The 144,179-nt window shown below is 37.3% G+C and overlaps 1 pseudogene; it reads right to left on the bottom strand.

Moving 5' to 3' along the window:
* Window positions 1-34,558: 34,558 nt before the first annotated feature.
* LOC131032781 (probable aldo-keto reductase 3) lies at window positions 34,559-87,735 on the bottom strand (annotated as a pseudogene).
* Between the last annotated feature and the right edge of the window lie 56,444 nt (window positions 87,736-144,179).

Genomic DNA, 144,179 nt, shown 5'->3' with positions numbered 1-144,179 from the left:
TTTTGAAGGCATTCTTTTGTGTTGATGGATGAATGCTAAGCCTTTTCATGCTTTCTGGTAAAAAGTGTCAATATTTCATTTGTGTAATAAATTCATTGCAAATCATATGGGGAGCTACCCTCTAATGTAGAGGTTGAATTTTTAGTTGATTCATCCAACTATTGGTAATTTGTTTTCTTTCATAAATAGGGCTTACAAAAGTTATATTTTTGTTCAGAGAGAACAAATAAATTTCAAGAAAGGGACAAATCTATTAACCAACAAAAATCATGTATGATCAAAGGAAAAAGAACTATATCATTGGATGGTAAGAACAATACTAACAATGTTTATTATGTTGAAGGTTTAAGGCATAATATTTTGAGTGTAGGAAAATTGGTGGATAAGGGATTTCAATTACAGTTCAAGGATGGAAAATGCAAAATAATTAACAGATCTAGTTTGGAGATTGCAACCGAGACATAGACAAAAGGTAATATATTTCATTTGAATTCTGGTGAGAAGACATGTTTGATTGCAAAAATTGATGATAGTTGGTTATGGCATAAAAGGCTGCGTCATGTGATTTTGATTGCATTATGAGGATCAGTTCAACTAAGGCAGTTAGAGATATACCTAAGATTGTGAAGGCCTATAATCTAGTATGTAAAGAATGTCAAATGGGTAAATAGGTTATAACCTCTTTCAGGAGTATACAAGATGAATCTAATAATGTTCTTGATCTTATTCATACTAATTTGTGTGGCCTTGCTAGAGTTAAATTTTTTCAAGGTGATAGATATTTTATGCTAATCATTGATGATTATTCTAGAATGATGTGGGTTACTTTTCTAAGGGAGAAATTTGAGGCATTTGAAAAGTTTAGAATCTTTAAGGCTAAAGTGGAAACTGAGATAGTATTGAAGATTAAATTTTTGAGGTCAAATCATGGCGGAGAATTCATATCTGGTGAGTTTAATAACTTTTGTGAGAAGCATGGTATAAGGAGACAATTTTCTACTTCTCAAACACCTTAGCAGAATGGAGTTGTGGGAAGGAAGAACAAAACTATCTTGGATGCTACTAGAACAATGATGATGGAAGCTAGTCTACCTCATATCTACTGGAATCAAGCAGTGGGCACAACAGTTTAAACATTCAACAAAGTACATATCGAAGGAGAAATTGGTAAGACACCTTATGAATTATGGTTTTTCAATACACCTGCAGTTCAATATTTTAGAATATTTGGTAGTAAATGTTATATTAGGAAAGATGATATCATTGGTAAATTTGATCCTAGATGTGATGAAGGAATATTTCTTGGTTATTCTAATGAAAGAAAGGCATATAGATGTTATAAAAAGAGATTGCAAAGAATTGTGGAGAGTGCTAATGTCAAGGTGGATGAGCTGAATAGAGGTCAAACTAGAGTTTATGAGAAGGAACCAATAGTGGAAATGATTATATTTGAACCAGTAGCACCTTTAGCAGAGCAATGTTTTGAACCAGTTACTCTAACAGTATCAGAAAATTCTACAATAACTGAAGAATCGGGAAGAGGAACACAAAGTCAAAAGACTCCTAGGTATGTGAGATTAACTCATTCAGAAGATCAAATCATTGGGGATAACAACAATGGAGTAATAACAAGAAGAAGACTGGCTACTAATGAGGTATGTTTAATTTCTTAAGTTGAACCGATATTAGTAATTGAGGCATGTAAAGATGAATATTGGTTGAAAGCTATGGAAGAAGAATTAGATCATATTGAGAAAAATAACACATGGACTTTGGTTCCCCAGCCTAAAAATAAGAATGTTATTGAAACTAAATGAGTTTTTAGGAATAAATTGAATGAGGATGGTCAATTTGCAAGGAATAAGGCTAGATTGGTTTGTAAAAGATATTCTCTGAAGGAAGGAATTGATTATGGTGAGACTTTTGCACCTGTTGCTAGGATTGAAGGTGTAAGATTATTTCTTGCCTATGATTCCCATAAAAAACTACAAGGTTTATCAGATGGATGTTAAGTGTGAATTTTTGAATGGGGATCTTGATGAGGAAGGTTATATTGAGAAACCTGATGGGTTTTTACTATGAGATGATACAAACATAGTTTGCAGGTTAAGGAAAGCTTTATATGGATTGAAACAGGCACCTAGAGCTTGGTATGCAAGGTTGGATAAATATCTTTTGAAGCTTGGTTTTACTAAGGGTAATGCTGATAGTAATTTATATTATAAGGTCATTGATGATGATATACTGATTATTGAAGTATTTGTTGATGACATTATTTTTGGAGGTGAAGATAAGTTATGCATGGAATTTTCTAAGAATATGGAGAAAGAATTTGAAATGTCTATGATTGGGGAAATGAAATCTTTCTTAGCTTTGTAGATTACTTAGACTGGAAAAGGTATTTTCATTTGTTAAACTAAGTATGCTAGGGAATTGTTGAAGAAATTCGATATGGGAGATTCTAAACCAGTAAGTACTCCTATGGGTACAAGTGAGAAATTGACTAGAAAAGATGTTTCTGCACTGGTAAATCCTACAAGATACAAATCTATGATTGGAGGTCTACTTTATTTGACTCAGACTAGGCCTGACATAATGAATGTTGTTTGTATTTCATCTAGATTTCAGAGTGATCCTAGAGAAAATCATGAGAGTGCGGTGAAAAGGATTTTAGATACTTGCAATGTACATCAGAATATGGTTTGTGGTACCCTAAGGATGATGACTTTACTTTATGTGCAAATACAGATGTTGATTGGGCTGGAGATGTTGATGACCGGAAAAGTACTTCCGGTGGAGATTTATTTCTTGGAAAGAAGTTGGTTTCATGGATCAACAAGAAACAGTCATATACTTCTTTATCTATTGTTCAAGATGAGCATGTTTATGTTGCTACTAGTTGTACACAGGTTTTATGGATGAAGCAAATGTTGAAGGATATAAAAGTCCATTGCACTAGACCGGTAGTTATTCACTGTGATAACTTTGTTGCTATTGACATATCAAAGAATCTGATATTTCACTCTAAGACAAAGAGCATATCTATCAAGTATAAATTTTTGAAGGAAAAGGTGAAGAAAATGAAGTCATATCAGTTTATGTGAACACTAAAGAGTAGATTGTAGATATTTTCACTAAATCTTTGCCTAAAGAACCATTTGAGTACCTCAAAGACAGGTTAGGGGTTTTTGCCCCTTCGACATAAAATTAATTGATGCTTTTTGACATCAGTCCGGTATGCATTATCAGAGATATTTATCATTTCAGTAGTGATGTGGGGATGCTACTACTCAAGTGGAGTAGTTATCTTTATGATTCAGTGGTTTATGTTTTTGATTTGATATTTTTGTCAGATTTTTGGCATTGATGCTAAAGGGGGAGATATATTGATGTGAAAAAGAAAAACTTAAGGAGTTGTATATATTAGGGAGATATATTGATGTGAAAAAGAAAAACTTCATTGCTATATCTTTGAGTGGGAGATTGTTGGTTGTGTTCCATTAGGGGAGACTTGTTTGGCATTTCTTGGTACTTCGATGTTTTTCACATATAGTGTTGCCATCAATGCCAAAGGGGGAGATTGTTGGCCATTTGGAGAAATTGATTTTGTGTTGCATTGATGTTTTGTCATTGATCTCAACACTAGATGTTTGGATGCTTTACCGACACCCTTCTGGTCCTAGTAGGTTCAGTAGTTTCGGGTTCGTTTCGATCCGACATGATCCGGTAGGCTCTGGTATGGTTTGGTTATGGAATTGGCTTATTCATGATACTCATGTTCATATTCAGTCAGTTTATTTTGGTCTAGTGATCTCATGCTATAATGTTTTCTTGGAAGCTTGTCTTGCAGTTCCAGCGAAGGTTTCATCGGCAGAGCTTTTGATGAAGATATTTGATGATATGCATAAGTGGTGTTGGTATAGCTTCTGGTGGAGATTCAATATGTTATTGGTGATCATATTCGAGACTTGGCAGATGGAGATCATTTATTTAGTGTATGGACCTATATTGGGTCTCGGTTGATCTAGGTTATGGATTGGCTTAATGTAATGTATGGATTGGACCTCTTGATGTGTTTCCAAGATGTCTTATGAGTTGGATATTATTTGTTTGTTCTTGTAAAGCGGAAAATTGAACCCTAGGTGTTCCCCCACTCCAAGGAGAGAGAAAGGAGGTCACTAGGGTTGACGGTTTTCACTTAGGAAAGACTTTACATTCAAAGGAGGGGTAGAAACTCACAAGATCCAATCCCACACAATGCAAGTTTGAATTCTATATGAGTTTCAAGGGTTAAGACAGCAAGGATACCCTCCTTTGTAAAGAATGTAGATAGAAGGATTGAACTAGGAGTGTATGTGAAAGTAAGAAAGATTAGCTTGTAGATGGAAATAGGGACACGGGATGAAGCTGCGGACCTGAAATTAGCAGCAAAATGTCGAGACGATGCTGTCCTACAAATTTGAGCAAAATTTGACGGAACGATGGCGCCCGGAGTGCACACAGTCCTCCGAAAAATCCGTGAAACGAAGGGGGACCTATTCATCTCTGCACAAGGATTCCAGATCTTCAATTACAGCCGCGTACCTGCAACCTACACACAAAAAAGAGAGGACAATTGGGGGGTTAGGGATTAGGGGTTTGCCTTCAGGTCAAACCTCAGTTTTGGAATTAACCAAGAAATGAGAATGCTGTAAATGTAAATGTTTGTAATGTAATCAAGTATTGATACCTTGTTGTAAGAATGTTTGTATTCTTACATGCGAAGGTGTAATGATGTTGTATGTTGTATGTTGTAGGTGATCTCCTCTTCAATGGTTGAATCCTTGTCTTGAATGCAACACCTCGCCTTGAATGGAGACCTAGAATGCTCAATTGCTTGAAGGAATGCTTGAATACTTGAATGTTTGAATGTTTGCCTATCTCTTTCGCCTCTTGCACACCTATGTTTTTTCCCCCCTTTTCTGGGAGGGGAAATGTAGTTTATATACTTGTCAATTAGGGTTAGGAGACTAATTTTTCTGACCTTAGGCCGACCTAGGAGCATTATTTTCCAAATTACAAACTTGAAGACCCCATGCCCAACAAGAGATCGGGCACAAAATAGGGCCAGGGACCAGGGCGCTGGGTGCCATGGTCTTGAGGGACCAGGGAGCTAGGCGCCATGGTCCTGAAGGACTAGGGCACTAGGCACCGTGGTCCCACCTCCCAGGACAATAGGGTGCAAGGAGGATCAGGCCAAGGTGCAAAAAGATGCAGTTTTTGATGTCGTAAATAGGTTTCGGGGTCTCCATTCAGGTTCAACGTTGCGCTGCCATTGTGAAGACCCAAATGCAGTTGAAATTGCAAGTGTCGCAATTTTACGACACTACATTTAGCCCCCACTTTAGCGGGAGTATAAGCATACACCCATACTTCCGGTAAAGTACAAGGAAACAACATTGAAAGACTTTTCACCATGTCAAGGAAGCAAGATACAACAAGCCCCCAGTGGACTAAGGATCTTACGACTTCGATTGATAAAGTAAAAGGGAAGATCAGGAGGGAGAACCATGACTATCAGTAGTAAGGTTCCCTCACTATGAGTCATGCAAAAAATACCAAAATTTTTTAAGGCAAAGCTAAGTTTGCCAAGAAATTTTTAGGAATCTTGAAGAGATATGGATGGAGTGTATGCCCCCTACGTTAAAGCGATCGCACACGCCTCATCGGGGGTGATTTCTTTAAGGTAGTGATACACATAAGAAATGAGAAGGGAAAGGAGCATGTTATCACAAGGATTTAGCCCCCAAGTGTGAGATAAGCCCAAGGATAATAGACACAAAACACAAAGCACGAGAAGACTTCACTTTCCTTGGGGTCAGTATGCTGTATGATAATTCATGTATATCATATGTATGTATGCATAATTGTTCTTCATTCCCCAATCAAGGAAAGTCACCTAGAAGAAGGGAACACTTGTGTCTTTTGAGTCAACATGAGAGAGACCAAAAGAGATCTCAATGCTTTGCATCATCCTCAAGTAGACAACACTAAGGACAACAAATAGAAGAATAGAAATAACACATAGAAGAAGTAACAAAAGAGAGGAGGAGAGAGTCTGCTATGCTAATGAACTAGTCTAGCACGTCATCCACCCCCCGATCTTGCTGATCAATATTTCGGGAAGGCAGGAAACACGCTAGAGGAGGAACATCCAACACAGCAGATGGAGCTATCACAAGATCCAAACAAGGGCTATGTTCATGTTCCATGCCACGTTGTTCTTGTCCAGGAGCTAGGATAAGTGCTTTAGAAAATTCGTTAGATAAATGGTTATCAACATCAACATATTCATATTCACTATCAGAATGAAGAGGAGTAACATTTTCATCATGAATAACATTTTCATCTATATCATCAAGATTTATAAAAATAGGATCTTTAACTCGCACAGGATCAAAACCATCATGCATCTTATGTTTAGGAGATTTTGGCTCAATTTTCGGCTGAGGAGAAAATGGAATAATACTAGCTGAAGGTGTTTTTGGGGATTGCAAAGTTTGAGAGGCAGTTGCACAAGCTCTAAGACGACACTTTCGTCAGCGTTCACATGCAGAATGATTTAATCTAGTCTTAGTAGGAAGTTGAGAAGATTGAGGAGGAAGAATGTTCTCATCCTTATCACTTGGGTGTTTGGGTTGTAGTATCTTAGGTTGGACGATAGGAGAAGAGGAAGGTCTCTTCTCTTTATAAGAGGAAGGAGGAGGAACTGCTCCATATAAAGGAGAAATATATGGTTTAGGAAGGAGACCAAGTCCATCATGACAAGGAGGTATAGGTCTACTTTTAGAAAGTTTATTAGACATAGACATAGTCACATCCATAGGGATGGGTTGGGAATCTTCTTGAGGAAAGACATTAGTTTTATCTTTCAAAGGAAGAACTTCCTTCTCAAGAATGATAGGAGTATCAAGTTTGGGTGTTCTAGGTTCACTTAGAGATAGGATCATATCTTTTTTCCACTTTTGATAAGATTTGAAAAGATGATCACTTCGTGGTGGAAGAGATTGGAATTGTTTAGGCCAAAAATAATCAATAAGAATGCTAGAAGTTCTTTCAGCTGGTTTAAAGAGACTATGATTGACAGTAACAACTTCACCATTATGGGGAAATTTCAAACACTTGTGAATAGGAGAAGCAATAGCTTTCATGGAAGATAACCAAGGATAGCCTAACTTCACACGAAATTGTTCGGATGATGGAATAATAGCAAAGTTCTCATCAAGGGATTTGTTATGGACCTCAATAGGTAATGTAATAGAACCAATTGCAGGAGAAGAAAATGCATCAAATAGTTTCACAACCACATTTTTTTGTCATAGATCACTTGATTCAATTGCAAAGTAAAAAGAAATTCTTCAGTAATGACATTAACCATGCAAGAAGGATCAATAAGCACTCCACGACAAGGTGTATTCTTGACTTTTGCAACTATATATAAAGGACCATCAGGTGCCTTGATAGTTTCACTGGAATCAAATGTGATCGAAGGCTCTTTAGGGATTTTCTGCTTCTCTACAAAGTTAATCACATTTGAAGTCATAGACACAAGACCATCAGGTGAGAAAGAGGAATCATTAGTCTCAATCACATTAGAGGTATGAGAAGGTAATGGATCAGTAAAAATCTTAAGATTTTGGTTAGGAAGAGCTACAGATGTGTTGCCTTTATCATTCACACCTGAAACAGAGATAGTATTATTATCAATCAAATCTTGTATTTTACCCTTTAAAGCAAAACATTTTTCAGTATCATGCCCAGAATTGACGATGAAATTGACAAAAAGATTTGTTATCAAAATAGGGTGACTACACCTTTGCAGGATCTATTTGCTTTATAGGAGGGAGAGTAAGCACATTTTGTTCCAATAACTTATTCATAATACTATGCAATGATTCATTAAAAGGAGTAAACTCTCTTTCTTTCTTGAAAAACTTAGAAATAGGAGGCACACCTGATGCCGCATTCACATTGTTGTTGGTGATGTTTTCATTGAACTTAATGAACTCTCTGTTCGGTTTAAACTTCCCAAATGGTTGTTGACTACTATCACCCTTATCACTCGGAGCCATAGGATTTGCTTGTTCCATTTGGCTCATAGTCAGTTGATAATTATGAAGAGTTGCACACAACTGTTGGAAAGAAGTAAACTCAGAAAACAAAAGTTTTTCTCTAATATCTTTTTGTAAATTAGAAATAAAGATTTTTTGAATATCATTGTCAGGTACTGGAAAAGAAATTTGAGCACACAAATGCTTATATCTACCAATGAAATCAGTCACTTTCTCTTTAACACCTTGTTTACAATGCATTAAATCAATCAAAGTAACTTTAGGACCTATATTGTTTTGAAATTGTTGAATAAAAGCATTTGCAAGTTGTTGGAAAGAAGTAATAGAATAGGAAGGCAACAAGCAATACCATTGAAGAGCCTTATCTCTTAATGTTCTAGTAAATAGTTTTGCAAGCAACCTTTGGTCATGAGCAAAATTGGTACATATTGTTTGAAAGGTCTTAACATGTGTTAGAGGATCACCCTTACCATTATAAAGCTCCAACTACGGGATTTCAACATGCTTAGGGGGGATAGCTCGAACAATGTCAAGAGAAAGTGGGCTCACAACATCAAATGTGGGCATACTAAACTTAGATTGATTCATAGAGGCAATTTATTGCTGTAAAGAAGAGACAATTTGTGCAAGATTGTTAATGGTCGCTTCAGTCGAAGAGTTCGTATTAGACATGTTAGATTGTGATGGAGGTATTATGTTATTGAAAGAAGGTATTGATTGAGAGTAAGGTGGCGGGACACTATGATAGTTAGTCATAGGGGATGATTGGAAAGAAGGAACACTACAAGGAGGAATGGAATGGTTAAATGAATTGCCCCCTTGCGTCATGTTCATTTGTGGAGATGTAATAGGAACACTCATTGAAGGAATGAATGAAGAAGTCAGATTGAGTGAAGGAAGAGGGTTGATTGAAGAAGAACGATTGCCCCCATGACTGGTGATCATAGGTGGAATGTTTTGTATTGAAGTAGTCATTATGTTTGATGTAAAAGTAGGTATACTAGCAATAGAAGTTGTTAACAGAATAGAATGATTGACATGACTAGGAGGTTGTGTATAACCTAAAGTTCCGGCACAACTCTTCATAGGCATCACATTCGAATCCACGATGTGTGCAATACTACGCAAAATATCAATTCCATTCTTATCACTTTGAACCATACGTTTTAGACCCTCAATTAATGAAAGAGCTTGACTATCGGGGTATTCTTGAGACATCCATTGCTGAAAATCATCAAATTGGTTATCCAATTTCGAAAGTTGTTCTATAGAAACCTCATGGAGAGCTTCTTCATCATTAAGAGGATTAGAGGAATTACCCATGTCTTCGTTAAAAAGGCCATTCAAATTAGGTTCCATCTCCTCGGTAATTAAACCTTGGAAAGACTTAATTCTAAGGCTTCGTCTAATGGGAATAGTGTAAGTAGGGCTTATTGTTGTAAAACTCATGCACTAGAGAGAGAGAGAGGATTTTGAATTTTGAAAAATAAAGTTGGCAAAATTGAACAATGAGATAATGATTATCCAATTTGAACTTTGTGAAAGAAGAGGGAAACACAACTTCCAAGAAAGGTGGGCACTATTGAAAATTAGGGCCAAGGGGGTAGCACTTAATTTTAATTGTTATCTTGAAAATTGAAATCTTGAATTTTGAATTTATTTTCGAATTTAGAGGTAGCAAATTTCACTAAAATCAGCCAATCTCCTAGATTTAAGCTGTTAAATGCAATCATGACAATCTCCCGAAATTTCGGAAAAAATGTCAAGGACCGTGGCGAACAGAGTGCACACGGTCCTCGCAACTTTTTTCGAAATTTTTAGGGATGAAAGTTATCATGATTTTAAAGCTAATCTGAAAGAATTGAGTGATTTTACGATCTGTAGATAGGCCAAATTAAAGTTGCAATCTCAAAATTGAACCCTACCAAGATTGTTGAAAAATGCAAAATTTGAATTTTGAAAAAGAGAGGGAAACTGAAATTTTGAATTTTATGATTTTAGAGGGAATACTAAAGGCAATGTAAGCTTTGAAATTTAATAGTTGACTCAATTTCACGCAAAATTCAATTTTGGAAGCGGAAATCAAAGTTGTTGCAATTAAACACTTAATTTCAAAAGTCATAAATTGCAAAAATTTGAATAAAGCACTAAAACTTCGAATGAATGCCAACACACTTTTCAGATTTAGGACAGTAAGAAATACAATTTTAACACAAAATTTCAACTTCAACCATTTTTTGAATGATTAAAAGCCTTAATCCAAGCAATCACTAGACCAACTTTGACTTTAATTTTGAAAGTGTTAGAATTGATGAAATCAGTCAAGATTCTGGATTCTAGCAGAAAAATACAGTAAGATCTAGCTCCCAAAATTTCGGAAAAAATGTCGGGGACAATGGCGCTCGGGGTGCACACGGTCCTCGCAACTTTTTTCAAAATTTTCAGGGATGAGAGATATTATGATCTTGTTGCGGAATCCAAAGTTACAGCCAATTTGGAGGTGTTCTGATCAGTGAAATCATCGGTCAAAGGTTGAATCAAGAGGGTTTTAACAATTAGGGTTTTGACACTTAACCACTTAATTTTCAGAATTAAAGCACAAATATGAATTGACAATTTGCAATAGAAGGGTAGATCTAAAACAATCATTAACAATTAAACATTTCACAAGCTCAATTACTAAAAAGAAAATTTAGGGTTTTTATGCAATTAACCTCTAAAATTTGCAAAAGATCAAACATGGAAATGTAATTAAGGAAAAATATATATATATATATTTTTTTTTTTAGGTCTAACCATGAATAATCAGAATTAGGATGTTCACGTCGGGTTCACCAAAATGTAAAGCGGAAAATCGAACCCTAGGTGTTCCCCCACTCCAAGGAGAGAGAAAGGAGGTCACTAGGGTTGACGGTTTTCACTTAGGAAAGACTTTACATTCAAAGGAGGGGTAGAAACTCACAAGATCCAATCCCACACAATGCAAGTTTGAATTCTAGATGAGTTTCAAGGGTTGAGATAGCAAGGATACCCTCCTTTGTAAAGAATGTAGATAGAAGGATTGAACTAGGAGTGTATGTGAAAGTAAGAAAGATTAGCTTGTAGATAGAAATAGGGACACGGGATGAAGCTGCGGACCTGGAATTAGCAGTAAAATGTCGAGACGATGCTGTCCTGCAAATTTGAGTGAAAGTTGATGGGACGATGGCACCCGGAGTGCACACGGTCCTTCGAAAAATCCGTAAAACGAAGGGGGACCTGTTCGTCTCTACACAAGGATTCCAGATCTTCAATTACAGCCGCGTACCTGCAACCTACACATAGAAAAGAGAGGACGATTGGGGGGTTAGGGATTAGGGGTTTGCCTTCAGGTCAAACCCCAATTTTGGAATTAACCAAGAAATGAGAATGCTGTAAATGTAAATGTTTGTAATGTAATCAAGTACTGATACCTTGTTGTAAGAATGTTTGTATTCTTACATGCGAAGGTGTAATGATGTTGTATGTTGTATGTTGTAGGTGATCTCCTCTTCAATGGTTGAATCCTTGTCTTGAATGCAACACCTAGCCTTGAATGAAGACCTAGAATGCTCAATTGATTGAAGGAATGCTTGAATGCTTGAATGTTTGAATGTTTGCCTATCGCTTCCGCCTCTTGCACACATATGTTTTTTTCCCCCTTTTCTGGGAGGGGAAATTTAGTTTATATACTTGTCAATTAGGGTTAGGAGACTAATTTTTCTAACCTTAGGCCGACCTAGGAGCATTATTTTCCAAATTGCAAACTTGAAGTCCCAATGCCCAACAAGAGACCGGGCCCAAAATAGGGCCAGGGACCAGGGCGCTGGGCGCCATGGTCCTGAGGGACCAGGGCACTAGGTGCCATGGTCCTGAAGGACCAGGGCGCTAGGCGTCATGGTCCCACCTCCCGGGACAGCAGGGTGCAAGGAGGATTCGGGCAAGCTGCAAAAAGATGCAGTTTTTGATGTCGTAAACAGGTTTCGAGGTCTCCATTCAGGTTCAACGTTGTGCTGCCATCGTGAAGACCCAAATGCAGTTGAAATTGCAAGTGTCACAATTTTACGACGCTACAGTTCTAAGGCTGACATGTTTTGTAATTATGTAATTGGTTTATTATCTGGTGGCTGACCTGTTTGTTTATGGTCAAGGGTTTGTATATATATGATGTAAGATCTCATTATAGATCATCATAGGTATAAGGTCAAGGAATTGGATATGGGTATGTAATGTGCAAATAATGTAATATCATTCAGGCAGAGGATTTGGTCGATCATTGGTGATCGAATTGGGTTTATGTAAGAGGATTTAGTCCTCTAGTATTGAGCTTAACCAGAACTATACTTAGGCATAGGAGATGCTATCTTTCCAATTCATTCCTTCTTTCGGATTCTAGTCTGGATTTCTATGTATTCAGTGAGACTCTTTTTGTGATGAGCAATGCTGTCTAGGTTGTTGGCCTTCCTGCAAGTGCAAACCCCTCAATTGTAATTCACATACTTACTGTAGAAGTATTATCTAATTGTGGGTAGGCTTCCCACCATGGCTTTTCCCTTTACCGGGTTTTCCACGTATATATATTGGTGTCATGTGGATGGTATTTATTATGTGTTTATTGTTTATACTTAATTGGTTTAACTACTATTCCAATATTTGGATTAAGCATTCCAGTATTAATTTTTTGGGTTTCTGTATTAAATTTTTAATTGGTAAATGTTCTCATAATTTGTGACAACTGATCCACCCCCCTCCTCAGTTGTCTTTCGGTTATTTGAACCATCTAACAATTTCTATCCTTTATTTGGTTTATAGGTTTTCTCTTGCTAGTATTCTTTCCCTCTATTCCTTGTAACACAACATTTCCATTTTTGTTTAAGAATTTTGACCATTGTATTCCTTTAGACTTCTCATTACTATAACGTCATAAATTGTACGCACTTGCTAAAGCAATACAATTTAACACCTAGTTTAGCACCCGCCTTGGCACAGTTGCATTTTGCATTGCATTTCCCCTTTAGCACTTAATTAATCAAATTAATTAGGTCTAAAGGTTCTATTTCATCATTTTCCACATCATAAAGTCGGGCCCTTTCATTAAAGCGTGCCCCTTTCATTTTATTCTTCCAATACACTACTTAATCAAAAACCCTAATTAGGCCCTATTCTGAGCTTAGGGGCTTGATTTCGGGGATCAAAACATCTCGAAATCACCTGTAACTTCGGGATTCTCTCTAAAATCATCATATCTGACGGCCCTGAAAATTTGGTGAAAAGTTGTCGAGATCGTGGCGCCCGGAGTGCACACGGTCCCGGACATTTTTCCCGAAATTTTAAGAGCGCGATCCAATCATAAAATAAAGCTTAACCCCAAGAAATTGGCGGGATATTCAATCTCTAGGTCGGCCAAAAGACGAAATTATGACCTAGGGTTTCATACATAAGAGCTCTATTTCTTCATTTGAAGGGATGGGAATTTTTGTTTTCAGGAACCTCATATGCAGCGAAAGAGCAGATCTTTGAAGACTTCAACAACATTGAACATCCTCTATCAAGCATTCATCAATTTCATTCATTCATTTAGGGCTTGGAAGACATTGAAGAACAATAGGAGATTACCGACTGAAGATTGGCTTGTACTCCTCCCTTGAGGGTTGGGTATGATTTCATGTTGTTTTCATGTCTTTGCATAAGCTTCAATATATCCTTTATTCATGCTTTAGATCACTTTTCATCTTGATTTAGAGTATTTACATTATCATTTACAAGTAATTAGGGTTTACTTTCTAGGTTGCTCTAGTTTGCTTACTTGCATTTTTAGATCTTGCACACACATTACTTTTACAATACAACTTGGCTATTCGTGGAGGTGGAAATCACCGAAGCGGGGGTTTGACTAAGGCAAAACCCTATATAGCTGCCCAAACACCTTTTTCAGATATAAGTGCAGGTTTCGAGACTCGGACGACGCCGCAAGTTGCAGATCCGGAAAGAGCAGGTCGAGACAACACCCCATAGCAAATTGCAGAGCAGAACACCAGGACAGGGGCGTGGGGCACCCTGGTCCTGCTAGGACAGGGGCGCTAGGCGCCCTAGTCCCTGGGACAGAGGCGCTGGGCGCCCTGGTCCTCCCGACAGACAGCATTTCTGGCAGCTTCCGACAGTGTTCCAGAGTGCAAAACAGCAGTTTCCGGTGCAATTTTCAGGACAGTGGCGCCCGCGCCCCCGTCCCGAACATTTTCAGTCCGATTTTGACTCCGGGTACGCATCTGCATTCTTATTTCATCCTTGTATTTACAGCTTTCCATTGTTTAAGTTCAATTCTTCAATCTTGTTATTAGTTCATACTTGCATTCTAGGGTTAGGAATTGAACTTGCATAATCTTACCTTCCAATTACAATAAAGGAATAGAAATCCTAATAGGTAGCCCGTGGCTCTCTCTTTCACAAAAAGAAGTAGCCAATTGTGTGATACCTCTAGGCTCTTTCGTATTCCGTAATGTGTGACAAAAGGTAGGATTAGGGCATGATAACCTAGTCTCGCTTTTTCCCCCACACATTTTGGTGAACCCGACATGAATCTATCATTGCTTCTTCTTGCATTGCATTTATTAGATCTAGATCTAGATTTAGTGTGTTTTCATTTCGTTTTTATTAAAAAAAAAATAAGAGTGTGTTTCTTTGCATTGTGTGTTTAAATTTCATGCAATTTTTATTTCAAAATGTCCGATTTTTATTTGCAAAATGTTCATGCTTTTGATGATTATTATGAGTATAGCCAAGATGAATTAGATGAAGCTTTAGATGAGTTTTTGAACCCTAAAGATGCCAAACCTTCATTTTACCAAAAACTCATAAACCTTGTTACTATGCCATTTCGTTGTGATGAGAAAGATAAGTTGAATGAGCCCTCTCAAGGGTACATTCCTATCAACTCTTCCACTGAATCTAGTAACATGGTTGTTTTCAATAATCCCCTCTATGAGGAGATGTCCCCTTTTGAATCAAAAAATAAACCTTTTAACCAATATGATCATGCTTTGTTGGATGACGCTCTTGATGACTTTGTGGCTTTATCGAAATCTCTAAACAAAAACAAAACCTCTAAATTGGTTAACATGATAAACTTGAATGAGCATAAAAAGCCTCTCTTTGAAGTCCAAGGTGCTTATCCTTCTCCCACCTTTCAGGGTCCTAAATCACCTCTCCTTACTGTCCAAGGAGGGTATGATCATGATTCCTTTCATACTCCGAATAAACCAATCATCACTGTGCAAGGAAGAAAACCTATAAGTCCTTATAGTTATGCCAAGCAAATAACTAGAGAGAGTTATCATGTGGTTGCCCATACTTATCATACCAGAAATAATAGGCAGCCTAGTCCTCCTCTTGTTATTCCAGTTTCTCTTCCGAATCCTCAACCAATTCTTCCGCAAGCTCCGCGTATTTCACAAGTTCTTGGCAAGGAATATGATCTCATAGAACAACTTAAAGTTACCCCTACTAAGATATCCCTTTGGGATTTGATTCAAACTTCTTCTGCTCATCATGGAATGTTACAAGATGCCTTAAAAGATTTGAATGTTCCTCCACCAAATACATCTAGTAATATAGCATCTCTGGTTAACTCTGTGATGAATCCTAAAGCTCAAATTGTGTTTACCCAAGATGAGTTGCCTACTAGTGAAATCCAACATCAATATGATCCCCTGATGATTGTGGTTATCATGAAAGACACTGCTATAAGGCGAACACTAGTAGATAATGGCTCTGGTCTTAATGTGTGTAGCATTAATCTTTTGCATAAGATGAATGTGGATACATCTCTAATTGAGACGAACTCTCATCCTATTCGAGGCTTTGATAATGTGGCTAAAACTTCATTAGGTACTATCACCTTACCCATCACAGTGGGGCCTGTTACTTTGCCTACTCCTATCCATGTTATGTCGGGAAACTTAACATACAACTTGTTATTAGGGAGACCTTGGATTCACAGTATGCAAGCTGTCCCCTCTACATTGCACAGACAAGTTAAGTTTATCTACAACAATAAGACATATACCTTGATAGGTGATACCAATTTTCAAGCTTGTTTACAAACATCTACTTCCAAAGGGGGTTCTTCTAAGCCTTCCTCGTCTAGTGATGACTCTTTAAACAAGATACCTATCGATGAATCCTCACTCTCTGATGATCAAAATTATTTGGATGAGTCTGGAGCTCCTGAAGAAGACTCTTCTCGACTTGAAACTACACATAAGAAGGATTTTGATCCTGAGAAGGTTCTCGCAGACGACGATTGGGGATCCCTTGATTTTAATCCTACCTTTGTAGGTGAATATAAGGTTCCTTCTAGAGAGCTTAAAGCTGAAAAGAAGAAAGAAGCTAAAAATCAATCAACACTACCCGAACCTATGAGTAATAACTTTGTGGCCGCTTCTCAAACTTCTTCTCCCCGCACCTCTAATTCTGAAGAGTTTTTGTCTTATGAAAAACCGCCTTCTCTGTCTAAAATGGTTGATCGTTATGGTCGTGGTTTTTGCATTTTTGCTAAGCATGGGTATCATGGAAATGGTTGTGGCACTCACGAACAAGGAATAAAGGTTCCTCTAGAGAATAATCTTCACAATCATGCCTTTGGACTTGGCTATAATCCCTGTAAGCGCACTAAAGCTTCTAGAAGACCCTGTATTAGTGTTAATGCTATTTCTACCTCTCTATCAATGCAACACCCCGAGTACATTGATGAGGATCCTTCGTGTGCTTGTGCTTTTGATGTTTTCCCTACCGATGACGCTTTAGCTGAATTTTTGGGAGCCTATGACACTCTTCCTCGTTATCATCATAATAGGGGACTCCCTTATTGTTTGAACACTGAAGCCTATTTTGGAAAAGAGACGGATAACGATGAGATTGTGAAAGAATTCCCTCAGCTAAAGGATACTCCTCAACAAATTAATCTTCTCATAAGTGACACCACTAATGTTAAGATGGATCCTTGCAATGAAGAAAAAGTTATTAAAATTGGAAAATGTTTGGATGAAGAGGAACAAAAACAATATGAAAACTTATTGCATGAATTCCCCGAGATCTTTGCTTGGACATACTCTGACATGCCTGGTATAGATCCTAAGATTGTTACTCATAATATTGTCTTAGTCCCTGATGCTAAGCCCATGAAACAAAAGATTCGAAAAATGAATCCTAAGGTGGCTTTGCTTGTTAAGGCTGAGATTGAAAAGTTATTGGATGCTGGATTTATCCGCCCTATTGACTATTCCCCATGGATTTCAAATATCGTCGCTGTGGCTAAACTAGATAATAAAATAAGAATGTGTACCGATTTCCGAGATTTAAATAAGGCTTCTTTAAAAGATGATTTCCCTCTTCCGAACATTGACATGATAGTTGATTCTACGGCAGGACATGCTTTATTATCCTTCATGGATGGTTTTTCAGGATACAATCAAATTTTCATTAACCCTCAAGATCAATTCAAAACTGCTTTCACCACTCCTTGGGGTACATTTTGTTGGATAATGATGCCTTTTGGACTTAAAAATGCCGGTGCAACTTATCAACGAGCGATGACCCTTATCTTTCACGATTACATGCATAAGATTCTAGAAGACTATGTTGATGATGTTTTAGCCAAATCCATTCTTCGCATAGATCATATTAAGATCCTTCGTCAAATCTTTGAAAGAATTCGTAAATATCACATGCGCTTGAATCCCCGAAAATGTGTTCTTGGTGTGGATAGTGGAAAACTATTAGGATTCATAGTTTCGCATCGTGGGATTGAGGTGGATACTAAGAAAATAGATGCTATTGTCAATATGCCACCTCCTAGAAATGTGTCTCAACTCAAAAGCTTACAAGGAAAAATTCAAGCTATTCGTAGGTTTGTATCTCAACTTGCGGATCGTACTTTTCCCTTCACTCAACTTCTCAAAAAGAATATCACTTTTCAATGGAATGAGGATTGTCAACAAGCATTTGAAGATTTAAAAATGTATTTGGCTAATCCTCCTATCCTTCAACCGGCTGAACCTTCTAAACCCTTCCTTCTTTATACGGCTGCGTCTTCTCATGCTCTTGCAACATTATTGGCACAACATGATAAAGATGGTAAGGAGTGTCCGGTTTATTATATAAGTCGTACCTTACTTGATTATGAGACCCGATATTCTGCGATAGAAAGACAATGCTTGGCCTTGGTGTTTGCGACTCAGAAATTGAGACATTATCTCTTAAATTCAGAAGTCCATGTCATGGTAAAGTTTGATCTGTTGAAGCATCTTTTCTCTAAAACTGATTTATCAGGACGCCTAGCTAAGTGGGTTATGATGTTAACTGAATTTGACCTTAAATTTGTTTCACAAAGGGCAGTTAAAGGGCAAGCGTTGACTGATCACTTAGTTGAGGCCCCTTCACCTTTCTCCTTCCCTAACCCTGAGTCTTTTCCCGACGATTTCATCCTTTGTACAGAGAAAGATGAAACTTGGGAGTTATACTTTGATGGCTCTAAGTGTCGTACGGGATCGGGGGCAGGTGTTGTTCTGATTTCTCCTACAAAAAAGTCTATTCCCTTATCTTACCGTCTAAATTTCTTATGTACCAATAACATTGCTGAGTATGAGGCTCTTATAGCAGGAATAAAGGCAGCCTTAGCTTTGAATATAAAACACATACATATTTTTGGAGATTCTCAACTGATTATAAGACAAGTAACAGGACTGTATCAAGCGAAACAAGACAAGTTATCACAATATAAAGACCTTGCTATCTCTTTGTTACAAAAATTTGATTCTTACACCATAGAACCTGTTCCTCGAAAAGATAATCGACATGCGGACGCAATGGCATGTGTGGCTTCTCTTGTATCTTTAGAGGATCCTGTAGTTGATCTTAAATTTGTTATTCACAACCTTACTTCTCCAGCTATTATAGATGATTCTAGCCTGGTGACATGTTGCGACTTCATAGACTCAGATGAATGGTACTCGCATATCATAAGATACTTGACTGATGGTACCTTTCCTGATTCCACCAATAGGAACACCAGGGCTAGAGTTCGCAAGTTGTCTGCTAGGTATATCATTCTTTCTAATGTTCTCTACCGAAGGGGTTATAACAGTCTTCTCCTTCGCTGTCTTAACAAATCAGAAATCCCTATTGCTCTTGAAGAGGCACATTCAGGTGCCTGTGGGGGGCATTTTGGAGGCAAATCCTTGGTTCAAAGATTGCTTCGTATGGGATATTATTGGCAAACTATGCAGCAGGATTCTTTTTCATTTGTTAAGAAATGTCATCAATGTCAACAACACAATAATTTGATTCATGCTCCTGCCCAAGAACTCCATTCCCAGGTAGCTTCTTGGCCTTTCTCTGCATGGGGGTTGGATCTCATTGGTAAAATCTCTCCTCCTTCATCTCAAGGACATGTTTTCATTATAACTGCAACAGATTACTTTACAAAGTGGGTAGAAGTTGTTCCTCTTCGCTCCACTACAGCTGAAGTGATTTGTCGATTTATTCTAGAAAACATTATTTCTCGATTTGGAATACCTTCCACTATAATCTTTGATAATGGGACATCATTTAAGAATAAAGACGTGAAGCAATTCCTCGAGAAATATCATATTAAACATCGATTTTCTACACCATACTATCCTCAATCAAATGGTCAAGCCGAATCATCCAATAAAATAATCGAACAAATTCTTCGCAAAACCGTGAATAAGCATGGTAAGGATTGGGGTACTCAGCTAATCTATGCTCTTTGGGCCTACCGAACGAGTGTACGAATTGCCACGGGAACTACTCCTTATAATCTTGTTTATGGTGTTGATGCTATCATGCCTTTAGAATTAGAGATTCCATCACTTAGAGTTTCTCTCAAAGGTATAGTAGATGATGACTCTTACAGAGAACAAAGGCTTCAACAGCTTGAGATTCTTGATGAACAGCGTATACATGCTCTTGAGCATATTCAAGTGTATCACAAAACTCTACAATGAAACTATAATGATAAGGTTATTCAACATTCCTTCTCAGTGGGTGACTTAGTGCTCTATGAGAATCAGCACAATGTGAATGCCTTACCTGAAGAAAAGGGAAAATTCAGTCCTAATTGGCTTGGACAATATATCGTTATTGAAGATTATGGATCAGGTGCTTACAAAATAGCGGATGTAGACGGTACGCCTCTTAAAGACCCTATAAACGCTATGCACTTGTGACGATACTATGCTTAATTTCTCATTCCCTATCATTTATCTATTTCCTTCCTCACTTCTTCAAAATTGGATAATATGTTAACATATCTTTGATTAGAGCAAATAGAATTAAATGATGTTTTGTTTAATCTATATTGCTTCGTTCCTGATAAGCATGTTTCTTTACTTTATGGTTTGTCTTGAGTTCATTTATGTAAATTACAAAAGATTTACATTTTCATTATGTTGACATATTATACAATGTTTTTATGTGTTAAGTTGAGTCATGTCATGTTGTGTTTAAATTCAAATTAAATCACATTGGTTATATGATTCGTAGGCTTAATACATACTTTCTTCCTTATCATCAATGTAGTACTTGATTAAATATTTTAATTAAGTCACACATGTATCAATTTAATCATGGAGCATTGAGAAATCAATCACATGGAAATTAAATTCAGAACATACATGTACATCTACCAAATGTATTAACTTTAATCACAATACACATTGTTTAGGCATTAAAACACATTTGAGACAAAGAAGCATGTATATATATATATGTATATGTGGATCAATATACAAAGGTCGGTCACTACACATCCAAAATGTGACCTACCCTACATCATAAAATCATCTCCTATCCCTAGGGCTGGTGGCTGGAGAGTGACGACTAGATGCTCCCTCCTGATCCGGCTGTGCAGGTGGACCCATGGGGGTATACCGTGATATAGATCGTGAATGGCTCCAAGAGGAACTCCTACGATCCCTATCCATAAGGATAGCGCGATACGAGGTAGCCTCGGCCTGAGCTGCTGCTAGATCACACTGTGCTCGCTGAAGGTCCTCTGATAGAGCCCGCTCTCTCTCCCTCCACATCTCTACCTGAACTCGAAATGGGGAAAACAAATCATCATGCCGACCCGCGTTCCCTTGAGGTCTATAAGCAACCTGTGAGGAACTAGGGATCTGTACTATTGTGGAAATGTCTGTCACTGCTTGCTGGATCAAGGAGCGCCACTCCTGCACATTAGCTGTAGCAGTAGAATAGATTTTGTGTTAATACCATTTTATATCATCAAAACATTAATCAATTAATTTAAACCTACTATACCTGGATCTCCCTCACGCCAGTAGGGATCATGATACGGTAGCATCTATGACTAAGATCTACTGGGCTCCCCTCGCTTGACTAATCTATGCACGATGGGTGTAGGCTGGACGGTACTAGGAATGGGTCTCCGTATCGCCTCAGGTTCCCCCTGTTGGGGAATAGGAGGAGGATCCATAGCTATGGTATCGTCTCCTGAATGGTGGGGAGCTACATCCGACTCCTCCTCATCATCTCTATCCTCCTCCTCGTCATCCTCATCTTCGTCCTCATCCGCATCCTCCGCATCGTACTCCTCATCCTCATCTCCATCTGTGTCCTCCTCCTCCTCCTCGGCACTAGGCTGATCTCCTGTGGGCGGATCAGGACCTCCTACCTCCTCATGACCCTCTACCTCCTCTGGCTCCTCCAACCCGGATCTCTAATCCTCATCTCGGTCTCCATGCCTCCATGGACCTGGATGGCCTGTCGGGTGATCTGGTGGAAAGATAGGCCCTGGGTATGATCTCATAAACCATGAGACATACCTGCACTATGCTCCAGGCTCTGCAGAGTAATCAATGACTACATCCTGATCCGATCCCTCTATATCTGTAGTCTCGATGTCATCTATCGTCGGTCTCGCTACTGCTCTAGGTCTCGGAAGGACCCGTGAGTGTCGAGTATAGATGGGCACATCTGCTGGGACACACTGCTCTAGCCCAAACTGCCTCCGTACTTGGTCAAAGTAGAATGGGACTATGATGTGTGAATATCATCCCTGTAGTAGGCGGTTCCTCTGTAGGCATGCTAACTGTCTCTCCATCCCATCCCATCTGTGCATCCGCAGGTAGGGTCTCCACACTGTCACCTCGGCTGTCAGTCTATCAAAAATCACTCTCCAATATAACAAATCTCCAAATCTCCACTTGCTGGTAAGTGGATAAGAAAATACCCTAGGTCGCTCACTAGCCATACTCATCGGATAGCCGACAGGCCTGGTGCATGTAAAGTGCTCAAATATCCACACCTGCAGAAGTGTGCATGTCATCAAGCTGCAACCCTGCCCGAAAACATACTCCTCGAGGTCGTGATAGAGATGTGCAAGCATACTCCGACCCTAGGCATACACTCTCCTGTGTCTCTCCATAGCCCTGATACACCACGTGAGACCCCCATGCATGTGTGTACCTCACCCATTAGGGCAGACGGCTAGTGCAATGATGGCTATCATAAGACGTCTCATGAGGGGCACCTCTCCTGTCGGATGTAAGAGCCAGCTGACCATGATATGACCTCTCGTCTCGCTCGGCATGACTCTCCCTATGCAATATACCTGCTCCCTCTGATGATCCTCTACTGACCGATCGGTCGCATATGTCACGATAGCTTTTCTGATCGGTAGGCGAAGAATAAGGTACACATCCTCAAGTGTCACCGTCAACTCCCCTACTGGAAGCTGGAATGTGCATGTGTCAGGATCCCATCGCTCCATGAATGCCATCAGCATCGCGGGATGAAATCGGATGGCCGGCATAAGAATCATAGACCACAAACCTACGATCGACAATGTGTCTCTCTCTGACTGAGTCAGCCGCGGAATCTGATCTCGCAAACTGCGAAGAATATGTCCCGCCGTATGCTCTCTCATGTATGGGAGACCCTACAACACAAAAACATAACCATAATCAGTACTCGATCATCAAAATCACTCATGCAAACTGTCGAACATCATATGCCAACCCTGAAACCCCTCGCCAAGCCCTGATTGGGACCATGGCGCCCTGTCAGGGACCATGGCGCCCTGGTTGGGACCATGGCGCCCTGTCAGGGACCATGGCGCCCTGAGGGGACCATGGCGCCCTGAGGGGACCATGGCGCCCTGGGGGGACCAGGGCACCCCACAAGGACCATGGCACCCTGGGTGGGGCCCGGGTCAGCCTTCAGGGCTGGCATACGATCACAGAAAAGAAAAAATTCGAAAAAATCAAAAGTCAAATGTTCAGTCAACTCACCTCGTCCAGTGGCTCGTCATAGATCACGGCCTGTCACATGATCTCAATCCTCGTGGGATGCTCCGGTCATCGTGAAGGCATGATGATGGCTATGTGGGCTCCGCTGCAATGAACAGTACTCAGAATCAACAAAGTGACAAATGCAAATGTCTCTTTCAAAGGTATATACTTTCATTCTTTTACATTTACTTTTAAAACCCTAATTTTCCTCTTTCACTCATTTCATCATAACTTGAGTTTGGGAGATGCTATTTTCAAACCGTTTGTTGTGTAGGAATCGTATTTTTGCTCCCCTACTCTCGGGATGTTCCAAAAAGTGCTCTGATGAAGCCTTTTTAGTGAACATCCCTCATCAATACTCTGTTACACAATTTGTCGTAAGTAAACATGCTACCCTGTTTCACCTCCCTAATAAGCAAGTCGAAACAGGGGGGGCATATAGCTACTCGCAAATTTCATCACCTTCCTTAGTAAGCATTAGGTGATTTTGTGATCTAACATGTGTTTTGTAGGGTGCGGTTCCTAACTGTGTACTGCAGATACCGCTGGGGGCTTCGTCCGACAACTTATGGATATATCCTTTTTCAAATGATGTTTACTTTCTGTACTTTAGCTTGCATATGCACGTAGTACTCATATGACCGCTAAAGTGGGGGCTAAATGTAACATCATAAATTGTACGCACTTGCTAAAGCAATACAATTTAACACCTAGTTTAGCACCTGCCTTAGCGCAGTTGCATTTTGCATTGCATTTCCCCTTTAGCACTTAATTAATCAAATTAATTAGGTCTAAAGGTTCTATTTCATCATTTTCCACATCATAAAGTCAGGCCCTTTCATTAAAGCGTGCCCCTTTCATTTTATTCTTCCAATACACTACTTAATCAAAAACCCTAATTAGGCCCTATTCTGAGCTTGGGGGCTTGATTTCGGGGATCAAAACATCTCGAAATCACCTGTAACTTCGAGATTCTCTCTAAAATCATCATATCTGACAGCCCTAAAAATTTGGTGAAAAGTTGTTAGGACCGTGGCGCTCGGAGTGCACACGGTCCCGGACATTTTTCCCGAAATTTTAGGAGCGCGATCCAATCATAAAATAAAGCTTAACCCCAAGAAATTGGCAGGATATTCAATCTCTAGGTCGGCCAAAAGATGAAATTACGACCTAGGGTTTCATACATAAGAGCTCTCTTTCTTCATTTGAAGGGATGGGAATTTTTGTTTTCAGGAACCTCATATGCAGTGAAAGAGAAGATCTTTGAAGACTTCAACAACATTCAACATCCTCTATCAAGCATTCATCAATTTCATTCATTCATTTAGGGCTTGGAAGACATTGAAGAACAATAGGAGATTACCGACTGAAGATTGGCTTGTACTCCTCCCTTGAGGGTTGGGTATGATTTCATGTTGTTTTCATGTCTTTGCATAAGCTTCAATATATCCTTTATTCATGCTTTAGATCACTTTGCATCTTGATTTAGAGTATTTACATTATCATTTACAAGCAATTAGGGTTTACTTTCTAGGTTGCTCTAGTTTGCTTACTTGCATTTTTAGATCTTGCACACACACATTACTTTTACAATACAACTTGGCTATTCATGGAGGTGGAAATCACCGAAGTGGGGGTTTGACTAAGGCAAAACCCTATATAGCCGCCCAAACACCTTTTTCAGATATAAGTGCAGGTTTCGAGACTCGAACGACGCCGCAAGTTGCAGATCCGGAAAGAGCAGGTCGAGACAACACCCCACAGCAAATTGCAGAGCAAAACACCAGGACAGGGGCGTGGGGTGCCCTGGTCCTGCCAGGACAGGGGCGCTGGGTGTCCTGGTCCCTGGGACAGAGGCGCTAGGCGCCCTGGTCCTCTCGACAGACAGCATTTCCGGCAGCTTCCGACAGTGTTCCAGAGTGCAAAACAGCAGTTTTCGGTGCAGTTTTCAGGACAGTGGCGCCCGCGCCCCCGTCCCGAACATTTTCAGTCCGATTTTGACTCTGGGTACGCATCTGCATTCTTATTTCATCCTTGTATTTACAGCTTTCCATTGTTTAAGTTCAATTCTGCAATATTGTTATTAGTTCATACTTGCATTCTAGGGTTAGGAATTGAACTTGCATAATCTTACCTTCCAATTACAACAAAGGAATAGAAATCCTAATAGGTAGCCCGTGGCTCTCTCTTTCACAAAAAGAAGTAGCCAATTGTGTGATACCTCTAGGCTCTTTCGTATTCCGTAATGTGTGAGAAAAGGTAGGATTAGGGCATGATAACCTAGTCTCGCTTTTTCCCCCACACAATTACCTAGGTATTTTATCACAACTTTCCCATGCTTCCATTGCCTACTCTATCATTTCCTTTAGCCCTATGATTTTAGGTCAAACATTATTATTTTCTTATATCAAAATTTAACCCATCCCCCACATGCAGCATGCTAATAACATAGACAACGGTTTCAGTTCAGATAGAATCAAAGTATAAGAAGATATATGAAGATGACATAAATCCCTTAGCTGCATTTTTAAAGAAGGTTAATCTAACATCCCTTGTCACTTTCTTACCATGGAATATTGCATTTTCCAACTAGTTTTCATGTCTATATTTGTTTTATGAGATTGCACATAATATACATAACCCCTCTTTTCTTCTGTATTATTTTTGTACCAAATAACAATTTAGAAGTGTGTTAGTATTGGTCACTGTTAACCAGAGTAGTCTCTGTAAAGGGTGTGGCTACTATGAATTATGAATATGGGCATTGTTTTTTCTTTCAAACATCTATATATTAAATTTGTATGTATAATGGGAAAACTATGACCCAAAACTGTACAACACTACTATATTATGAAGAATTAGTGGGTAGACAGCGTATTTTAATAGAAAAGGATATATTGATTGAATCAGATTTAGGAGTTAATATGAAGAAGAGAAAATACAAACAATCTCCTTATCATTTGAACCTCACTCCATCTGTATTTACCTCTGCATAGATGTTTGAGAGAAGAACATAAGCCACAACATTTTTGGGATCCAAAATATGCCTTATTATGCTTCCACATTTTGCATAAATGTCTACCAGAGAATTTCCAACAAGAATATTTGACAAAAATCCCTCTTCCATTATGCTTTGATGAATGTCCATAACCTGTTCCAAAGCTCCATTTTGGCCCAAGCAGAGAGTTTACTGGCGAAGGCTGAGAAAATTGGCTTTACACCCACAAATTGCATTTGCTTGAAAGTTTCTAAAGCCTTTTCGACAAATCCATTTTCTGCATATCCTGCAATCATTACATTCCATCAGTGTTAGACACAATGCACCATTGAGAGGGGGAGGGGGTGAATCAATGCTTCTCAAATATTTTCTTCTAGACTTTCTTTTGTGGGTGACACAAGTATGTAAATCAAGCACAAGGTAGACTTACTAGTTATTGTTGAAACTAACTCAAACACACACACACACAAGGAGACATTACATAACACCAGTATATACAAGGAAAACCCAATGTGGGAAAAACCTCAGTGAGCAATGTTGCTGGAGTCTACTGCTCCAAACCAACATCACAGTAAAATGTGATTACATAGTTTAGGGCACCAACCAAAGGAGCTACAACCTCTGACTTTAGGGCACCAACCCAAGGAGCTACAGCCCCTAATAGATTTATGGGCTACAACCAAAAGGAGTACCAACCCCTACACCGAGTTACAACTCAGTGTTCACAATGCAAACTTCAAATACATAAGTTATTATCTTGTTACAAGTGAATCTTGCAACCTTAACAAATATCTTACTTTGTTGATGAGATACTCTTCTCTTCTACCGACTCACTCTTCTCCCTTCTCTACACCTGCTGCTTCTCTACTAGATTTGCATCTCACTCTCTACACATCACTAGTTTCACACTCTGCTGGTGTGGTCACTATCGGTTCTTCTTTCCAACCAATTGAAAGATTCAACCAGGTTCACTCTCCCTCTCTTGCTCATTGAGCACTCAGCTGATCTTGTCTCTACTTGCAGAAGTCTACCACTTCACAATAACACAATACGCTCTCTCTTTTCAGCAGCAAAACAGTCTCATAGGCTATTTTACTTATAGCCCAGATTTCCCGCCAAACGCACATTCAAAACTCAAGCGGTTAGCATTTCTTTACCTTCTTCAAGACAAACCAAATCCAATCAGATCTTGCAAGATCTGATCCTTCTGACATCTGAATGCATATCTCCGCCATAGTTGTGTTTCCTCGATCACACCCTTTAATCATGGTGATTTTCTTTTTACTTCCTCAACAAATCCTTCGGTTAGTCACAAAAGATCTGTTGGGTTGTTTCCTTCATTGCCTCGATCATCTCAATCTCTTAGCTGGCTCGTAGTTGTCATCCAGACCTCGAGCCTCAACCCTCTGCAATCCTTCTGCAACACGTCCCTTGATTTGGCTGACTTTTCATTAAAGCTGACCAACCCCTGCAACTACCCCATCATTGTACATTCTATCCTTATCCAACTACGGGTTTGCCATGTTGACTCCAAGTCAACAATCTGGCAGCTTGTCACTACCTGTCAGTCAAGGCAGAATCATCGACCAACCATCTTATCATTTCCTTACTTCGACCGATTTGCCAAACCCCCCCTTGTCTCAACCGTTCTACTGGTTGCCTTGTCATATCTGTTCCCACCTAATCTATCGATGGAACTCTCAAACCGGTCTCTAGATTGATAAGTCCTTAGTATGCTTATTTTCACAATGGAGAGGCCTTCTACAACTGCACCTCCATATATATAACCAGTAAACTTATATACCAGTTTCCACTCTTGGTTCCATCTTCTTTCAGTCAGGTCAGATCCCTCTACTTACATCTATGTATCCTTTCTTCCTGATCAAGGATGTTCCTTCCTCTGATTGTCCCTTCAAGATGACTGCAACTTCTTCCTATGGGGTCTTGCTATTCTGCAACCTCATAGCATACCAGTTCATTGTTCTCTTCTAGTGTTGAAGTGATTCAGATAACATTCCGCCTCTTCATCACAAGCGACCGCTCACAACACTTCTCCATCCCATCATACAAGTTGGGTACTAGCTTGTGTACATATGACCTCTGATGTCATCTTCATTTCCTTTATTGGTGTTCATCAACACAAGATGATATCCAAGATATGACATCATGTATTCCTTCATAACAGTTTTGTACATACATCTCTTCTACCGGTAATCATCCCATACCAGTTGACATCAATGACAACACAATGCCAACAATCTCCCCCTTTGACATTGATGTCAACACTTGTAGTATCTGACATACTACATAATTCTTCTCCCCCTTTGACACAATGACAAAGGGTACTATCAGGATATCATTTCTCTTTGTATCCACTGGTCACTGACATAAGACTTTCTCCCCCTTTATCTTTATTGGATGTAACACTTCCTCTGGTACCAATTCGTTATCTAGTCACTAGCCGTTACATCTTCTTAACTCATAGTACTTGATGTGGGGAACTTAACCATCAACTCACATCAATTGTCATAATACCAATTGTTGATATGTCAATGAATATTGTTCTTCTACCGATCAACCTGCAACACTTTACAAATTCCATCTCCTTCAGTTTGGGCAGTCAGCATTTTTTACCCATTCACGCAAACCAACTCTTCATCATGAGACTTTTCATGATGAGCACTTGAACTCCCCCTGAGTCATACATCTCAGGTCCTCATCTTCGGTTAGGTGCAATACCGAAACTCCACTCTTCACCATAAGTCAGTTTAGCTTGCATGAGTGACCATATGATGATCCTTCAACTCTACTATAACCATCATAGCTTAAGACATGATTTTGGATCTATACAATGCCAAACAATGTTATCATCATGCCAGAAATCAAACTGGTTAGCCCAAAAGCATTCATGCCTGCATGAACAGTCACGGGGCCAAAAAATGTCATTCAAGGCTTTTCCAATACCACCTAAGACATAAACTCAACATTATCTACCACTGGGGTTATTACAACGATTTTCAACTTCATTGTCTTACAGAACCTGCAAGTACCTATTCACGGTTATACCGGTAACATCCTACACATACCGGTTAACACCTGATTCCAATTGTTAACCTTTACTCATTGAATTATGCAGTGGTGATTCATCACTGATCAGTAGATGTGTAGTCAAGGAGACACCTACACACTCTTGTCATCTTCTTCATTTTTACTAGCAACAACATGATCTTCCTGTTGCCTTTATTACTGAGGGGGTGAATGATAAATTCAATGTGCATTACTCCCCCTAGGATTCTGCATCTCCTTTAGGCTTTAAGAGATGTCACCTGTGCCTTGGACGCACAGTGTCGATCCACAATCTTCTTTCTCCACACCTACTTGATCTCATTCTTCTTCCCCTTTTCAGTCCGGGAAGCAAGGTTTGCCTTTTTCTGCAGATGGGACCTTTCTCTTTCAGGTCCTTCACAATGACTAGAAGTGGTGCTATAGTAGCACACAACATCCATCCCAACTTCATGTTTGGGGAATCTTCTAACATACTAGTTTGACCATCTCCTCCTGGTCATGTTGTTGTAACTAGCAACCGAAGCCGGTGGACCTCTTACTCCTGCAGGGACATTTGTTCTTTGGTTCCATGCAGATCTCTGTCTTCCATATGCTCTGTTTTCACATTTTTGCAGAGCATGGCCATTTTTTCAGCCTCCATGTAGCTGCAGGTTCCTCTTCCTGCACTCAAACTCTCTATGGCCAGATCCATTGTAGTTATCACAACCAAACTTTGCATAACCTCGAGAAGGAACATGCATGTATCTATTTCTAGATACATTCTTCCTATTAGCATGTCTTCTATGAGATCCTACATTATTCTTTCTAGATCTCATTCTACACTCCCTTACCTTATGGTCATAAACTTTACAAGTAAAGTAGTAACCGGTAAATGATTGCATATGACTTACATGTTTACATTGCAATGCATGAGGAGACCTTGTCGGTTTTGCATCCCCGTCTTTCCTTTTTCTAGAAGAGGCCCATGGTTGTCCATTCTAAGCAGCTCTTCTATCTTCTATCTTCTTCTTCTCGCACACATGCTTCTCCTTGTGAGTGGTAGCATTTCTTTTCCCTCTGCTAGTGGGAGGTCTCTTTTGCTGCTTCCTCTTCCTCCTCCTTCCGGTGAGATTTTCTTCTTCCATCTTCTCCTCACCTCTAGGCTCTATGTGAGGGTACCTTCCTACAGCATTGATCTTCATTTTTGTCTGCGAGTTTACACCAGTTGTGGTTAGGTCAACCTTCTTTTGAGGAGCACTTCTAACTGGTGAGCTCTCCTCTTTGTTTTCTTCAAGAAGCCACCAATGTTTTTTGTTTTTTATCTCTAGCTAAGAGGCTAGATCTTCACATTGACATACCTTGGTGTCTTTTGCCTGAGCCTTCAGCTCTGAGATGCATTTCTCTTATTCTCCAAGGCATTTGACTAACCGGTTCTGTTCCACAATAGTAGCATTCTTGAATAGCTTGTATTCTCTTTTAACTCTATTGAGTTCTTCAAATGTATTTACAAGCTCTCCTTCAAGGTCAACTTATTCTTCTCCCTCATCATCAGAAGAGACCAGATGGCAAGATCTTTCTGCTATGTCTTCCTCTTCATTATCATCACTACTCAACATATCTTGTTGAGGAGAGGTGGTTTCCTAGCCACTTTCAGATTCTCGGGCCACCTAAAGTTGAATACCATCTACTTCACAACAATGGCTGCTGGAAGCATCGTCTTCCTCATCCAAGTAAATATGAGATGTGTCTCTCATATCATCTTCAAAAGTAGGATCTACTGTTGAGGGTTAATTTCCATAGAGCTTCTTCAATCTTTCCCATAAGCTCTTTGTTTTCTTACACCTGTCAACTTGTAAAGAGAGATCACCGGTGAGCACATTGAAAATAGCTTGCATGGCTTCTTCATTGCACGGGTTTGTTCTTTCTTCTGCATATCTAGTAGGAAAACTGATCTTTCTAGAGAGACCATCAACTATTGACATCCATACATCGAACCCTAAGGAGGATGAGAAAACTTCCATTCTGCAACTCCAAATAAAAAAATTTGAGCCATCAAAGACTGGAGTAGAAGTAGATGCTAAACAAACCATTGTGTCCATATGCTGGAATCTACCCAAGTTGGAGAACACTCTTCTAAATAGGAACCTATGCTCTGATACCAATTGTTAGACACAATGCACCACTGAGAGGGGAAGGGGGTGAAGCAGTGGTTCTCAACTCTTTTCTTCTAGACTTTCTTTTGTGGGTGACACAAGTATGTAAATAAAGCACAAGGCATACTTACCGGTTAGTGCTGAAACTAACTCAAATACACACACACACAAGGAGACATCACATAACACCAGTATATACGAGGAAAACCCAATGTGGGAAAAACCTCGGTGAGCAATGTTGCTAGAGTCTACTACTCCAATCCAACCTCACAGTAAAATGTGATTACACAGTTTAGGGCACCAACCCAAGGAGCTACAACCCCTGACAGATTTATGGGCTACAACCCAAAGGAGCACCAACCCTTGCACTGAGCTACAACTCAGTGTTCACAATGCAAACTTCAAATACATAAGTTATTATCTTGTTACAAGTGAATCTTTCAACCTTAACAAATATCTTACTCTATCGGTTAGATACTCTTCTCTTCTATCGACTCACTCTTCTCCCTGCTCTGCACCTGCTGCTTCTCTACTGGATTTGCATCTCACTCTCTGCACATCACCGGTTTCACACTTTGCCAGTGTGGTTGCTACCGGTTCTTCTTTCCAACCGGTTGAAGGATTCAACCAAGTTCACTCTCCCTCTCTTGGTCGTTGAGCACTCAGCTGATCTTGTCTCTGCTTACAGAAGTCTACCACTTCGCAATGACACAATACGCTCTCTCTTTTCAGCAGCAAAATAGTCTCATAGGCCATTTTACTTATAGCCCAGATTTCCTGCCAAACACACATTCAAAACTCAAGCGGTTAGGGTTTCTTCACCTTCTTCGAGACAAACCAAATCCAATCAGATCTTGCAAGATCTAATCCTTCTGACATCTGAATGCATATCTCCGCCATAGTCGTGTTTCCTCGATCACACCCTTTAATCCTGGTGATTTGCTTTTTACTTACTCAACAAATCCTTTAGTTAGTCACAAAAGATCTGATGGGCCATTTCCTTCATCACCTCAATATTCTCAATCTCTTAGCTGGCTCGTAGTTGTCATCCATACCTCAAGCCTCAACCCTCTGCAATCCTTTTGCAACACGTCCCGTGATTTGGCTGACTTTTCATTAAAGCTGACTAACCCCTGCAACTACCCCATCATTGTACATTCTATCCTTATCCAACTGCGGGTTTGCCATGTTGACTCCAAGTCAACAATCTGCCAACTCGTCACTACCAGTCAGTCAAGGCAGAATCACTGACCAACCATCTTACCGGTTCCTTATTTTGGCCGGTTGCCAAACCCTCTGGTCTCAAATGTTCTACCGGTTGCCTTGTCATATCTGTTCCCATATGATCTATCGATGAAAGTCTCAAACCGGTCTCTAGACTGATAAGTCCTTAGTATGCTTATTTTCACAACAGAGAGGCCTTCTACAACTGCACTTGCATATATATTACCATCAGACTTATATACCGATTGATACTCTTGGTTCCATCTTCTTTCAGTCAGGCCAGATCCCTCTGCTTACATCTATGTATCCTTTCTTCCTGATCAAGGATGTTCCTTCCTCTGACCGTCCCTTGAAGATGACTACAACTTCTTCCTGTGGGGTCCTGTTGTTTTGCAACCTCATAGCATACCGGTTCATTGTTCTCTTCTAGTGTTGAAGTGATTCAGATAACATTCTTCCTCTTCATCACAAGCAACCACTCACAATAGTTCTCCATCCCATCACACAAGTCAGGCACTAGCTTGTGTACAGATGACCTCTGATGTCATCTTCCTTTCCTTTATTGGTGTTCAGCAACACAAGATGATATCCAAGATATCACATCCTGTATTCCCTCATAACAGTGTTGTACATACATCTCTTCTACCAGTAATCATCCCATACTAGTTGACATCAATGACAACACAATGCCAACAATGAGACCACATTTTATTGAGACATTCCATCAAACAATTGTCTATGTATCCATATTTTGCATACATGTCTATGAGTGCTGTCACAACTACATCTGACAAAAATCCTCCTTCGTTTATGCTTTGATGCATGACCATCCTTGTTCCAATGCTCCCATTTTGGCACAAGTAGTGAGGATGCTAGAAAATGTTTTGGAATTTGGATTTACACTTGCCAATTTTATTTACCTGAAAGTTTCCACTAAAGCCTTTTCAATAGTTCTACTTTTTGTATATCCTACAATCATGGTATTCCATGAAACCACATTTCTTCGAGGTATTTTGTCAAACAGCTCATGTCCCTTGTCTATGCTTCCACATTTTGCATACATGTCTACCAGAACTGAAATCCCCCTTTGATTATGCTTTGATGGATGTCCATACCCTACTCCAAAGCTCTCCATTTTGGTCCAGACAGAGAGGGTACTGGCAAAGGTCATGGAATTTGGCCTTTTGTGATTCCTCTGCTCTGCTTCGACCTCCAGCTGCAGCATCTACAGGATTAATGGCCTCAATTTCCTTCATGTCATCTGCAGTCAAATGTACAGAGAGCGAGAATATATTATCATCCAAGTTCTTAATCTTGATGGTTCCAGGTATGGGCACAACAACATTCCCCAAATGTTGAACCCATGCAAGAGCAAGCTGGCTTGGCTTTAACCCTTTTCGTAAACTGATCTCACTTAGCTTTTGGAATAAAGCTTGGTTGTGCTCAAGACTCTCACTTTGAAGCACTGTGCTCTCCTATTTAACAAATCAATTATATGATCTGGATTAATCTAAAATGATAAAATCAAATGAAATTAATTGTCACCTTAATTCTCCACTATGATCTTGTAATATAGATTTGTGTTTAGAGTTTATTTTGTTTGAAATTGATCCTACATACCAAAAGAAAAATTCAATCCTATACCTTATGGTAGTCATAATTAGTCACAGTTACAAGAAGTTAGGAAAAAAAAAAAAAAAAACCCTTCCTAAAGGGTTGTATGTAATAATCCCAATCCCCAACTCCCTGCGAATGGGAAAAAGAACATTAAACTAATCAGAATCTCACATAACTTATTTAAATTCTTAAACCTCCAATTCGACCTTTGGTATAAACCTAAATTCACAAACATTTATTCTTAGTGCTCTACATAAATGAATTAAAAATGAAATTACTGATTGTTGTGTTATTGTACTGTCACACTGTATACCTGCATGTAGGAATAATTTGGGCCTCAGAATCCCTACTCCAGAGAGACCATTCAAGATGCAATGCAGTGATTGGATGAATTGCATGGGCTCTGCGGATTGTTGAAGTAGAGGCGTCGAACAAAACCACATATTCTATCTTTCCCTCTTCTACCTGCTTCTTCAGGCTCACCCAATTGCATAAAAGGCCAAGTCAATTGCTTGTTATCAGCCTCTTGTGTTTTGCTAGACCTCAGTAAAAGCTAGAGGGATACACGTTTCTACTCCAAAGACATACAACCTTGATGATTAAAACATTATAGTAGCTTGATAAAAGAACATTTTGTAACCAGATCACAAGTTTGAAATATTAAGAATTACATTAGCCTGATGAAGAATATCTTTCCGCAATAACAGGTTTCAAATCTTAAGACTTACAGTAGCTGAAAAAAATATTTTAATGTAAAATTACAGCTTTCAAATCTGTAAACTTACAGTAGCTTCTATGGGTACTGTAGTATGTACCCTGTGCTGATAATAAAGATCAATGTAGTCTACATCAAGCCTCTAGAGGCTTGCTTCATAGGCAACCCTAACGTATGCAGGATCTCCCCTCACACCAGATTATCCATTATCCCAAGTCAATCCAAACTTAGTAGCAATCTGGACCTTCTCTCTTATGCCTTTCAGAGCCTATTTACGAACAATAAAGGTATTATGGATGAAGTTAGAGCAATGAGAAAATAGAGTAAGTTCATATAAGGAATACATTAAGAATTAAAAACAGAATATCTTAAGAATTAAAACAAGATGTACTTGTGCAAGAGAACATGGGCAAAATTCTTTTTCTGTCAATTGTTTCAATAAATGCATCTTTTAAGTTACATTTAATTATTTTTTTTCAGTGATGGGTTATATAGTTTTCCCCAAATCGACTTACTGTAAAGCTTGTAGAAAAAAATTTCAAAGTCATGGAAATGTGAGATTAAGACTTGGTAACACTAACTAACCTTTCCTAGAAGAATTTCTTTGGTCTCTGGTTCATAAATGTCTGAAGTATCACGAAAAGTCAATTCTTATATGAGTTGAGGAAAAATGGCCACTATTTTGGTTTTTGGTCATGAATATGAGGTAAATTCTTTATCATATTATATGTTTTTTGTAATAATTTAATTAAAATTATTATGTTATTTTAATAAGTTAAATTTTTTTTTTCGTATAGGAAGCTCAACATTCAAATTCATCAAGGAGCGAGCATGAAGAGGAGATAGAGGAACATGATGAATTGTTTGTTGCACATAATGATTCGATTGTCATTCTTGAACCTCGGCAAGAAGGAAACCATCCTTGAATTTACGCAAGTCAGAGAAAGAATAATGAGGAGGGTTTTCAATATGATGAACAATCCACACCCACAATTAGAATAGTGTCTTGTAGAAAGAGGACGCAAAGGAAGAGGATAGATAGAAACAGATGAACGAAAGACATATTTTCTTCCTATCATTGTTTAGTTTTCATTTCTATTATAAACCTAATTTAGATATCATCATACTTGTTCAATGAATACTCTTGTTCCTTTAATAAGAGATAAAAATATCATTATTATTTTTGTATTTATGATTATCTTGTTTATGGTTCTATATTACTACTATTATCCTCTTGTAACTTGTAGTGTCGTAAATTGTACACCCTTGCTAGGGTGGTACAATTTCATAGTTAGGTTAGCACCCGCCTTAGTGTGTTTTGCATCTTGCATTTCTCATTCCCCTTTAAGCATTTAATTAATTAAATTAATTAAATCTAAGGTCATGTCTCATCACTTTACAAATTACAAAGTTGGGCCCTTTACCCTAAGCGATCCCCTTTTAATTTTATTCCTCCACTGAATCATTTAATCATAAACCCTAATTATGTCTTATTTTGACCGTTTAGGCCTAATTTTGCATATCAAAACATCTCAAAATCAGTTGTAACTTTGGGATACGCTCTAATATAAGCATATCTAACGGTCTTGAAAATTTGGTGAAAAGTTGGTCGGACCGTGGTGGGAATGCACATGGTCTGCAACTTTTTTCCTGAAATTTCGGGAGCACAATCCTCTGATATGATAATTCTTAGCCCCAAAATATCAGCGAAAAATTCAAATCCTAGGTCGGCCTAAACATGAAATTAAGATATAGGGTTTCATACTTAAGAGCTCTCTTTCTTCATTTGAAGGGGTCTTCTTCTAAGAATCTAAGAGTAGGTTTTTGGAGTATTAGAGCCTTCTTTGCAGCAAAAGAGTAGATCTTTGAAGTCTTCAACAACATTCAAAATTCATCCATGAAATATTCATCAAGCATCATTTTATAAATTGGGGCCTTTTGAAGATGTATAAGAACAATAGGAGATCATCGACTGACGACTAGCTTGTACCTCTCCCTTGGGGTTGGGTATGCTTTCATGTTGTTTTCAGATCTTTGCATAAGCTTCATTTTGATTCTTATTCATTCTTTAAAGCACTTTGCATTATGGATTTAAAGCATTTACTTTGTCAATTATAAGCAATTAAGGTTTACTCTTTAGGGTTGCTCTAGGTTCTTTACTTTCATTCAGGATCTTGCATATACACAATGTTCTTGCACACACATTTTTAGTACATTTATCGATTATTCATGGAGGTGGAAATCACCAACATGGGGGTTTGACTATGGAAAAACCCTATATAGGCACCCCAAACCTTCCCTTTTTAGTTGTAGGTGCAGAAACAGGAATCTGGAAGCAGTTACAAGTCTGAAACAGGCATCTAAACCACCTAGAAACCTCAAAAGTGCAGAAATTTGTCAAGGATATGGGTGTGGTGCCTTGGTCCTTCCTAAGACAGGCATGGCGCCTTGGTCCTTCCTTCTGTCAGCAAGACTTGGTAGGTCAGAAACTTACAGATCTCAGAATCCCCCCTGTTAGTTGCAGCTCCATAATTGCAGAATTAGGACAATGGTGTGGCACCCTGGTCCCAACATTCATTCTCTGATTTTAGACACAAGTTCACCTTTGATTTTTCCTTATGATATATACTTTTCAGTAGTGTATCAGTTGTTATTTGATTTGTATTCTCAGATTAGGATTTGATTGTTTATTTGCTTTCTAGGTTGGATTGCATTTTGCATCATTCCTCTCTCTCATTTACAGAAAAGGAATATGAAACCTAAGGGGTAATCGATGGCTCTCTCTTTCTCATAAGAAGTAGCCAACATGTGTTACCTCCCTAGGCTCTTTCATATTCCATGAGTGTGTATGAGAGTGGGATTAGGGTTTCCATACTTAGTCTCACTTTTTCCCCTACACATCTTTGGTGAACCTAACATGAATCAAATTCATTTTTGCATTGTTAGATCTAGATTTATTTAATTTTCTTTCCAAAAAAAACAAAAAAAAGAGAAAAATAAATTAAAAAGAGATAGGTTTCTTTCATTTTCCTTGCATTGTCTGTTTAGGTTTCATGCAATTTTCATTTCAAAATGTTAGATTTCTATTTGCAAGAAGTTCATGCTTTTGATGATGTATACAATTTTCCAGATTATGAGTTTATTAAGGATGAATTAGATGAAGCTCTCGATGATTTTTTGAACCCTAAGCCTTCTAAACCCTCATTTTTCCCAAAAATAATCAACCTTGTTACTATACCATTTTGTGGTGATGAGAAGGATAAGTTGAATAATCCCTCTCATGGGTACATTCCTATCAACTCCTCCACTAGATCTAGCAAATAATTGATTCCCATGATTCCCTCTATGATGTTATGTCTCCTTTTGAATCCAAGGTCAATTCTTTCAATCACTATGACCATGCTTTATTAGATGATGCCCTTAATGACTTTATGTCTTTGCCCAAACTTTTAAACAAGAATAATGCATTTAAAAAGATAATTAACATGATCAATGTGAATGAACATAGCAAACCACTTTTTGTTGTCCAAGGTGTTTTTCCTTCTCCAACTTCACCTCTTCCTAATCAACCTTTTTTCATGGTTCAAGGTGGATATGGTCATGATTCCTTTAGCAATCCAAACAAACCTATCATTACGGTTCAAGGAAGGAATCCCACTAAGAGTCTTTATAGCTATGCTAGACAACTTACTAAGGAGAGTTATAATGCAGTTGCCCATACTTATAACACAAGAAACAATAGGCAACCTAACCCTCCTCTAGTTGTTCTGACTCCTCTACCTGATCCTCAACTCATTCTTCCTCAAGAACCTCGTATCTCATAAACTCTTGGTAAGGAATATGATATTGTCGAACAACTTAAAGCTACTCCTGCCAAGATATTCCTTTGGGATTTGCTTCAAACTTCCTCAACTCATCATGGAATGCTACAAGATGCTTTGAAAATATTGAATGTGCCACCCATGGTGACAATTAATAATATGGCTTCCTTGATTCACTCTATTACATTACCTAAGGCTCAGATTGTGTTTACACAAGGTGAGTTGCCTTCTAGTGAAATTCAACAATAATATGATCCCTTAATGATTATGGTTATCATAAATGATAGTGCGATAAGACAAACATTAGTGGACAATAGTTCTGGCCTTAATGTTTGTAGTGTTAAATTGTTCAATAAGATCAATGTTGATACATCTCTTATCAAGCTTGATTCTCTCACTATCTGTGGCTTTGATAATGTTGCTAAATCTTCACTAGGTATCATCACCTTTCTTGTTAAGGTAGGTCCTATTACTTTACCTACTCCTTGTTAGGTCCTGGAGACAACTGAGAGGGGGGGGGGGGGGGGGGGGTGAATCAGTTGTCTAATAAATTCAACCAAAATTAACTTAACCAAAACTTAATGTTCAATACCGGTAAACCAAACTTTATGCTGGTAGATAGTCTTAATAGTTAATTGTAATACCGGTAAAGATTAATGCATGAAACAAAGAGACAACAACATCCACGACACATAACACCAATGTTTGTAAGGGAAAATCCACGATGGGAAGCCTTACCCACAATCAAATGATACTACTGTAGATAGTATGTGTTTACAATATGGATTATGCACATGCAGAAAGGCCAACTGCCTAGAGCTCACTGCTCAATCACGAAATGAGAGTCACACTGACTACAATTATAGGGTTAGATCCAATGATAATGTACTGCATAAAATAGAATCTTCATATGCTAGATTCAGTATTGGTGTAGTTCTAATTGCCTTCACAAAATCCTCCTTCAACCTTCAAATGATGTCTGTGTGTATAGCTCTGCTTATTTTTGCATATATTCTATTACAATTCTTTTTCCCAATCACCTATCGATCTTACAAATAAGATCTTACATATATACCATAACCTAAGACCAATTTAATAGGTCAGAGCACTAAAAGACGTTACAATAAAATCAATTACAAACAAATCAATATCCGATGCATGATGTCGGCTCAATGCATTTACAATAATAATAAATCATCTCCATAACATGTCGTGCTAATTTGGAATAGATATGACTGTTGGTGCTTATCCTAGACCTATTTGTCGGTAACATGAAATATGTAAACCGGAATAAACAAATAACCAAATCGCCAAAGCCAAGTGATCGAATAATGTCTTCGACATAATCAATTAGTTTCCAATTCATTCCAAGTGCCAGTGAACAATATAATATGTCGGTGAACAATATAATATGCCAGTGAACCAAATACCAGTTTCTTGCATAATTCTTTGTCTTGTCAGTGAATCATAACCAAAGTATCCAAGTGCTGATAAGTGTTGAAAAGTGATGACAAGTGTTGACATCAATGACAAAACCATATCAACATATCCAAAATACCAACAATCTCCCCCTTTGGCATTGATGGCAACACAAGATGGAAAAACCATCAAAGTGCCAAAACAGAAATGCCAAAAACCAAAATCCAACAATCTCTTAAAGAGATCATTAACCAGAAATCAAATATCTTTCCCCAAAGGATAAAGTCTCTCCCCCTAGGAATGATATGTGTTATCCATGTGTTTTTCCATATCAATCTCTCCCCCTTTGACATCAAATGCCAAAGCAATACAAAACCAAATACAAAATACCAATTCATTCAATATACCAACTACTCCCCCTAGGAAGTAGCTCTCCTCATCAAAGCCGGAATAAAAGATTTCTCTATTAATTCTATCGGTTGATGATAAACATTAACTGTCTAAGTCTCTACCAGTGGGGGTAGGACTCCAAATTGCTCTCTGAGATACTCAAATGTTTCCTTAGGCAAATGCTTTGTAAAAATATCTGCAATCCACTCTTTAGTATTCACATAAACCAATTTTAGTTCTTTTGCTTCAACATTCTCATTTAGAAAGTTCAATTTGATAGAAACATGTTTAGTTTTAGAGTGAAGTATTGAGTTCTTTGATATATCAATTGTTGTTGTATTGTCACAATAAATAGTGATAGGTTCTTTGCAATTTACCTTTATGTCCTTCAACATTTTCTTGATACATAATAACTGTATACAGTTGGTTGCTACTGCAACATATTCTGATTCTACTATTGATAAACTTGTACAACTCCGTTTCTTACTCAACCAAGAAGTTAATCTGCTGCCAAGAAAAAATGCTCTGCCGGTGGTGCTTTTTCTGTCATCCACATCTCCTGCCCATTTAGCATCTGTGTATGCATATAAGTCAAAATTTTCATCTCTAGCATACCATAAACCAAGATTTGTAGTGCCTTGTAGGTACCGGAAAATCCTTTTCACTGCTGATTCATGATTTTCTTTAGGATTACCCTGAAATATTGAAACAATACATACTGCATTCATAATATCAGTTCTTGTTTGTGTCAAATACAGTAAACCTCCTATCATAGATTTGTATCTAGTTGGATTAATAGGTGTAGATTCATCCTTCAAAGATAATTTATCATTTGTAGTCATAGGTGTGCTTACCAGTTTACAATTCTCCATGCCAAATTTCTTTAGTAATTCCTTCAAGTACTTAGATTGATATAGGAATATACCTTTATCAGTCTGTGAAATCTGCAATCCTAAAAAGAATTTTATCTCTCCAATCATAGACATTCCAAATTCTTGCTGCATTTTGTTAGAAAAGTCTTTACACAAACCATCTTCTCCTCCAAATATTATATCATCAACAAAAACTTCAATAACCAAGATGTCATCATTAGTCACTTTGTAGTATAGATTACTATCAGCATTACCTTTTGTGTAACCAAGCTTCAAAAGATATTTGTCCAATCTTGCATACCAAGCTCTAGGAGCTTGTTTCAATCTATATAAAGCTTTCCTTAACCTGCAAACCATGTCTTTGTTATCTGTCAAAGAAAATCCATCAGGTTGCTCAATGTAAACTTCTTCTTCAAGATCTCCATTCAGAAATGCACATTTAACATCCATTTGATATACTTTATAGTTCTTGTGTGCTGCAAAAGCCAATAAAAGTCTTACTGCATCAATTCTAGCTACCGATGCAAAGGTTTCATTGTAATCAATTCCTTCTTTTTGAGAATATCCCTTACACACCAATATTCCTTTGTTTCTGATTACCATTCCATCTTCATTAAGTTTATTTCTGAAAACCCATTTAGTTCCAATTACAGTTTTGTTTTTAGGCCGGGAAACTAATGACCAAGTGTTATTCCTTTCAATTTGTTCCAATTCATCTTCCATTGCTTTAATCCAATATTTATCTTCACATGCCTCATTAATTGATGTAGGTTCAATTTGATAAATAAGACATACCTCTTCATTTGTCAGTCTTCCTCTAATCATAACACCTTGAAATTATTTCCAATTATCTGATATTTAGAATGGTTCAATCTTACATACCAGGGTGTTTTTGCTTGTTGTTGTTCTTCAGTGACTGTTGAATCTCGAGATGATGTTAGTGTAACTGGATCACCATTCTGTACCAATGTATTCATAATAGGTTCATTTGTGATTATCTCAATTTCCAGTTTAGAGTCTGTGTACCTTGAATTTCCTCTAAATTGTTCATCAATCTTCACATTTGCACTCTCAACAATTTTTTGCAGTCTTTTGTTAAAACATCTATATGCCTTGCTCTTAGATGAATAACCAAGAAATATTCCTTCATCACTTCTAGGATCAAATTTGCCAATATACTCATCTCTTCTAATATAACATTTACTTCCAAATATTCTGAAATATTTAAGAGTAGGAGTATTACCAAACCATAGTTCATGTGGGGTCTTACCAGTTTCTCCTCTGATGTGAACTCTGTTGAATGTATAAATAGCTATATTGGCCACTTCTCTCTAGTATATATGAGGTATATTATCTTTTGATATCATACTTCTGGCTGCATCCAAGATAGTTTTGTTTTTCCTTTCTACAACTCCATTCTATTGGGGTGTCCAGGGTGCTCACAATTGTCTTCTGATCCCATTCACATCACAGAATGCATTAAATTCCTTAGATGTGAACTCACCTCCTTGATCTGATCTCAAACATTTTCTTGCCGGTTTCATTTTCTACCATCACTTTGAATAGTTTGAATTTTCCAAATGCTTCAGATTTTTCTCTGAGAAAAGTAACCCAACACATTCTAGAATAGTCATCAATGATTAGCATAAAATATCTATCTCCTTGCATACTTCTAGTTCTTGCTAGACCACATAAATTGGTGTGAATTAAATCAAGAATATTGTTAGACTTCTTCGGAATACTTTTGAAAGATGCTCTAACTTGCTTTCCAAATTGACATTCCTTACATACTGGATTGTGAGGTTTAACAATCTTAGGAAAATCTCTAACTGCTTTAGTAGTACTGATGTTCACAATGCAATCAAAATTTACATGACAAAGTCTCTTTTGCCATAACTAACTTTCATCAATATGTGCAATCAAACATGCTTTCTCATTGTTGTTCAAATGAAAGATATTACCTCTGTTCTGATTACCAGTTGCAATTTCCAAAACAGTTTTGTTTAAGATTTTGCATTTACCATTCTTGAATTGTAATTGAAATCCTTTCTCAACTAATTGACCAACACTTAAAATATTATGCTTCAAACCTTCAACATAGTAAACATTATCCGTATTGTGCTTACCATCAAAAGATATAGTGCCTTTTCCATTGATCAAACAAGCTTTATCATCTCCAAATCTTACTAGACCTCCATTGTAATCCTGAAAGGTTAAGAATTTACTCTTATCTCCAGTCATATGATGTGAACATCCCGAATCAATAATCCTTTCATCCTTATCTTCAATTTTAGCTGCCAGGGCCTGCTCTACCGATTGAACAGTAGGTGTTGGTTGATCTTTTGTTATAGCAACAAAAGCCCATCCATTATCTACCGGATCTTCATCAGAATCATCAGTAACTCCTTCATCAACATAATAACAAGATTTGTCTTTGTTCTTCTTAAACTTGTATTTCTGATAGTCAGGGTTAGGCTTGTATGTTCTTTTAGCTTCTTCTCTTAATCTTGCATGTCTATCAGGACATCTAGATGCCATATGACCAATCTTATTATAGTTAAAACATTTAAAGGGTTCTTTGCCTTCATACTTACTTCCAATTGGACCTTTAGGCATTTTCCTTGCAAATAGTGCTTCAAGTTCTTTAAGTTCTTCATTTTCTCTCCTACTTTCTTCAAGTTCTCTTGCATAGAAGGCTTTCCAATCAGATTTGTCAAATGACGATGACGCTGCTGAAGTTGATGATGAAGCCTTAAAAGCTAGATCTGTCTTGATAGTAGTAACAAGACCAAATTCTTGAAGCTCAAAAGCTAAAAGTTTTCCAACCAAAGTGTCTCTAAATACTGATGCATTAGGCATTGTTCTTAATTCATTTATAGCAGTAACTTTCATTTTATATGTCAGTGGCAAAACTCTTAAAACTTTAGAAACAATCTCATCTTCACTTAAGGTTCCTCCACAACATTGTATACCCAAAGCAATTTCATTTACTCTTTCCATAAAAGTAGAAATTCTTTCATCTTCTTCCATTTTTAGACTTTCATACCTGACCCGGAAGCATTCAAGTTTTGCAATTTTGACTGTGGAATCTCCTTCATCTAGTGTTTACAGTTTATCCCAAATAGCTTTAGTAGTAGATCTATCTGACAATCCTATGACTTGCTGATCTGACAATGCGCTCAAAAGTGCTTCTCTTGCTTTGCAATCATTTTCCTCATCTTTTCCTAAGGTTGGTGGATTAGGCTGACCGGGAGTAGGAGCAGTATAGCAATTCTTTGTAACCTCCCATATATCATTTCCAATGCAATTCAGGTGTGTCTGCATGCTGATCTTCCATATGCCATAGTTAGTTCCATCAAGTTTCAGACTGTCCTTCCTGAAATAGTTGGTAGACATTGGATCTCCTCAAGCTGTTAAACTTCTGCAAAAAGAGAACTAGGCTCTGATACCAATTGTTAAGTCCTAGAGACAACTGAGAGGGGGGGGGGGTGAATCGGTTGTCTAATAAATTCAACCAAAATTAACTTAACCAAAACTTAATGTTCAATACCGGTAAACCAAACTTTATGCTGGTAGATAGTCTTAACAGTTAATTGTAATACTGGTAAAGATTAATGGATGAAACAAAGAAACAACAACATCCACAACACATAACACCAATGTTTATACATGGAAACCCTATAAAGGGAAAAACCACGGTGGGAAGCCTTACCCATAATCAAATGATACTACTGTAGATAGTATGTGTTTACAATATGGATTCTACACATGTAGAAATCCCAACTGCCTAGAGCTCACTGCTCAATCACAAAATTAGAGTCACACTGACTACAATTGGATGGTTAGATCCAATGATAATGTACTGCACAAAATAGCATCTTCATATGCTAGATTCAGTACTGGTATAGTTCTGATTGCCTTCACAAAATCCTCCTTCAACCTTCAAATGATGTCTACGTGTATAGCTTTGCTTATTTTCGCATATATTCTATTACAATTCTTTTTTCCAATCACCTATCGATCTTACAAATAAGATTTCACATATATACCATAACCTAAGACCAATTGAATAGGTCAGCTCACTAAAAGATATTACAATAAAATCAATTACAAACAAATCAATATCTGATGCATGATGTCAGCTCAATGCATTTACAATAATAATAAATCATCTCCATAACATGTCATGCTGATCTGGAATAGATATGACTGTCGATGCTTATCCTGGACCTATTTGTCAGTAACAGCAAATATGCAAACCCGAATAAACAAATAACCAAATCGCCAAAACCAAGTGATCGAATAATGTCTTTGACATAATCAAGTATTGTCCAAGTCATTTCAAGTGCCGGTGAACAATATAATATGCCGGTGAACAATATAATATGTCGGTGAACCAAATACCAGTTTCTTGCATAATTTTATGTCTTGCTGGTGAATCATAACCAAAGTCTCTAAGTGCTAATAAGTGTTGACAAGTGATGACAAGTGTTGACATCAATGAAAAAACCATATCAACATATCCATGTCATGTCTGGAGAGTTGACATGCAACTTGTTGCTAGGAAGACCTTGGATTCATAGTATGCAAGATGTTCCCTCTACATTGCATTGGAAAATCAAATTCATTCACAACAATACAACATATACCTTGTTAAGAGACACGATATTTCAGGCTTGTTTACAAACATCAAGTTCTAAATCCTCTTCAATCGATTCTTCCCCAACTATCTTAGACAATTCCTATAGTTTCTACTCCTAGTAGTGTGACTAGTTCATCAAACCTGTCTCCTATATCTAGATCAATCATAGATACTTCCTCAAGTGGACCTCAGGTTCTTGAGGAAGAATCTTCTCACCATGACTCTACAATTGAGAATACATTCTCTCTTGAGCAGATTCTTGCAAAAGATGATTGGGGATCCCTGGATTTCAATCCTAATTTCATAGGGGAATATAGAATTCCCCCTAGAGAACCTAAGGCCAAAAAGAAGAAAGAAGAAGGAGAGCCTAAGAATAAATCTACATTGTCTGGGCCATTGAGTAATAACTTTGTGGTGGCTTCTTAGATTTCATCTCCCTTAGTTTCTGGTCTAGAGGATTTTGATCCTTCACTTTTCTTAAATCCTCCTTCTTCTTCACAAATGACTAACCTTTATGGTCCTAGTTTTCACATCTTAGCTAGGTGTGGATATAATGGAAATGGGTGCGGTGCTCAAGAAAAAAGGGATTAAAGTTCCCTTGGAAAACAAATTTCATGATATGACATATGGGCTTGGTTATGATCCTTTCAAGCGTACCAAAGCATCTAAGAGACCATCTATTAATGTTAATGTCATTTCTGTTTCTCTCTCATTAAAATATCCAAAATATATTGACTTTGACCCTTCTTGTGTCTTTGCTTTGGATGTTTTTTTACCGATGATTCCATAGCTGAATTCTTGGGACCTTATGACAACCTTCCTCATTATCACCATAATCATAGTTTTCCCTATTGTTTAAATGTGGAAGCTTACTTTCGTTAAGAAAGAAATAACGATGAGATAGTTAAAGAATTTCCTCAATTGAGAGATGCTCCTCAAAAAAGAAATCTCCGAATAAATGACACCATTGATATAAGATGGATCCTTTTGTTGAAGATAAGATCATCAAGATAGGGAAGTGTCTTGATGAAGAAGAGAAAAAACAATATGCTGAGTTGTTACGTGAATTTCCTGAGATGTTTGCTTGGATATATTCTGACATGCTTAGCATAGATCCTAAGATTGTCACTCATAACATTGTCCTAGTTCCTGATGCTAAACTTGTGAAGTAAAAGATTCAAAAAATTCACCCTGAAATGGCATTACTTGTTAAAGATGAGATTGAAAAACTTCTAGATGCTGGATTCATTCATCCTATCGATTATTTCCCATGGATATCAAAAATTGTGGTGGTGGCTAAAGCTAAAAACAAGATTAAGATGTGTACTAATTTTCATTATTTGAACAAGGCCTCTTTAAAAGATGATTTTCTCCTCACAAATATTGATATGATAGTGGATTCAGTAGCAATGCATGCTTTACTATCCTTTATGGATGGTTTCTTAGGATATAATCAAATTTTCATCAATCCCCAAGATCAATATTAAACTTCTTTCACCACTCCTTGGGGTACGTTTTGCTGGATTGTGATGCCTTTTGGATTGAAAAATGTAGGCACAACCTATCAGCGTGCTATGACTCTCATTTTCCATGACTATATGTATAAGACCTTAAAAGATTACGTTGATGATATCTTAGCCAAATCCATTCTTCATACAGATCACGTTAACATCCTTTGTCAAATCTTTGAGAGAATTCATAAGTATAACATGCATTTGAATCCCTGAAAATGTGTTTTTGGTGTAGATAGTGGAAATCTATTAGGATTCATAGTTTCACATCATGGCATTGAGGTGGATACAAAGAAGATAGAGTCTATCGTTAACATTCCACCTCCTAAGAATGTTTCTCAAATAAAAAGTTTGCAAGGAAAGTGATGCAAAGACCTCCTTGCAACCTGCAAAACACATCAAAATGTATGACACTGACCCCTCAATCTGAGAATGGGATCCTATCAAGACAAGGCTCTACAATATTAGTTCAATCTTCTCACCATCTTCAAGACTCATACCTACTCAATCAGGGGTATCTTGCTACAACACACTCCATGATACCTCCAAGGGTTACAAATCATTTTCATACCGGTTTTGGGTCATTCAAGACTTCCCAAGGTCAGAAAAAGAACCGGTTGTAAGGATTCATGCCCATACCTTAAGAAACTCCTACAAATAGGCCTCATTGCTTGTATCCCTATTTAGCGAGTAAAGAGACCTTAAGTTAAAATTTTCCCAAACACCTTAGAAAACAAATTATGCATTCAAACACCCTTTTTGAAGTTACACAAATCCCCAAAAGGAAGGGTCAGTGTTTGGAAAATAAAGGTCTTTGCCGGTAGGATGTTGACTATCCTAAAGGGTTAATTAGGCCTCTTTTGTGAAGCAACTATACTCAGATGAATGAGCCAGCCAATTAAAATCCCATGGGAATGTAGGTAACCATAAACCATAAGGGATTCCAGGGTTACATGCCTAGAATCATCGCCAATTGCACAGAAGGTCTAGGTAGCCACATAGAGATGTCTGCCTAGGCTCGCTTCAAACACTTCCCTCCCTTACTCCTCCTGAAAAAAAATATTGGAATCCTAGAATACACTGACCATACTTTCCTTTCACCAAATCCCATGGGTCTCAGATTGATAAAGTGCAAGATATGGCCATGGAGGAGGAAAAACCCCAGGAAAACCTTGGTTTTTCGGGCACCTACAGTAAAAGTTGAATATCAGGAGAAACACACACAAATAGAACATAAAATAAAAGCCAAAACAAAGTTAACTTTCCTCTCCAACTAATTCACATCATTGGGAATAGATCCCAATCCGTACAGTACCATACCATGGACCAAAAACTCAAGAATTGTAGGAAAAACTCAGAATTCTATTAGTTTGAGGGCATCAAAACTCTTCTCCATACAATCACACTTAGGGTTTGGATCCACAAGGTGTATAAAATACTCTAAAACTTCTCTCAACTGAAAATCAAGAGGTTAGAGCTGTTGGAGGAGTTTCAAATTAACAAAATGCAAAAAGTGCATAAAAGTTGCTCATGACAACTTTTGACAACTTTTGCAAAAGTTGTCAAAATGTCATCTTTCGCCTCCTAATGCCTTGGGTCAAGTTTAACCCCTCCTAAAACATCTTAAAACACTAAAACCAACAAATTTGATCCCCTTTTGTCCAAAAGTCCTAATTGGCTCATAGAAATGCCAAAATAGGAATTTGGCTCACAAGATGGTGTTCATTATTATAAACACATAATGCATGATTGAAAACATATAAAAAACATTCTAAAGAAATATTTAATGCCTTATCCTCCCTTCTTAGAGTCTGACTTATCATCTTGAAGGGTTTGTTGGGATGCTCTTGTACCATACTCCCCGGAAGAAGAAATGTCAAGTCCACTTAAGATGAGAGTCTGTAGGTCTACACCATGATCTTTGATCTGTTGCTCTATCATCCAGAATACTTCAGAATCAGGTTGTCCTTTGCAAGCCACCAAATACTCCATGTAGACTTTTCTCATGGTTTTCTTTGTAACCTTAGTGTCTAGACCTTATGTAACTTTGGTGGTTCATGTTTGGGAATATCATCATCAACAATATCCTGAATTGTGTCTTATCCTACACCAACACTACATTTATAAAGAGTTAAGTCACAAACATAAAAAATAGGTGACAAACCAAGATCAGATGGTAATTGAAGTTCATAGGCATTTGGACCACATTTCTTCAAGATTTGGTAGGATCCAATCTTTCTTTGCATCAACTTTGTGTATCTACCTTTTGGAAGTCTTTCCTTCTTCAAGTGAACCCACACCAAGTCTCCCACATCAAACTGAACATCTCTCTTCTTTTTGTCAGCATGAGTTTTATATCTCTCTGCAGATTGTTGAAGATGAGTCTTAACTTGGTCAGGGATTTCTTTTATGGTAGTAGCAAAGGTTTCTCCATCTTCAATAATGGCTTCTCCTTGAGGTATCTCTCTCATCTCTAGCACACCCCTTGGGTGGATTCCATATACAATCCTGGGATACACGCCTGGAATCATCGCCAATTGCATACAAGGTCTACGTAGCCACATAGAGATGTCTACCTAGGGTCGCTCCAAACACTTCCCTCCCTTGCTCCTCCTACAAAACACTCTTGGAATCCTAGAATAAACTTACCATACTTTCCTTTCACCAAATCCCATGGATCTTAGATTGATAAAGTGCAAGACATGGCCATGGAGGAGGAAAAACCCATTGAAAACCCTGGTTTTCTGGGCACCTATAGTAAAAGTTGAATTTCAGGAACAACACACACAACTAGAACTTCAAGTCAAAGCCAAAACAAATTTAACTCTCCTCTCCAACCAATTAAGATCATTGGGAGTGTATCCCAATCCGTACAATACCATACCATAGACCAAAAACTCCAAAATTGTAGGAAAAAATTAGAATTCTATTAGTTTGAGGGCATCAAAACTCTTCTCCGTAAAATCACGCTTCGGAATTGGATCCACAAGGTGTATAAACTACTCTACAACTTCTCTCAACCAAAAATCAGGAGGTTAGAGCCATTGGAGGAGTTTCAAATTAACAAAATGCAAAAAGTGCATAAAAGTTGCTCATGACAACTTTTGACAACTTTTGTAAAAGTTGTCAAAATGTCATCTTTCGCCTCCTAATGCCCTGGGTCAAGTTTAACCCCTCCTAAAACATCTTAAAATAGTAAAACCAACACATTTTATCCCCTATTGTCCAAAATTCCTAATTGGCTCATAGAAATGACAAAATAGGATTTTGGCTCACAAGATGGGGTTCGTTACTAACATAATGCATGATTGAAAACCTATACAAAACCTTCTGAAGACATTTAATGCCTTATCCTCCCTTCTTAGAGTCTGACTTATCATCTTGAAGGGTTTGATGAGGTGCTCCTGAACCAAAAAGATCCAAGCTATTCGTAGGTTTGTCTCTCACCTTGCGGATCGTACCTTTCCCTTCACACAATTTCTTAAAAAGAATATCACTTTCTAATGGAATGAGGATTGTCATGAAGCATTAGAAGACCTAAAAAATTATTTGGCCAATCCTCCCATTCTTCAACTTGTTGATCCTACTAAGCTTTTTCTTCTATACACTGCTGCTTCCCCTCAAGCTCTTGCAACCTTACTGGCACAATGTGATAAAGATGGTAGAGAATGCTTGGTTTATTACATAAGCCACACTCTACTCAAATACGAAGTCCGATATTCTATGATAGATAGACAGTGCCTTGCATCAGTTTTTCAACTCAAAATTTTAGGCCTTATCTCTTGAATGTTGAGATTCATGTTATCATTAAATTTGATCCTCTTAAACATCTTTTCTCCAAAACTGGTCTTTCTAGATGTTTAGCTAAGTGGGTTATGATGTTGACTGAGTTTGACCTTAAGTTTGTCTCACAAAAGGCAATAAAGGGTCAAGCGTTGACTCTCTTTTAGTTGATGCTCCTTCATCCTTCTCCCTACCTAATTCAAAGTCTTTTCCATATGAATACATTTTTTCCAATGAGGTTCATGAGATTTGGGAACTATACTTCGACAACTCTAAGTGTCGTACAGGATCAAAGGTAGGGGTGGTCTTAATTTCTCCTAAAAAGAAGCCTATTCCTTTATCATATCATCTCAATTTCTTATGCACCAACAACATTTTTAAATATGAAGCTCTTATAGCCAGAATTAAAGAAGCCTTAGCATTGAGTGTGAAAAATCTACATATTTATGGAGATTCTTAGTTAATCATAAGACAAGTGACATGAGTTTATCAAGCTAAGAAAGACAAACTATCACAATATAAAGATATATCTTTATCCTTGTTACAAAAATTTGATTCTTACACCATGGAGCCCATTCCTCGAAAAGATAATCAACATGCTAATGTGATGGCATGTGTTGCTTCTCTTTTGTCTGTAGAGGACCCCATGGTAGATCTTCAATTCACTATTCACAACCTTACTTCCCCAGCTATTGCTGATAACCCTGGTGATGTGGCATGTTGTTGCATTATAGATTCTGATGAATGGTACTCGCATGTCATAAGATATTTGAGTGATAGTACCTTTCCTAACTGCGAATAACAATACTAGGGCTAGAGTCACAAATTGGCTTCTAGATACATTATCCTTTCTAATGTTCTCTATAGGAGGGTTATAATGGTCTTCTTATTCAATTATTAAACAATGATGAGGTCCCTATCACTCTCAAAGAAGTGTATTCAGGTGCTTGCGGGGCATTTTGGGGGTAGGTCTTTAGTTCAGAGATTGCTCTGGATGGGATATTATTGGAAAACCCTGGAAAAGGATTCTTTTGCATTTGTTAAATGATCTCATCAATGTTAGCAACATAGTAATTTGATCCATGCCCCTATTAGGATTAATGATAGTCCCAAAGATAGTAAGAGGTGGGGGTGAATCAGTATCTAACCGATTAACAAAATATGTAACCTTATTAAGTATTTTGCATTCCAAAATAGTGTACTGGTAAATAAGAATTAATGTAGTAAACAAGAACAATAAAGATAGCATAGAAAGCAAACCATAATACAAGATGTTTAGTGAGGAAACCCGGTGTGGGAAAAACCTTGCTGGGATTTGTGACCCACAATATTCACTCACTGGACAATGAATAAATATTACTTACAATGAGGGGCCTACACATGCAGGAAGGCCAACTTCCTAGAGCTCACTACTTAATTTACAAGATAGAAGTCTCACTGACTTACAAAATGGATTATCAAAATCCAATACAATGTACTGCTTCAAATCAACATCAGCTATCCTAGGTTTAGTATCGGTTTAAGCTCAATCTATATCCAAGACCTTGTTGTCACTTATATCACCTTATACATAACTCACAACTCTTCTCTTCTACACACAATGACCTATACAATCTCACACATATATATGAGTATTTTACAATATGCCATGTCGACTTTACAAAAGATAATTACATTTAATACAATAAACAAAAGTTTATTCCCTGTCGGCTGGAGTGTTGGTATGCATTGTAGCCACTGTTGGTGAAGTGTCTGCCGGTGTATGTAGATGTCTATGCCGGTGCCAATGGATTTACCAAATGAATGCCAGGTGGCTACCAAAAGGTTGCCATCAATGATAACACCATCATTTCTCATTAGAGTGTAGAATGCCAACAACCCCTACTCAAGAACTATGATCACAGGTAGAATCTTGGCCCTTTTATACATGGGGTTTGTATCTTGTTGGTAAAATATCTCCTCCTTCATCTCAAAGACATACCTTCATTATAACTGCCATTGATTACTTTACAAAGTGGGTGGAAGTTGTTCCTTTTTGATCCACTACCAGTGAAGTAATTTGTCAATTCATTTTGGAAAACATCATTTATCAATCAAGATCATGGTTGAGAATTCACATCCGGTGAGTTTAATAAATTTTGGGAGAAGTGTGGTAGAAGGAGACAATAATATGCTCCCCAGACACCTCAGCAGAATGAAGTTGTGGAAAGGAAGAACAAAACTATCTTGGATGCTGCTAGAACAATGATGATGCAAAGTAGTCTACCTCATATCTACTGGAGAGAAATATTTAACACAACGGTTTATACATTCAATAAAGTACATATCAAAGGAGAAACCGATAAGACACCTTATAAATTATGGTTTGGAAATACACCTATAGTTAAGTATTTCAGAATATTTGGTAGTAAATGTTATATCAAGAGAGATGATATCATTCAAAAATTTGACCCTATATGTGATGATGGCGTATTTCATTGTTATTCTAATGAAAGTAAGGCATATAGATGTTATAACAAGAGATTGCAGAGAATTGTGGAGAGTGCTAATGCCAAGGTGGATGAGCTAAATAGAAGTCAAAACAGAGTTTATGAGCAAGAACCGGCAGTGGAAATGATTATATCTAAACCAATAACATATTTACCAGAATAGAGTGTTGAACTAGTTACTTCGATAGTATCATAAAATTCAACAGTAACTAAAGAACCGAGAAGAAGAACAGAGAGTCATAAGACTCCTAGGTATGTGAGATTGAATCATTTAGAAGATCAGATCATTGGGGATAAGAACAATGGAGTGATGACAAGAAGAAGACTCGCAACTAATGAGGTATGTTTACTTTCTCAAGTTGAACTGGTATCAGTAATTGAAGCTTGTAAAGATGAATATTAGTTGAAAGCTATGGAAGAAGTATTAGATCAGAATGAGAAGAATAACACATGGACTTTAGTTCCCCGGCCTAAAAATAAGAATGTTATTGGAACTAAATGGGTTTTAAGGAATAAATTGAATGAAGATGGTCAAGTTGTAAGGAATAAGGCTAGATTGGTTTGTAAATGATATTCTCAAAAGGAAAGAATTTATTATGGTCTGACTTTTGCACCTGTAGCTAGGATTGAAGATGTAAGATTATTTCTTGCCTATGATGCCCATAAAAACTACAAGGTTTATTAGACGGATGTTGAGTGTGCATTTTTGAATGGGGATCTTGATGAAGAAGTTTATATTGAGCAACCTGATGGTTTTTTACTTTCAGATGATAAAAACATGGTTTGCAGGTTAAAAAAAGCTTTATATGGATTGAAACAGGCACCTAGAGCTTGGTATGCAAAATTGGATAAATATCTTTTGAATCTTGGTTTTACTAAGGGTAATGTTGATAGTAATTTATATTATAAGATCACTGATGATGATATACTGATTATTGAAGTATTTGTTGATGACATCATTTTTGGAGGTGAAGATAAGTTATGCATGGAATTTTCTAAGAATATGGATAAAGAATTTGAAATATCTATTATTGGGGAAATCACATCTTTCTTAGGTTTGTAGATTACTCAGATTGACAAAGGTATTTTCATTTGTCAAACTAGTATGCTAGGGAATTACTGAAGAAATTTGGTGTGGGAGATTATAAATTGGTAAGTACTCCTATGGTTACAAGTGAGAAATTGACAAGGAAAGATGTTTCTGCACCGGTAAATCCTACAAGATACAAATCTATGATTGGAGGTATGCTTTATTTGACTCAGACTAGGCCTGACACAATGAATGTTGTTTATATTGCATCTGTTGGTATTATGGATGACTTCATCATGTATTGCATTAGTTTTGTCATTGATGTCAACACTTATCTTTTTGGAGGTCTACATTATTGATTTGAAACTATGGCTATATTGGTTTGTTGACGAACCGACACATTGTGGTCCCGATATGGATATTGGATTATGCATGGTTATCGGTATATAATTCCCCGACAGGTCAGGAAGTTGATGATGACTTGTTAACATCTGAAGATCATTTGGTTATGTCAAAGAAATGGATTGGATGTTTGCATTTGGAATTTTGCATATTGGACTGATCGGGTTCACATATTTGCCTTAACCGACATATAGGTCTAGGTTATGAACCGACATAGTAAAACATGTTCCAGATCAGCACGACACATTTTGGAAATGATTTATTGATTGGATAATGTGTAAATGTATTGAGGCTGACATATTGTATTGCACCAAGACTTATTTTGTAATTGATTTAAATTTAATATCTTTTAGGAGCCGACCTAACCATTAGGTCTTAGGTTTTGTATAAATAATTGTAAGATCTTATTTGGAAGAAGTGTGTGTGCGTGTGTGTTGATATTATTGTGAAGAATGAAAAATAAGCAGATCCTTGTGCGAATCACGTAGATATTATCTGAATGTTGAAGGAAGGTTGTTAAAGGTCATGAAGGTGTTTGGTCCTCATGCGCAGACCTTAAACTTGTACTAAATCCGACATTGAAGATGATAAATTGAAGTAGTACGTTGTTATTGGACTTAACCATCCAACTATGTAGTCAGTGTGACTCCTAATTTGTGATTGAGTAGTGAGCTCTAGGCGGTTGGCCTTTCTGCATGTGCAAACCCCATTATTGTATTCACTTATATCTGCAGTAGTATCATCTGATTGTGGGTAAGGTTTCCCACCATCTTTTTGCCCCTTAAAGGGTTTCCACGTCAAAATATTTGTGTCATGTGTTGTGGATATTGTTTCTCTTTCTGTTTCATGCATTAAGTTGTATCGGTAATACTATAATTGTTAATAATTGTTAAGTTGGAATAACTTGTTTTGGGTTGCAATTTATTAACAACTGATTCCTCCCCCCTCTCAGTTGTCCTTCTCGGTTCCTAACAATTGGTATCAAAGCATAGTCCTATTTTTTGCAGAAGCCTAATAGTTTGAGGAGATCCTATGGCAACAAATATCTTCAGGAAGGATAGTCCCAAACTTGATGGAACTAACTATGGTATATGGAAGATCAGAATGGAGACACATTTGAACTACATCGGAAGAGATATATGGGATGTTACAAAGAATGGCTAGGTTGCTCCTAATCCAAATAACCCTAATCCACCAACCTTAGCTAAAGACTTGGAGAATGATTGCAAAGAAAGAGAAGCACTTCTGAGCACATTATCAAATCAACAAATCATGGGATTATCAGATAGATCTACACCAAAATCTATTTGGGATAAAATAGAAACATTGAATGAAGGAGATTCCACTGTCAAAATTGCAAAACTGGAATGTTACCGGGTCAGGTATGAAAATTTAAAAATGGAAGAGGATGAAAGAATCTCTGCATTTATGGAAAGAGGATGAAATTGTTTTAGGAATACAATGTTGTGGGGGATCTTTAAGTGAAGATGAAATTGTTTCTAAAGTTTTAAGAGCTTTGCCACCAGCTTACAAAATGAAAGTGACAACTATTAATGAGTTGAGAACAATTCCTAATACATTAGTATCTAGAGATACTCTGGTTGGAAAAATTTCAACATTTGAGCTTGAAGAATTTGGTCATGTTGCTAGAGTCAAGACTCATATAGCCTTCAAAGCATCAACATCATCATCATCATCATCATCATCTGACAAATCTGATCGGAAATAACTTTATGCAAAAGAACTTGAAGAACTTGAAGCACTATTTGCAAGGAAGATTCCTAAAGGTCCAGCAAGAAGTAAGTATGAAGGTAAAGCACCTTTCAAATGTGTTAATTGCAATAATGTTGGTCATATGGCATCTAGGTGTCCTGATAGACATTCAAGACTAAGAGATGAGGAAAAGAGAACATATAAGCCTAACCCTAAATATCAAAGATACAAATTTAGGAAAACTAGAGATAAGTCATGCTACTATGCAAATGAAGGTGTTACAGATGATTCTGATGAAGATCCAGCAGATAGTGGATGGGCATTTGTTGCAATAAAAGAAGATCAACCGGTACATTGTTGGTATTTTACACTCTAATAAGAATAGTCGATGTTGTCATTGTTGGCAACCAACTGGAAACCAACTGGCAATAGGTTACTACACATGCACCGGCATCATAGACATCATACACTAGTAGGCACTGGCACTGGCAGGCACTTTCACCGGCATCCAGATTACACTGAAAATGAAGTATATCGGCACTCGAGCTGACATGGGATAAAGTTTTGCTTATATGAATTGTATTGCAAATATAATTAATTATTTGTAAGCCAACTTGGTATATTGTAAAAGAATCATATATGTATGAGATCTTATAGATCATTAATGGAATGTAATGGATAAGAATATAGAAATGGAATTGTAAGGAAGAAGGACAGAATATTATTGTTGCACAAAAAAAGGTTTTTTGGATATGGTATATGACTGAGCTTTAACCGGTATTGAACCAGGCATTAGACATGTTATTTTGAGTAGTACATTGTATTGGATTTAATTATCCATATTGTAGTCAGTGAGACTCTTTTGAGAAGTGTGCTCTAGGTAGTTGGCCTTCCTGCATGTGCAAGCCCCTTATTGTAAGTAATATTTATTCATATTGCCCAGTGAGTAAATATTGTGGGTCACAAATCCCACAGAGGTTTTTTCCACACTGGGTTTTCCTCGTTAAAATATTTTGTGTTATGGTGTGCATTTATTCTATCTCTATTATTTCTCTTTACTACATTATTTCTTGTTTACCAGTACACTGTTTTGGGTTGCAAAGATATAAATAAGTTTAAATATTCCACTAACCGGTTAGACATTGATTCACCCCCCCTCTCAGTGTCTTTGGGACTTTCATTGAATCTAACAATTGGTATCAGAGCCCGGTCCTCTATTTTCAAAAGCCTAACAACTTGAGGAAGATTTTGAAACTGGTATTGATGGAGAATTTAAGAAAACAGTTGGAAGGAGCTCTTGAAGATTTTGATGCAAAAAAATTGAAGAATATCAAACTTGAAGATGATCTGAAGAATTCTAAGGAATTTATTAAAGGACTTCAAGAGAACTTGGTTATAGCACAAAACAAGAGAAAAGAACTTCATGAGCAAATGCAGAAACATGATGATGAAAAAGAAACTCTTAGTGATATTGCAGATAAGTTAAGACAAGAGAACAACAATATGAGGAATGAAATGCAAGATATGACTATGAGACTATGTAAGGATATTGAAGATAGAAAGAAGAATGAAGAAGATTTGACTAGAAGACTTAATGATGGAGGTAGTGAAAATCTGAGACTTTGTCATGAAATTGATATGCTAAAGACAAATGTGATTCACATGCAACATGATAAAGAAGAGCTTGTGAGACAAGTTGGAATTATTGAAAATGAGTTGATCATTGCAAATGAACACAAAGACAAATTCAAGAAAAGTTCAGAAAGACTTGATGACATGCTGAAAAGACAAAAACCTGATGGAGATACAATTGGACTTGGATTTGAAAATAGAGAAAGTTTTGGGACTACAAACAATCAAGATCATAGTAAACTGATAAGACAACCTAATGCTTATAAATTTAATGGGAAATGTTTCAATTGCAACAAATTTGGTCATAGAGCAAATCAGTGTAGTTTTAGAAATAATCAGAATACAAACTTACCCACTGGTCAATGTTCCCAATGCAATAAAGTTGGTCACAATTCAGAAAATTGTAGAATGAATGTGAAATGCTATGTTTGTGGTAGATTTGGACATTTATCTAATCAATGCAGATCAAAAACCGGTCAAGGATATGGAAAAGTTATTCAGAGAAATAATGTAACTTGTTATGTATGTAACAAGATTGGGCATATTGCAAAATTTTATAGAAGCAAGACTATACCAGAGAACAATAAAGGATCTAATGAGAAGGGAAAAGAAAAGGTAAATGAAATAAAACAAGAATTTTCAAAACAATGGATTAAGAAGGGAGATCCAAAAGTTGATGAATCTATCTCTACACCAGTTGAACAGAGTACCCATCCACCGGTAGGAGATTATTCATCTAACTAAGGAATAATCCTTAGGGGGTATGGTAGCAAATTGAAAATCATGCATTCTACCCTCGGTTGATGGGAAGAAGATACATTTCTTCTTTATAGGAAGATGTGTTAAGATTTCACTTAACTGGCAAGCATTTAATACGTTAGTTGGAAAGCATTTTTGGATATAAAGCACTGAAAACCCCTCATTTTCATCCACCAAGCATTCAAACATTCAGAGAGTGCAAAATTGAGCATGGGCATTCTAAAGGTGAGTTGCGAAGTGTTTTTTAGGCATCCAAGGATTTCAAGCAAGAGGTATTTATCTTTCGAAATGGCATCTTCATCTTCTGTACTTGAGTTTATTGCAAACCCTACTATGGTAGAAAACATTAAGCACCCTAGGCCCGTGTTTAAAATCATCCCTGAAATTGCTAAGAAAGATGATTCTATCGGAGCTTTTTTGAAAATTTCGAAAGGAGTCGCTTTTGCCGAAGACCCTAGAATCTACATTCACTGCAACATAGAAAATCTAGGAACTAATGATTTGGAGAAAATGTATAGTGGTGTCATTACTAATGAACAAGGTTTAATTAAACCAGAGCATAAGATAGTTGGAGACTTAGGATTCATTGAGATATTGAACATTCCTGAATTTCCTAAGGAGGTAGTCTATCTTGTTCTGAGTAGAGTTCATGGAGAGTTTATGTGGCTTGACTCTTTTTTCAAAATCTCTAAGGAAGAAATCAAGGCAGTTACTAGTTTACCCTCAACCGGTAGCAGGCCCGACAAAACCAAGAAGATACCTAACAAGGGAGTTATGGAGTTAATCGGAGCTACATCTAAAAATAGATCTCTTGGGGCTAATGACATTATTGATGCTGATGTGAGATATGTAAGTATGGTACTTGGATATAGAGTAACTAATGCAAATAGATTGAATTCAGTTTCTAGCTTATGTATTCATAGTGCATATGAAATGGTAAAGAACAATGTTAGGATTGGTATTTGTGAATGGCTTAAAGATGAATTAATAGACAACCTAAAAAAGATTAAGGGTGACAAGAAAGGGACATTTCATTTTGGCAACCTACTTGTGTTTCTGATGCTTTACTTCACCAAAGAGATACCCAACATTGTTCATAAGGACTTTGGATATGACATCCTGGTAGGCAAACAAATCAAGGAAGCTATCACTGGTATGGACAATAATAGTGACAACATTATAACAAATTACTTCAAGAACTTTCAGAGTAAGATGAGAGCTAGAGAAAGGTTACCCCAGAGCATAGTAGACAAGTATGACAAGCAAATCTGCTTTGTAATCAAATGTGATGAGACATGGATGGAAGAAGTTATCCCTAGAACTATTTGGGTTACTTAAATGGGATATGAAGTTGATTTATCCATTCTTGAAACATATGCTAAAACACTACTTGATGTACCTATGGAACCATTGGAGAAATTCTTTGGTAGTGTTGAAACCATTGAGAGTGTTATCTCAATGTAGAAGAGAAGAAAAAGAAGAGAAATTTTTATCAGAGATGCATCCAAGATGGCAAAGGAAATTAAAGGAAAATGTAATGAACATAAGTGGTATATCTGCCAGTGAAATGGAAGGATTGAAATGGGAAGCTCATGTCTCATTGGTTGTTACTTCTTCGGATATAGATAGTGGGAAACAAGAAGAGTTCAAAAGAGTTGAAAGAAAGAAGAGAAAACCCTCACCGGTACCCTCTCCTTCTCTCAAGAGAACTAGATCACTAAGGAAGAAGCAACAATAGTTAGGGAACCTAAGAAGAAGCTTACACCAAAGAAGAAACAAACTAAGATACCGGATACCCTGACACCAGAGGAACTGGTAAATGAGATAACACAGGATGGCAATCTTTGCAATGTAAATAAATACTATCATTCTTACAAAGATTCAGACAAGGAAACAATAGAGGCTAGTATAGTTTTACATTTAGATATCTATAAGAAGGTTTTGATTAAAGTTGTAGAGGATCTACCAAATGACTTATAGGTAAGACTAGAGGCTAAAAGAATGTCAGTGATGGAACTAGATAAAAAGCTAAAAGTTGAGGCATTATTGGCAGCGCACCCTATAAACTCTAGAGAGAAAAATGATGAGCTAATTTCAGAAGAAAATCGGTTAGTTTTTATCAATGGACACTGGCAAGTCAGCCTAATGGCTGGTAGAGTGAAAGAGATTGCTGATGAAACTACACACAAATGGGATATATTTTTTGTTGAAAAGGAAAAGAAAGAGGAAAGGGAAAGACAGAAAATAGATAAATCTTTTGCTAAGGTGTACCAGAAGGACAAAGGGAAAGGCAAGATTGGTGGTGTACATGCTATAAAGGTAACATATAACATCCCTTAGAAAAGTAACCCACATCATTCTAGAATAATCATTAATGATTATCATAAAATATCTATCATCTTGAAAACTTTTAACTCTACCAGAGCCACACAAATCAGTATGAATGAGATCAAGAACATCATTATATTTATCTTGTATACTCCTAAAAGAGGTTCTGACTTGTTTACCCATTTGACATTATTTAAATACTGGATTATAGGGCTTCACAATCTTAGGTATATCTCTAACTACCTTAGTTGAATTGATCTTCATAATGCAATCAAAATTCACTTGACATAGCCTCTTCTTTCATAGCCAACTCTCATAAATTTGTGCAATCAAATATGTCTTCTCACCGGAATTCAAATGAAATATATTACCCTTTGTCTATGTACTAGTTGCAATCTCCAAACCAGATCTATTAATGACTTTGCATTTTACATCATTGAACTGTAATTGAAATCCCTTATCCACCAATTGTCCTACACTCAAAAGATTATGCCTTAAAACTTCAACAAAATAAACATTATCAGTATTGTTCTTACCATCCAATGATATAGTTCCTTTTCCTTTGATCATACATGTTTTGTCTTCTCCAAATCTAACCAAACTGCCATCAAATTCTTGCAAAGATAGAAACTTCCTCTTAGCTCCAGTCATACGATGTGAACAACCAACGTCAATTACCCATTCATCCTTGTCTTCAATTTTAGCAACAAGTACCTTCTCTCCAGGAACATTCTCTTCCAGTGCCAAAACATCTTCCTTGATAGCCAGGAACACCCATTCCTTCCCATTGCCGGAACCACTAGTAGAGTCTTCTGCCAATTCATCATCAGAATAAGTAACACCTTCCACATCTGCTATGTTGCATGATTTGTCTATGTTTTGTTGGTATTTTGGTATGGTTTTGTCATTGATGTCAACACCTACTAAAACTCTAGCACTTTGGAGATCTAGCAACATTCACCGGCAAGCGACTTTTGCACAGTCATCGGTATATGGTACACCGGCTGGATATAATGATCACCGACACTTGGTAATGTCGAAGCCATCATTTGGACATCTTGTCTTGGAGAATTGTTTATTGGTATACTCATATTTGTATATTTGTTGTTACCAGCAAATAGGTCCAGGTTATGCATCGACAGGTTTATCTTTTCCAGATCAGCATGACACGCTATGGAGATGATTAATTATTGTTGTAAATGCATTAAACCGACATGTTGAATCGGTTATTGCATCGGATATTGTATTGTTTGTAAAATGTTTTTATTTTAATATCTTGTAGAGCCAACCTACTAAAATTGGTCTTAGGTTATGGTATAAATGTAAGATCTTATTTGTAAGATTAGAGATGTAATGCAAAAAGGAATTATAAGAAGGTATATGCGAGATTAAGCAGAGCTATACACACAGACATTATTTGAAGGTCAAGCCAGGTTTTTGTGAAAGCATATCAGAAATACACTGGTACTGAATCCAACATATAAAGATGCTATTTTGAGCAGTACATTTTTATTGGATTTAACCATCCAATTGTAGTCAGTGTGACTCCCATTGAGTAGTGAGCTCTAGGTGCTTGGCCTTTCTGCCTGTGCAAATCCCATTTGTATACACTTACTATCTGTAGTAGTATCATGTGATTGTGGGTAAGGTTTCCCACAATGGTTTTCCCCTTACAAGGTTTCCACATACAAGTTTTGGTGTTATGTGTTGTTGATGACCTTATTCTTTTTGTTTCATGCATTAAATCCTACTGGTATTGCAATTAACTGTTAAAACTGTCTATCAACATATCAGACTGGTTTACCAGTGCTAAGCATTAAGTTGGTTAAGTTGTTTTGGTTTGAATTTATCTGACAACTAATTCTCCCCCCCTCCCCCCTCTCAGTTGTCTCCGGGACCTAACAATTGGTATCAAAGCTAAGTCCTCTTTTTGCATAAGTTTAACAGCTTGAGGAGATCCAATGTCTAGCAACTATTTCAGGAAGGACAGTCCTAAACTTGATGGAACCAACTATGGAATATGGAAGATCAGGATGGAGACAAATCTAAATTGCATTGGAAAGGACATCTGGGAAATTACAAAGATTGGATACACTACTCCTACTCCCGGTCAACCTAATCCACCTACCTTGGCTAAAGATGAAGAAAATGATTGCAAGGCAAGAGAAGCACTTTTGAGCGCATTATCAGATCAACAAATCATGGGACTATCAGATAGGTCTACTACTAAAGATATTTGGGATCATTTGGAAACACTGAATGAAGGAGATTCCACAATTAAAATTGCAAAACTTGAAAGCTTCTGGGTCAGGTATGAAAATTTGAAAATGGAAGAAGATGAAAGGATTTCTACTTTTATGGAAAGAGTTAATGAAATTGTTTTGGGTATTAAATGTTGTGGAGGAACCTTGAGTGAAGATGAAATTGTTTCAAAAGTTTTAAGAGGATTACCACCGGCATATAAGATGAAAGTTACTGCTATAAATGAACTAAGAACAATGCCTAACACATCAGTAACTAGGGATATATTGATTGGAAAACTTTCAGCATTTGAAATTGAGGAATTTGGTCTTGTTGCCACTATTAAAATTGACTTAGCTTTTAAAGAATCAACATCATCTGCACAATCATTTGACAAGTCTGATTGGAAAGCCTTTTATGCAAGAGAACTTGAAGAAAGAAGGAAAGAAAATGAAGAACTTGAAGCACTATTTGCAAGAAAAATGCCTAAAGGTCCAATTGGAAGTAAGTATGAAGGTAAAGCACCCTTTAAATGTTTCAACTATAATAAGATTGGTCATATGGCCTGAAGATGCCCTGATAGACATGCTAGGTTAAGAGAAGAAGCTAGAAGGACATACAAACCTAACCCTGAATATCAGAGACACAAATTTAAGAAAAATAAAGACAAATCTTGTTATCTTGCTGATGAAGGAGTCACAGATGATTCTGATGAGGATCTGGTAGACAATGGATGGGTCTTTGTTGCTATAACAGAAGATCAATCGGCACCTACTGTTCAACCAGTAGAGTGGGCCTTGGCAGCTAAAATTGAAGTAAAGGATGAATGGATCATTGATTCAGGATGCTCATATCATATGACTAGTGATAAGAGTAAATTCCTAACCTTTCAAGAGTATAATGGAGGTCTAGTAAGATTAGGGGATGATAAAGCTTGTTTGATCAAAGGTAAGGGTACAATATCTCTTGATGGTAAGCATAATACTGACAATGTTTACTATGTTGAAGGTTTAAAGAATAATCTTTTGAGTGTTGGTCAATTAGTTGAGAAAGGATTTCAATTACAATTCAAAAATGGAAAATGCAGAATCATGAGTAGAACTGGTTTGGAAATTGCAACCAGTAATCAGACTAGAGGTAATATCTTTCATTTGAACAATAGTGAAAAGACATGCTTAATTTCTCATATTGATGAAAGTTGGCTATGACATAAGAGACTATGTCATGTAAATTTTGATTGCATGGTGAAAATCAATACTACTAAGGCAGTTAGAGATTTACCTAAGATTGTTAAACCTCACAATACAGTATGTAAGGAATGCCAATTTGGAAAACAAGTTAGAGCTACTTTCAAAAGTATTCCAGAAAAATCTAATAATGCTCTTGACTTAATTCATACTAATTTATGTGGTCCAGCTAGAACTAAAAGTTTACAAGGAGATAGATATTTTATGCTAATCATTGATGACTATTCTAGAATGTGTTGGGTTACTTTTCTTAGAGAAAAATCAGAAGCACTTGGGAAGTTTAAATTATTCAAAGCAATGGTAGAAAATGAAACCGGCAAGAAAATAAAATTTCTAAGATCAGATCAAGGAGGATAATTTACATCTAAAGAATTTAATGCATTTTGTGAAGTGAATGGAATCAAAAGATAGCTATCAGCACCCCAGACACCATAGCATAATGGAGTTGTTGAAAGGAAAAACAAAACTATCTTAGATGCAACCAAAAGTATGTTATTAGAAGAAAACCTACCACATGTATATTGGTGAGAGGCAGTAAGTACAACGGTCTATACATTCAACAAAGTTCACATCAAAGGTGAAACTGCTAAGACACCTCATGAAGTATGGTTTGGTATTACTCCTACACTTAAGTATTTCAGAATATTTGGAAGTAAATGTTATATTAGAAGAGATGAGTATATTGGAAAATGTGATCCTAGAAGTGTTGAAGGAATATTTCTTGGTTATTCATCTAAGAGTAAGGCATATAGATGTTTTAACAAAAGATTGCAGAAAATTGTTGAGAGTAGAAATGTAAAGATTGATGAACAATTCAGAGAAACTTCAAGGTATATAGACTCTAAACCGGTAACAGAAATACTGACAAATGAATCTGTACAAAATCCACCAGTACAAAATGAAGATCCAGGTACACCGGTATCATTTGAAAATTCCACTGTGACTGAGGAACAACAACAAACCAAGACACCCCGGTATGTAAGACTGAATCATTCTGAAGATTAGATAATTAGAAACAAGCATAAAGGAGTTATGACAAGAGGAAGATTGGAAAATGAAGAGGTATGTCTTATTTCTCAAATTGAACCATCATCTATTAATTAGGCATGTGAAGATAAACACTGGATTAAAGCTATGGAAGAAGAATTAGAACCAATTGAGAAGAATAACACTTGGACATTAGTTCCCCAGCCTAAAGATAAAAATGTGATTGGAACCAAATGGGTATTCAAAAACAAACTTAATGAAGATGGTAAGGTTATCAGAAATAAAGCAAGACTAGTGTGTAAGGGATATTCTCAGAAAGAAGGAATTGGTTATAATGAAACCTTTGCACCGGTAGCTAGAATTGAGGCAGTTAGATTATTTTTAGCTTTTGTAGCACACAAGAATTACAAAGTATATCAAATGGATATTAAATGTGCATTTCTGAATGGAGATATTGAAGAAGTTTACATTGAACAACCTAATGGATTTTCTTTGACAAACAACAAAGATATGGTTTGCAGGTTAAGGAAAGCATTGTATGGTTTGAAACAAGCTCCAAGAGCTTGGTATGCAAGGTTAGATAAGTATCTTTTGAAGATTGGTTTTTCTAAAGGTAATGCAGATAGTAATTTATATTATAAAGTGACTAATGATGACATCTTGGTTATAGAAGTTTTTGTTGATGATATAATCTTTGGAGGAGAAGATGGATTATGTAAAGACTTTTCTATTGAAATGCAGCAAGAATTTGAAATGTCTATGATTGGAGAAATAAAATTCTTTTTAGGATTGTAGATTTCTCAGACTAATAAAGGTATATTCTTGAGTCAATCCAAGTACTTAAAAGAGTTACTAAAGAAATTTGGGATGGAGAACTCTAAATCGGTAAGCACACCTATGACTACAAATGACAAATTATCTCTAAGGGATGAATCTACACCTGTTAATCCGACTAGGTACAAATCTATGATAGGAGGTTTACTGTATTTAACACAAACCAAACCTAATATTATCAATGCAGTATGTATTGTTTAAAGATTTCAGAGTAATCCCAGAGAAAATCAAGAATCAATAGTAAAAAGGATTTTTTGGTACTTACAAGGCACTTCAGATCTTGGATTATGGTATCCTAGAGATGAAAACTTTGAATTATATGCATATACAGATGCAAATTGGGCAGGAGATTTGGATGATAGAAAAAGTACAACTGGCAGAGCATTCTTTCTTGGAAACAGATTGATTTCTTGGTTGAGTAAGAAACAAAGTTGTACATCTTTATCAACAACAAAATCATAATATGTTGCAGGAGCAACTAACTGTACATAGGTATTATGGCTTAAGAAAATGTTGAAGGACATAAAGGTAAAATGCAAGGAACCTATTACTATCTATTTTGATAACACTGCAGCAATTGATATATCTAAGAACTTGGTATTACATTCTAAAACCAAACATGTTTCTATGAAACTGAATTTTCTAAGGGAACATGTTGAAGCAAAGGAGATAAAACTGGTTTGTGTGAATACTAAAGAGCAGATTGTAGATATTTTCACTAAACCTTTGCCTAAGGAGACTTTTGAATATCTCAGAGATCATCTTGGAGTCATACCCCCACCGGTAGAGACTTAGATAGTTGATGTTTGTCATCAACCATCGGAATTAATAGAGAAATCTTTTATTTCTGGCTTTGATGAGGAAGCTACTTCTTAGGGGGAGTAGTTGGTATATTGAATTGGTTGGTATTTTGTATATGAACTTGGTTTTTTTGTAACTTTGGCATTTGATGTCAAAGGGGGAGTGATATCTATGGAAAAACATATTATCTTTTAGAGAGAGATTGGTATGAAAAACATGTTACTCTCAGGGGGAGAGATTGTCTTATACTCTGGAAATTGTTGGTACTTTGGTATTTGGCATTTCTGTATTGACACTTTGATAGTTTTTCCATCTTGTGTTGCCATCAATGCCAAAGGGGGAGATTGTTGGTATTTTGGTATGGTTTTGTCATTGATGTCAACACCTACTAAAACTCTATCACTTTGGAGATCCAGCAACATTCACCAGCAAGAAAGTGACTTTTGCACAGTCACCAGTATATGGTACACTGGTAGGATATAATGATCACCGACACTTGGAATGGCATGGAAAACACTTGGTAATGTCGAAGACATCATTTGGACATCTTGTCTTGGAGAATTGGTTATTGGTATATTCATATTTGCATATTTGTTGTTACCGGCAAATAGGTCCAGGTTATGCACCGACAGGTTTATCTTTTCCAGATCAGCACAACACGCTATGGAGATGATTAATTATTGTTGTAAATGCATTAAGCCAACATGTTGAATTGGTTATTGCATCGGATATTGTATTATTTGTAAAATATTTTTATTATAATATCTTGTAGAGCCGACCTACTAAAATTGGTCTTAGGTTATGGTATAAATGTAAGATCTTATTTGTAAGATCAGAGATGTAATGCGAAAAAGAATTATAAGAAGGTATATGCGAGATTAAGCTGAGCTATACACGCAGACATCATTTGAAGGTGAAGCTACATTTTTGTGAAAGCATATCAGAACTACACTGGTACTGAATCCAGCATATAAAGATGTTATTTTGAGTAGTACATTCTTATTGGATTTAATCATCCAATTGTAGTTAGTGTGACGCCCATTGAGCAGTGAGGTCTAGGCACTTGGCCTTTCTGCATGTGCAGACCCCATTTGTATACACTTACTATCTGCAGTAGTATCATTTGATTGTGGGTAAGGTTTCCCACCATGGTTTTTCCCCTTACAGGGTTTCCACGTACAAGTTCTGGTGTTATGTGTTGTGGATGACCTTGTTCTTTTTGTTTCATGCATTAAATCTTACTGGTATTGCAATTAACTATTAAAACTATCTACCGACATATCAGACTGGTTTACCAGTATTAAGCATTAAGTTGGTTAAGTTGTTTTGGTTTGAATTTATCTGACAACTGATTCACCCCCCCTCTCAGTTGTCTCCGGGACCTAACATGTTTTTCTTGTACTTATACTTGTTCTGATATCTAGGTTTAGGCTTAAATGATCTTCTAACTGTTGGCATTTCTGCATTAAATTGTCATTGATGTCAACCAATTTGGCAAGGTCACCAGTAAGTAAGAAGGGGTGACTGATATGATGGAAATTCACATGAGAGTGAGTAGACATAAGGAAGGCATAAACTGGGATGAAGGCTGCATGTGTGTTACCATGTTGAGTGGAAACAAGTAAGGCAATAAACTGGTCTGGAGGTTGGTCGCCTATTTATGATGAAGAGGCAGAATGTTAAAGTAATCACAATTCACTAGAGGTGAAGATGTGCTACCGGTGTAGTGTGCAGTACCAATTAGCAGAAGGAGTATGTCTCACCGGTAAAGGCATGTATTGGTATGAGTTTGTTGAATGTTCAAGTATGAACTGACTGTGTGTCAATGAGCTAAGTGATTAACCATTGTGATGCCATGTGGAGCTGAGGTGAAAAACATGTAGAGGTCGGTGAAGCCTCCATCGATATGGTTGTTGAAATAGCTAGTTGACATTAATGATATAGCCACAAATCACGGGATTGTAACTGATTGATGTGGCTTGAGGAAGAAAGAACAATGAAGGAAGATCAAGGAGTAGTTGGTGCTTGGATCAATACAAAGAAAATCAGATTGCAAAAAGACCTCGAAAAGGAAATAGTTGAGCACTTTATGAGTTGATATATTTCAAGGTAGAAAATCATGTACGAGATTGCTATCTTTAGCAAGTATGCATTGGATAATGCAAAATGTGTACAAATGCATTCCTAGAGTATAGGTGATCAATCCAAGATAGACTGGATTAGATCTCATGAAGATTGTGTTGGGTAAAGGAAACCCTAACCCCTCAGTGTTTGAATGCATTCTTGGTGGGAAACTATGGTGATAAATAGATGAGCTCGAAATAGAGCAAGGTGATGTTGAAGAGAAGAAAAAGAGAGAAGAGAGATTAAGTGGAAAAGAGGATTATTTTGCCTTATAATTTATTCTAAGTAAGTTGCCCAGTAAGTGAGAAAGCAAATAGGTGAGAGGGTTTAACCGGTAGTGATTGAGCACCGGTATAAACATAGTACAATAGTTAAGCAAACCGGTGAGGTGTGGTAGAGAAAGACAACATCCAAGTGTGACACAGTGTGTTGTGAGACTGTGAGAGAGAGAGAGAGATAATAGAGGCCAAGAATCAGAGATTTAGTGGAGGAGAAAAGAAAGTCAAATGATAGTAAGATATTTGATTAAGAGTTATAGAATTCATTTGCAACAAGAAGCCTTGACTGTATCAAAATTGTATTTCAATATACATCACCAAGTTTGAGCTTGGTGGAGGGGTTGGTGCTCTTTGGGTTGGTGCCCTAAATCTTTGTAATCCAATGTTTTACTTGTGAGGCTAGATTGGAGCAGTAGTCTCCAGCAACATTTATCACCGAGGTTTTTCCCATATTGGGTTTTCCTCACATATCTAGTGTTGTGGGTTTCATTTGTGTGATTGATCTCTTTGGTTTTATTTTTGCTTCATTGATCTCTTTGGTTTTATTTTTGCTTCACCGGTTTGATTATTTAGTGCTTAAGTTAATAACTGGTATTCTGAAGTTACTTTGAAGAGTCAAAAAGTTTAGGAACCATTGATTCACCCCCCTCTCAGTGGGACTTTGTGTTCAATAATTGGTATCAGAGCCTAGGTTCCCAGTTATTTCTAAAACCTTGGGTAGATTCTGGACTTAGAACACAATGGCAAGAAATGAGTATGCTTCCTCAAAAGCCCCCATGTTTGATGGATCCAACTATGCCTCTTGGAGCAAAAGAATGGAGACCTATATTTCCTCTATGGGTTTTGATGTGTGGATGTCTTTCAAGAATGGGTATGTTGTTCCTAGTGTTCCTCCCACTTATCCGGATGCCAAAAAAGAGTATGAGAACAATGCAAAGGCCAAACATGCTATCTTGAGTGAGCTATCTGATAATGAGTTTGTCAAAGTCATGCACTGTGTATTAGCCAAGGAGACTTGGGATAAATCGCAGAGGTTATTTGAAGGAGATGCAAAAGTCAAAGAGGCCAAGCTACAAGCACTAAGGGGCCAACTTGAAGGCATCAAGATGAGAGATTATGAAAAGATTGCAGACTACCTTCACAAATTTGATGAAATTGTGAACACTATCACAGGACTTGGAGAAGAAATTGGAGAAGAAATTGGAGATGAGATTCTTGTCAAGAAGTTACTTAGATCTCTCACACCCTAGTATGATACTAAGGTGTCTGCCATAGAAGAAGCCAAGGATATGAAGACTTTTACAATGGATGAGTTATTTGGCTCACTGACAACCTATGAGATGAGAGCAACCAGTGATACTTCCTTAAAGAAAGAAGTTGCATTCAACACCACCAAAAAGGGAAAAGAAGTAGCTACTCATAAAGAATCTAGTAAAGACTCTTATGTAGAAGTAGAAAACTTTTTCTGGAAACTCAAAAGAGGATCTGACCGGTATAAAGGAAAGATACCACTTAAATGTTTCAATTGTGGTAAGGTTGAACACTTTGCTGAAAAATGTCCCCACAAAGAAACCGATGGAGATGAGTCAAGAGAGTACAACAAATTTGCTGGCAAAGATAGAGAAAGAAATGTCTACTGGAAAGGAAGGAGAGGCTACTGGAATCAGAACAACCTACATACTATTGAGGATGATACAATAGATGAAGAAAATACATCAGAAGATGATTACCATGAGAATGACAAAAAAGTCAATCTTTTCATGGCACTTGATAAACCAGTTGATGAAGATGAGGAAGAGGAGGATATTGAAGTTAAAGTGGATTTGGAAGGTGACATTATCAGTGCTCTTAAGGAATTGAGTAAAACAAGAAGAGAAATAAAAAAGATCAAGCTTGCTGCAGTAGATGAACAAGATCACTTGAAGCAATCCCTGCTTGAGTCCAGTCAAGTTATATCTGACTTGAAATTGCAGCTGGAAGAACCTAAGAGGATATGTGAAGCTACATCCTCTGATTTGACAAATAAGGAAAAGGAGCATCAAGAGTTGGAAGCAAAAATAGTGAAGCTTAGAAAGGATCTTGAAGAAAGTAGGGAAGAAATAAAAATAAGGAGAAAATATGAAGGCAGCACCGAGGCTTTAGACAAGATGCTGAGAAAACAGAAGCAATCCAAAGACACCGATGGCTTAGGCTTTGAAGAAGGTCAAAGCTCAACTAGAAAAGATACATCCAGAAAAGAACTAAAGTTCACCTCTTCAAATGGAGGTGAAGAAAAGAGGACATTCACTATAGGCAAGGATACCGATAAAAAGACATATGCAGATGCTGTTGGAAATCACCACACAAACTGGTATACACAAGCAATGAATTAGAGGCCACACTCTTCATACCACCATGCAGATCTAAGGAGAAATACAAGAGTTGACCATGAAAGATTCACCAAAATCAACAACATGAAGGGAAGACCCAGATGAGGCAGTCCTTTGCAGGACCAAGGAAACCTAACCGGTATGTTTAAAACTTTCATGGTTACTGTTGCTGGTGTAACAAATTTGGGCAATGAGTTATGAAAGTAAAAATCCATTTAATGCACTTTGGGATATGAATGTTGTCTGTTATCATTGCAATGGATATGGTCATAAGAGTTTTGAATGTAGGATGAATAAACCAATACCCTACAATAATTTTAAGGATTTTCCTTTAAATGAATATGTAAAATGCTATAACTGTCAAGAGTTTGGACACATAGCAAGGTTGTCTACAAACAAGAAGATCAAGCAGAAGAGAACAAATCCTGATTAAGAATTGATAATTGAATTTGAGCACAATATAGCAGCTGACAAGAAGAAGGAAACCAAACTGGTATGGGTTGAGAAAGAAAAGGAAAAGGCAAAATCAAGTCTCATAGTGCAAACTGCCTTACATGCTGAAAGGAAAAATCTATGGGTTGTAGATAGTGGTTGCTCCAACCACATGACTGGTGGCAAAAAGAAATTCATTAAACTTGAAGACTGGAATGGTGGTTCAGTAAGGTTTGGAGACAACTCATCCATCAAAATAAAGGGAAAAGGCACTCTAAGTATTCATGGAAAATTGAAGGCACATGATGTATATTATGTGGAAGGCCTAAAGAACAATCTCTTGAGTGTGAGTAAAATGTGTGACAAAGGTTACAAATTCACCTTTGACTCAACTAGTTGACAGATAAAGAAAGACAGTACCGGTCAAGTTGTGGCATAAAGAAAGAGAACAGATGGCAATGTTTATAATCTGAAGGAATGCTATGAATCCTAATGTATGTTAGGACATGTTGATGAAAGTTAGTTGTGGCACCAAAGATTAGGCCACATAAACTTTGGTAGCGTAGTTGCAGTAAGTAGAAAGGGATGTGTGAGGAATATTCCACCCATCATCAAATTAGTAAGCACATTTTGTGATGAATGTGTGAAAGGTAAGCAAAGTAAAGTGAGCTTCAGGAAAAAAGAGCACAACACCTCAAGACCACTTGAAACTGTGCATATAGATCTGTGTGGTGCAACTAGGACAAGAGAACTTGCTGGTGAAAGATACTTTATGCTCTTTATTGATGATTACTCAAGAATGACATGGGTCACCTTCCTGCAAGATAAGTCACAAGAATTTGAAAGATTTAAGATCTTTAGGAAGATGGTGGAGAAATAAAGTGGGTGCATGTTAAAATGCCTGATCAGATCAGGGTGGAGAGTTTACATCAAATTAATTCAAAGACTATTGTGAAAAACATGGGATTAGAAGGCAATACTCAGCTCCTAGGACACCACTGTAGCATCCACAACAAAATGGTGTGGTGGAAACGAAGAAAAGGATTGTTAAGGAGATGGCCAGAACCATGTTAAATGAGGTGAGTTTGATAGATACATATTGGAAAGAAGTTGTTCATACTACGGCATATACTTTGAACTGGGTTCAATTAAGAACAAACAATAGAATGACACCCTATGATTTATGGTATGACCGAAAGCCATTAGTCAATTACTTCAAAGTATTTGGAAGTAAGTGCTTTATCAAAAAAGATATGGATGGTCTAGGAAGTTTTGACTCCAAGAGTGATGAAGGAATATTCCTTGTCTACTCAACTAACAAAAAGGCCTACAAATGCTACAACAAAAGACTAAGAAGAGTGATTGAAAGTGTGCATGTAAAAGTTGATGAGGATATGCACAAAGAATGTCAACCATAGGTTAACTAGTATGATGATTCCGGTGATGAAGATGATGAAGCTCAGTTAGACAATGAACCAGAAGAAGCATCCAATAAGGCTCTCAACTGGTATGTACAGTTGAATCACCCAAAAGAGAAAATTCTAGGAAATAAGAGTGATGGTGTGTAGACTAGAAAAAGACTTACCCATAATGATGAACAGGTCAACCTCTTCCTCATGAGTGAAGTTGAACCCAAAACATTCAATGAGGCCAGCAAAAGACAAGAATGGATGGATGCCATGGAAGAAGAACTACAACAGATTGAGAAGAACAAGACTTGGGAACTAGTTCCTAGACCGGAAGACAAGAACACCATTGGCACAAAATGGGTCTACCGGATTAAGATGAATGGAGAAGGTAAGATTGTTAGGCATAAAGCTAGACTAGTGTGCAAAGGATACTCTCAAGTAGAGGGGATTGACTTTGAAGAAACATTTACACCGGTAGCTAGATTAGAAGAAATTAGAATGTTTCTAGCCTTCTCTGCCTCCAAGGGTTATAAAGTATATCAAATGGATGTAAAATCGCCTTCCTAAATGGAAATTTGGAAGAAGAAGTGTACATGGAGAAACCAGAAGGGTTTCGGCTGCATGACGATGAAACATTTGTGTGCCAGTTGAAGAAAGCCTTGTATGGTCTAAAGCAAGCTCCTAGAGCATGGTATTCAATATTAGATCAATACCTAAAGGAGTGGGGATTCAAAAAGGGGAGTGCTGACAACAATTTGTACATAAAGAAATATGGGAACCACATGATCATTATGGTTGTGTATGTAGATGACATTATCTTGGAGGCAACAAGGACACCCTTTGCAAAGAATTTGCTGATCAGATGCAGTCAAAATTTGAGATGTCAATGCTTGGTGAATTGACATACTTCCTTGGTTTGTAGATATTGCAACAAGATAAGGGAATCTTTATCTGACAAATCAAGTATGCAAAAGAAATGTTAAATAAATTCCAACTAGAGGATTGTAAAACAATAAGTACCCCCATGGTGACGATAGTAAATTGAGCAAGAATGATGAATCACTGATGGTGGATTGAACTCTATATAGATCCATAATAGGTAGCCTATTATATCTAACTACTTCTAGACCGGATATAGTACAGGAACTATGCATGGTGGCCAGATTTCAAGCTGCACCTAAGTAGTCACATATGAATGTTGTAAGCAAAATCTTTAGGTACCTACAAGGGACACTCAGTTATGGATTGTGGTATCCTAAACAAAGAGATTTTATCTTGGAAGCATACACTGATGCTGATTGGGTAGGTTGCATTGATGATCGGAAGAGCACAAGTAGTGGTGCATTCTTTCTAGGTGATCGGTTGGTCTCATGGCATCGCACGAAGCAGAACTCAGTCTCTCTATCTAGAAGCTGAATACATTGATGCTACTACATGCTGCTATCAAGTGATTTGGATAAAGTAGGCCCTGAAAGACATGTAGGTGGACATCACTGATCATATTCTCATCCGGTGTGACAATTCGAGTGCAATCAACATAGAAAAGAATCTAGTGATGCATTCCAAAAGAAAGCACATTGCTATCAAGTATCATTTTCTTAGAGAGAAGGTTGAAGGATAGGAGGTGAGGATGGATTATGTCCCTACTGGAGAACAAGTAGCAGACATTTTCACCAAACCATTACCGATAAGCACTTTTGAGTACCTCTGACACAAGTTGGGAGTTGTGTCATCTACCTAGGAAGGATTTGTGTGGCTCAAGGGGAGTTCATAGCAGTCAAAGGGGGAGCTCGGTATGGATCAAAGGGGGAGTGTACCATACCCTTTGTCATTGTGTCAAAGGGGAAGAAATGTACCGGTATGAAGTGCCTTGCAATAAGTTGACATCAATGCCAAAGGGGGAGATTGTTGGCATTTTAGCATTAAGTTGTCATTGATGTCAACCAGTTTGGCAAGGTCACCAGTAAGTAAGAAGGGGTGATCGATATGATGGATATTCACATGAGAGTGAGTATATAGAAGGAAGGCTTACCTGTAAGGCATAAACTGGGATGAAGGCCGCATGTGTGTTAGCATGTTGACTGGAAACTGGTAAAGCAATAAACCGGTCTCGGGATTGGGTGCATGTTTATGATGAAGAGGCAAAATGTTAAAGTAATCACAATCCACTGGAGGTGAAGATGTGATATCGGTGTAATGTGCACTACCGCTTAGCAGAAGGAGTAGGTCTCATCAGTAAAGGTGTGTACCGGTATTAGTTTGTTGAATGTTCAAGTATGAACTGACTGTGTGTTGGTGACCTAAGTGATTGAGTGTTGTGATGCCATGTGGAGCTGAGGTGGCAAATATGCTCCCCACAATGCTCATAGTTGCTCCTCCCTTGTTCCTCTCCTCTCCAAGTACATGAGTGTAGCTCTCAACTGTTTGCACTATTCATGGATGTCTTATGACGATTCCAGATGTTTATGATTTAATGAGAACAAAATGCCTATGCAAGTTTAAATAAGTTACTATGAGAAAGCACCTAATTAGTCTATGTAAATTTTATCAAAATAACAATTCTAATGCTTCTAAAATTCTCTCTTAAAATGACTATAAGTTTGATGCATAAAGACTTCTCTTTTTTATTTAAATGAAGAATGAGAGCTCTATTTATAGGTAAAATAGGGCAATGGATGGTAAATATTGAATAATCTTAACAAGGGCGAGGATAGATGGGTTTGTGATCCATGTGATGACTTTCAACCCAATCCCATGATGACAAGTGTCAACATGATATGGCTTGAGAGGAGAGGGAAGAAGCATTAAATACTTGAGATTACATAAAGGTTACCCTAGGAGGGTTTGCTTAGGATTGAGTTAGTGAATAAAGATTTTATCTAATGAATAATGCCTTTATCCAATGGACAAACTCTTGTGCAAGAGTTAGTTGGGGTAACCATGGTCAAAGCAATGAATGCTTGAAGAGACCCATGAGTTAAATGAGGGTTGAGTTAGAGGGAAAGTCTCTAATCATGTGGGTGAGTTGAGTTTAACCATTAATGGTTAAGTAAGAGCCATAAATGGTTATGTAAGAACAATAAATGATTTTAAAAAACTTTGGGGGTTAACTTGTTGGAGAACAAAAGCCTTTAATGCTTTTCAAAGACTTTGGAGGCTTTAAGAAGTGATTTCTCTTTTCTTAGGAATGTGACAATAATTAGGGGATAGGATTAGGCTAATTTGGAATGGATTAGAAGAATCTAGAAGGGGTTTAGGATGCAAGTGGGTTTGGTGGGTGAGATAAAATAGGATTTTAATTAAAATAAAATTCATTTATTTCAACTAAAATTGTGCAAATTTCATTTGTAGGAGAATGCAAGTGGGGGGAGTTTTAGAGATTTAAATAAATATTTATTTATTTATTTAAATGAGGAAAGGGGCTAAACTAAACAAATATGCTTTATTCATTTAATTAATTGTTGAAGTATGGTTTAATGAATTAATTTAAATAAATTGAACAATTTATTTAGTTAATAGAAGACGAGGTTGAAGATGAATATTAATTGTTGACTAATGGCTAAATAATCAAATAATTACTTAATTTTCATTTAATTAAGTGGACAGATTTATGTGTCTACATTTGCCCCTCTTTGAGACGTTGCAATTTATTGCGTCATTTCAAAGAAAGAAAAATATGTAAGAGAAATATGCCCTAGAAATGTTAATTTAATGGGTGGTATGCCCCCTCGAGAGATGGGCCGAAAAAATTCAAAAAATCAGGTGATCTCTCGAAAAAGAGAAAGAAGCTGGGGGGAGGTAGAAGAGAAGAATTTAGAAATAATGGTGAAAGAATGGTAGACAATGGAGTTAATACGGAGAAATGAGAAGCTTCTGAAGTTCACAAGGACCATGGTCGTGAGCGCGGTGAATTAGGGATAGGGTTGGGGGTTATATTTGGAGGGGAAGTGGTAAAACTCTCATTTGCACCTATCTCCCTAGTAGTTTGGAGCTCTGATAGTGACCTTTGGGAAAGGAGTGAGAACCATTCATCATGGTCGTGCCTATAGCAGATCACCGGCTAGAGCGGATCCATCAATACTAGTGGCCAGAGAACTACGGACCAGCGGTACACAAATCTTAAATTTTTCTTTTTATGCATTTTTGTCATGTTTTTTCAAGTGTTAAAGTCCAAGTAAGACAATAGCGCTAAACCTATGTTTTAGTGCTTTTGTCGCCTAAAGTAGCGCTATTGTGCTGCAATGACACCATTACATAGTTGTTTTAGTGTTGTTTTCCAGTTAGAAATTTTGTGTCATAGTGATAGCGCTTTTGTAGTGTAGCACTATTGTGTAGGTGTTGTGGCACTTTTGCAATAAAATAGTGCGATGGTATAGCTATTGTAGCGTTATTGTTGTTTTAGCGCAGGTGTATCATAGTAATAATTCTATTGTCAGTAGAGTAGTGCGATTGTGATAAAATGACCCAGTGTTAGATAAAATATCTCTTGATGCCTATGTTGATTGATTCATTGGTTGTTTTGGTGAATCATAGCAGCCCCGTTGAGACTAGGTCATTGTGATAAATGCCTGTTGTAGTCTAGGTTTTCCATAATTGATTACCTGTTGAGATCCGAAGATACTTGATTGAAAAGTATCTGTTGATAGTCTAGGTTGAAACTTAAGAAAGTTTGTAGAAAAACAACTGATATTTATCGAACGTAGAGATTGATTGTGTATGTGCAATTGGTTTATATGACATAATGTACCTACTCGTGATTCAAGTGAATCAGAGATTATCGATAGTGTTGGCCGAGCGATGGTACAATGAGACGTGCTCCTTTCCTTTAGCAATGGGAGAGATGACTCTGACCTTGGAGGATGTTTGGAGGATACTTCATATCATGATTAGAGGGGAGCTCATGATATATGATCAACACCTAGGGATGCCAGTCGTGCAGAGGATATTTGTCGAGGACGTATACATTAAGAATGGCTCTATGGCGTAGGAGGATATAGCAGCGCTTTATGAGCCTCTACCATCAGTACTAGAAGGTATCGTAGGGGTTTTCTTTTTCCTTGATTGACGTTCGCATGGATTAGTCATTGGTTGGGGCTAGCTTATAGAGAAGATGGTGATAGAGGGGATTTGCTATGCATGGGGGCCATGTGTGTTACCGCACCTTTATAGGGATTTGCACGAGGTGGTGTACCAAGAGAGTAGATCACTAGGGGTAGGGATCACTTTATTACATATCTGGGCTTGGGAGAACTTTCCAGTCACACGACCGATATGTTTGAGGTTTAGGGTGATAGATCAACCCTATGTTTTTATGTATGGATGTTTGACGACACAGCTCCATTTGGGGAACTTGGAGTTTTGGCGGCGGGCATTGGATGACTTAGATATGGTCACATGGAGGTTGTACACTAATTATGAGGTCTGGGAGGATGATGGAGAGGCCTTGTCGTATGTATATGTGACTCATTTTTTGATTGGTCGCACATCCTATGTTGTGGAGAGACAGTTCCCAGGGAGAGTGATGAGATAGTTTGGGGGAGTATGCACTGGTAGTGCGGGAGAGATGGCAATGGGGGCCAGTGTTGCCCTATGATCAAGCACTTGTAGAGTTCCATACATTATAGGTGAGACCATGGCAGATGAGGCTAGAGATTTTAGATGTGGGGGTGATAGAGGAGTATACACAGTATCATGTCGCTCATCCAATTTCATGGATTTCAGATTCTATAGAGCCCATACCACTGTTTGACGATGACAGAGCACAGCAATGGAGGAGGAGAGTCGACAGAGGTGAGGGAGGTTTTGGAGGAGGAGGAGTAGGTGGAGGTGGTGGGGGAGGTGGAGCTTTTGGAGGACCAAGAGGAGGTGGAGGTGGTGGGGGAGGTGAATTTTGGGGTGGAGGTAGATTTGGGGATGGAGGTGGTGGAGGAGGACAGTTACAAAGGAGAGGTAGAGGTGGGCAGACTTTACAACTATCATAGGGTCCGCTCATATAGGGAGCAATGAGAGTAGGAGGGATAGATGTTGGTGAGGGAGAGGGTGGTGATGAGGCAATGAAGATGGGAGAGGGAGCAGGAGGTGGTGGAGAGGATCCTATGGAGATGGAAGAGGGAGTCGTAGGTGGAGGAGAGAGAGACCTATGGGATTTTATGATAATACAGTTGTAGATGAGGTTGACAGCAACCGAGGCACAGTTAGAGGATAGAGAGGTAGATATTGCAACTAGGGATGTCCTCCTTTTTGCATGGGAGGCTGAGTTGACTATAGTTGTGTGAGAGATAGATGATCCGGTGGATAGAGTGAGGGAGCTACAAGACAAAGTTTGGGTTTTGGAGGGAGTACAGGGATAGGGTCCAACTGGGCAGGTGCTGAGGGAGTTACGGCAGGCAGGGGCAAAGATTGACTACTGGCAGGGATTATATGAGAAGGTTGTGCCAATTAGTCAGCGAGTGATGAGCTACCCTCAGATGTAGTGGGTGAGATCAAAATGGTCTCAGAGGGTTCAAACCAGTGGTGGTGTTATGGGTCCTCCTCGGCAAGATGGTGAGGGCGGTGGGGGAGAAGCATTTGGACAGAGTGTCATTTGAGGTGTTTCTATGCATTGTTACATTGTTACTAGACTGATACTTGGATGGCTCTTGGTAGACGATATTTGTAGACATCATTGTACTCTAATACATGTATTCTTTTTGATGCGGTATATGATGAGATCTCATTTTTGTGGTGATGATATGATATGGATCCATGTGATGACATGTATGTTATTATGTAGGATGATGATATGAGTTATGCTTAGATACATGCTATGGAGATGTTTACTTTCTAGATGTACATGTTGATGATATGATTTCTATATGTATGATATGGATGATTTTCTAACATGTGGATGTAGGTGAATAGATGGATGATGCTTTTGGAATGATATTCATGTGATGCAATGATGATGATTTATGCTAAATAATGAGATGAGATAATGAATAGTGATATTATGATAGATAATACTGTACATGTTGAATATGATGAGATGATGATATGAGTAAAGGATGCATTCTTTTAAGATGAATCTAAATGAATGAAATGTTTATGAAAATTTTATGTATGCTTCTAGATGAATGCAATGAAATGAATGGTTGAATGTACTTAATGCACTTTAAATGATAATAAATGTATGCACTTAATGCAACTAAATGATGGAATGATTTGAAAGGCAACTAAATGAATCTAAACAAATGAAATGATGTGAAATGCAACTAAATGATAAAAAATGCACCTTAATGATTAAATGAATGCACTAAATGGATAGATGAATGTTCTTGATGATGGATAAACAAATGCATTTAAATGCAACTAAATGATGATAAATGAATGTACTAAACAACTAAATGATGATGAATGATTTTTAATGATTAGATGAATGAAACTTAATGGTTGAGATGCAGCTAAATTATAGTAAATGCACCTTAATGACTAAAATGTAACTAAAATGGAAGTGAATGAATGAAATGATTTGAAAGGCAACTAAATGAGAATAAAATGCACTTGATGTTTTGAATGCACTTTATTGATGAATAAACAAATGTACTTAAATGAATATTTGAATGCACTTAATGAATATCTGAATGCATTTAATGAATATCTGAATGCATTTAATGAATCCAAATGCAAGTAAATGATAATGAAATGAATGCATTTGATGCAACTAAATGATGATGCCATGCCTTCATGATAGATGAATGCAAGTTAGTGGGAAAATGCAAATGTGGAATGGAGATGTGAGATGATGTATCAGAGAACTCCATTGTGATTATACCCAAAACAAACTTATATTAGGCTTAGATTTCTCATAGAAACCTGAATCAATTGTATGCAATAATAGATATGAACAATATAAATAGATGAGATGAAATGACGATCCATGGATTATTCATAGTGCCTAATTTTCATCATCAAGCATGGTAGTATCGATCTTGGTTGAGGTATCCAAAATCACTGTTGAGCATTTCACCTATAAGCAAACATCGTAGACAAGGAAAGTTCCCCTCCATTTTGGTTCATGTACAAATGGTCTAGGTATACGCTGTAGTCAGTAAGCCATAGTGATCCATGACAGTATTTTTGCATAGGATCATGTAGCTTAGTGAACTTCCCACGTAGACACCATTAGTACATGCCCCAGAACTTCATTGGACCAATCTGTAGATAGCAAACAAAGAAAAAGATATCAGGAGCCATCCCGACTACTATAATCACTTGTGGATATCTTGGAGTAGTGTAGGAACCTGATATAAATAAATAAATAACAAATCAACAAGTACTTATCAGCCAAACTAAATTTTCTTGTCACATAAAATGTTACCATGTCTTGTCTGTGAGGAAAGATGCATCCTTAGGAAGACGGTTGTGTGCAGATGTTTTGATTGGTTGGTTGATTTAATAAGTGGTCTTCATTTGAGTAACTCAAAATGTTGTGTTGTGTTTGTTGTGATGTGTATGTACAAGGAATAATATGCTTTGAAATGTTTTTGATTGATTTTGATGTTTTTGTCATGTTTTTGGATTTTTTGAATGTTGTGAATGTTTTTGGTATTTTCTTTAGGACATTTTGCAAATGTTTTTGGGTTTTTCTAAGTTTTTATGAATGTTTTTGGTATTATTTCAAGACATTTTTGAATGAGCAACTCAATAAATCACAAGAAATGGAGAATCCACTTCCATCAGTAGGTTTAAGAACATTTACCCCTAGTTAGATGTCGCTAGTGGGATACATGTAGTAACAACCCTGATTGCAGAACAATAACAAGCCATGGTATAAATGATGGATGAATGGATGCAATGGATGTGATCACAACAAGTCTGAAATAAAATGGAGCCATAGCCCTTATGAATGGCGCCTATTTTCTAGGTTTTCACCACTGTACTTACCCAAGGTGCCACCAGAGTGGTTTTCACCATTTGGATGAATGATTTTTTCTTTACTATTTTCTTGATTTTTGTAGTTTTTGTATTTTTTCAGGACTGTTTTCTGAATGTTCTTGGTATTTTCTGAGATTGGAGCAGCCTGATGCTCTACACATCTTATGTATGAAACCTTTTTACATGCATTTTGTTGATCGTATCTGCTAGTGGTTCACCTTCTGAAGTTGCTAACTGATATGCCCTAGACCTGAAGATGACAGTGATGACATATGGACCCAGCCAATTGGATTCAAATTTGCCCTGGTGTTATTTGTTTAGTTGATTGCAAGGAATCTCCCTGAGAACAAGATCTCCTATTTCAAATGTGTGAGGTTTGACCCGATGATTGTAGCTTCTGCTCATACACTGTTGATAGGCTTTTAGGTGTATGTAGGCAGCTTGTCGCTTTTCATCAAGCAATTCCAAGTCCTGAAGATGGGAGACTCAATATGCTTCATCATCTATCATATTGTGCAAGGAGACCCATAGAAATGGTATTTCAACCTCAATAGGCAAAATGGCTTCTACTCCATAAAACAGTGAGTAGGGGGTTGCACCTGTAGGGGTTTGAATGCTAGTTCAATATGCCCATCGTGCTAGATGCAATCGAATGTGCCAATCACGACCAACATCATTGACCATTTTTTTAAGGATCCTCAATATATTCTTGTTGGATGCTTCAGCTTGACCATTGCCTTGTGGGTAATATGGATTGGAAAAATGGTGTTGCATATGAAACTTCTTACAGAGTTCACAGACATCCTGATTTTTGAAAGGAATCCTATTATCTATGATGATGGAAATGGGTACACCATATCGACAGATGATGTAACTGAGGATGAATGAGACGATTTTCTTGCTAGTGACTTGGGTGAGTGGAACAACTTCGATCCACTTTGTGAAGTATTTTGTGGTGGTAATGATAAATTTATGACCGTTGGATGAAGATGGATGGATTTTACCCATAAGGTCAAGTCCCCATTGAGAAAAGGGCCATGGTATTGTGATAGGTTGCAATTCCTATGATGGGGCATGTATCAGGTTTCTATGAACTTGGCACTTCTTGCACTCTCTGACAAAGTAGTAGGAGTCTTTTTCCATGGAGGGCCAATAGTATCCAACTCCCATGATTTTCTTTGCTAGTGAAGGACCTCTTGAATGAGCCCCATAAATTCATTCATGTGCCTCTTCCAAGGATATTGTTATCTCATCTTGTTCCAAACATCGAAGGAGAGTACCATCAAGACTTCCTTTATATAGGGTTTTGACAATGATGGTGTATCGTGTGGTTTGGCAGATAAAAGTTTTTTGTTGGTTGTTTGATTGGTTAGGGGGAAGTGTGTGGTCATGGAGGTAAGTGAAAATATCACCATACCATGGGGAGTCAGAATTGACAAGGTGACACATCATTTCAGATTCAGGGATATCATAAGCAGGCATCCAAAGTTGTTCTACCAAAAAATCATAGCGTGTCGAATTTTGTGGAACATCTAGGAGAGATGCACTTGTAGCCATTGTGTCAGCAACTCAATTCTTATCTCTTGGTACTTGCTCAAATGTGATAGTTGTAAATGATTCTTAGAAACTATCCACCATCATTTTATACCGCATGAATTTATCATCCTTTTTTCGGTATTCATCGATGACTTGTCAGATGACTAGCTGGGAATCTCCATATACTTTTAACTCTTTCAAATTCCATTGTGTGGCCAATCTGAGTCCTCTGATCAAGGCCTCATATTCTGCTATATTATTTGTGCAGGGGAAAGTGAGTCTGTAGGACTTCAGGATGTTGTCACCTTGAGGTGTGATAAAAATAATACCTACTCTCGAGCCATGTATGGTGTATGAGCCATCAAAATATAGCTTCTAGGGTTGTGTAGTTGTGATCATTGAAATTTATTCATCCAGGAAGTTGGAAATAAGAAGATGGTCGCCTTTGAGTGGTGCATCAGCCAACTAATCTGCAATAACCTATCCCTTGATAGCTTTGTGGTCCACATACTCAATATCAAATTCACTCAGAATCATAACCCATTTGTCCAAGTGGCCTGTCAATGTTACCTTGTTGAGTAGGTACTTGAGTGGATCTATCTTGGCAATAAGTTGTACCTTGTATGTTAACATGTAGTGCCTCAATTTGGTGGCTTCCAAGATAACTGCTAGGAAAGCTCACTCAATAGGCATGTAGTTGATTTCGTAGCCTACCAGTGTTTGAGAGACGTAGTATACGACACATTCTTTTCCTTCCACATTGTGTTGTGCCAACAGTACTCCTAATGTCATGTTTGTAGCTGAAATGTATAGCAATAGAGGTCTTCTTGGATCTGGTGGAATCAACAATAGTATATTCATTAGGTAGTCTTTAAGCATTTGGAATGCTTCTTGGCATTTTTCATCCCATTGAAAGCAGATATTTTTATGTAACAGATGGGTGAAGGGATGACATTTATCAACCAATTGTGCAATGAACCACCGAATTGATTGTAGCTGCCCTTTTAGTGTCCTCAACTAACTAATATTCTTTGGAGGTGGCATGTCCATGATTTCCTTGACTTTCACAGGATCTACCTCAATGCCTTTACTTGAGATAATGTATCCTATGAGCTTCCCAAAAGTTAGTCCAAAGACACATTTCTTTGGATTGAGATAGACGTGATATTGTTCTAATTTGTTGAAGATTTTATCCAGTACTGCAAGATGACCTTCTCTTGTTAATGATTTAGCTAGTAAATCATCCACATAATCTTCCATTATGGTGTGCATCATGTCATGGAAGATGGTAATCATGGCTCTTTGATATGTTTCCCCTGCATTCTTTAGACCAAATGGAATCACATTCCAATAGTATGTTCCCCATGAACATGTGAAAACAGTTTTGTGTTGATCCTTTGGAGCAATTTTAATCTGGTTGTATCTTGAAAAGCCATCCATAAGAGAAATCATTGCATGACCTGCTGTTAGATCGACAATAATGTCGATGTTTGGTAAGGGGAATTCATCTTTAGGATATGCCTTGTTTAAATCCTTGAAATCTATATAGATACAGATGCCCCCATTAGGTTTACCAATAGGTGCAATATTGGAGATCCACTCTACATAATCAATTGGTCTAATGAAACCAACATCCAAGAGATTTTTAAGTTCAACCTTGACAAGAAGGACAATCCATGGGTGCATCTTTTTGAGCTTTTTTTTGACTGGTTTAGCTGCTTCTAATACAGTTAGGTGATGCATGACCAAATCTGGATCTAAGTCGGGCATGTCTGCAGAAGACCATGCAAAGAATTCCACAAATTTTGGTTGTTCTTCAGGAGTTAATAGACATGCCAAATGTATTTGGTGAGGAGTCTCAGGGGTCCGCACATTGAATTATTTTGTTTCCTTTATTAGGATGGTTGATCTCTCCTGATTTGTACTTAAGGGGAGGATGCCAAACCTTTCATCCTTAGGCACCTCAGAGAGCTTTTCACCTTTGGATACTCTCTTTGTTTTTTACTTTTTTGGGATCAAAAAGTGCCATAGTGTGGTTTTCACTAGAAGATCCATGTTTTATTGTAATATTTTTACAACTAAAAGGTTTGGCATCTGCCCCAAAGTATGTTGCGCTATTAAGTTTGATAGCAAAATCAGATTTATGATCCCCACTTGGTATGCTATCCCGTAATTCTAAAACGTCTATGAGTGCCTCATCATTTTGGAAATGGTCAAGGTATGGGTGATTTGGTTGGTTCCATTCAATGAGTTCGGGATGAATGATAGGCATTACTTCATCGATTAAGTTGAGTTTGTGGGAGGCATCAGTGAGGGTTAATATGGAGGTGTGAAGTTGATCGATGGTACTCTCCCTACCAAATTTAGGCGTAGGATTTGATGTAGGGCCTGTGGAAGTTGCTTCTAGCTCAGTAACCCAAAAACTTTTAATCCATGCTCCTCCATAAACTAGTATATCCTTACGAGGTGGAGGGGGTGATGTTTCTTCCACATCTAAAGTATTTAAGTGCACCGAATCCCATTTCCACTCATGTGAGTCTATCTCAGAATCACTCTCTAGCATTCAATTACTATACCAAGATGGGATGTCTTTTGAATTGAATAGTGCATTGGTTACTGGCTTATGTACTATTGGAGGTGGGATAGGTGGTTCTTCTTGTGTTGTTGGTGCTAGTGGTGGGGTTATTGGTACTGTTGGTGTTGTGGATGGTACTGATGTTGCTGGTGGGGTTATTGGTGTCATTGGTGTTGCGGGTGCTACTGATGGGGTTGTTGGTATGGCAGATATAGTCAAGGATTTTATCTTTGGAGTAACTAGTTTTGATTAATTAAAAAAGTAGGTTTTCAGGACTCAAAAACTTTATAAAGAAGATAAAGATAAGGCACCAGAAAGTTCAGTGCTTAATAACCATAAACAAAAAGACTAGCCAAAAGGCCAGCGAACTGAAAGGACAGCAAAACAAAAAACAACAAAGAAACAAAGAAGGCGCTACACAATAATTTTCTTCAATAGGTCCTTTGCCTTTATCACCAGCTCATTGTAGGTGGCCTCGACAGCTTTAAGGTCTTCTAGATCCTTGTTCGGTTTCTTTTCCTTCTTTTTGCCTCTAGTACGGGTTCTGGGACCTTGAACTTCCTTTGTTCCTTCAATGTCCAGGATTTCCTTTTCTTCATCCGGTTTGTTGATGAGAGTGTGGGTGTTGTTAGCTGAAATCTTTAGGCTACTAAGGCTCTATTCAGCAATGTTCTTCAGACAATCCTCAATTTTACCAATTTTGCTAACAGTGTCCGAGAGGGTTTGGTAGTTAGTGTCAACAAGATTTTTCCTTTCCAACAAACCCTTCTCAATTTTTTCAAACCTAGGGTTGAAAGGATCTCTTATGTTTTCGGCTTTGGCAATGGTGTTTTTTAGGTCCTTTATGTAGTTGGCCATAGTCTTCCCTTCCCCAGTATTGATGGTTTCTAGAATCAAGACTCTATTGCAGATTTTTTTGTTTTTGTCCACAGCTTTCTTGTAACCATTGATAAGCCACTCCATAGTTTCCATGAAACCTTTCAAACCCTCGAGGGGAGAGCTAGAGGGGGGCTCAGCTTTTCTAGAGGTTACTTGTTCTTCTTTAGGGGTGTGCTGGGTGGAAGTTGTGTCTACAACCCTAAGAGTCTCTTCCATGGTATCCTTTTCCATATTCTGATCAGCTTCTAGGGCACTTACCTACTTGTGGACTTCTGGTTCCTTAACAATCTCCTCTTTCTTCTTGTGCTTTGGAGTAACTAGTTGATACATGGGTTTGTTGGGTTTTCCTTTGAATTTAAGCTTAGGAAGAGATTCTTTTTCAAAACCTACTCCAATTTTATCTCTTAATTTCAACTCTGGTTGTAAGGGATCTTGTCATCCTTTCTTGCAAGGTCCCAAAGCACTATGGCCATCATAGCCTATTCTTTGCATTATAGTGAAACCTTTGCCATATTTGTCAGTGGGGAGCTTTTCCTTTGGGCTTTCTTTGTTGATAGGGTCTGAGTAGATCCATTATGCCAGGTCTTCATTCATGGTTTCCTCCTCTTGACTTCTACTAGGGGTGAATTATGCCAAAGTGCAAGTTCTTTTGGCCAGTGGTGTTTGAAGTAAATCTTGGGGTTTGCCATGAGTTCTAGGGGATGTGAGTAACTGCCCAATAGAAAAGAGTTGGCTAAGATTATATTCCCCGGGACCTTCCTCAACCATTTTCATTTTCAATTTCTCCTACTTTGGTATATGGGTTGTTAAGCTGGAAAGAGAGGCTAGGTTAACATATGATGAGGAAGGGATAGCTTCTTCATTGTTAGGCATAGTGATCTTTGTTTGATGGTGAATATTGTTACAATATTGTTAAATTAGCATTGTTGTTCATATTTTAGTGCTTTTGTTAGTTTTTTTGCGTGTTTGTAAATACTTCAGTGCTATTGTCCAAAGTAGCACTTTTGTGTTCTCATAGAGTAGCAATTTCTTGGTTCATGTCCCTCAATTTCAATTTCTCCTCTATCAATATGATCTTGAACAAGATCTTTTAGTCGATGGCAATTGCTTGTTTTATGCCCTCTTCCTTGGTGAAATTCACAATGTTCATGATCTCGCCACCATGGAGGCTTGACTTGAGGCTCATAATTATATGTTTTTGGTAAAGTCACAAGATTGGAGGATACCAATTGATGTAAGATTTGGCTTATAGTTTTGTTGCTTTGGTTTTGGTTCCTCTTGTTGTGTATTACGACCTTGTTTTTGTGGATTATTGATGGTGTTGTTTATAGGAGGGGGAATTTGTCCAGAAAACCTGACCACAGGTTGTCCAATTTTTTTTGTTCTTGCATACACTATACCATCATTGACAACGGTCTTGATTTTGATCCAAAAATTTGGTTTATCACTATTATAATGTGGACGAGGACCAGCTTTCAGCTCATTGTAAATTTTGATAAGTCCCTTTTTAATGAGGGCTCTTTCACATTTTAGTCCTTGAGTGATCATTTCTTCGAATGATTCTGTACCCTTCATTTTTAAATGAAATTCCATTTCATCATTTAAGTTGGAAATGAAAATTTCCACTAGTTCTTGCTCATGTAGATGAAGGGAGCGTCTTTTAGATAGTTGTCTCCAATGTTGTAGGAAATTTGAGAACAACTCCTTTGGTTTTTGTTTGGTGTTGCATAAATCTGCCATGGTGACATCATGTTCTATGTTGTGTGCATAATGAGCGATGAATTTTTGGACCAGTTCTTAAAATTTTCTAATGCCACCTAGTAGTTGTGAAACCCATTGAGTGGTTGTGCCTCCCAAAATTTGAGGAAAAAGGTGCATTAGATATGTGTCCTCATAGGCCACCTCTAAGCAAGCAGAGTTAAATTCTCGCACAAGATCCCTAGGATCTCTTTTGCCCCTATACTTTTCAAATTTGGGTGTTTTGAACCCTCATGGAAAAGGTGGCATAAGCGTGTTCCTATCAAAAGGATAGGAAAAAAATTTGTTAAGTGAGAACCGAGTAGTCTTCACACCACTATTCAGTTGTTGAGCGATATTTTCTACTTGTTGCCTCAACATGTCTATTTCTAAAGGAGGAGGAGGTGGTGGAGGATTGCCTTGATGATTATGGTCATACCGGAAGTAGTATCTACCTCCTCCACCATCGTTATGGCTATGTTTCTTAGAGGTTTGTTGTATTTGTGTTGTATCAAAGTTGGAGGGAAGTTTGGCACCCTCTTGAGCAAGTCTCAAGAAATGAGCATTAACATTGTTTCTAAGGATTTCATCAAAGAGTCTGTTGAATTTGGGATTATGTTGTGCTCTTTCGATATCTTTTGGAGTTGGAGTGTTGGGATCTTCATCATTAGTGCCTCCTCCAAAGGCCTCATGATAGTCAATGAGGTTTTCTTCCTCCTCTTCAATTTTTGGTTATCAGTTTCTCATTGATCTTGTTTGAGCCATGTTTTTAAAAGTTGATCTTTGTGAAAGTAATTATGAGATGGTGATGAAATGTTTGATGGAAGATATGTTTTGTGAAATGTTTGATGGGAGATAGATCTCTAACACTGAAGGTTGGATGTCAATAGAGTTCTTTGTGAATTTCTCTTGTGTTTTTCAACAATTTTGATGTGATGAGGTATAGCAAGGTTTGATATGTGTTACAAAACAAGCTACCTAGTAATGAGAGGATGCACTCATAAACTAGTTTTAATCTATTTAGATGTCCATAAATGCCCCTTAGGATGATTGATCCTAGATGTAGAGTGGTGCAGGAGCACCCTTCAAAGGGCTCCCACCATTTTTTTTTTTTTTGTTCTTGCTTCTTTATGAAGCCATTGTACATACAATAAGAGCCATGTGCTCACTGGTCCTAGTTGGGGTCCTAGTTGACATCTTGAGGGTCATAAGTCAAGATTGAGAATTTCTTGAAAATAGAGGGTATGTGTGTCTTTGAGGTGTTTAGGGTTCCTTCATAGCATGGTGGTGTCCTTAGGTTGGCCCAATGTGGGTCTAGGAGTCAAGGGAAGCAACATTGGGAAAGTTGCTCAAAAGTTGCATGACAACTTTTAAAAGTTGTCAAGAAACTTTTCCACCATGAGATCAAAGTATTTATTATAGCATCGAAAACCCTAATGTGGGCACATAGACTGAGGGAAGGGTAGTATAAGTAATTGAAAACCCTAATTTAATGGGTTGGATGTCAGATATTGTATGGCCCAAGCAAAGTGACCTGACTATGACTGCAATTTTGTTGTCAGTCTGCACAAATGGAGTAAAGGAAGAATGCTAATGGATTGATTTATGTGAAAAACTATGTGGAGTGTCTTGTGTGGTGTACTTACTCTCATTTTGATCACTTAGATTAGGTTTTGGTTTGCAGGTGAAGTGTTTTTGTAAATATTTTGTTAATTGTCTTTTCTCTGTCCAGTTTTGGACTGGTTGTGTAAATGGATGCATAAGTCCATTCCCCATTGTGGAACCACCATGAAACCATGGGGAATGAGAGTGCAGACCTTGTACCATAGTTCAATGCAAGCAAGGCCCTTCGAAATGCAAAGAAACCATTTGAAGACCCATTCCTAGGCGAGACTGGACAGTGCCCGGTTAGGAATGGTTGTTGGTGCAGAGGTCTTGGAGAGAAAGGTTGGTCAGAGGAGAGTGCACCCTTTGGAGGAGGTGTAGAGGAGTGTGTGAAGCACCACTGGAGTGAAGGAGGAGCCTCCACCAATCTAGACAAAGTGGCTCAAACACAAAACATACACTGTGACCTAAACAGACCATAAAAACCCTCACAAAACCCTTAAAAACCCCAAAATTCGCCCAAGGCACTGTACGACCACTTGGAGGCCCAAAACTAGAGAAATCCTTGAGCCCTTGCCAAATGAATGGTAGTCCATTTTGGGAGTTTGGGTATTTTGTGCATCATTTTCAAGAGAGAGCCCTAAAAGTCCATGTTGGAAGCCTAATAGGGACTCTTCCTTGTAGCCCTATTTTGTAGGGAATGAGCAAAATGGTGGAATCGGTAGGAGGGAAGAAGGTTGCAACTTCTTGGGGGCACATGGATGGATGTGAAACATGGTTTAAGACCTGTCCTAACCTTTCTAGGACCTAAGAAGTAGTAGGACAAGCCAAGCCCTTATTAGCCATAGTAAGGGGTTTTGAGTCTCATGAGTAGGTGAGACCTTAGGAGCAGCATTGCAACTCATTGGTGGGTTGATTGGGAAAGGTTAGGGGATTACTCAAGCAAGGGAAGTCCTAGAGACCCTAGGGTGTGAAGAGAACACCAGGTGATCCAAGGGAAGGATCCAAGAGCATAGACTAGGCTAGTCTATCCCATTCCCCATCCCATCAGATTGGTATCAGAGCGAGTTAAAGATTTGGTAGACTATGCATGTCTTTATATACTAGTGAATCAGTAGGGGAGAGTAGGATGGTCACTAGTGTAGAGCTTGCTAGGGAGGGAGAAGAGCAGAAGGAGAAGAATAGACTCCTTGAAGATGCTATGAATGAGATAAGGGACAAACTGTAGAAAGTGGTGGACTAGAGGACGCTTGGACCTTGGGGTGAAGACACCAAAGATAAAGGCAAGAAAACTATAGCCTTAGATGACATTATACCTGAACCAAATCCCTTGATCAATGAAGAACCTTTTGTAAAAGCTATTAAGGCCTTGAACACTAAAGTTTTTGAAGGATTGCCACATTTCAGTGGAAGGATGGACATTGACACCGTCATGGAATGGATTGAGGGTATGGAGAACCACTTTGAGTGTGAGGGAGTGACAGAGGCTCAAAAGGTTAAGGTTGCCAAATCAAGACTAAGTGGAGCAGCTTTAACATGGTGGAAGTACTTGCAAGAAGAGAGGATCAACATGGGGAAGTTACCTATTGCAAATTGGAAGGCTATGGTGGGTAAGATTAAAGAGAACTACTTGCCAGAGGATTATGAAGTTCAAATTCATAAGAAGAAATAGGGATTGAGGCAAAAAGACCTTGATGTGACCTCCTACACCGAAGAATTTCAAAAACTTTGTCTTAGATCCAAAGTCCAAGAAGATGAATCTATTAAGGTGGCTAGGTATCTAAGAGGCCTAAAGTGGAACATTCAAGAGGAGATAAGCCTATGGACTCCTACTACTATTAAAAACTGTCATCAGCTTGCTGTCAAGGTGGAAGAGAGGAACAAAAGGAAAGGAGACTCTAATAACAAGAGTAGAGGTAGAGGTAGAGATCAAATGAATCACCGAGGTGGTTACCAAAGCAAGGCAAATGAACAAAGGAACCAAGGAGAAGCCAAGTTGACTAAGCATAGTAGTGAAGCCAATCTTAGAGGGGGCCATTCTAGAGGGAGAGGTGCACAAGGTGGTCCAAGTAGAGGTAGAGGTACTGGTAGGGGTAACTCCTACTTTGCAACTATGAAATGTTACAACTGTGGAAAATTAGGACACCCGACATATAGATGCCCTGACAAGCCTACATCATCAAATAGTGGAAAGAGGGTTGCTTATGCTCAAGAAGACTCTTCAAGCAGCAAGACACTGGATGTGGACCAGATTGAATTAGAAATTGGTGAGAATTTGATGTTCAATAGGATTTTGATCAGACAGCCAGTTAAGGAGGAACCCAAACATAGGAGAGCATTGTTTAGGGTGAGATGCAAAGTTCTTGGTAAAGTGTGCAAGGTGATAGTTGACTTAGGCTCAACTGACAACATCATATCAGAAGAGGCAGTTAGGAAGTTGAAACTCACAAGAATACCCCACACTAGCCCTTACAAGGTGACTTGGTTGAACAAAGGACAAAGTGTGCTTGTCAATGAACAGACTTGGGTAGAGTTTTCTATTGGAGGATACAAGGATAAGATCCTTTGTGATGTGTTTCCCATGGATGCTTGTCACCTATTACTAGGTAGACCCTGGCAATTTGATAGGAAGGTGATCTATGATGGAGAGGAGAACTCCATTTCCTTCAAGAAGGATAGCAAAACTTTTAAGATTCAGTCTTTGACAGAGAATGAAGAGGGAACCTCAAAGACACCTAGTGTCTTATTGGCTACTGGTAAAGAGTTCTTAAACTTGCTACATGAGGAGGAGATAGTGAAGTGTGCCATCTTTGTGAAACCAAAGGAGGAAGAAGACAATTTGTAGATAGAGGTACCTAAGGAGGTCAAACAAATGTTGCAAGAGTATAAGGACATAGTGAGTGATGGAGCACCTGCAACACTCCCACCTAGAAGGTCTAAAAGCCATCAAATAGACTTTGTTCCCGGTGCATCCCTACCTAACAAAGTTGCATACAAGCTCACACGTAATCAAAACAAGGAGGTAGCAAGGCAAGTGCAAGAGTTATTGGAACAAGGACTAATTAAGAAGAGCATCAGTCCATGTGCAGTCCCGGTAGTGCTAGCATTAAAGAAAGGAGGCAAGTGGAGACTTTGCACTGATTCAAGGGAAATCAATAGGATCACCATAAGGTATAGGTTTCCTATTCCTAGAATAGAGGATTTGATGGAATATTTAGGAGGTGCTATGTATTTCACTAAGTTAGACCTTAAAAGTGGTTATCACCAGATTAGAATCAAGGAGGGTGATGAGTGGAAGACTGCTTTCAAGACCACATAAGGGTTGTATGAATGGCTTGTGATGCCATTTGGACTCACCAATGCTCCAAGCACCTTCATGAGGTTGATGAATGAGGTGTTAAAAGACTTCATAGGTAGGTTTGTGGTGGTGTACCTAGATGACATTCTCATCTATAGCAGAACCAAAGAGGAGCACCTTGAGCATTTGAGGTTAGTCTTAGAGAAGTTGCATGAGGAGAAGTTATCCATCAACCTAGAAAAGTGTGACTTCTTGAAGAAAGACCTAGTCTACTTAGGATTTGTGGTGTCTAAGGGAACCTTGAAGATGGATCCAAGCAAAGTGGAGGCAATCTTGAATTGGCCTGCACCTAGAACAGGGACTAAAGTTAGGAGTTTCCATGGTTTAGCCCAATTCTATAGAAAGTTTGTGAGGAACTTCAGTGGCATATGTGCACCAGTCCTTGACACTATAAAGGGAGGCCTTAAAATGATGTTCAAATGGACTGAGCAGGCTGATAAAGCATTCCAATTATTGAAGCAAGAAGTAGCCACAAAACCTATCCTACTCCTTCATACTTTTGACAAGCTATTCATATTGAAGTGTGATGCAAGTGGAACTGCAATAGGGGGTGTGTTGAGTCAAGAGGGAAGACCTGTGGCATTTTTTAGTGAGAAGCTTAATGAAGCAAAGAAGAAGTGCTCAGCCTATGACCTAGAGTTGTATGCGTTAGTGCAGTCTCTAAAGAAATGGAGGCATTACCGACTCCCAAAGGAATTTGTGGTGTTCACAGATAACCAGGCATTGAGTTACATTAACACTCAAGAGAAGCTAAGTAATAGACATTTGAAATGGAAGGAATACCTCCAATCCTTCACCTTTACCATCAGGCATAAGAAGGGGCAACTCAACAAGGTGGTAGATGCTTTAAGCAGGAAGTTGTTGATAGTTCAAGAGTTACAATTGCAGAGCATAGGAATAGAAGGTTTCAAGGACCTCTATGAAGGAGATGAAGACTTCTCATCAGCCTACAAGGTTTGCAAGGAGTTTGAGAATCATTTCCATGGTGAGTATGCAGATTACACTCTCCAAAATGGTCTCTTGTTCAAAGGTAATCAATTATGTGTGCCTAGGGGATCCATGAGGGAAAACCTCATCCAAGAGAAACACAATGGCAGTTTAAGTGGACACTTTGGAGTCAACAAGACCTTGGATTTAGTACAAAGGTACTACTATTGGCCAAAGTTTCCAAGAGATGTGAAAAGATATGTAGAACAATGTGGTGTGTGCCAAAGAGCAAAAGGAGGATCAAGCAATGCTGGTCTCTATTAACCATTCCCGATCCCAAATAGGCCTTGGGAATGCATAAGCATGGACTTTGTAGTAGGAATTCCCAAGAAAAAAATAGGTATGGACAACATCTATGTGGTAGTAGACATATTTTCCAAGATGAGACATTTTGTTCCATGTAGAACTACACATGATGCTAGCTATGTTGCACATCTTTTCTTTAAGGAGATTGTTAGGATTCATGGACTCCCTTTAAGAATTGTTTCAGATAGGGACATCAAGTTCATGGGCCATTTTTGGCAAAAATTATGGAGGAGACTAGGAACTAACCTCTCATTTAGCTCAACTTACCATCCACAACTAATGGTCAAACTGAAGTCATCAATAGGGTGTTAGGCAACTTGTTGAGGTGTATAACAAAGGAGTATGGGTAGACATGGGATCTAATCATTCCTCAAGCAGAGTATGCATATAATGATAGTATGAATAGGACCACTGGAAAGAGTCCTTTTGAGGTTGTCTATGGTAGACATCCAAGGGGAGTATGTGAGTTGAGAGACCTTGGTACTTTGGAAATGAAGAGTGGCCAAGCAGAGGACTTCACTCAAACCATCAAGGAAGTCCAAGAGAAATTTAAGAAGGCCATCCTTGAATCCACTCAAAAACTAAAGGCCAAAATGGACAAGAAAAGGAGAGAGGTTCAGTTCAAGGTGGGTGACTATGTGATGGTCCATTTGAGCAAAGCTAGGATGCAAAGTGGCAAGCCTACCAAACTGCAAATGAAGAGGGTAGGACCTTATAGAATTCTGGAAAAATATGGTGAGAATGCCTAAAAGGTTGATCTACCCGCAAACTTAGCCATTTCACCAGTCTTCAATGTTGCTGACCTTATCATGTACAAGGGTGAGATAGTAGGATAGACTAAGAACCAAGCCAAGGTACTACAAGAATTGGATGTGAATGCCTTACCTCAAGTGAAGAAGCCTATAGCAGAGGAGATCTTGGAATCCAGAGTAAAGAAGTCCACTAGACACCAAGTTTACATGGAACACTTGATGAAGTGGGTAGGCCAGCCTGAGTCTGAAGCTACCTAGGTTGAAGAGAGCAGGTTCAAGACACTTGGCATAGACCTGACTCTCATCTCTTCTTCTATTTCTTAGTTGTGTGCAGAGGGGGAGTATGGTGCAGGAGCACCCTTCAAAGGGCTCCCACCATTTGTTTTGTTTGTTTTATTGCTTCTTTATGAAGCCATTGTACATACAATAAGAGCCATGTGCTCACTGGTCTAGTTGGGGTCCTAGTTGAGATCTTGAGGGTCATAAGTCAGGATTGAGAGCTTCTTGGAAATAGAGGGTATGTGTGTCTTTGAGGTGTTTAGGGGTCCTTCATAGCATGGTGGTGTCCTTAGGTTGGCCCAATGTGGGTCTAGGAGTCAAGGGAAGCAACATTGGGAAAGTTGCTCAAAAGTTGCATGACAACTTTTAAAAGTTGTCAAGCAACTTTTCCACCATGAGGTCAAAGTCTTTATTATAGTGTGGAAAACCCTAATGTGGGCAAACAGACTAAGGGAAGGGTAGTATAAGTAATTGCGAACCATATTTTAATGGGTTGGATATCAAATATTGTACGGCCCAAGCAAAGTGACCTGACTGTGACTGTAATTTTGTTGCCAGTCGGCACAAATGGAGTAAAGGAAGAATGCTAATGGATTGATTTACATGAAAAACTATGTGGAGTGTCTTTTGTGGTGTACTTACTCTCATTTTGAGCACTTAGATTAGGTTTTGGTTTGCAGGTGAAGTGTTTTTGTAAATATTTTGTTAATTGTCTTCTCTCTGTCCATTTTTGGACTAGTTGTGTAAATGGATGCATAAGTCCATTCCCCATTGTGGAACCACCATGAAACCATGGGGAATGAGAGTGCAGATCTTGTACCATAGTTCAATGCAAGAAGGGCCCTTGTAAATGTAAGGAATCTATTTGAGGACCCATTCCTAGGCGAGACTGGACAGTTCCCGATTAGGAATGGTTGTTGGTGCAGAGGTCTTGGAGAGCAAGGTTGGTCAGAGGAGAGTGCACCCTTTGGAGGAGGTGTAGAGGAGTGTGTGAAGCACCACTAGAGTGAAGGAGGAGCCTCCACCAATCTAGACAAGGTGGCTCAAACACAAAACATACACTGTGACCCAAGCAGACCATAAAAACCCTCACAAAACCCTTAAAAACCCCAAAATTCACCCAAGGCACTGTACGACCACTTGGAGACCCAAAACTAGAGAAATCATTGAGCCCTTGCCAAATTAATGGTAGTCCATTTTGGGAGTTTGGGTAGTTTGTGCATCATTTTCAAGAGAGAGCCCTAAAAGTCCGGGTTGGAGGCCTAATAGGGACTCTTCCTTGTAGCCCTATTTTGTAGGAAATGAGCAAAATGGTGGAATCGATATGAGGGAAGAAGGTTGCAACTTCTTGGGGGCACATGGATGGATGTGAAACATGGTTTAAAACCTATCCTAACCTTGCTAGGACCTAAGAAGCAATAGGACAAGCCAAGCCCTTATTAGCCATAGTAAGGGGTTTTGAGTCTCATGAGTAGGTGAGACCTTAGGAGCAGCATTGCAACTCATTGGTGGGTGGATTGGGAAAGGTCAGGGGATTCCTCAAGAAAGGGAAGTCCTAGAGACCCTAGGGTGTGAAGAGAACACCAGGTGATCCAAGGGAAGGATCCAAGAGCATAGACTAGGCTAGTCTATCCCATTCCCCATCCCATCATAAAGACACTCTAAAATGATTTGTTGGTTGGTTAAGCAATATCTTAAAGTACTAAGGACAAAAACCTCTTTGTGTTTGAGAGTTGAATGGATTTTTGATGCTTGGATGTGAAATTTTGTAGGATATATGTCTCAATAAAATTCTTCCATTATAAAGGTGGTTTCTATTTCTTACTCTCTAACAAGAGTTGTTGGTTCCCCTCAAGATTCATTGTATGTGATACAGATTTGAGGAAAGAAAGAAGGATTGATCTTTCCCCCTTTGTTTTTGTGATAATAAAAAGCTCCATATTGAGTGAAATCTCTATTGCTCAAAGGATCTTTATCAAATTCGTTGGATTTGCCCTGAAGGTACAAGTGCATATGATGCAAGAATACCCTATGTGAGATAAATAGTTGTCTATTGAGATAGAAAAATTTCCTTTTCTTGATAAAGACTTTTGAACCAAGTTGTCTCTTCTTCAATTTGGCCTTTTGATGAAGACTCCTTTTTCTCAAGATATGAGTGATGGTCATACAAAATGATAATTTGTTTTCACTTGTTGATGTTGTTTTGTTTATCAATGTTTGATGTAGATTTGTTGGATGGATACTTGGTTTCAATTGTTTCAAATTTGTTTGACAAGAAAAACATAGTAAGAACACAAACACAATAATCTTGCCCCTTTTCAATAAAGGAACAATAGGTGTGGGTCTAAATAACCCAATCATGAACTTTTTGACCCTTTTATAAATGTATTTTATGTTCCCAAAGCTTGAAGTCAGCCCAAATTATTACTGATCTGAAACAAAACGAAGACAACTCAAACACTTTTTATCCCTAAGGTCATAGCCAGTTGTGATATTTTCAGCCCACATATTGATATTTCTTCAATTTTGGTACTACATACCTTATGTATCCCGCCGTGACAGGTAAGGATGTGATATACTAAGTCTTGCGTGATCATAACAAATAGATCATCCCTATGATGGGGGAGTCATCCCTTTCATCAAGCTACAAGTAGATTTTCAAAAATCCTTGTTTCTACTCAAGGAAATATGTATGGTGAGTATCTTGGGAGCAAAACCATCTATGCTCTTGCACTGAACTTTTCACAAATATCCTTAATCAATAGAATGGGCGCACTTCTAAAATAAGAGGTGTGTAGTAATGTTTGATGTCTTTGGACAGAAGTTCATTCTATAGTGACTCAGTTAAGAGCATTGTAACTTGTGGTGGGGACCATATGTCCTTTCGACAAGTTACACTATAAGAACAACTACACCCAAGGCTACAACTTTCACTCTCACTTGATTTCTATAGTGGCTCGAAGGATTTACCGCGCAAGGTCGTTCCCAAAAGTGATGTGTCTCTTGGAAGGCCTCTCTTTAAAATAAAAAATTTAGAGCGTTACTAACACTTTTCACTCGCACCTAGGACCACGAGAGCCAAGGGAGAGGATAGTGTGTGTTAGAAATGGGACCACTCTATAGTTTTGCACAAGCGTGTTAATCACAAAAAACACTTGTTCTTCTTAGCCTTTTATTGCAATATGATCTATTTTCTATTTGGAGATGTTGCTCCAACATACATGATGTTCTTTTTAATTCCAAAAAGTAATTTGTTTTCTAACTAGGAAAGTGAAATCCTGGTCAGCAAAATGAAAACACGTTTTATTAAAGTAAAATCGCTTTGTAAAAAAAATGGACAAGTTGTTTGTTCTTTTTAACTTGCAAATAAAAGGTTGATTGTGAATTTTACCATTTGCAAAAAAATGAAAGATTTGTTTGTTCTTTTTAAGCCCAAATTGAAATGTTTTTCCCTAACTTGCAAGAAAGAAAAGTTATTCGATTTTGTTGTTCTTTTTACCTCACAATGAGATTATTTTTAAACCTAAATGAAGTTGTTTGTTGATTTTAGCTCAAAATGAAAAGATGAGATTCGTTTTAAACAAAAGAAAAATGAATTCTTTTTACCCAAGGGTGATCGTACGGATCTATGTCGCACTTTAGGCTAACAATGGCTATTCCGGACAGAAGGGTTCTGACTGGACCGATTTGACCCAATTTGGCTGCCACGTAGCGCTCGCGTGGCAAGGTGGTTCCGTCGGAAACATTCCAGCCAAAAGGGTTTCGGTCGGAACACCCTTGCCCTATATAAGAGCTAAAATCTGCCCAAGCCCCTCATTTTGCATTGAGTGGCTTGGAGTTGAGCAAGAGGGCGCAAAAAATCACAGAGATCCGGCCGGAAGTGTTTCGATGGTAAGTACCTTTTTTTTTTTTTAAATGTATTTATTTTAACATATTAATTTATATTGTTTTTTTTAAAATAGTTTTAATAGAAAATTAATTTTTTGATAGAAAATTAGTTGTTTTTACATTTTTAAAAAATATATATATTTTGTATATATTCTATCATATTGGTTTACAGTATTAGAAAATAAATACACACATACATACAAATACATACATAAACATACACATACATACATACATACATACATACATACATACATACATACACACATACATACTGTAATACCCTAAAAATGGTCATCTAAACCATGAGCCCCTAATCTCGACAACATCACCAAGGTCCTAACCAAAGGCAATTAAATAAATCTTGAGCACACAATTAATTTCTAAAATCATCAAATGTTAAATGGAAAATTAATCAACCAATATTAATTCAATATTTATTTAATTAATTGATAATTCCAAGTAAATCATTTTTAAAACAATTATCCTATTTATTTTATTGAATATCCTAGCATATTTAATTAAATAAATCAATTTGCCATTAAATCATCAAAAAAAAGGAATTAATTTGGAAAAAGAATAAAAAATTGAGAAAAGAAATCAATTGGAGATAATCCTAAAAAAAAAATTAAAAATTGATAAATAATCTCAAAGAAAGCAATTAAAACAATTAAATATTAAAATTGAATGAAATAGAGAATAAATCAATTTTTTCTGATTTTATCTTAATTTTAGTTCAATTTTCCTTTAAAACTGAGAAAAGCATCCAATCACATCAATTCACCTGGATTGTGCTTCCTCTTGGAAAATCTTGACCACCCATCATCATTCGATCTTAGTCGTTGGTTTCTTTCTGAATTTTCTATAAATTCGGGCTCTCATCTCTCATTCAAAAATCCTAGAGAATATATTGTTATTATGTTGTTTTTTCTCTAGGTTCATTGAGAATTTGCATTGAGATATTGCATATTAGTTATTTCATATTGCTTAAATCATGTTAGATTAATCTTGCATATCTAGCTTAAATCTTCCATCTATTTAGCTCATATTCATGCCCATATAGATTAAAAATCCTTCGTTTAGGTGTTGTCTAGTCACTGATAGCTTAACAATATTAGAGAAATCTAAACTTGCATCTACTAGAAGGCAATAGGTTGCTTTGTAATGGTTTATTATTCATTTATTATTGATTTACTAATCATGCATCTAATGACTTAATTGAAGTGTTGTGTATTCCAAATATAGATACAGGTTCACTTTTCACACACACATTTTTGGCACCCACCATGGGGCTCGAACCCACGACTACAAGATTTCTAATTTTTCTTGAGCAAATTTAATGTTTGGTTTTTATAACTAATAAACATGTGTTAAATTTGCAAATAAAAATCTTTCGTTTTGCTTGTTCTTCCATGACAGTAAAAAATGGTCTCTGTTTGGAGGGAATAACTTTTTATTTAACCGTTAGATCTAAACCAATTTTTGATATGTTGTTGTAAACCAAGCTTTCTACATTTTCACCAAAGAGATTGTCCTAAGGATGTCGGGTTTGAAAGTTATGAATGACAAAGTGAAGTACTATCATTTTACTTATTCTTCTATGATAGTCAAAAATGGTCTCTGTTCGAAGGGCATGACTTTTTATTGAACCATTGGATCTAAACAAAAATTTGATAAGTTGGAAAGTTATAAATGATAGAGTGCAGTACTATCAAAACTGTCATAACTAGGATAGTCATAAAAAATATAAATTCTTGTTAGATTAGTTTAATTTATAGTTTGCATGCTAGAATTTTCTTTTGATGATTTTTTTTTATGTTATTTTGGAAACTAATCTTGGGCTTTTAATGTTTTCAGGTCCGCTTGACAAAGAATTCAATCATTAAACATATGCTTGCCAAAGATTATAAACTCAAACTACTGATATCTTTGTTTTGCAGGTTGCCTCTGGAGATACAAACAAACATTTTGTCTTCTTAATACTTTTTAGGAACACTTGAATTTCTATAAGGGAAATAACTTTATTTTATGTGGTTTTGGGAGAAATCTAGAATAGGAGAGTATGCTCTTGTCCATTTGGACAATCAGAAATCTAGACCTTGAGGTTTTTTCTATTAGAGTTTGAGATCTATTGATACCTTTAGAGGGTCTGCCTCCCGAGAAGCCCCTAAGGCTCGGTGAGAGGGAACGACCCAAGTGAGTCCGGCCAAAGCTAGGAATCCAACTCACTATAATAAAATGCTTCTGGGGTGAAAGTCCCAGGAGATGGAATAATTGGTGGCACTACTTCATTTATGAGGAGTGTCTCATGTTGAGAATCTTGTAGGGCCTCACGGTTTAATTCACACTTGCATGACTACATGGTTTCAACATCCTGTTGGGTTTGTATCTAAATCATGCTTGCGTGATAGTCAGGCGGTCCTTCTGAACAAAACCCTTACTAAAAACTATAAGATAGAGGCTACCCGATTCACCTCTAAAAGGGGGATAAACAATCTTGATAGTGTACCCCTGCCATTGTGTTGCATGATTTTGTCGATCATCTCTAAGCTAGTTCAAACAACATCTTATCAAACCTAAGTTAACTTAGATAATGTCTTACATAGGATATATCATTCCTCAAACCAGACCAGATCTTAGTTACTTCACTCAATCACTACGTTAAATGAACAAATAGCTACAATTTGATCTTGACTTCTGCAACACATCTAGCTCTCAGTCCCGTCGGTTGTAAATGTCTATTCAAACCAGAAGCTCTTCTAGAAACTCTAACAAAAGTAAGAAGCCCATGGCTACCTTGGCCCAACAAATTCAAGGTCTCAAGAAAGAAATATATGACATTCAAGACTAACAAAAATATTCAATGACCCCTATTGAGATGAAAATTCATGATATTAAGAACACTAGACTTCAAGAAATGCTAAAACAATTAAATAATATGGAACAAGAAGTAATTGACAATCAAAAGCCAAATCTCAAACACGCTCACTAGACACTTTCACCAAGACATAAAGACATTTCCTCCAAATATCCTCTAGATAGACAGTTTACACCTTTGGGGCAATCTATTGAGTTGATTTGGAAGAGCTTCTCAATCAAAATCTTATCATATTGCCTAAAAAGACCATATGGAGATGTGAAATTTTGAGTAAGTATTATGCATATCATAGACAAAATGAACATAAGACTTTAAAATGCATGGAATTAAAACATAAGATTCAAGATCTCATTGATACTGGTGTCATTGAAATTGAAGATCCTAATGACTCACCTAAAGAAAAAGAAGGAACTATTTATAAGCATGATCAAAATCATGAACCTTGTGAGATTTTGCCAAGATCAAGAGCTCAATGAAATGTACAAAATAGAGACATAATATGGGACAAGAATAAACTGTATTCTCATCAATAGAAAATGATCAATAATCAGTTACATCATTACATACAATGTAGATGAGCCTGCTTATATAGGCAAGGCTAGGGATATGTGATCACACAAACATGACATGTGGCTCAATAAGAAACAAGGGTAGGTAGGAAATAGGTGTGGGTAGGTAGGAGAAATAATATAATAGTCCACATGAGGTGGATCACCCACTGAATGTGGAGTGTAACAACAAGATCAACACCATAAAAGGTGGAATTTCTCCTACACACACTATCCCAATGTGGCACAAACACCCAAGTGTCTCATACCCAAACTACTATGAAATGCATTATCCTAAGTAAACTTAAGTAAAGTGTAATAATATCCATGATGAATAATTATTTACACCAACAACCCCCCTTAAGTGCAACTTAGGGGAATGCACTTAAGTCTACAATGCAACTAAGCAATGCAAGATGGGTCCCGACTACTAGGCCATGTTAGGTACCCATGTACAAATGCAAATGCATGCAAACCAATCCAATGAAATCTCTCACAAAGTGGGGAAAGAGAGAAAAACCCAATGGGAAAAAACCCTCCCCCAAAAGAGAGATGAAAAACATACAAGAGAACTCTCATAGAAGAATGTGAAGGACAAAACCCCATGTGAGGAAAAAGTCCCCCCCATATGAGAGAAGAAGAGAAGCTAGAAAGCCCCCCCTCAATGTGGAATCTACACCAATGATAGAAGCTCGATGTATGAAGAAACTAATCCACGAACGTCGAACAATATTCCTCCCCTTAGGAAGAAACAAAACCAAAGGTGTATCCTTGAAGTCTCCCCAATCATGAAGGGAAGATGTATGAAGAAAAATCATGATGAAAGGAATCTCTGAAAACTGCCCAAGTGTCCCCATGTCGATGCTGAAAGATACCCCCTCCAAAGGTGGTAAACTGTGCCACACTGCTGAAAAAGGCACTCCAAGATCTAGTGGAGATGGATGTAGAACATGTCCCAAAGACTCACATGTCTCCTCAAAACATAAAGAGACCTCCTCCAACTGCTGTACATAAGTATCCACAATCATGTCAACCTCGAAAGAATGATCATGTAGAGAATGAACAAGAGGGTCAGAGTGTGCCCTCACAACAATCGAAGAAGGATCACCTTAATCAAAGAGAAGATGAATGTCATCAATGATGTCTCCCAAATCTGCAATGTAGGATTCCATAAACAAACCTGTAATATCTGTCAAGTAATCATCCCATGAATCTGAAGCTGGAAGACAATGAATATCCTGCTGCACTGAATCACATGAAGGCAAAACTGTCGCACTATCCGTATCATCAGGTGCAATAGGTGATGTGATATCAATATGAGGAGATGAAATACAAGACTCAAGAATGGGGTCACATGTGAGAATCCCCATGTTCAAGTGCCCAAAGTTCTCAAAAACTGAACCATCACAAGAAGTGTGATCATAATGTGTAGAATCATCAAATGTGAAATCATCATCATCAACAAAATCTAAAAAGGAGTATAACCGAGATGCATGATCAACCACCCCAGTCGCAATGATAGCTCTAGTCTCCAAGTCTCTAATGAAAATTGAGTCTGGTGTGAACTCCACAACTCTCTTAGTTGTGCCATGTGTGATTTGATAGATAGAAAGGAGATTGTTTGTCAAGTGGGGTACACACAACACATCATTGAAGGAGTTATCCCCAATGTTAATAGATCCTTTCCCAATCACATCCATGTATGTATGATTTCCTATCAAAATCTGTGGCATGGTCCAAGGCTCAAATGTAGAGAACATGGACTGCGAAGATGCCATATGATGAGAAGCCCCTGAATCTAGAAGCCATCTATCTGAATCATGACTGATAGTAGCACATAGAGCTTTTCCTTTTCTTGTTCCAAAAGATTAAGTCTTTCCACTTGTAGAAGCCATGAATGCTTGCCCTTTTCCTTTTGAATGTGAGGAAGTGGAAGTTGATGAATCATTCTTCTTGTAGACTTTAGGCAAATCAATGTTATGCTTTTTGATGATATGTGTGAGCTCATCAATCTTCTTAGAATGGCAATGATGTTCCTCATGACCAATCTTTTTACAATAAGCACAAGTAGGTATCTCCCTCTTTGGTGAATTATCTCTCTTGGAAGAGGATGAATCTCCTTGTTTTGGAGAAGATGGTGCTTTTTCTTTAGGGTTTGATTTCCATTTCTTCTTGTTTGAGTTGTCCTTTCCTTGATTTCCTTTGTTCCCTTGATTTGCCACTAATGCTTGAGACTTAGAAGCCTTAAGAATGCCCATGCTTATCAACTTAGTTTGTTCCATCATCAACATTTCATTGAAAGCATCAATTGTAGGCATTTTGTAGCTTGAACCCATTGTCATCCTATGGGTTTGGAAACTAGAAACAAATGCTGCATATTCTTGTGGAAGCTTGCCTATCAAGTTGAATATCAATTGAGTATCCTTCTTATCAATGCCACAATCTTTGAGTTGTGCCCTCAACTCATTTGCCTTAGTGACATAATCTTGTATAGTATCAAAGTTCTTGGGATCTAACATGGTGAGATCACTATCAATTTGATATCCCCTAATCTCATCAACTTGACCATACAAGTCTTGAAACTTTTGCCAAGCATCCTTGATTAGAGTACACTTCTCAATATGAAAAATGAGATCCTTTGATACATACTTTCTTAAGGTACCAATTGCCATGATATTTTTAGTGAGCCAATCCAAGTGACCAACTGGATCAACCTTAGGATCAGTGGGAGCAACAATAGTTCCATCAATGTAATGAGTGAGTCCTTTTTCCATAAGTTTACCCCATGCATCAATTTTCCAAGTAGCATAATTATGAGGAGTTAAGAGAGGAAACTTAGAAGAACCCATAGCAGCAAAAAGGAAGGAACACAAGAGCACAAAAGCACAAGAGACACCCCCCCAAATTCACTCAATCAAAGTACCCCCCCCAAAGTGATGATTATGGCACTTTATACTTAGTGCGATTACAATGAGCCACTTGCAAAACAAGGCAAAGTGGACTTATGATGCAAATTTTACAACTTCTCAAATGAGATACAAGAGACTTCAATCACTAGTGCAATGAATCTAACTAAGATTCAAGCAAATATACAAGTACCAAGAGAGCCAAAAATGGCCAAAATCTGAAAGTACAATTTCTGCTTACAATGCCATCAATCTGATAGCATCATGTGAAAGTAGATAAAAAAATACACACTTTCAAAAAAAATGGCACCTGAAAAGGAGGTCGTATGACCCCAAACGAAGCCTCTGAAGTTGCAAAAACTAGGATTACTCAGGTACAGTCACCAAAAACTGTATTTTCTGAAAAAAAAAATGCATCAAAATCAAAAAATTTCTTCACCACTACGGAGAGCACAAAATTATAGCCCATTTCAAAAAAAATTGCTCAAAAAAAGGAGCAAAAATGAGCAAGTTATGGCCATTTGAAGTTGAACTGCAAAATCAAAAAGCTCAATGAGAGGGGCCTGCAAAATTTTTGAAAAATGTTGACATGGCGCTGATGTCAGCAAGACACTAGGTTAAATTTGACGGTCATATGACCATCACAAAAACTTCGCCTCCTTGCTAACTGGGCGTCCGTACTGTACGGATAGATGATGTGGCAGATGACTGTGCAGGTGACTATGTAGGTCGTACCGTACTGATTTGCTGACTGGGCACTGTACAGTAGCGTATGGAAAGCTGACTGTGTGAGCCACATGGCATCTGCGTGGTGGCCGTACGGATGACTGAGTTGTACGGGTTGTACCCGCGGGTCAATGGCCGCCTGCCATGTGGCGGACGTGGATTCGCCAGTTTTCCTGTTGATAGGGTGTTTGCGTGGCGGGGTCTTTGGCCAGAGAGGAGGAGCGACGTCCGGAGCGGTCGGCGGGAGGAGCCATGGAAATCACCGCCGGGGAGTCTGCCACCGAAGAGACACGGGAGAAGGACGGCCGGCGGCCGGCGGGCGTCGACGGCGTACACAGCGTAGGCGAACGGAAGATGCAGAGCGGCCGGCGGGAGAGTCCGGCGCGAGCAAGTGGGCGGTGGCGACGGAGAACGGCCGCGACCTGGGCAACGGCGACGATCTGCGGGTACACAACGATAGGTTCCTGCAGCGACGCAGGTACGACCTACAACACATACTGCAGGTACGGGGGTCTGCAGACCCCCAAACACAAAACAAACACCCTTTTTTTTTTTTTGATATTTTTTATTTTTTATTTTTTTTCCTAAAAAAAATTTCAATTTTTTTTTTGATTTTGATTTTTCGAAAAGATTTTCAGAAAAATAATTTTTTTTTTTTTTTTGGGAAATATATAAAAAATTTTCAAAATTCATACAATATTAGCAAAATTGGCAAAAAAAATTTTCTCACCAAAATAGGCTGACTTTATAACCAAAATTCATGGAAACGGCCTTCTGGATGCAATGGTGGGGTCGGATCTGGTCTAGGATGCCTCCAAAAGATGTTTCTCCTCAGATCTGCCTCTTGACATCGCAATAATGCCTCTTCAAGATGAATCAATGAAGCCCCAATGGCTTTGATACCATGTGAGATTTTGCCAAGATCAAGAGCTCAATGAAATATACAAAATAGAGACATAATATGGGACAAGAATAAACTGTATTCTCATCAATAGAAAATGATCAATAATCAATTACATCATTACATACAATGTAGATGAGCCTGCTTATATAGGCAAGGCTAGGGATATATGAGCACACAAACATGACGTGGCTCAATAAGAAACAAGGTTAGGTAGGAAATAGGTGTGGGTAGGTAGGAGAAATAATATAATAGTCCACATGAGGTGGATCACCCACTGAATGTGGAGTGTAACAACAAGATCAACACCATAAAAGGTGGAATTTCTCCTACACACACTATCCCAATGTGGCACAAACACCCAAGTGTCTCATACCCAAACTACTATGAAATGCATTATCCTAAGTAAACTTAAGTAAAGTGTAATAATATCCATGATGAATAATTATTTACACCAACAAACCTATGTCTAGCAAAGCTCCATATGTGGCCTCCATCCCTTCCATGATGCCTTCATCTCCTAAAACTTCTCAGGAACAATCCATACCATCTCCTTCAAACAATAAAACTTCTCATGTTTACCTTCAAGGTCTATCTCCTATGGAAATCCAAGTTAATGCCAATATTGATACGCGTTCCTCTAAAGATTTTAAAATCCTAGATCCTATGCCATCATGCACTCCAATTCCAAACGTACCCACTCCAAAGAGACCCACTCAAAATGCTTCCCCAACATGCCAAAACATGAACACCTTCCAAGAATCCTCCACACATATCAACAATATTAACCCTTCCTTAGAAGTGACTTTATGTCAAGAGGATAATCTAAAAAATGAAGAAAAAATTCCTATCATAAATCAAGATCAAAACACCAAAACTCCTCAATCCCATCTAATGATTCAAAAATATCCCACCTCCCTAGAATCCCATGATGACCCCTTTATACCTTTCCATTTCTTCCAAGATGAACTCCTTCCATCTCAAGAGAAAAGCATTTTTCCAAATCTCATTCCTAATCCACTTCCTAAGCAAGATCATGATGCTTCTTCCACCTTTTCAAATGGTCTTATTCAAAATCAAGAGTCAAACACCCTTGCTACTCTATCCAATGGTCCTCTTCCATTTCAAGATCAAAGTATCCCTTCATCTCCTTGTCATAATCCTCCATATTCACCTCAAGTATCCATAATGCCTACAAATCCCTCTCATGATCCTATCATTCCCTACATGCCACCTCCATCTCATAATGGACTCGTGCCTTCTTTCCAAAGCAAAGTGTATCCTACAAGTCAAAATATTTATAAAGGCAAAGGGGTAAATCTCCACAAGAAAGAACCCCTCCATATTAAATAAAATGTTAAAGGTCATGGCCTTAGGGACATTTCTCAAGATGTTGGTATCTCTCAAAAATCCTACATTTCTCCAGTTAAATCCAAATATACGCTTTCCCCATCATCGCTTCCATCCATTCTAGGTCCCTATATCCCTCCATCCCTTATGCAGGATCAACAAAGGCACACATCTTTGAGTACCTTCCATCCATCTAAAAGGCCTCCATATCATTCCTATCTATCCACGCATCTCCCTCCAAGCAATTTGGATGCCAAGCATAAAAGTCATAAGTCAAGTAATCCACATGTATTCAAGCATCAACATGTCCCATCTAATCGACATGTCAAAACAAAGAAAAATATGATCCAAAAAGAAAAAGAAAAATACAAAACGCCACAAAGGCCCACAAAGAAAGAAGAAAAGTCAAAAGTTATATGGGTTCCTAAGGCACTTGTACAAGTAATGCGCTCTAAGGAACTACAAAAACATGAAAAATCAAAAACCATGTGGATCCCTAAGTGGCTTCTTGAAGCACAACAATCTAAAGAAAAATCAAAATTGGCATCCAAAATTGTTGTTCCTCCATCCAAACCTTCCGAGTCTATTCCTCCATCACCTCCTTCATCCATTTTGGGTTCTTATGCCCCAAAATATGTAACTTTTTCTCCATCCAAATCTCAAAATTTGAGATTCACTTCTCTTCCATATGTCCACCATCCCTCAAGGTGTGTGCCAATGTTTATCTTTTGAACATTTCCATCTAGCCATACACAATTCTTCCAACATCCCATCCATTATCCAACACCTCTTTTTCACCCTTCCATCACTCTCATCCAATCCTTTGCATAAATCCTTGTCCTAGTTTCATTTCATTATCCTACAAACATCTTTGAGCATACCTTCATAGCCATGGTCTATTGCAACTCATATTCCAAGGGTACCATCCAAAGAAGTGAGATGATGGGGTCCTTTTTCCATCCCCTATCATGCCTCCATTATCTTCCAAAAAAAAAAAATCGGAAAAAAAAGTAAAGAGAAATAATTTTGTCCATGAGTGAAAACCACTTCTTGAGGCGCCTTGGGCAAGTACCATGATGAAAACCTGGCAAATAGGCTTCATGCGTAATCCATTATCCTTTTGCACTTTACACTGGGGCAAAGTCCCATCCATGTACATCCATCTATTATCCTTCATCCTCCATTATCCCTCATCTGCTCTATCTACGTTCATATCCCTTTTCCACCTTTGATCTTGACAAGGTTAAGGATCCTTGCAGGCTTCATGTGTCCTATCTATTACACTTCATCTAGACCCTTTAGCTCCTCTCCATTGCTTTCTTACATCCTTCATTACTCCCTTTTGATTGTGCTTATCATATCTGCCTCCTATACAAATCTATCCCTTGATCTTGATCAACACTATGGACAAAATGCATAAACATGCTTTCCACAAACCTTTTGACATGGCCACTTCTTTGGACCATATGGCTTCATTACTCTATATCCTTGCTTTACATCGCTAAAATCCTTGCTTTACATCACTAAAATTCTTGTTGTACATTGCTATATTTGGTCCCTATGCTGGATTAAGATTGTGAGATAGTCCTTGAAAGCATCCAACATCATTCACTTATCCATTCATGTACTCAAAATCCCTTTTGCCTTGCTAGACACTAAGGGCAAACATTAAAAAATCCTAAAAATCATAAAACGTCCTGAACAAAATCATAAAAATCATAAAAAGTCCTTAAAAAATCCTAAAAAATCATAAAAAGTCCTGAACAAAATCCTAAAAATCAGAAAAAGTCATGAAGAAATCCAAAAAATCAGAAAAAGTCCTTAAAAAAAAGGGGATCTTTGCCAAGCAGGTGAAAACCTGGCAAATAGGTGCCTCTTATACTCAAACACTCCATCTATCAACACAACATTGGCATTCCCGCTTTCATGCATCTTTGATTTTGTTTGTACATAACTTTTAGTCACTTTTGTGACATCCTGGTTCATTGGAACCCTCATGGCTTGAAACTGATTAATGTCCTAGTCTTAGGTTAATCAACAGAGCACATTACATGTCCTAAGCAGTATCAACCAAGTCAACTTTATGTCAGTGGAACCTAGTCGTCCACTTCGAGTAAGTCAGCTATCTCCTGACTACTGAAGAGTTTCATCACTGAGTACACAAGCAAACAACATTACTGAAAACAATCACTAAACAGTTTGAGCTATGCATGAAATTTTCTTTATGTGTTGTCTTTTATATTGGCTTTTGCTTATTATTATCCCTCTGAGTAACTCGAAGAAGTCTATCTTGACTAATAGGAGCAAGGATTGGGGGCATAATATTTTCTTTGTTTTCTGCTTGTGGGAATGATTTTGATGATCTGGAAACATCTAATCAGTAGGGTGTCTGTGATAAGTGCCTTCACATTAAGGTGAAATCACCACACATACCTGGACTCTGCTTATTTGTATTCTATAGGGAGGTTCCCATCATTTCTTTGTCTGTTTTGAGGGAATTTCTTTATCATGCAATCTAGGTCCCTCCGAAATCTGTCCAAGGATATGAATGAAAAAGGGTCATTGTAGATGAGATAATTAATATGCACATGAAAAGCAAGGAACTCTAATCTGCCTATTGTGGTTGTAAAACGCTTAGTGATGAAACTTAAGCATTTCAAATCTAGTGACTAGGTTTAGGTTGCATCTCATTTTTCATCTCATTTTTCATTTCATTCTGTATTTTGTGAATTTAGAGTGATTTCGGTATGGTAATGATCTCTTTATCTTCTAAATAAGAGTTGGAAGCATCATCATTTCTTAGCTAAGTGGTCTCTTTTTCATTGTTTCTCCGATCGAGTACTTGTGTATTGAGATGTTAGCTGCATACATGAAGCATCTTCTATAGATCCATACATTTCATTATTACTTATTTGCATTCATATTATTGCATGAAGAAAAATAAATATTTACATTACTAGTTACTCATTCTCATCATTCATTTGCATCATCATTTATTTGCATGCAAAAGAAACAAAAATAAACATCCATATTTCATTTGCATTCATACATCCATACTGAAAAAATATGCATACATATAGAATAAAGCATATAGAACAACATCTCATAATCAATCAACACAAGTATGATGAAATCAAATCAAGAGCTCATAAATCAACTCTCCTGAGTCCATTTTCGGGATCGAAATCAAAATCTGATGTCAATTCCCTCATCATAATTTCACGACGTTGACCACTTAGCGCTTTCATCAACTATTCATTCTCTTCTTCAAATTGTGCTAAATTTCTCATTAATCAATGCTAAATCTCAATTTAATTCTCACATCAACTCTGATTTTATCATCAACATTGATCTTTGTGCTCAAATAACTTATCATCGCTCAAAAACATTGCTTGGAACCACTACGCAACCCTCGCTATCTTTCGATTTTGCTCCTGAGGGGGCATACTCATGACCTCAAAGTTGAGAATTTCTTTCAAAAGTCTTCATTGCAAGTTGAGAAACTAAGCTTCATCAAATCAATCTCTAGGGGCATATCAGTTTCATCGCTTCAAATCAAGCTGATATTTGTCTTCATCTAAATTAGTCTCTTAACGTTAATTTGTTTCATCGCTTTTCATCGAGCTGAGTATCTGTTTAAACTCAATCAAAAGTTTAAAGAGCATCTTTGATCATACGCTCAATCTAAGCAGGTGTTTAGTTTCATCGCTTCAAATCAAGCTGGACAGTTTATCTTCGCTCATCATGTCTTGATCCATCAAGTTCAAGATCGATTTTATCTTCGCTCACTGTGTCTAGTTCAATCAAGTTCTAGATCAGTAAGATCTGCTTCTTGATCAATCAAGTTCAAGTTTGGTATCTTTTCTCTCTATCATTCCTAGTTCAATCAAGTTCAGGATCGGTATCGCTTTAATCAACTCTGTCCAGTTTCATCACTTCAAATCAAGCTAAACACCTTGCTCTTCATCTCGTTCATGATCAATCAAGTTCAGAACTGGTATCTCCTAGACATCAACTATTCTTTGAACCAATGCACTGCTCACACATTAATTCAAAGAGGGGCAAATGTAATACCCTAAAAATGGTCATCTAAACTATGAGCCCCTAATCTCGACAACATCACCAAGGTCCTAACCAAAGGCAATTAAATAAATCTTGAGCACACAATTAATTTCTAAAATCATCAAATGTCAAATGGCAAATTAATCAACCAATATTAATTAAATATTTATTTAATTAATTGATCATTCCAAGTAAATCATTTAAAAAAAAATTATCCTATTTATTTTATTGAATATCCTAGCATATTTAATTAAATAAATCAATTTGTTGTTAAATCAACAAAAAAGAGGAATTAATTTGAAAAACAAATTAAAAATTGAGAAAAGAAATCAATTGGAGATGAGTTTAGAAATACAACACCACAGGAGCCTAAAGATCTCTACAAGTTGAATAACCTATTACAAGGCAAAGTAAGGAAGCAAATAACAGAAAAAACAATACACAAAAAATATGCTCAAAAAGATGAGAGCTCAATATTCACAAAATGTGTAATGTGATAATCCTTATAATACAATGAAAAGAATAATCCTCTAATAGGTCATGAAACCCTAAAAAGGAAAACCTAGGCTTGCACATAATAATTAACAAAAGAATTAATTATTATGCACCTAAAGTTAGCTTAAGTATAAAAGAGATAAAGGGAACTTAAATAATTAAAGAAATATTGCTTAATTAATCAAGTAAAGATGTTGAATACTCTAACACCCCCCCTTAAGCTAGACTTAGGGAGAAGCTAAAACCTAGAACAACTATTCAAAGCAAGAAGGATGGATCTCAACAACAAGGCCTGATCAGGTACCCAAATACAACCAAATCTCTATGAACTAAAGAAATAGAGAAAACCACATGGAAAAAAACTCTAGTATAAATAGAGATGGAAAAGGCAAGAAGAAGGACTGAAAAAGCCTCCAAACAAGAATGTTCCAAAAAGATAACAAGAGAAGATCAGAAGAATCACTGAAGCATGAAGAACCTGCAAGCACTATCAAAGAATAACTGTTGATCTAAAGAACCTGCACTGAAATAGAACATGACCAGGTAGAGAAGACTGTAATCTATATGAGTGCCCTCAAATGACACTACTTGAATAAGAAGGAAAACAAAGGCAAACAATTGAACTTGAAGATATATATGGCATGAGAAACCAAAGCCTGAAGATTTGATCAATCGAACCACAGAAGCATTAGAACTAGCAGGACAAACCTCCCATAATGCTGAAAAAGGGAGAGGGACAGGTACACTGAAAAGAATGGCCAACAAGAACTGCATGACGAAAAACCAGGAACATCGAAGGCACAAAGAAAGTACATATTTTCATGGAAGGAACACTCACTTGACATAGCAAGAGGCGAATATCGTGGAAGGAACACTCACTGGACAAAGGTAGATGGAAAACAATAGGCAAACATCAACCCCCCATGGCACAAGATCCCAAGTAAACAATGCATGATGGCACTTTATCTCAGTGTGTTTGCATAAATGAAATGCTACAATGATAATAAGACTGAAACAAAAAGAAGAGCCAAAACCGAGACATCCTACTCAGAGAAGAGATCCCAGGACTTGAAACAACCAAGATATCTACTTGAGTGATGAAAAGAAAAAAAATGAATAAAATATTCTCGGAGTAGAATCTGTAAAGAAAAACCAAGATTTCCAACGATATAAATTTTTTGAAAAATGGAGTTCGGATGCTCATTCTATGGCTCCCGGAGTGCAAAAAAGAGACCCCACTTTGACTGGAAAAAAACACAGCCAAATATCAAAATTGGAAAAAAATTCCAACATCACGAGGTCTAGCTCAGAACCAACTTTCTGACGCCTATTTATTTTTTGAAAAAATGACTCCGTTTGCCCAAGTTATGGCAAAACAACCAACCCCCCCCCCTAAAAGAAAAAAAAAAAAAAAGGCAAGAGGGACGAGGTTTGGAGGCAGGCCCGGGCAAAGGTTGCCCATGGGCAGCATGCCGGTGGTTGGCGGGTGGCGCAGCAATGAAGCATACCATGATTCAAATAGATATCAGGCAACCCAAGAAGATGATTCAGTCTGCACGCATCAATATGCACCCGGTCTATATCTGATAACTACTGAACTAATGCCATCGTAGGTGGATATACACATCGGAATAATATATGGGGCAATCGAACCTGCAAAAATCAAAGAAAAGATCATTAGGAAACATTCCAAAGTAGCCTATAAAGGAAGCATAGCATCATGCAAATCCAACTACATTAATTGCAAAATCAAACTTTCAAGTTTACACCTAAAAAAATGCTCCCTATTTTCCAAATGACAAAACATCACAAAGATAGAAACTCGTACAAGTCAGGAATTGGTCTTATACGACAAAACAGGCTAATATGACACATGACTAGCCTTGAAACAATAAAATGGGCTCTTTTTAAGGTTGTCATATGACAAAAGGGTAGGTCTAATATGAAAAAACTAGTAGACTTAAATGATAAAACAAAATTGATCAGTTTGTCGTACGAGACAGGATCCTATCTCGCACGACAAAACGAGATTTCCCGACTTAAATATGCCAAAAAATTGAAAAATTCAACAAAAAAATTCAATTTTGAAATGAATAACAGACTTAAGATAGATCACTTACCATTGGCTCATAGTTCTGAGGTCGATTATGTCATCTCTGGTGCTTGAATCGATGCACATGAGTGGGAACCACCATTTTTCTTCACAGAAGGCTTTTTGAATTTTCAAACTTGGAAGGTTAAAATGAATTGAAAATGACACTTTTACCCCATATATAGGCAAAACCCTAATTTTTCAACTTGCTCCAATGGACACAAAAATTGTACCCTTGGCTAATTTACCCATCCTGATTCCATTTTCGGGATCGAAATCAAAATTCGAGATCATTCTACTAGTCAATTTCATAAAATTTGGACCACTTAGCGCTTTTCATCAAAAACTCATTCTTTCTTCAATTTGCGCTAAATTTCTAATGAATCAACGCTGAATCTCAATTTATTCTACAACTCAACTTAGCGCTCAATTTCTCGCTAAATTTTCAAATATTCCTCTAAATCATCTATGCTCAAATAACTTATAATCACTCAAAATAAATGCCTATAATCATGTACCCTCGCTATCTTTTGATTTTGCTCCTGAGGGGGCATACTCATGACCTTATGACCTTACATCTTCAAATGTTGAGAAAATTTTCAAATCTTCAAGAAGCTAAGCTTCATCAAATCAATCGTTAGGGGCATATTAGTTTCATCGCTTCATATCAAGCTGATATTGTCTTTGTCTGAATCAGTCTATTAACGTTAATCAGTTTCATCACTTTTCTTCAAGCTGATTATTCGTTTAAACTCAATCAAGGGTTTAAAGAGTATCTTTGATCACATGCTCAATCTAAGAAGGTGTTCAGTTTCATCACTTTAAATCAAGCTGGATAGTCTATCTTCGCTAATCGTGTCTTGATCCATCAAGTTCAAGATCAATTTTATCTTCGCTCACTATGTCTAGTTTAATCAAGTTCTAGATCAGTAAGATCCGCTTCATGATCAATCAAGTTAAAGTTCGGTATCTTTGCTCTCTATCGTTCCTATTTCAATCAAGTTCAGGATCGGTATCACTTTAATCAACTCTGTTCAGCTTCATCGCTTCAAAACAAGCTTAACACCTCACTCTTCATCTGGTTCATGATCAATCAATTTCAAAACTGGTATCTCCTAGACATCAACTATTCTTTGAACCAACGTGTTGCTCGCACATTAATTCAAAGAGGGGCAAATGTAATACCCTAAAAATGGTCATCCAAACCATGAGCCCCTAATCTCGACAACATCACCAAGGTCCTAACCAAAGGCAATTAAATAAATCTTGAGCACACAATTAATTTCTAAAATCATCAAATGTCAAATGGCAAATTAATCAAACAATATTAATTAAATATTTATTTAATTAATTGATCATTCCACGTAAATCATTTTTAAATAATTATCCTATTTATTTTATTGAATATCCTAGCATATTTAATTAAATAAATCAATTTGTCATTAAATCATCAAAAAAGGAATTAATTGACAAAAAAGAATTAAAATTTGAGAAAAGAAATCAATTGGAGATAATCTTGAAAAACAAATTAAAAATTGATAAATAATCTCAGAGAAAGCAAATAAAATAATTAAATATTAAAATTGAATGAAATAGAGAATAAATCAGTTTTTTTCCTGATTTTATCTTAATTTTAGTTCAATTTCCTTTAAAATTGAGAAAAGCATACAATCACATCAATTCACCTAGATTGTGCTTCCTCTTGGAAAATCTTGACCGCTCATCATCATTTGATCTCAGCCGTTGGTTTCTTTCTGAATTTTCTATAAATTTAGGCTCTCATCTCTCATTCAAAGATCCTGGAGAATATATTGTTATTATGTTGTTTTTGCTCTAGGTTCATTGAGAATTTGCATTGAGATATTGAGTATTAGTTCTGATTGATTAAAAAACAGGTTTTAAGGACCCGAAACCATTACATCATAGAAAGAAAAAGAGCAGCAAAAGGAATTAAAGTCCGCATACATATCAACTGGCCAAAAGACCAGTGAACAGAAAGAACAACAAAACAATAAAACACAACAAAGAAATAGAGGAGACACTACATAGCAATTTTCTTTAGCAGATCCTCTGCCTTTATCACCAGCTTGTCATAGGTCACCTCGACAGCTTTCAGCTCTTCCAGATCCTTATTCATTTTCTTTTCCTTCCTCTTGCCTCTGGTGCGGGTTCTGGGGCCTTGAGCTTCCCCTGTTCCTTCAGTGTCCAGATCAATTTCCTAGATTTCCTTTTCGTCATCAAGCTTACTAATGAGGGTATGAGTATTATTGGCTGAGATTTTTAGAATACTAAGGCTCTGCTCCGCAATATTCTTAAGGCACTCCTCAATTTTTTCCACTTTGGTGACTGTATCTGAGAGTGTTTTTTCACTAGTTTCCACAAGGCTTTTTCTGTCCAGCATCTCCTTTTGAATCTTCTCAAACCTGGGGTTAAAAACATCTTTGATGTCTTCCGCTTTAGCAATAGTGTTTTTCAGGTCCTCGATATAGTCATCCATTGTATTCCCCTCTCCAATATTAATGGTCTCCAGAATCAAGACTCTGTTGCATAGTTTGTTATAATCATCCACAGCTTTCTTGTAACCATCAATGAGCCATTCAATTGTTTTCATAAAACCATTCAAGGCCTCGAGAGGAGGGCCAGAAGAGGGAGTCACTTTTCCAAGGGTTACCTGTTCATCTTTAGGGATATGGAGGGCAGAGATAGTGTCGACAGCCTTGAGAGTCTCTTCCATTGTCTCCTTATCCAGGCTATGCTCGGCTTCTAGGGTCCTAGCTTGCTTGTTAGCTTCTGGTTCCTTGCCAGTCTCCTCTTTTTTCTTATGCTTCTTCTGGGTCTGGGCTTGGTTTTTACTTTTCTTTTTCAGCAACCCCTTAGGGTTCTTCTTCTCCTCAGAATAATCTGAATCGTCTTCTTCCAAAGAGATGTTGATCAAGGGTTTACTTTGAAGTTTTTTGCCCTTAGAAGATGAGGGTCTTGATTTCCTCTTCTTACTACTCTCATACTCTGAGTCATCAGAGCTATCCTCATTATCAGATGAGGAGTCATTATCGGATTCCTCCTCCTCTGAAAAAGCAGAATTAGACATATCTTCCTCAGAGTCCACAGAGAGATGCATCCAGTTAATTTGATTGGCCTTTAAATGGTCATAAATGAGGACCATAAGACCTTGGTGCATTGTAGTATCGCCCAGAGGGTTCTCTTTGTAGGCTTTTAGGGAGGCATTCATTGAGCAAAGCAAGAAATAAAGAAAATTCACCTTATCATTATGCCTAAAATGGTTTAATAGAACAAAATTATACCCATAGACTTTCATAAACCTACCATCTAGAGTTATATACCACATTAAAACAAAGAGAATTTCCCATCAGGGTTTGGCAAAAGCCCTAGGCGAGTAATAGGTTTTGCTCAACTTTACCAGTCTTTTTTTCTCTTTCTCAGTAACTGGGTACCTTTCAATGGCTTCCCTACTGACCTTCCTATCTTTGTAGAAGTTGCAGCCTTCCCTGTTGAGACTCGTAGCTTTAGCAATTAGATCTTCATCAATTTCCACCATTTGATCACCCATTTTTAGCATGCCCTTCTTCCAATTTTTGCAGAAGAGGATAGTTACCATTCCATCATGGCTGTGTAGTCTCTCTATGAAGTTTGACAGACCACCCTTCTGCAAAATACCCCACACCTCATCCTTCTGTCTCCACTCCTTGCAACTACTTGGCTCATATCGTCTCCTATTTCCGCCCATGGTGTCGCTTCTCACAGTCAAATTTTGAAAATTGTAGAGTTGGTAAAATAGAGAGCTTTTTAGAGCTAAAACAAATACCCAAAAAATGTGTGAGTTGTTGGCCTTAATGATCTGATTGATTATAAAACAAGTTTTGATGGCATTGATGTTATAATGAGTGATTTTCTCATTATAGAAATAACTCGAAGTGCTTACATCAGTACTTTTCATAATTACCCTATCAATCAAGAGTCTTTGGGGTACTTCGATATCGTTCATCACTTATAATTTGTCTGACATCTTCGGGGATTCCGCTCTCACCCATCCACGTGGTAATTGTCTCATTCTTAACCACCACATTTGCAGCCCAATCAGTAGAACAGTTGGCCTCCCGATAGATATGGGATATATGGCATTTTTTAAAGGTTCTAATGATATCAATAGCAGAAATGATTATGTTGTGAATCGACCATGAGGGTTTTGAAGTCCCATTGAGGCATTTTATTATATTATTTGAGTCCCCCTCTATCCAAAGATAGGGGTAATTCCATTTTTTGGCTAGGATAATGCCTTGAAGAGTTGTCATAGCTTCCGCTTTATGATTGGTTTGTGTACCAATAGGGACAGCAATCATCTCTTTGCAAATGCCTCTATGATCTCTAAGAATAGCTCCATAGCCTGAAGGACCTGGGTTTCCTTTGGCTGCACCATCAAAATTGATTTTGAGCCAGCCTTGGGGAGGGGTTTGCCATTTAGCTTCAAGACTTTTATTATAGCTGAGATTAGGACCATCAGTGATCTCCATATTCCAAGCCCTTAATATGTTTGACTCCAGGGAGTTGTTTGAGTAACAAGACCCCTCCATGATTCCCATATTTTCTTGGATAGCCCTTTGAATTTTCTGGAAAACAATATCATGATTTAGGGAAACATCCTTGAAGATTCGGTTGTTTCTTTCTTTCCAAAGACCCCACAAAATGTGAGGAAGAGAGAGCTGCCACATACATCTCAGAAAAGAGTTAGTCCATTGAATTTGCCAGGAGGAGAACAAATCTCTGATGTTACTAGGAAACACCCAGGCTAAACTAAAGCTCTTGAGGAAACTTTCCCAAATAGAGGCTGAGAAGGAACAGTGGAGGGCAAGGTGGTCCACAGACTCTTCCTCTTGAAAGCACAACACACACCTATTTGGAAGGGCAAAACCTCTACCTTTTAGGTTGTCAATAGTAAGGATCTTATTTTGGAGAATAGTCCAGAAGAAAAAATTGATTTTGGGAGTGAGACCTTTTATCCAAGCTTTAGACCAGAAAGGATTTATAGGAGGGGGGGGGATAGGACACAATACATCGAAGACACAATTAAAATACCTTTGGGATCATGCTTCCAAATCAGGGAGTCCTCTTCATTATTCAGCCAAATAGTAGACAGATGGGTCTTGAGCTTAGAAAGGCTAGGGTGGATACTATCAATGTTCTGCCAATTGTTCCCATCCCAGTAATCTACCACTAAGGAGCCAAAAGAGCCAATACAGGAAGGGGCATGGGAGGCCCATTCATGGGAATCCATTAGGAGTTTATCAAAAATCCAGGGATCCTCCCAAAATCTAACTTTTCTGCCATTTCCAAGTTTCCATATCACTCCTTTAGCAATCACATCTTTACATTTAGAAACATGGTTCCAAATATGGGATCCATTTATGCTGAAATCTGAATTAAGAAAAGAAGAGAGAGAAGAAGATAGGAGAGAATACTTCTCCAAATTTTGCACCATTCAGAATTAGAATGAAACCATCTCCAAGATTGTTTGGACAAGAGAGCTTCATTTAAAGTATGAATCCTCCTGAGACCCAGACCACCTTTTCTTTTCGGCCTACAGACCTGATCCCATGCCACCAAGGACATTCTTTGCTTTTCCTCAACCCCAGACCATAGGAATCTTCTTTGAATTTTCTCAATAGCTTCAGCATACTTGATTGGAATTTTGAAGAGGCTAAGAGCATAAATAGGAATACTTTGAAGAGTAGCCTTAAGGAGAAGGAGCTTACCAGCTTGACTTAAGAGGGCCCCTTTCCAACTTGCAAGTTTTTTTTGAAATTTGTCAACTAGAGAACTCCAGAAGGAATCAGAATGGGCAATCCCCATGGGGAGTCCAAGGTAGGTAGCAGGAAGGTTAGCAATCTTACACTCCAGAATTCTACTAATCCTCTGTTGTCTTCTCTCAGGAGTATTAATGAAAAAGACATCACTTTTGGCCTAGTTAATAAGCTACCCCGTAGCAGAGGCAAATTTACACAGGGTACTCTTCAGTACTTTAGCTTCTGAGATACTTGATTCCCCCATGATTATTGTATCATTAACAAACTGCTGGTGTGAACAAATAAGGTCATCAGAAGAAGGTTGGAGGCCATTAAAGGACCCTTGCTACACCAAATTTTCCATGGTCCGACCAAAGCATTCTGCTAAAATAATGAAAAGGATGGGGGAGATAGGATCTCCTTGCCTAAGGCCTCTCGAGGCTTGGAAAAAAGTTGAAGGAGAACCATTGACAAGAACAACAAAAGACGCAAAAGTAGTAAGCTGGGAGAAAAGATCCACAACTCTAGGGGCAAACCCAAAAGAAGTGAGAGCTTTCTGGAGAAGAGACCAGTCGACCCTATCATAGGCTTTGGAGAGGTCAAGCTTAAGGATGAGACCTTGCTTCTTAGCTCTAACAAGAGAGTGAATGTTCTCATGAACTTTAATAATGGAATCAAGAATTTGTCTTCCAGGAACAAACCCATTTTTCTGGTGTTTAATTAAGGCAGGAAGGATAGACAAAAGTCTAGTAGTTAGGACCTTAGAGATAATCTTGTAAAAGGAGTTGCAGAGGCTAATAGGTCTGAATTTGTCCAAAGAGACAGCACCTTGAATCTTGGGGATAAGAGCAATAAAAGTACCATTGATTTCTTTTAGGAGTTTTCTAGCCCCAAAGAATTCCTTAACCCCATTGGCTACATCAGTCCCAATAATATCCCAAAAATCTTGAAAAAAGAACATTGGGAAACTGTCAGGTCCAGGTGCTTTGTTTCCATCAAAGGAGAAAACAACATTTTAAATTTCTGAGATAGAGGGAATGGAAGAGAGGAAGGCATTATTTTGGGCATCAATGAGACAAGGAATGTTCTGAAGAAAAGAGGATTGGGCTTTAGCATCTAGACTGTGATCCCTCTTTAGGAGGTCTGAGAAATACCTCTTAGCTTCATTCCTTATTTCATCTTCCTTGACCAGCTCCCCACTTTCCACAACTAGCTTGTTCATTCTATTGACTGCTTTATGCTTGATAGTCAACATATGGAAGAATCTTGTATTCCTATCCCCTTCCTTGAGCCAAATGCATCTCGATCTTTGCTTCCAGAATATTTCCTCTTTGGCAATAATGTCATGGTATTTCTTAAGGATCTCGTTTTCATCAGCAATAGACACAGTACTGAAACCATCCTTCTGGATCTAGCCCTATATTTCTTTAAGGTTTTCCTGAATTTTGCTCTTAGCCTCAAATATATTCCCAAAACTGGTCTTATTCCAAATTCGAATGTTGTCCTTTACACTTTTGAGCTTCTTAACAACTTTGAACATAGTCGTTCCCTCAAATTGGATACTCCACCATTTCTGAATATTTCTTTTAATGTTGGGGTGAAGGATCCACATTTTTTCAAATCTAAAGGGATAGTTTCTCCTTCTATTGATCAAGTTGGCATTGAAGGTGATTGGAAAATGATCGGATCCAGCCCGAATATGGGCAGACAAAGAACAGAAGTACTGACTATACCAGTCATCGGAAAGGAGAGTTCTGTCAAGATGCACTTGGATAAGGTCATTACCATTTCACCTGTTAGTCCAAGTGTAATTGCAACCCTGTATCTCCAAGTCATTAAGAGCTTGGGAGTTAATAAAATCCATGAGGGCCATCCTACTTTCCAACTAAGGAGGACTGCCTTCAAATTTTTCCTCCTCTTTCAAAGGCGTGTTAAAGTCTCCCATAACCATCCAAGTAAGATTTTTGAAGTTGTCCCTAGCCTGTTTGATCTTTTTCCAAAAAGAGTTTCTAGCCTTTAAGGTATTAGGAGCATAAATGTTTGTGAGAACCCATAAAGAACCATCTTTAAGGTGCTCAAATTTGATACAAGAAAAATTACTTTCCTGAATAATGACTTGACCTTTAACAATGTTAATATTCCAGATGGTAGCAGTGCCTCCAGAAGCACCCTCAGAACTACCCCCACTAACATTGCCATTTTTGAAGAACTTCAAAGATTCAACTTTTTCTCTACTCATTTTGGTTTCTTGAATAAGAAAAATGTCAGGATTGCTATCTCTTATCATATTCCTAATAATGTCATGTTTATGGGGATTGTCTAGTCCCCTTATGTTCCAAGAAATTATCTTCATAGCTACTTACCGATTCCCAGCTCCTTGAGAGTTTTTTGAGTTCCATCTGCTATGTTCTTGCTGGCATCTTTGTCTCTAACTTTGTGGTTAGAGGGTCATCCTGGGGAAGAGGAAATGTATCCCACATCAACTTGAGCTATTCTGCTGGATTTCCTTATTAGAGATGTTGAGGGAGTTGATGCTTTCTTGTTCCTGTGTTTTGGTTGCTTCCATTCCGTTTCTATCATAGGAGCCATTTCTGGGTTGATGAGGATTTTGGAAATTTCTTCTTCACTACCCCATTTAGGAGTTCTTGATTCAGTTGCAACATTGTTCACTGTTCTTGAATTTTGATCCGAATCCGAAAGATTCATACCCAAAATTGCACATTTTTGGGCTTCTTGAATTTCAAAACTAGGTATGGCTAGAGAAGAATCAGTCCTTTCAGTTTGGGGATCAGGCATTTCTCCTTCCTCAGGTTGGTAATCTCTTGCTTCCACTGCCTTGCTTTCATGTGTGTCATCCACCACTTTAGCTATCTCATTTGGAGGATCATTCTGATCTTTCATTTCCTTTTTTTGAGTTGTTCTTATGGGATTGGCTTTGGTTGTTTCATTTCTCTCTGCTTCCTATATTGTGGGACTGAAGATAGAGTTTGAGGCTTCCTTCTGTTCCCCCAAAGGAAAAAAATGATTGGAATTTTCTTCCTTATTTTATGTGTTTTTAACTTGCCACACCTGTTTCTCTGGCATCTTCTGACTTTCAATCTAAGGTTTAAGCTACTTGGGTTCTACCTTTTGCTTGTTTGGGCAGGATTTTGCCCAATGACCTACTTTTTTACAGTGGCAGCATGCAAAAGGGATAGTTTCATATTCAATATGTTGTTTCCAGGTTCCCAGTTTTGAAACTAGGTCAATCTGTTCTGGCATATCTGCCTCAGGGGCTACTCCAACACAGAACCTTGCATGGGTCAATCTTCTTTTTGAAGAAGTGACTGGGTCTATAGAGAGAAGCTCACCAAAAGAACTTTCTATTCCAGAGAAGATACTTTCTGCCCAATATTCAAGAGGTAATCCTAGAAGCTTTATCCAAACTAGAACCTGGGCCAGAAGAGAATCATTCATGTTTAGTTTCGGATGCCATTTTCTAAGAACCAGAGCTGTCTTTCCTACCATCTAGGGGCTCCCGCACAAGATCTTAAGCTTATCTTCTTCACACGAAAAGGAAAAAGATAGAAGACCTTTGGGTAGTGCCGAAACTTCAACATTTCCTTTAAGGGCCCATTTTCGTTTGACAAAGGCACTGACAACTTCAATGTTAGGGCACAAACCCATAAATTTCCCTACCAAGGAGTTCAACATACTATTGATATTATGGTCCAGAACCTGGTCAGGGATGGAGATAGCAAACTTACCACCAGAAGCGTCAGAAATATTCTTTACAGGAGGAAGGGAGGATTTACCAGTTGGTCTAGTTCCAAAAAGGGAAGACCATTTCTTTTTCTCCCTCCCGCTATCCACGAGGTCATCTCATGGAATGGGCCCCCCATTGGACCCTTCCCCCAGATGCCCAGATGAATCTGTTGTCACCTCAAGCAGAGTACCATCAGACTGAGAGTCAGCAACAATGATTGGGAAGTCCGGGGGCTTGTCCTTATCGCCAATAGGACCAGCGCCATTGATCTAGCCGATCTCACCATTGGAACCAGGGTTCCCACCTTGCTGAGAGTTTGAAATTTGGGCTCCTGCTCCCTTTCCCGCTCCCGCTTCTGCCATGAATGCTCCAAGAACTTTGAGTATTAGTTATTTCATATTGCTTAAATCATTTAGCTTAAATATTCATATATTGCTTAAATCATGTTAGATTAATCTTTCATATCTAGCTTACATCTTGCATCCATTTAGCTTAAATATCATGCTCGTATAGATTAAATCCTTCGTCTTGGTGTAGTATAGTCACCGGTATTGCTTATACAAATCTGAGAGAAATCTTATACTCGCATCTTTTAGAAGGCAATAGATCGATTTGTTATGGTTTTATTATTCATGCTTATATCTGTTTAACCATACATGTAATGACTTCATATGGATACAGGTCCACTTTTCACACATACATACAAACCTACATACATACATACATACACATACATACATACCTACATACAAACATACACAAACATACATACCTACATACATACATACATACATACATACATACATACATACATACATATAGATACATATAAAATAATTATATGTACACCTTAGGACATACACATACATACCTAGGTCTACATACATACATACACATACATACCTAGGTCTATATACACACATACACACATACATGTACATACACATGTTGGCATTATACACTCAGATGAGAATAGTTGATGTTGTCATTCATGGCAACCAACTGGTAATATGGTTCACAGGATACACCAAAAACAAACATCATCTACCGGCATCGGCAGTTAAAACAAGTCTATCCACACCGACATCCAGTCTACACTGATAGAAGATCTTACCGACACTCCTAGCCGACATGGAAATTATATTTTTTTGTATTGTAATATTATTTGTATACTCGACATGATGTATTGTAAAGACTCATATATGTATGAGATCTTGTAACTCATTTTGTAAGAAAGAAAATGTAATTAGGTAATGAATGCAAGCAGTATATGAGAGCGAATAACTGTCTATGCATTATGATGTAATTATTTTATGTGTGAATAAGAGCAGAGAAGAGCAAAGCAAAGTTTATGGCAGAGGTATCTGACAGAGCTTAAACCGGTACTGAATCCAGCATTGTAGATGCTATTTTGAGCAGTACATTGTCATTGGATTTAATCATCCAATTTTATAGTCAGTGGGAATCCATTTTTGTGATTGAGCTGTGAGCTCTAGACAATTGGCCTTCCTGCATGTGCAGAACCCTATTGTATAAGTAATATTTATTCATATTGGCCAGTCAGTAAATATTGTGGGTCACAAATCCCATCGAGGTTTTTCCCCTATCGGGTTTCCTCGCCAAAACTATCTGTGTTATGGTGTGCATTGATGGTTATAGTTTTGTTTCTCTTTACTGCATTATTATTTTCTTACCGATATATTAATTTGAGTTATAAAGTTGCAAACAATTTTAAATATTTTGTAAACCGGTTAGACACTGATTCACCCCTACTCTCAGTGTCTTTGGGATTGATCAAGTATCTAACAATTGGTATCAGAGCCTAGTCCTCTATTGCAGAAGCCTGACAGCTTGAGGAAGATTCTGAAACCGGTACCGATGGAAAGCTTGAGACAATAGTTGGAAGGAGCTCTTGAAGATTTTGATGCAGAAAAATTGAAGAATATCAAACTGGAAGATGAACTCAAAATTGCTCAGAAATTTATCAAAGCACTTCAAGATAACCTAGTTATAGCAAAAAATAAGAGAAAAGAATTACATGTGTAATTGCAAAATCAAGATGATGAAGAAAAGGAAACTCTTAGAGATATTTTAGAGAAATTGAGACAAGAGAACAATAACATGAAGAATGAGATGCAAGATTTAACCATGAGACTATGCAGGGATACTGAAGATAGAAAGAGGAATGAAGAAGATTTGGCTAGAAGACTTAATGAAAGTTTCGATGAATCTCTAAGGCTTAGTTATGAAAATGATATGCTCAAAACTGATTTGATTCACATGCAACATGACAAAGAGGAACTTTTGAGACAAGTTAGCACTTTGGAAAGTGAGTTGGTCACTGCAAATGAATACAAAGAAAAATTGAAGAAAAGTTCAGATAATCTTGATGATATGCTAAAAAGTTAGAAACCTAATGGACAAACAACTGGACTTGGATTTGAGCATGGAGAAAGTTCTGGGACTGCAAACAATCATAATCACAACAAACCAGTAAGAAAATCTAATGCTTATAAATTTAATGGGAAATATTTTAATTGCAACAAATTTGGTCATAGAGCAAATCAGTGCAGATTTAGGAATAATTATAATACAAACTTACCCACCGGTCAATGTTCCAAATGCAATAAAAATGGTCATAACTCAGACAATTATAGAATGAATGTGAAATGCTATGTTTGTGGTAGATTTGGACATTTATCTAATCAATCCAGAACTCAAACCGGTCAAGGTTATTGAAAGGCTATTTAGAGAAACAATGTAACTTGTTATGCATGTAACAAGATTGGGCATATTACAAAATTTTGTAGAAGTAAGATTGTACCGACGAACAATAAAGGATCCAATAACAAAGGCAAAGAAAAGGTGACTGAAATCAAGCAAGAATTTTCTAAACAATGGATTAGGAAGAGAGATCAGAGGAATGATGAATCTATCTTTGCACTGGCAGAACAAGGTAATCCTACATCGGCAAGAGATTCTTAATCTAACTAAGGAATAATCCTTAGGGGTAAGGCAACAAATTGAAAAACATGCATTTACCCTCGGTTAGTGGTAAGAAGTTATATTTCTTCTTTACGAGTAGATATGTGGAGTTTTCACTTCATTGGCGAAGTATTTATTGCAGTTGTAAGTTAATTTTTGGTTATAAAGGCACGATAACTTCTCATTTCAATTCACCAAGCATCCAAGCATTCAAAGAGAGCGAAATTGAGAAAAGGTCTTTCAGAGCATTCAAGGATTTGTCAGTTAAAAGGTATTTATCTTTCACAATGGCATCTTCATCTTCTGTTCCTGAATTCCTAGCAAACCCTACCATTATGGAGAACATAAAATGACCCAGACCCGTTTTCAAGATCATTCCTAAGATAGAAAAATTGGATGACTCTATTGGTGCATTTTCTAGAATCCTGAAGGCAGTCGCATTTGCTGAAGACCCTAGGGCATACATACATTGTTACATAGAAAGTTTAGGGTCCGAATATTTGATGAACATGTACATGAATGTAATCACTAACAAGAATGGGATACTGAAACCAGAACACAAGGTAGTTGAGGATTTAGGTTTCATAGATATCCTCCATATGCCGAAATTCTCAGATAAAGTCATTTGTTATGTCCTTATCAGGGTTCACGGTGAATTTATGTGGTTGGAATCAATATTTAAGATTACCAAGGAAGCTATTAGGGTTGTTACCGGTTTACCCTCCACCAATTTTAGACCCGACAAGAAGAAGAAAATCCCTAACAAGGAAGTTATGAGCTTAACCGGAGCTACATTTGACAATTGGTCACTTAGGGTCAATGATATAATGGATAAAAATGTTAAATTTGCTAGCATGGTCATTGGCTATAAAGTTGGTCATACTAACTGATTGAATTCTGTATCTAGTTCATGCATTCATAGTGCACATGAGATGATATTAAACAATGCTAAAATTGATATTTGTGAATGGTTAAAGGATGAACGGTTTCAACATTACCAAATATTTCCTCTGTTGGTTCTGGTGGAGCATCTAGGAGTATTTTAGCATATGAATCTAAGATGTGAGTATCCACCTCATATCCCATTTCAGTAATCGAGATAGTTCTGGGTCTAACTGCCTCCATCTAGGTTTCATCTCTTTTCACTACAAAGCATATCTGTTTATCATACTTATCCACATATCTTTAGGGAATCCTTTCCCTTTGTCTCAGGACCACACATGACCCTTGATAGCATGTCCTGAGGTGTATGTATGTATGTATGTATGTATGTATGTATGTATGTATGTATACATCCTAGGGAGTATATAGTTATTTTATATGACCCCTTAGGACCACTTAAGGCCCCTTGCGACACATGTGCACCCCTTAGAACCTATTAGGACCACATAAGACCAAATGGTGTTGCAAGGGGTCTTATGTGGTCCTAAGGGGTCATGCATGTGTTAGAACACATGTGTGAACCCTTAGGACCACTTAAGGCCCCTTGCAAAACATGTGCACCCCTTATGACCTATTAGGACCACATAAGACCAAATGGTGTCATAGGGGCTCTTATGTGGTCCTAAGGGGTCATGCATGTGTTAGAATGCATGTGTGCCCCTTAGGACCACTTAAGGCCCCTTGCGACACATGTGCACTCCTTAGGACCTATTAGGACCACATAAGACCAAATGGTGTCGCAAGGGGTCTTATGTGGTCCTAAGGGGTCACACATGTGTTAGAACACATGCGTGGCCCCTTAGGACCACTTAAGGCCCCTTGTGACACATGTGCACCCCTTAGGACCTATTAGAATGACATAAGACCAAGAGGTGTCGTAAGGGGTCTTATGTGGTCCTAAGGGGTCACACATGTGTGACCCCTTAGGACCACTTAAGGCCCCTTGCGACACATGTGCACCCCTTAGGACCATATAAGACCAAATAGTGTCGCAAGGGGTCTTATGTGGTCCTAAGTGGTCACACATGTGTTAGAAAACATGCATGACCTCTTAGGACCACTAAAGGCCCCTTGCGACACATGTGCACCCCTTAGGACATATTAGGACCACATAAGACTCTTATGTGGTCCTAAGGGGTCATGCATGTGTTAGAACACATGTGTGACCCCTTAGGACCACTAAAGGCTCCTTGTGACACATGTGCACCCCTTAGGACCACGTAAGACCAAATGGTGTCACAAGGGGTCTTATGTGGTCCTAAGGGGTCACACATGTGTGACCTCTTAGGACCACTTAAGGCCCCTTGTGACACATGTGCACCCCTAAGGACCTATTAGGACCACATAAGACCAAATGGTGTCACAAAGGATCTTATGTGGTCCTAAGGGGTCACGCATGTGTTAGAACACATGTGTGACCCCTTAGGAGCACTAAAGGCCCCTTGTGACACATGTGCACCCCTTAGGAGCTATTAGGACCACATAAGACCAAATGGTGTCGCAAGGGGTCTTATGTGGTCCTAAGGGGTCACACATGTGTTAGAGCACACATGCGTGACCCCTTAAGACCACTTAAGACCCCTTGTGAAACATGTGCTCATCATCATCACTGACTGATTCCAATAACTTGCATTTTGGTTGTGTGCATCTCACTAGATAATAATCTACACTTTTAGTATTGTCAGTATAAAAAATGACTACAAAAATATCACCTGTGAAAATAGACCGTGCATGTATATATATTACAAGCAATATTAGTTCATTACACATTTTTAAATTAATTTTGAACAATAATAAATTAATGAAGAATTTAAAAATTGCACATGTACATATATATAATTTACAAAATATGCATGCACGCACTTGTAACAACTAAATCAGAAACACATTGATAATCAGTTGAATACAGAGGATCGTGAATATCAATAATGTCACTATCTTCGAAAGGAGACATTGTGTAAACTTCTTTCATTTCCCATTGAAAAACATATCCATTAGCAATATTTTGACAATGAGTATCTCTGTTGTTCGCAATGCAATCAACACAAAAACATGATTTTCCTCTTGCAAGAATAACACGAGGCTTGCTAAATCCCGTAGTCATGACTTGATGAAAACTTCTAATACCATTAAATGATTGACAATTATAAGTATTTGATCGATCAATATCTGATAATACAAAACTTATTTAGTCAATTTTTGTTCATTTCACACACATATATATATACACATACAAATTTTAAAAATAATTCAAGAACACCAAGAATGTGTAAGAATATATATATATATATATATATATATATATATACCTTTAACTTCCCAAAAATAACGCTTGTTGTAAGTTGTATCATGACCAACAAAATGATTTTTGCACCATTCAATAATATCATTAGAATTATGTATGGTGTTACCTGTACAGAAGCTCTTTCTTTAGAAAATTGGACAACCCACATATATATATATATATATATATATATATGAAGATAATGTACCTGCAAGTTCATGTTGGCGAAGTGCACGCTTCACACATGCTCCTGCTCCATCATGCTCTCCTTTTCCATGTCCACTCTCAAATAAGTTCCACAAAAACTTTATGCTACATCAAGCATGTTGTAGGGATAACTAGTTAAAAGATTTTGTAGACTTAAATTGCCCTGACATGACTAACATATATATTATATATATTTAAACTTTTGACCTGTTATATACAATCAAATCATATATATAACAAAAAAAATAACTTAAATAATCAATTTCAAATCTAATGTACTTACTGGCACATCCATCTGACCAAATCCAATGTTGTGTAAATTCTATCCCATGATTTTTAATATCTTCAAAAAACATTCCAAACCAATATGCTACATAGCTCCTATCATGACACGTATCATCAATGATATAGAAATGGACCTCCTTGGTGATAATGCGTTCAATTTTCAGTATTCTCTATACCATCCACATGAAATTGTGCATGTCTATAGAAAACTTGTACAAATATTGCAACTTGATTAGAATGATAATATTGACTTTGAATTTCTGTGTGAGGACTAAATGTATAGTTCTCGGAGAAATCTACAATTGAAAGAATACAACCTGGTGGAAAACAATTCTTTGAATCATGAAACTATTTAGCCTGCCATCTTGCACAATGACAATGTTGGATATGTGGATATATCATATTTCAAAATCTATCTATAAATTGAATGTAGGAAAATTCACTCTCTTTCAACACAATTTTTTTGGATTCAGTTCCTGATTTACTTTGGTATGTCTCATATTCAAATCTCTTCCATATAACTAGTGCATGAATATCAATATTCTCAGTTTGCAACACAAACTTACTCAAAAATCCACAATCACTGCATTCACCTTGTATACATTGTATTTTGAACTCATCTAAATATTCTAATTTATCATGACATAAAATAGACTTCACAAATTGTGTTGTACTTGTAGGAATGACTAGATTTGGATTAATTGTTGCCATGAACTTCTTATATGATTGCAAGTGTAGATGAAATTCAACATGATTTTGAAAACAAGTTTCACTTACCTTATTTATGCGTACAAAGAAAGGATGAAATCTCTCAAACATCATTTGGCAAATCTTTACATCTGAAAATTCTTGCTTGAATGCTTCAAAAAATTCACTTTGTGTTGTATCTAAGAAATGTTTTGGATGTGTAATCTTTTTACCATCTTCATCTATCATCTGTATAGTATTCCTTCTATTGGAAGAAACACGAGATTGGTTGGTCCAATAATCAATGACCTGTCTTTTTACATCTTCAGAAATTCTATCTTTTCTAGGAACCCTACATATAGTTACCCAATTTTTTTCAATGTTTTCATCCAACATATTTCTCTTCCTAGTGTATCTTTGAACAATTCTTCTAGATACATGCATTAGTTGAGAAATTGCATAAACTTTTTTTCTACGAGTCAATTCCTAACTAGTAATCATAGTCATCAATGCTCTGCGTACAACACTTAAATCAACACCTCGACTTGTGTTCTCAATACAGTTTAATGCTTCTTGTAAATTTTCAATTATAGTTTCTTTTACTAATGTATCACGAAAACTTTTCTTATTACCAACACCCAACAACTCCAAAACAGGTTTCATTTCCCTTTTCCTAAATAACTTAGCAAATAATTGTGCTCTTCCAAAAATAGACTTATTTTTAAAATAATCATCCTACAATTTCTTACAATGCAATTTTAATGTGCTTTCAGGTATCATAGATTTAGATGGAATTTCATTGAAAAGACTATCTTCATCCATTTCCATCAAATTTTCCATACCAGAAAAAAAAATTCATCTCGTACATGAGTAGATGTTTCTTGAACATCGTCAAGTTGATCTTGAACAACAACGGATTGTTGTTGAGTATATGCAATGTACATATGAATGTGATTTAATAACATTAATTACTTGAAATCAGTTAGCTAATATATAGAGAATTTGAGTCAAGTATTAGGAAATAAAATATAATATAATTCAATACTAAATAGTGTTGGATATATGCCCAAGTAATGGTTATCGTGGTATCACAGTGACTAAAGAATATAGTTAATCTAAAAAATATTTAATTTCCAAAAAAACATTTAATATTGTAAATTAAGCATGATTGAAAAAATAATTTAAAATAACATACTTGGAAAGGGTAGACACCTTCCGAAAAAAAATTCAAAATCTTCTCCCCTTTAAAAAATTAGAAATATTCGCCCCTTTATAATCTTCCTACTCGCTCCAAAATGCCACTTTATTTGAAAAAAAAAATGATTACATTTAATATATAAAAAATTAAAAATACTACAACTAGGTATTCTTTTGTTCGATGTAGTGTCCACCCTTGATTTGACTTATTTTGACTAGAGTTGACTTTTATATTATGCTTGATAGACTTATCTAGACTATATTTTGATGATTTGGATGATGATTACTCATGTGCTTTAGTGACTTATGATTCATGTTAGACACTATTGGACTTATTCTATTTTGATAATCTATATGGATGTTGGTACTATCAGGATTGATCATGTGATTTGATGATATATGTACTCGATGGATTTTATATGCTCACTATGTGATGGATTATTGATAGATTAGATTTATCATGGTTTTGATGATGATTATGATTATGCTAACCCTACTTCATGATTACATATGATGAGATGTTTATGAGATGTATTTGACTATTGTTTGACTATCTTCGTGATAGAGACGATTCCACATAATTCATTGCGAGAGAGATGTGTCGTCGCGATTCTCTATCACTTGTTTGTTCTATATGTGGTATTGTCATTTTGTGGTTGCAGGATTTTGCAGGTACTAGACATCAACTCCACCTGGCTTCACAAGTCTGAGCATGTCTTTAGTTCCAATGGCTTATGTGGTTTGGAGATGGCATGAGTTCCCCTCACATACTCTAGGTCTAAGTTGTTCACCATGAGTAGTCAACGTCTTGGCATAATTCGCCATGTCAGTTAGTAAGCTTGGTCCCTTGGTATTGTGAGTTTGGTTTATGTTAGTTGATTGACTTGTTTATGTTAGAGTAATTATGTGGCTCTTGATGTGTAGTTTTATATTTGGTAATGTTTATTTTAAAGCATTTAATTTATAAGTTTTGAATATTTAATTATTTGGTATTTATATTTATTTGATTATTAACATTTATTGATTTTACGATTATTTAATATTTGTGATTTAATCTTTAATGGTATTTGATTTTTTAAATTATTTATTTGACCTTCTATGGTTTGATATTTATTTAATATCTTAGATTTATTTGGTTCTTTAATTTATTTTATTAGCTTTTGGGTTATTTGATTTTAATCCCCATTTGGATTATTTATTTACAACTTATATGTATTTAATAGTTTGACTTTTATTCCCAAGTGGGGTGTATGAACACATTAAATTAAATAAAGAAGTAAAACAATCCCACTTAGCTGGATAAGCATATTTTATTTACTTTACCTACCCTTCACTCTTATTGGTTAAATTCAAAATGGGTGAATAAATTATAGTATATGGTGGGTTGGTAAAATATACTCTAAAATAGAATATTTTGATTGGCCGAGATTGAGGCTAGGGTTTTGGATTATTGTTGCTTTTATTTTCATTCCCGTGAGGTTTTCGGGTTGGTTGGCTCTTCTTGGGAAATTTCTCCATCGAGTTTTCTTCTTGGTTTTGGATTTCTTCTCTCTTGGTTTTGGCAGGAGCTTGGATTGGATTTGGTTTGGCTTGTGTTAGCTCTTCTTCAGCTTCAATCCATTACTTCAAGTTGCAGGTTGGAGTTCTTCACTTTGCATTTTGTCTTTCAATGGATTCTCTGTGTATGCATTGTATCTACATTGTTTTGGGTCTGGGTTGAAATATTACTTTACTCTATAGTTTTGTTATTGTTGAAGGTAAATAGTTGCGAGGGAAACTTTATGTTATAAGAGTTTTTATATAGTTGCTGGGAGATACATATATATTTGGGTTTTTCCTATGTATGGAATTTCACAGCTCTATGAAAATTGTTGTGAAGATCTTTGGTTAATTAATCCTTGTTTGGATGAGAGTACACTAGTTTTCCCTTTTGAGTCCTTCAATTGTGATTGTTTGGGATTGTCTTCATTGGATTCTCTATGAGTTTTGCAGTGGTTCTATTTGTTTTATGCCATGAAGATATTTGATTAAATCTTGGTTTATAGTCTGAGATATTTTGGTGTGTTATACCTATGTATTCCTTGTTTTAGGGCATCTCTTTTCATATGTTTTTCAAGCCCCTTTTGTAAAGTCTAGATTTTATTATTTTACCCGAAATTTTTTTGTAAGTCTTGCGTAAAAGACCTATTTTTGCATGAGCGTTGTCTTAATGTGCAAAAGTGTTGTTCTGTATTATATTTGCACCGCTCTATGCAGCATAAGCATTGTCTCAAGATACATATGCGCGATTCTGGAAACATAAGCGTTGTTCTTCTTGACGGAAACATTGTCCTTTTTGGCAGAAGTGTTGTCCTATGGGGCAAAAGCGCTAACCTATCTGTGTTTTGTGTCTTTCCAGTTTTGGTCATTTCTGAGGTATTTTCCCAAATTGATTTTATGTCAGAGGCTTTATTTGAGGTTTGTTAATATTTCGCAGTTTTGGGTTTGATCAGTTTTGATGCATTTTGATGGTTTTGAGTATATTGTTTCTCTATGCATTGTGAATATTTTAGACTCTCTTCCATGTGGATAGGCCATGGATGATTGAAATAATTACTATGTTGTTTTGGACCAGCAAGTGAGTAGGCCTTGCTATGATTTTATCTTTTATTTGATGGCAGCATTTGATGGCTCGATATGCCCTTTGTTTATTGCTAGCCAAGAGGCTCATTTTGCTATATTGATGTTGTTGTAGCCTTGCTTATGCTATAAGAGTATGTGTGGAAGTTGTTGGCTGCATTGAGTATTATTTTCATGTAATTATGCTGGTAGAGCCTCTTGTGATTTATTGATGGGCCATGTTAGGAGGAGTGGGCTTCCTTGTGATGATCGGAGTCACAAGAGATAGAATTTCATGAGGTTCCTTGTAAGGATGCATGAAGTCTAGACCACTAGGGCACATTGGAGTTTTTCATGATTTGTAAATAAGTGATAACCTAATAATTGATGGGTTGGGTAGTTAGATTAATTAATAAGATGATAAATTGATTTGTCCCTCATGACTTAGTTCTAGAGAGGATGTTTTAGGACAAGCATGAGAAGGCTGTGAAGACGATAAGCTAATCTCCCGTAGTCTCTCATAGGTTGAGATGGCTCCACATGTCCATCAGGCTAGTGCCTTGTATTATTATGTTATTATGTTTTGAAGATGGCATGTGATGACACTCCACTCCTACATTTGTTTACCCTTTATGATTTATGATTGTGCTTATTGGATGCATTTATGTCTTGATGAGTTTTACGCCTTTGGGAGTTCATTCTTGTTGTATGTGTGAGTTCTTTCTTGAGAGTCCTTGTGTGGTTAGTCTCCATGGCTATAGGTGCCAGCTTAGGTTTAGAGTATGTGTTGGGACCTTGTGTCATCTCCTAGCATGGGGGGTGGTTCCATTGGTTCCACATGGTCAGGAGGTTGGTGTTTTTTATCCATTGGGATGTTCTCTTGGATTCTTCTTGCATGGATGTGGATTCTTCTTCATGATGTACTATGGATTTACCTTGTAGCTGATTTATGTAATGGATAAGATAGAATGCATGTAATGTAACATTCTTGTATATAGTAGATGGATTCTTGTAGTAGAAAGAGCTATGCTCATGATGTATTTAATGTGCCCATATTTGTAAGATGAATTGTAGTTGGAAATTGGAATTTAGGCATATTGTATTTGTACTACTATAGAGATGTGATCTTATGAATCATGGAAATAAGTGGATTATAGTTGGAATAGAATGGAATTTTATTATGGAAAGAGCTATGCTCATGATGTATTTAATGTGCTCGTATTTGTAAGATGAATTGTAGTTGGAAATTGGAATTTAGGCATATTGTATTTGTACTATTGTAGAGATGTGATCTTATGAATCATGGAAATAAGTAGATTATAGTTGGAATAGAATGGAATTTCATTATGGATTGGTTGTATTATTTCATGGAATGTTTAGAAGCTAGTTAGAATGTTAAATAATATTGAAAGAGGAATATTCATAGATTAATAAGTGAATATGTTAGAAGATGTTAATTGGATCTAGTAAATAGGAATGATTCACATAGATGCATTGGTAGAAAGAAAACTATGCATATCATGAGGAATAAGTAATGTTGTAGGTTGCATATCTCATGTTTAAAGAATTAGAATATGATGCATTAATGAAGGTGAAATATACCTATCGTGTGTGTAGTATGTTATTGTGGAAATGAATTAAGTAATGATTTTAAAGTACCCTAGAGAAAGATTATTGATGTTGTGTTATTTCTGCTTGCGTTAATTGATGAAATGAGCAATGATGTATGTTCATATTGGTTAATTGGTTAATGAATGTAAATAGATGGAGATGTTATAGTTTTCATTAGTTGTTATTAGATGTTAATCAAGAATTATTTTTTTGTCTCCATTTGTATATTATTGTTTAGTTTCTTTAGGGTATTTTGGCGGGCATTACATTCGATAACAGGCTACTTTGAAAAACAAAAACAAATATCGAATCACTTCAATTTTTAAAAAAAAAATATGGTTCACTAGAAGAGAGACTCTTCTTCAAAAGGGTATTTTTTGTTTTTGAATTATCATAAATTGAATAGACAAATTGTGGTGGGAGACAAAAACTGTCAAATTCTGGTGTATTCGACTTCCAAATGCTATTACAAAGAAAATATACATCAATTTTTTTAATTTTTTTTCATGCACTATATAAATATGTGATCTATAAAGGATATCGAAATGAGAAAAAAAAAATTGATTTACATTTTTTTTTGAGGTGGGAACCAAACCCCCTATTTTTTAGCATTTTTCAGCAATAAAAAAATGGACTTTAAAGCTAAAAAAAACATATAAATTATTGAAATTTTTTTTTAAAAAAATAGTAGACTTAAACTTCAACAAATTTTACACATTTCATTATTTTACATCATCTTCAAATTCAAAATGCAAATGACACTTTTATGGTGACAAAATTGAATAGTTATTGTTGTGTTATCCTTTTCCTTTGTAAAAATGTGACACAGGTTTGTACTTTTACCCCCAACTTTAAAAGGCTAGAAAGAAATTAAATTTTCCTAATTCTAACTCCTAGAATCCTGCAAGAAATTGTTAGTAACCCACAAGAAGAAAAATTAGTGAAATAAAAATCCTTTGGTGGGCTTCCACAAGCCTAAGTTTTTAATTTTTTGGTTACAATTTTTTTTTTAGCTCTCTGTTACAAAAACATTACTCTATGAAAACACAAAAATGCTACTATGGAAAAAAGCACCAAAATACTTAGAAAAGCGCCAAATAAGTAACAACAACGCTAAAATAAGTACAACAATGCTAATGTCCAAGGGGTTGAGCTTAACTAGTTAAAACACTGGGTTCTCACTGTGGAGACCCAAGTTCAATTCATAATAGGGACATCTGAAGTGGAATTCTAAGCTGTTACTCTTGGCCTTCCATAAGATGGGGAAGGTCTTGGGATCAGTCTAATCAAACATAATAATAATAATAATTCAAAGATATGTAATGGGGATGGGGCCCCCTACTGTGTCCCCACTGGTTCATAGCTCCAGTCAAAAGCTATTCCATCTTTGGCCAATTACCGATTAAAAAAAAAAGTACAACAACGCTAATTTAAAATGTTTGGCATAATTAAAAGACTGAAAGACAGAGAGCGCAAAAGTGTTAGATTATTACAAAGGCATTAATTAATTAACAAAAGCGCTAAAATTCTAACTAAAGTACTAAAACTAAAGAAAAAGCACTAAAAATTGAACAAAAGCATCAAAATGCCAGACAAAAGTGCTAAAACGCAACCTGTGTGTGAAATTTATAAGAAAATCACAAAAAAAAAGTTAGACTAAAGATCAGAAGGTTGCATGCTCGATTCACGTCGGGTTCACCAAATGATGCATGCTAAAAAGGAGGCACAAGACACACAAGTTCAAAATGTTAATATGCTAGTGATAATAAAAACTAAACACAAATGAACTTATGAACCTAAACATGCATATCAAGAGAGATAAAAAACATAAAAGAAGAAGCATACAAAAATGAAAGAGAGAAAGAAAACCCTGTAAGATGCTCCCCACAATGCTCATAGTTGTTCCTCCCTTGTTCCTCGCCTCTCCAAGTCCCACATGAGTGTAGCTCTCAAATTTTTGCACTATTCATGGATGTCTTATGAAGATTCAAGATGTTTATAAAAATGAGAACAAATTCCCATGCAACTGTAAATAAGTTACTATGAGAAAGCACCTAATTAGTCTATGTAAATTTTATCAAAATAACAATGCTAATGCTTCTAAAATGCTCTCTTAAAATGACTATGAGTTTGATGCATAAAGACTCCTTTTTTTTTAAAGCTCTCTAGTACAAAAGTGCTACTTCAGACAACAATGTTGAAGTATTTACAAACATGCAAAACAACTAACAAAAGTGCTAAAATATGAACAAAAATGCTAATTTAACAGGTTCAATAGAACAGACTGACAGATAGAGAGCGCAAAAGCACTAGATTATAACAAAAGCGTTGTTAAATGAGAAAAAGCGCTAAAACTCTTCTGTCGATAGAAAAACATGAGACAAAAGCGCTAAAGTGCAACCTATGTGTAAAAATTATAAGAAAATCACCAAAAAGTTAGATTGGAAATATCAGAAGGTTGTGTGTTTGATTCACGTCAAGTTCACCAAATGATGCACACTAAAAAGGAGGCACATGAAAGACGAGTTCAAAACATTAATATGTTAGTGACAATAAAAATGAAACCCAAATGAACTTATGAACCTAAACTTGCATATCAAGAAAGATAAAAATCATACAAGAAGAAGCTTACAGAAACGATAGAGGGAAATAAAACACCCTAAGATGCTCCCCACAATGCTCATAGTTGCTCCTCCCTTGTTCCTCTCCTCTCCAAGTCCCACATGAGTGTAGCTCTCAACCTTTTGCACTATTCATGGATGTCTTATGAAGATTTAAGATGTTTATGAAAATGAGAACAAATGCCTATGCAAGTGTAAAGAAGTTACTATGAGAAAGCACCTAATTAGTCTATGTAAATTTTATCCAAATAACAATGTTAATGCTTCTAAAATGCTCTCTTAAAATGACTATAAGTTTGATGCATAAAGACTTCTTTTTCTTTTTTTTTTAAATGAAACATGAAAGCTCTATTTTTAGAGAAAATAGGGAAATGGATGGTCAAGATTGAATAATCTTAACAAGGGTCGGGATTGATGGGTTTGTGATCCATATGTAACTATCAACATGAGATGGCTTGAGAGGAGAGGGAAGAAGCATTAAATTTTTGAGATGACATAAAGGTTACCCTAGGAGGGTTTGGTTAGGCTTGAGTTAGTGAATAAAGTTTTTTTATCCAATGAATAATGCCTTTATCCAATGGACAAACTCTTGTGCAAGAGTTAGTGGAGATAACTATGGTCAAAGCAATGAATGCTTGAAGAGACCCATGAGTTAAATGAGGGTTGAGTTAGAGGGAAAATCTCTAACCATGTGGGTGAGTTGAGTTTAACCATTAATGGTTATGTAATAGCCATAAATGGCTTAGAAGACTTTCGGGGTTAACTTGTTGGAGAATAAAAACCTTTAATTCTTTTCAAATACTTTGGAGGCTTTGAGAATTGACTTCTCTTTGGTTAGGAATGTGACAATAATTAGGGGATAGGATTAGGCTAATTTTGAATGGATTAGAAAAATCTAGAAGGGGTCTAAGATGCAAGTGGGTTTGGTGGGTGAGAGAAAATAGGATTTTAATTAAAATAAAATTCATTTGTTTCAACTAAAATTGTGCAACTTGCATTTGCAGGAGAATTCAAGTGGGGGGGAGGTTTAGACATTTCAATAAATATTTATTTATTTATTTAAATGAGGAAAGGGGCTAAATTAAACAAATATGCTTTATTCATTTAATTAATTGTTAGAGTATGGTTTAATGAATTAATTTAAATAAATTGAATAATTTATTTAGTTAATAGAAGAAGAGGTTGAAGATGAATGAATTGTTGACTAATGGTTAAATAATCAAACAAATACTTAATACTCATTTAATTAAGTGGAGAAATTTATGTGTCTACAGTCAGTTAATCCCATTATTTGTTGATCAGAAAGTGCACACAAGAGGGCTTCTCTTTCTCTACAATCATTCTCAAGCTCCTTATCCAAGTTTGTCAGAGGAGGATTGCCAGATGCCGGATTATGAGGCATAACACCATTCTGTGTGATCTGCCTAATCTCATTACCAAGACATCTCAGATGAGTCTCCATCTGAATATTCCATACTATGTATTTTTTTCCATCAAGCTTAGGAATATCTCTCTGAAAGATAGCTCTAGATAAACTGGATGAACTTGAACTGTTAGTTTCCATAGGATCTTCCTCAAGCGGTTAAGCTTTCTATAGAGAGGACTAGAGCTCTGATACCAATTGTTAGACAGTTCAAATAATCTAAAGACAACTAAGAGGGGGGGTGAATCAGTTTTCACAGATTACCAGAACATTTAGCAATGAAAACTTTAATACTGGAAC

This window comes from Cryptomeria japonica, chromosome 5 (assembly GCF_030272615.1).
Source record: "Cryptomeria japonica chromosome 5, Sugi_1.0, whole genome shotgun sequence".
In the NCBI taxonomy this organism is placed as follows: domain Eukaryota; kingdom Viridiplantae; phylum Streptophyta; class Pinopsida; order Cupressales; family Cupressaceae; genus Cryptomeria; species Cryptomeria japonica.
Note: the sequence above shows the minus strand (reverse complement) of the source record. Positions and strands in the feature narration are given on the sequence as shown.